This window comes from Crinia signifera, chromosome 12, assembly GCF_055691185.1.
Source record: "Crinia signifera chromosome 12, ASM5569118v1, whole genome shotgun sequence".
Taxonomy (NCBI): Eukaryota; Metazoa; Chordata; class Amphibia; order Anura; family Myobatrachidae; genus Crinia; species Crinia signifera.
In genome coordinates this window covers 7,809,492-7,918,580 of record NC_139228.1, presented here as the reverse complement: position 1 = coordinate 7,918,580, position 109,089 = coordinate 7,809,492, and the positions used below count along the sequence as shown (strand labels likewise).

Genomic DNA, 109,089 nt, shown 5'->3' with positions numbered 1-109,089 from the left:
TATTGGGGGGGTCCCCACTCCCCCAGGGCCCCTGGCCAGGCTGACTGGTCGGTAGGGAGAATGTTTTGGCCGCGGGACCTTATATTATAAGTGTCCCCCGGCTGTGACATTACCCTGCCGGCTGGTTGTGCCTGGGGCTGGTTCTTAAAATACGGGGGACCCCTACTCATTTTGTCCCCCGTATTTTGGGAACCAGCCCCGGACCTGGAGCCTGGGGCTGGTTGTTAAAAATCGGGGAACCCCTATTTGTCGGGCTCCCTGATTTTTACTACCGGCCCCGGCTCCTTCAGCCTGGTGCTGGTTATGGCTGTGGGGGGGACCCCACGCCGTTTTTTTTTTTTATTTATTTATTTTTCTATTTTTTTTACACCTTGCAGCCTGCACGGATCTGACTTGATCCGTGCAGACTGCTAGAAATAATTCGTATTAGCGGCCGTATATACGGCTGCTAATACGAATCATTACACCATCGGAGGGTTACAAAGCAGTCGTATCTGACTGCTTTGTAAATCCCCCTCCGGAACACGACTTTGCATACGACTTAAACAGTCGTATGCAGTCGTAGGGAAACAACCAATACGAAAAACTAGGTTTTTCATATTGGTAAATTTCCCCCTTATTTACAATTTAACACTGCATCAGCAAGCACATGACATGCAACAGGCCACACTGACCAGCAGGAGCCATGGTCACAGGATGCAGCAGATTAGAGGAAGATGTAGTACAATCATGGGTGTGTGGCCACAGTCCAGTGTGTGCAGGAAGGTGGTTATTGGGGTGGAGCGTGCAGTCCTACAGGGGTGACAATCACCTGCTATATTCCCTTAATGTTACAGTATTGTATACAACTAAATGAAGACCATAAAGCAGGGTTGGCCAAACCAGTCCTTGAGATATACCAACAGGACACGTTTTCCAGACCGCCTAGCTGGTGCACAGGTGCTGTCATTTAGAACGGTCATATTTCTCAGATCATCTAGCTGGGGCACAGGTGCAGTCATTACTGTCACATTTCCCAGACCAACTAGCTGGTGCACAGGTGTAGCCTCATGTCGACCTAGTGGTGTTGATCTAGTTGCTGTCTATCCAATTATCCATACTCGGGGCACAGGTGCAGTCATTACTGTCACATTTCCAAGACCAGCTAGCTGGGGCACAGGTGCAGTCATTACTGTCACATTTCCCAGACCACCTAGCTGGGGCACAGGTGCAGTCATTACTGTCACATTTCCCAGACCACCTAGCTGGGGCACAGGTGCAGTCATTACTGTCACATTTCCCAGACCACCTAGCTGGGGCACAGATTTAGTCATTACTGTTGCATTCTCCAGACCACGTAGCCGGAGGACAGGTGCAGTCATTACTAGCTGTCACATTTCCCAGATGACCTAGCTGGGTCACAGATGCTGTCATTACTGCCATACAGGAAGATACTAGGCAATAACAAGTGCAGTACACAGAAGGGATAAGGCATGATGGCATAGAAAGAGGATCATGGGATATTTCATGGAGCCAGCTCTGATTGACATCCCCTGAGATGCAGAGGAGGACTGGTCAGATCTTGGCTACCAGCACACAATGATATGTGAGCAGCAGGGGGTTATAGGGGCTGATGGCATCTGAAACCTCCTCCCTGGGCAGATAGGTTTGTTCTCGTGAGTCTGTACTGGCAGATGAAGCATAAGATAATGTTGTCCTGCAGTCAGTGTGTCACTCACCTGCGCTGATATCTGTAGGGATTTCCTCCTCCTTACATGGCCAATCACAGCTCACATACGTCTCTTCCTCTTCTTCAATTTCTACTTTAATAGCAGCCAGGACGTCATCCTAATTATTCCAGAGACATAATATAGCATATAACCAATACAAGATAAGAGAGCGCTCAGAGCGTGACATGTCTGTTACATAGGACGCAGAGGTATGAGAGCGCTCATAGTGTGACGTGTCTCAGTTACATAGGATGCAGAGGTAAGAGAGCGCTCATAGTGTGACGTGTCTCAGTTACATAGGATGCAGAGGTAAGAGAGCGCTCATAGTGTGACGTGTCTCAGTTACATAGGATGCAGAGGTAAGAGAGCGCTCAGTGTGACATGTCTCAGTTACATAGGATGCAGAGGTAAGAGAGCGCTCAGTGTGACGTATCTCAGTTACATAGGATGCAGAGGTAAGAGAGCGCTCAGAGCATGACATGTCTGTTACATAGGACGCAGAGGTAAGAGAGCGCTCAGAGCAGGACATGTCTGTTACATAGGACGCAGAGGTTAAGAGAGCGCTCAGAGCGTGACATGTCTGTTACATAGGACGCAGAGGTAAGAGAGCGCTCATAGTGTGACATGTCTGTTACATAGGACGCAGAGGTTAAGAGAGCGCTCAGAGCGTGACATGTCTGTTACATAGGACGCAGAGGTAAGAGAGCGCTCAGAGCATGACATGTCTGTAACATAGGACGCAGAGGTAAGAGAGCGCTCATAGTGTGACATGTCTGTTACATAGGACGCAGAGGTAAGAGAGCGCTCATAGTGTGACATGTCTGTTACATAGGATGCAGAGGTAAGAGAGCGCTCATAGTGTGACATGTCTCAGTTACATAGGATGCAGAGGTAAGAGAGCGCTCATAGTGTGACATGTCTCAGTTACATAGGATGCAGAGGTAAGAGAGCGCTCATAGTGTGACATGTCTCAGTTACATAGGATGCAGAGGTATGAGAGCGCTCATAGTGTGACGTGTCTAAGTTACATAGGATGCAGAGGTAAGAGAGCGCTCATAGTGTGACATGTCTCAGTTACATAGGATGCAGAGGTAAGAGAGCGCTCATAGTGTGACGTGTCTAAGTTACATAGGATGCAGAGGTAAGAGAGCGCTCAGTGTGACATGTCTGTTACATAGGATGCAGAGGTAAGAGAGCGCTCATAGTGTGACATGTCTGTTACATAGGACGCAGAGGTAAGAGAGCGCTCATAGTGTGACATGTCTGTTACATAGGATGCAGAGGTAAGAGAGCGCTCAGTGTGACATGTCTGTTACATAGGATGCAGAGGTAAGAGAGCGCTCAGTGTGACGTGTCTCAGTTACATAGGATGCAGAGGTAAGAGAGCGCTCATAGTGTGACATGTCTGTTACATAGGACGCAGAGGTAAGAGAGCGCTCATAGTGTGACATGTCTGTTACATAGGACGCAGAGGTAAGAGAGCGCTCATAGTGTGACATGTCTGTTACATAGGACGCAGAGGTTAAGAGAGCGCTCAGAGCGTGACGTGTCTGTTACATAGGACGCAGAGGTAAGAGAGCGCTCATAGTGTGACGTGTCTGTTACATAGGAGGCAGAGGTAAGAGAGAGCTCAGAGCGTGACATGTCTGTTACATAGGACGCAGAGGTAAGAGAGCGCTCATAGTGTGACATGTCTCAGTTACATAGGACGCAGAGGTAAGAGAGCGCTCATAGTGTGACATGTCTGTTACATAGGACGCAGAGGTAAGAGAGCGCTCATAGTGTGACGTGTCTCAGTTACATAGGATGCAGAGGTAAGAAAGCGCTCATAGTGTGACGTGTCTCAGTTACATAGGATGCAGAGGTAAGAAAGCGCTCATAGTGTGACGTGTCTCAGTTACATAGGATGCAGAGGTAAGAGAGCGCTCATAGTGTGACGTGTCTCAGTTACATAGGATGCAGAGGTAAGAGAGCGCTCAGTGTGACATGTCTGTTACATAGGATGCAGAGGTAAGAGAGCGCTCAGTGTGACATGTCTGTTACATAGGATGCAGAGGTAAGAGAGCGCTCATAGTGTGACATGTCTGTTACATAGGACGCAGAGGTTAAGAGAGCGCTCAGAGCGTGACGTGTCTGTTACATAGGATGCAGAGGTAAGAGAGCGCTCATAGCGTGACGTGTCTGTTACATAGGAGGCAGAGGTAAGAGAGAGCTCAGAGCGTGACATGTCTGTTACATAGGATGCAGAGGTAAGAGAGCGCTCATAGTGTGACATGTCTGTTACATAGGACGCAGAGGTAAGAGAGCGCTCATAGTGTGACGTGTCTCAGTTACATAGGATGCAGAGGTAAGAGAGCGCTCATAGTGTGACGTGTCTCAGTTACATAGGATGCAGAGGTAAAAGAGCGCTCATAGTGTGACATGTCTGTTACATAGGACGCAGAGGTAAGAGAGCGCTCAGAGCGTGACATGTCTGTTACATAGGACGCAGAGGTAAGAGAGCGCTCATAGCGTGACGTGTCTGTTACATAGGACGCAGAGGTAAGAGAGCGCTCATAGTGTGACGTGTCTCAGTTACATAGGACGCAGAGGTAAGAGAGCGCTCATAGTGTGACGTGTCTCAGTTACATAGGATGCAGAGGTAAGAGAGCGCTCAGTGTGACGTGTCTCAGTTACATAGGATGCAGAGGTAAGAGAGCGCTCATAGTGTGACATGTCTGTTACATAGGACGCAGAGGTTAAGAGAGCGCTCAGAGCGTGACATGTCTGTTACATAGGACGCAGAGGTAAGAGAGCGCTCAGAGCGTGACATGTCTGTTACATAGGACGCAGAGGTAAGAGAGTGCTCATAGTGTGACATGTCTGTTACATAGGACGCAGAGGTAAGAGAGCGCTCAGTGTGACATGTCTCAGTTACATAGGACACAGAGGTAAGAGAGCGCTCATAGTGTGACATGTCTGTTACATAGGACGCAGAGGTAAGAGAGCGCTCATAGTGTGACATGTCTGTTACATAGGACGCAGAGGTAAGAGAGCGCTCATAGTGTGACATGTCTGTTACATAGGACGCAGAGGTAAGAGAGCGCTCATAGTGTGACATGTCTCAGTTACATAGGATGCAGAGGTAAGAGAGCGCTCATAGTGTGACGTGTCTGTTACATAGGATGCAGAGGTAAGAGAGCGCTCATAGTGTGACATGTCTGTTACATAGGACGCAGAGGTAAGAGAGCGCTCATAGTGTCACATGTCTGTTACATAGGACGCAGAGGTTAAGAGAGCGCTCAGAGCATGACATGTCTGTTACATAGGACGCAGAGGTAAGAGAGCGCTCAGAGCGTGACGTGTCTCAGTTACATAGGACGCAGAGGTAAGAGAGCGCTCAGAGCGTGACATGTCTGTTACATAGGACGCAGAGGTAAGAGAGCGCTCATAGTGTGACGTGTCTCAGTTACATAGGACGCAGAGGTAAGAGAGCGCTCATAGTGTGACGTGTCTCAGTTACATAGGATGCAGAGGTAAGAGAGCGCTCATAGTGTGACGTGTCTGTTACATAGGACGCAGAGGTAAGAGAGCGCTCATAGTGTGACATGTCTGTTACATAGGACGCAGAGGTAAGAGAGCGCTCATAGTGTGACGTGTCTCAGTTACATAGGATGCAGAGGTAAGAGAGCGCTCATAGTGTGACATGTCTGTTACATAGGATGCAGAGGTAAGAGAGCGCTCATAGTGTGACATGTCTCAGTTACATAGGATGCAGAGGTAAGAGAGCGCTCATAGTGTGACATGTCTCAGTTACATAGGATGCAGAGGTAAGAGAGCGCTCATAGTGTGACATGTCTCAGTTACATAGGATGCAGAGGTATGAGAGCGCTCATAGTGTGACGTGTCTAAGTTACATAGGATGCAGAGGTAAGAGAGCGCTCATAGTGTGACATGTCTCAGTTACATAGGATGCAGAGGTAAGAGAGCGCTCATAGTGTGACGTGTCTAAGTTACATAGGATGCAGAGGTAAGAGAGCGCTCAGTGTGACATGTCTGTTACATAGGATGCAGAGGTAAGAGAGCGCTCATAGTGTGACATGTCTGTTACATAGGATGCAGAGGTAAGAGAGCGCTCAGTGTGACATGTCTGTTACATAGGATGCAGAGGTAAGAGAGCGCTCAGTGTGACGTGTCTCAGTTACATAGGATGCAGAGGTAAGAGAGCGCTCATAGTGTGACATGTCTGTTACATAGGACGCAGAGGTAAGAGAGCGCTCATAGTGTGACATGTCTGTTACATAGGACGCAGAGGTAAGAGAGCGCTCATAGTGTGACATGTCTGTTACATAGGAGGCAGAGGTAAGAGAGAGCTCAGAGCGTGACATGTCTGTTACATAGGACGCAGAGGTAAGAGAGCGCTCATAGTGTGACATGTCTCAGTTACATAGGACGCAGAGGTAAGAGAGCGCTCATAGTGTGACATGTCTGTTACATAGGACGCAGAGGTAAGAGAGCGCTCATAGTGTGACGTGTCTCAGTTACATAGGATGCAGAGGTAAGAAAGCGCTCATAGTGTGACGTGTCTCAGTTACATAGGATGCAGAGGTAAGAAAGCGCTCATAGTGTGACGTGTCTCAGTTACATAGGATGCAGAGGTAAGAGAGCGCTCATAGTGTGACGTGTCTCAGTTACATAGGATGCAGAGGTAAGAGAGCGCTCAGTGTGACATGTCTGTTACATAGGATGCAGAGGTAAGAGAGCGCTCAGTGTGACATGTCTGTTACATAGGATGCAGAGGTAAGAGAGCGCTCAGTGTGACATGTCTGTTACATAGGATGCAGAGGTAAGAGAGCGCTCATAGTGTGACATGTCTGTTACATAGGACGCAGAGGTAAGAGAGCGCTCATAGTGTGACATGTCTGTTACATAGGACGCAGAGGTTAAGAGAGCGCTCAGAGCGTGACGTGTCTGTTACATAGGATGCAGAGGTAAGAGAGCGCTCATAGTGTGACGTGTCTGTTACATAGGAGGCAGAGGTAAGAGAGAGCTCAGAGCGTGACATGTCTGTTACATAGGATGCAGAGGTAAGAGAGCGCTCATAGTGTGACATGTCTGTTACATAGGACGCAGAGGTAAGAGAGCGCTCATAGTGTGACGTGTCTCAGTTACATAGGATGCAGAGGTAAGAGAGCGCTCATAGTGTGACGTGTCTCAGTTACATAGGATGCAGAGGTAAAAGAGCGCTCATAGTGTGACATGTCTGTTACATAGGACGCAGAGGTAAGAGAGCGCTCAGAGCGTGACATGTCTGTTACATAGGACGCAGAGGTAAGAGAGCGCTCATAGTGTGACGTGTCTCAGTTACATAGGACGCAGAGGTAAGAGAGCGCTCATAGTGTGACGTGTCTCAGTTACATAGGACGCAGAGGTAAGAGAGCGCTCATAGTGTCACATGTCTGTTACATAGGACGCAGAGGTTAAGAGAGCGCTCAGAGCATGACATGTCTGTTACATAGGACGCAAAGGTAAGAGAGCGCTCAGAGCGTGACGTGTCTCAGTTACATAGGACGCAGAGGTAAGAGAGCGCTCAGAGCGTGACATGTCTGTTACATAGGACGCAGAGGTAAGAGAGCGCTCATAGTGTGACGTGTCTCAGTTACATAGGACGCAGAGGTAAGAGAGCGCTCATAGTGTGACGTGTCTCAGTTACATAGGATGCAGAGGTAAGAGAGCGCTCATAGTGTGACGTGTCTGTTACATAGGACGCAGAGGTAAGAGAGCGCTCATAGTGTGACATGTCTGTTACATATTACGCAGAGGTAAGAGCGCTCATAGTGTGACGTGTCTCAGTTACATAGGATGCAGAGGTAAGAGAGCGCTCATAGTGTGACGTGTCTGTTACATAGGATGCAGAGGTAAGAGAGCGCTCATAGTGTGACGTGTCTCAGTTACATAGGATGCAGAGGTAAGAGAGCGCTCATAGTGTGACATGTCTCAGTTACATAGGATGCAGAGGTAAGAGAGCGCTCATAGCGTGACATGTCTGTTACATAGGATGCAGAGGTAAGAGAGCGCTCATAGCGTGACATGTCAGTTACATAGGATGCAGAGGTAAGAGAGCGCTCATAGTGTGACATGTCTCAGTTACATAGGATGCAGAGGTGAGAGAGCGCTCATAGTGTGACATGTCTCAGTTACATAGGATGCAGAGGTAAGAGAGCGCTCATAGTGTGACGTGTCTCAGTTACATAGGACGCAGAGGTAAGAGAGCGCTCATAGTGTGACGTGTCTCAGTTACATAGGATGCAGAGGTAAGAGAGCGCTCAGAGCGTGACATGTCTGTTACATAGGACGCAGAGGTAAGAGAGCGCTCAGAGTGTGACATGTCTGTTACATAGGACGCAGAGGTAAGAGAGTGCTCATAGCGTGACGTGTCTCAGTTACATAGGACGCAGAGGTAAGAGAGTGCTCATAGCGTGACATGTCTCAGTTACATAGGATGCAGAGGTAAGAGAGCGCTCATAGTGTGACGTGTCTCAGTTACATAGGATGCAGAGGTAAGAGAGCGCTCATAGTGTGACGTGTCTCAGTTACATAGGATGCAGAGGTAAGAGAGCGCTCATAGTGTGACATGTCTCAGTTACATAGGACGCAGAGGTAAGAGAGCGCTCATAGTGTGACATGTCTCAGTTACATAGGAAGCAGAGGTAAGAGAGCGCTCATAGTGTGACGTGTCTCAGTTACATAGGAAGCAGAGATAAGAGAGCGCTCATAGTGTGACGTGTCTCAGTTACATAGGTCGCAGAGGTAAGAGAGTGCTCATAGTGTGACGTGTCTCAGTTACATAGGTCGCAGAGGTAAGAGAGTGCTCATAGTGTGACGTGTCTCAGTTACATAGGATGCAGAGGTAAGAGAGCGCTCATAGTGTGACATGTCTCAGTTACATAGGTCGCAGAGGTAAGAGAGTGCTCATAGTGTGACGTGTCTCAGTTACATAGGAAGCAGAGATAAGAGAGCGCTCATAGTGTGACATGTCTCAGTTACATAGGATGCAGAGGTAAGAGAGCGCTCATAGTGTGACGTGTCTGTTACATAGGACGCAGAGGTAAGAGAGCGCTCATAGTGTGACATGTCTCAGTTACATAGGATGAGGAGGTAATAGTGCGCTCATAGTGTGACGTGTCTCAGTTACATAGGATGAGGAGGTAATAGTGCGCTCATAGTGTGACGTGTCTCAGTTACATAGGACGCAGAGGTAAGAGAGCGCTCATAGTGTGACGTGTCTCAGTTACATAGGACGCAGAGGTAAGAGAGCGCTCATAGTGTGACGTGTCTCAGTTACATAGGACGCAGAGGTAAGAGAGCGCTCATAGTGTGACGTGTCTCAGTTACATAGGACGCAGAGGTAAGAGAGCGCTCATAGTGTGACGTGTCTCAGTTACATAGGACGCAGAGGTAAGAGAGCGCTCATAGTGTGACGTGTCTCAGTTACATAGGACGCAGAGGTAAGAGAGCGCTCATAGTGTCACGTGTCTTAGTTACATAGGAGGCAGAGGTAAGAGAGCGCTCATAGTGTGACATGGGATGGAACCCACTGCTAGGAACTCAGATGGGAAACTCCTACAGCGACTGTACTCTCCGGAACTTCTGATGTAATGTGGGCTATTGGGAGATCACCTCCTCGTGTTTCCTCTGAGTCTCCCAGAACATGGGCCGTCGTACATCAGGGAGGACCATGAATGAAGAATAGGGGTCTAAGACTTAATATTAATTACCGGGATCTGGACGCTATCACCATTAAGAATGGAATGGATCCTCGTGGGACCTACAACCTGACTCGCTCTCCGTCCGGAATGTTGCCCTGTGAGCGCTCTCTTTTCTATTTTTTGGAATATCCAATTTAATAATGTATGTCTTAATAATTTGAGATAAAGCAGAAGAATATTAATGTGTTAGGTCCACATGGCTTTCATACAACAGAGACCATTTGGTATTTGGGACCTTATTCTAATACATATGCTCCCCTGCACATTCGCACAGGGGAGCGACGGTTCGCGACTGCAGCCGCTTGGTGCGAGTGACCACGGCAAATCGATTATTCACCAGCTGCTCGCACACACAGCACTGCCATGGGGCAGCGGGTCGTAGTCGTAACCATGGGAACGCCCAGCAGTTCTTGGGCGTTCCCATGGAAATTCAGCGATGGTGCAGGCTGTTGACGTCAGCGGATGCCAATTGCCCACTTCCCGTACAGGGAGCCTGCAGAGATAAGACACCATAGAGGTATCTTAGATCTGCAAGCACTTGTCGGCAAGGCTGTGAATGGAAACATCTATTCGCATGTATGCAGGGATATTCAGGCTACGAGCAGGGGTGGCCGGCGCATAGATGACACGCAAAGCTGGGGATTTTACAGCTTGCCAACCAGAATCACCCCCATGGTAAGAACCTAAATCCCACCTACCTGATCCTCCTGTGGGGTCCTGTGATCTTCTGTACACCCCTGTGAGTGGTGATGGGGGAGATCTCTCTCTGGGGTATATCTGCTGTTGGATCCATCTGTAGGAGACACACAGTGACTGAGGACATTGTATATATGTGACTATCAGATGATATGTATATAGGTCACCCCACATCTGTCTCCTGTCTGCAGTAACTGTCTCCACTTACCCAGTGATGAGAGCGGCCAGTGATTCTCCATCTTCACATCCTCACACAGATCCCGGAGTCCTTCTGTATTCTCCGGCTCCTCCTGACACTGTATAGGAACCTGACACACACACACAATGACACAGTCACCACCCAGCAGTCACCTCTCCTGTCACATCCTCGGTGTTACTGTATAACGTTCCCTTCCCAGCAGTCACCTCTCCTGTCACATCCTCGGTGTTACTGTATAACGTCCCCTTCCCAGCAGTCACCTCTCCCGTCACATCCCTGGTGTTATTGTATAACGTCCCCTTCCCAGTAGTCACCTCTCCTGTCACATCCCCCGGTCTTACTGTATAACGTCCCCTTCCCAGCAGTCACCTCTCCTGTCACATCCCCCGGTCTTACTGTATAAAGTCTCCTTCCCAGCAGTCACCTCTCCCGTCACATCCCCCGGTCTTACTGTATAACGTCCCCTTCCCAGCAGTCACCTCTCCCGTCACATCCCCGGTGTTACTGTATAACATCTCCTTCCCAGCAGTCACCTCTCCTGTCCCATCCCCGGTGTTATTGTATAACGTCCCCTTCCCAGCAGTCACCTCTCCCGTCACATCCCCCGGTGTTACTGTATAACGTCCCCTTCCCAGCAGTCACCTCTCCTGTCACATCCCCCGGTGTTACTGTATAACATCTCCTTCCCAGCAGTCACCTCTCCTGTCCCATCCCCGGTGTTATTGTATAACGTCCCCTTCCCAGCAGTCACCTCTCCTGTCACATCCCCGATGTTACTGTATAACGTCCCCTTCCCAGCAGTCACCTCTCCCGTCACATCCCTGGTGTTATTGTATAACGTCCCCTTCCCAGCAGTCACCTCTCCTGTCACATCCCTGGTGTTACTGTATAACGTCCCCGTCCCAGTAGTCACCTCTCCTGTCACATCCCCTGGTGTTACTGTATAATGTCACCTCTCCTGTCACATCCCCTTCCCAGCAGTCACCTCTCCTTTCACATCCCCTGGTGTTACTGTATAATGCCCCCTTCCCAGCAGTCACCTCTCCTGTCACCAGCTGAATGATCTCATTGGTCAGTTCCAGGATCTTCCAGTCACTGCCTCTCTCCTGTATCAGGGAGTGAGGTGGAGGCACCGTCATCGGGCTCTGGGTCCTGCTCCATCCTTCTGACACATGTGGATGGCTCCTGGGTGTCACACGCTCACTGGATCTCTGTATCAGTGCTGTGTAATCCTGTGTATTGGGAAAGACAGTTTCAAATTAAATGAAACATAAGTAACTTGGAAATTTGTTTTTAGGATTGATCTAATCCTATATTTCCTGTGGGCTCTATGTTCTCAGTCCCCATATGCAGCTGGTGACCACAGGGGAATAATTTGCTTTAATAATTGAAAACAGAGAGAGGACTCATAACAGGCGAACTATGGGAGATAGTGTAACAGGTAAGGAAACAGATACAGGCTGGATAGGAATGTATGTGTATAACAAGCCTTTCTTCTCGATGTTATACATTTACAAACAGGCAAAACCACTCAAATATAAAACACCTAAATGTACAGAAAATACTGCAATACCAAAATGTCATCAATGCATGGCACTGTGACACCCCCATAAGCCCTCACCTCCACAGTTATGTCCCTGTATTATTACTAGATAACAGTGATGTCACTGTGACACTCCCATAAGCCCTCACCTCCCCGGTCACCTCCCTGTAGTATTACTAGATAAGAGTGATGTCACTGTGACTCTCCCATAAGCCCTCACCTGCCCGGTCACGTCCCTGTGTATTATTACTAGCGATAATAGTGATGTCACTGTGACGCTCCCATAAGATCTCACCTCCCCGGTCAGGTCCCGGTATCATTGCTAGCGATAAGAGTGATGTCACTGTGACGCTCCCATAAGACCTCACCTCCCCGGTCACGTCCCTGTATCATTGCTAGCGATAATAGTGATGTCACTGTGACGCTCCCATAAGACCTCACCTCCCCGGTCACGTCCCTGTATCATTGCTAGCGATAATAGTGATGTCACTGTGAAATTCCCATATGCCCTCACCTCCCCGGTCACATTCCTGTATTATTACTACAAATAAGTGTGATGTCACTGTGAGGCTCCCATAAGCCCTCACCTCCCCGGTTATGTCCCTATGTATTATTACTAGCGATAATAGTGATGTCACTGTGACTCTCCCATAAGCCCTCACCTCCCCGGTCACATCCCTGTATTATTACTAGAGATAAGAGTGATGTCACTGTGATGCTCCCATAAGACCTCACCTTTCCGGTCAGCACGTAGATGATCTCCAGGGTGAGATGTAATATCCTGTCACTCTTCCCATTGTCCATCCTCAGTGATTTATACAGAACGGGTCTCACTAGCACCTGAGGTCTAATAAAATATTCTGCAGCTTCTCATAACTTATCTAGGAATAAAGGAAAAAAATCATCATTAAGATGGAGCATATCCGTCATTATATATCACTATACAGACCCCTCCCCTATACAATATCACATACACAGCGTGTGCCGGGGGATTATCCCTCATTATATATCACTATACAGACCCGTCCCCTATATAATATCACATACACAGCGTGTGCCGGGGGATTATCCCTCATTATATATCACTATACAGACCCCTCTACTATATAATATCACATACGCAGTGTGTGCCGGGGGATTATCCCTCATTATATATCACTATACAGACCCCTCCCCTATATAATAATATCACATACGCAGCGTGTGTCGGGGGATTATCCCTCATTATATATCACTATACAGACCCCTCCCCTATATAATAATATCACATACGCAGTATGTGCCGGGGGATTATACCTCATTATATATCACTATACAGACCCCTTCCCTATATAATAATATCACATACGCAGCATGTGCCGGGGGATTATCCCTCATTATATATCACTATACAGACCCCTCCCCTATATAATAATATCACATACGCAGCGTGTGCCGGGGGGATTATCCCTCATTATATATCACTATACAGACCACTCCCCTATATAATAATATCACATATGCAGCATGTGCTGGGGGATTATCCCTCATTATATATCACTATACAGACCCCTCCCCTATATAATATCACATACGCAGCGTGTGCCGGGGGATTATCCCTCATTATATATCACTATACAGACCCCTCCCCTATATAATAATATCACATACGCAGCATGTGCTGGGGGATTATCCCTCATTATATATCACTATACAGACCCCTCCCCTATATAATATCACATACGCAGCGTGTGCCGGGGGATTATCCCTCATTATATATCACTATACAGACCCCTCCCCTATATAATATCACATACGCAGCATGTGCCGGGGGATTATTCCTCATTATATATCACTATACAGACCCCTCCCCTATATAATATCACATACGCAGCGTGTGCCGGGGGATTATCCCTCATTATATATCACTATACAGACCCCTCCCCTATATAATAATATCACATACACAGCATGTGCCGGGGGATTATCCCTCATTATATATCACTATACAGACCCCTCCCCTATATAATAATATCACATACGCAGCGTGTGCCGGGGGGATTATCCCTCATTATATATCACTATACAGACCACTCCCCTATATAATAATATCACATACGCAGCATGTGCTGGGGGATTATCCCTCATTATATATCACTATACAGACCCCTCCCCTATATAATATCACATACGCAGCGTGTGCCGGGGGATTATCCCTCATTATATATCACTATACAGACCCCTCCCCTATATAATAATATCACATACCCAGCGTGTGCCGGGGGATTATCCCTCATTATATATCACTATACAGACCACTCCCCTATATAATAATATCACATACGCAGTATGTGCCGGGGGATTATCCCTCATTATATATCACTATACAGACCCCTCCCCTATATAATAATATCACATACCCAGCGTGTGCCGGGGGGATTATCCCTCATTATATATCACTATACAGACCCCTCCCCTATATAATATCACATACGCAGCATGTGCCGGGGGATTATCCCTCATTATATATCACTATACAGACCCCTCCCCTATATAATATCACATACGCAGCGTGTGCCGGGGGAATATCCCTCATTATATATCACTATACAGACCCCTCCCCTATATAATAATATCACATACGCAGCCTGTGCCGGGGGATGATCCCTCATTATATATCACTATACAGACCCCTCCCCTATATAATAATATCACATATGCAGCGTGTGCCGGGGGATTATCCCTCATTATATATCACTATACAGACCCCTCCCCTATATAATATCACATACGCAGCGTGTGCCGGGGATTATCCCTCATTATATATCACTATACAGACCCCTCCCCTATATAATATCACATACAGCGTGTGCCGGGGTCTATCCCTCATTATATATCACTATACAGACCCCTCCCCTATATAATAATGACACTGGGGATCCCCATTATACCGCACAGAATAATATCTTTCCCTGTAGCATACCTCCCAACATGACCCTCTCCAGGAGGGACACAATGCTCTGCTCCTGGACTTCCCTCTTGTTGTATGATTACCGTCACCTGTGTTGCAGCACCTTTCTCCTCAATTAACCTGTTAACACAGATGAGGGTAATCATACATTAAGAGGAAAGTGCAGGAGCAGAGCCTTGTGTCCCTCCTGGCATGGATCATGTTGGGAGGTATGCTGTAGGGAGAATAATATCAGGGTTGCCTATCTGACCCTCTCCATCAGGGAGAACATGCTCTGTTCCTGGATTTCCCTGGTAATGAATTAACTAGACCACCACAGGTGATGGCAATCCTACATTACCAGGGAAGCCCAGGAACAGACCATTTTCTCCCTGAAGGAGAGGGTCAGGTAGGCAACCCTGGAATAATAACATTAATATCACACACAGATATTACCTCCGCCCGGCTCACTGACCTGGACCTACATAATAAAATACAACATGAAGGAGTCTCAGCCGCTCTCCAGCTTCCAACATGGCGCCCGGGGTAGTACGTGACCACGCCCCGTCTTCGTGTCACGTGGTGTACACTGAGGTTTACAGGTACAGTTTCGTTGAACCCACAGGAAAATGGCCGCTGTTAGCAGCTGCCATCGTGAGGCAACCAGTATATGTCCCGTGTGAGCATCTGATTATACAGGTGCCCTGTCAGTGTGCCCGGCTGAGTATACAGGTGCCGTCAGTGTAACTGGCTTCGTGTACAGGTGCCCTGTCAGTGTTGCCGGCTGCGTGTACAGGTGCCCTGTCAGTGTGCCCGGCTGCGTGTACAGGTGCCCTGTCAGTGTGCCCGGCTGCGTGTACAGGTGCCCTGTCAGTGTGCCCGGCTGAGTATACAGGTGCCCTGTCAGTGTGCCCGGCTACGTGTACAGGTGCCCTGTCAGTGTAACTGGCTGCGTGTACAGGTGTCCTGTCAGTGTGCCCGGCTGAGTATACAGGTGCCCTGTCAGTGTGCCCGGGTGTGTGTACAGGTGCTCTGTCAGTGTGCCCGGCTGCGTGTACAGGTGCCCTGTCAGTGTAACTGGCTGCGTGTACAGGTGCCCTGTCAGTGTGCCCGGCTGCGTGCACAGGTGCTCTGTCAGTGTGCCCGGCTGTGTGTACAGGTTCCCTGTCAGCAGATGGCATGCGTGCTAACAATCATACTTTCCTACTTTTGAAAACTAGTTTCAGGGAGATTATAGTTGGTAGCAGAATTTTGCACAGCACCCCATTGAGGGGGGCGTGTCAGGCTCCTCCCAAAGGGCGTGTCTAGTTCCATATATGGAGAGCTTGTGAAAAGAGATTGTGAACGTGGCACCTAGAAGCGTGGGTGTGTACTGCTACATCTGAGAGGAATCTTTTAAAATGACATAAATACAAATGTAGATGAGCCCCAAAGCAGTAAGAGATACTATACTTTGTAAAGTGCTGGGAAATGGTGCTGATGATTCATGTAAATGTAAATTTTCCCTAAAATGTAACAGTGTAATGTGGGCTAGGTGAAATGAGGGAGATTGCTAGACTAATGAGGGAGAGAGGGAGATTGCTGTTATTTCAGGGAGTCTCCTGCAGAATGCAGTAGGGTAGGCAGCTATGTAACAATGTGCTAGTGACACAACCCCCAGTGAGTACACTACACTCAAATCTGTGTAATATAAATATGAGGACAATATTGTTCGGAATGATGTTACCCCTCTGTCCATTGCTGTGGCTGTATATTGTGTATGAGATGCTATAACAGGCGGTGTAGAGTGTTCCGGTGATATATGCAGTCAACACAGGTGGTTTATTATGTTACCCCAGCCCATGACGATATAATAGGAGTGTCTGGTGTTCCTACTCTGGGGCGCTATGTAACACTGTTCTCTCAGACTAATACCTGCAATAAAGCAGTGATGTCCCCTTTAAAAAGTTTTATACTATACATATGTACAATATTCATATAGATATGGAGTCTAGGCCCTGGTGGAACGCAGCGCTGTGTGTCAGGTTATTAGCTGTCCGCCTCTGTGATGGTGATAATATAAGATGTACAATATTCATATAGATATGGAGTCTAGGCCCTGGTGGAACGCAGCGCTGTGTGTCAGGTTATTAGCTGTCCGCCTCTGTGATGGTGATAATATAAGATGTACAATATTCATATAGATATGGAGTCTAGGCCCTGGTGGAACGCAGCGCTGTGTGTCAGGTTATTAGCTGTGCGCCTCTGTGATGGTGATAATATAAGATGTACAATATTCATATAGATATGGAGTCTAGGCCCCGGTGGAACGCAGCGCTGTGTATCAGGTTATTAGCTGTGCGCCTCTGTGATAGTGATAATATAAGATGTACAATATTCATATAGATATGGAGTCTAGGCCCTGGTGGAACGCAGCGCTGTGTGTCAGGTTATTAGCTGTCCGCCTCTGTGATGGTGATAATATAAGATGTACAATATTCATATAGATATGGAGTCTAGGCCCTGGTGGAACGCAGCGCTGTGTGTCAGGTTATTAGCTGTCCGCCTCTGTGATGGTGATAATATAAGATGTACAATATTCATATAGATATGGAGTCTAGGCCCTGGTGGAACGCAGCGCTGTGTGTCAGGTTATTAGCTGTCCGCCTCTGTGATGGTGATAATATAAGATGTACAATATTCATATAGATATGGAGTCTAGGCCCTGGTGGAACGCAGCGCTGTGTATCAGGTTATTAGCTGTGCGCCTCTGTGATAGTGATAATATAAGATGTACAATATTCATATAGATATGGAGTCTAGGCCCCGGTGGAACGCAGCGCTGTGTGTCAGGTTATTAGCTGTCCGCCTCTGTGATGGTGATAATATAAGATGTACAATATTCATATAGATATGGAGTCTAGGCCCCGGTGGAACGCAGCGCTGTGTGTCAGGTTATTAGCTGTCCGCCTCTGTGATGGTTATAATATAAGATGTACAATATTCATATAGATATGGAGTCTAGGCCCCGGTGGAATGCAGCGCTGTGTATCAGGTCATTAGCTGTGTGCCTCTGTGATAGTGATAATATAAGATGTACAATATTCATATAGATATGGAGTCTAGGCCCTGGTGGAACGCAGCGCTGTGTATCAGGTTATTAGCTGTCCGCCTCTGTGATAGTGATAATATAAGATGTACAATATTCATATAGATATGGAGTCTAGGCCCCGGTGAAACGCAGCGCTGTGTATCAGGTTATTAGCTGTGCGCCTCTGTGATAGTGATAATATAAGATGTACAATATTCATATAGATATGGAGTCTAGGCCCCGGTGGAACGCAGCGCTGTGTGTCAGGTTATTAGCTGTCCGCCTCTGTGATAGTGATAATATAAGATGTACAATATTCATATAGATATGGAGTCTAGTCCCTGGTGGAACGCATCGCTGTGTGTCAGGTTATTAGCTGTCCGCCTCTGTGATAGTGATAATATAAGATGTACAATATTCATATAGATATGGAGTCTAGGCCCCGGTGGAACGCAGCGCTGTGTGTCAGGTTATTAGCTGTGCGCCTCTGTGATTGTGATAATATAAGATGTACAATATTCATATAGATATGGAGTCTAGGCCCCGGTGGAACGCAGCGCTGTGTGTCAGGTTATTAGCTGTGCGCCTCTGTGATTGTGATAATATAAGATGTACAATATGTGATTATGTCTAGTTTCCACACACCCGATGCTTACTTCTCAGCTGGCACTGCAGATACCATTGGGGATTGGGAACACACACTGCACAACCAGAACCTACTTCGTATTTATTCAGCACCTTCTAGATTCTAGAAGATAATAGATAGTATCTGGTTGGTTGCCTATAGCAACATCCCATGTGAACTAGAACTCCCATCTTAGTAAATTTCCCCCAGAGACTGCTTGCAGCCCCTACCTCTAATGAACGTTATGCTGTCCCTGGGTCTAGGTCAACTAGTAATGGTCGACATTGACGAAAGGTCGACAGAAGCTTAAGGTCGTTTATTCCTTTTTTTTTTCATTCTGTACGATCCAAGTGTGCATAGAGTGAGAGTATAATAGTGTGCCGAGCCATGCGAGTGGATGCGATACACAATGTCGACCCAGGCTATGTCGACCATTCTTAGGTGTCGACGTAGTCACTGTCAGCCATCAGTGGTTGGCCTAGTGACTGTCAGCCTAGACATTGTCTATCATCCATACCGTAACCCATTGTGCTGCTCCTGCGCTCTGGCCAGTCCCTGTAACCAGCACTGCAGGTGTACACTAGCGTTCAGGTGTGTGTGTGCGAGCACTTTGTCACGCCTGTTGTAGTACTAGCGCTCCCCCGATGCCGCGGTGCAGATGTGACACAGGTGCTGCTTCTGTACATGTGGGTGTAGGTATGAGGCTTAGTCTTCCCAAAGAAGTGATACAGTGACATCTCACAGCTCAGCACCGCCTTCATCGGACCATCCTCTTCTTGCTCACATTCACCAATCCTAGATGGCCTTACATCAGAAAGACCTGCTTACAATCATGATTGTGTCCAAACTTCCTATAAGCTCCCCGGCAGTCCTTGGTGGTTTTTGGACACACAATGTACTCACAATTTGTCGTACAATCCAGCTGCTGCATACGACGATCGTCTCACCTTCGATTGTATGCACCTAAACTATACAACTAAACGGTGCTTTTACACCTAATGCTGGGTACACGCCAAAACGATTTGGCCTCAATTCCCCCAATTTCGATATAATCTCGACCGATTGTATGGAATTTGGCATGTTTTCGATCCGATCCCCTGCGCGTCCCCGCTGGTAGTTTGGTCGTTGTGCAGATCCTACCTGCTGCAGTCAGGATTTGAAAACGATCCCTTCAACCGGATACAGATCATGAACGGACTGTATGCAGATTGTGATCAGATCGTGTGCGCCAACAGATCGTGTGACCATTGTATGGTCGTCTCACTATCTGCTCACAATCATGATCCTTCTGGTGTGTACCCTACATAAAAGCACAGGCAATCGACTCCCAATCCCAACTGAACAGACACGTGCAGCACGTCTGATCAGAGGACGAATCCTTCAACACACGGGACTGCGCATTGTATGATTGTGTGCACACACTCTGCATACAATCCATCATACAATCTCTGAAGATTGTATGATTGTGTGCATTGTCTTTCAGGTGTATTCCGGCATGTATATAGCATAAAGGCCCCTGTTGTGTGTGAGCCGCTCGGGAGCTCCCCGTGAGGCTCACACACAATTTGGCACTTGATGAGCCAAATTTGACATGTGATAAATCGCTTGCGATTTATCACATGTCGGGGCTCAGGGGGCGGTGGTGCTCTTATCAGGGGGAGCAGTGGGGTGGGCAGTGGGTCCCTGAGTGCTAAGCTGGCGGCGCCGGGGAGTTCTGACCTGTCCGGGCGGTGATGATGATCATAGATATCAGCACAGCAGCGCTGCGGGACGGGACGCGCAGTGGCGGGTATTAGATTTTAAAATACCTGTCAAATGACTAGCCGTTCTCTGATTGGCTGGCTGAGAGCTCATCACTGCCCGGCCAGGTCAGCACTCCCCGCCACCTCCAGCTTAGCACTCAGGGACCCGCTGCTCGCCCCACTGCTCCCCCGGTGTCTGCATGCATATACCTGTCAGGTGAGCAGGCATATGCATACAGGGAGTCGGACGTGATCGTATGTTCTGACTGTCCGACCTCCCTGATCCGGTCCGATGTGCACGGGACCGCGCATCGGATCGGATATCACACACCTGCGATGAAATCGTCCCAAAATCGCATAGTGTATGGGGGCCTTAACTCTCCCCATGCCCGTCATTGTACCATCGGGTAACTTCTGGTGGTTCTGCCTAACCTAACCAATAAGGCACTTTTATCTTCTCTATAACCCAGGAACATGCAGCAGTGTTCTCCTATCATAATGCAGCATGGAGTAGCGTAGGGGTAGTGACAGGACACAGCGTGCTGAGTAACAAGAGACACAGGCGACTGCTGGGAACACTGGAGGGAAATATTTTATTGTGATGGGACAGAAGCTACACACTGACAGTGACTCATGGCCGCACACTGTTAGTGACTCATGGCCGCACACTGTTAGTGACTCATGGCCGCACACTGTTAGTGACTCATGGCCGCACACTGATAGTGACTCGTAGCCGCACACTGAGAGGGACTCGTAGCCGCACACTGAGAGGGACTCGTAGCCGCACACTGAGAGGGACTCGTAGCCGCACACTGAGAGGGAGTCATAGCAGCACACTGAGAGGGAGTCATAGCCGCACACTGAGAGGGAGTCATAGCCGCACACTGATAGTGACTCATAGCCGCACACTGATAGTGACTCGTAGCCGCACACTGAGAGGGACTCGTAGCCGCACACTGAGAGGGACTCGTAGCCGCACACTGAGAGGGACTCGTAGCCGCACACTGAGAGGGACTCGTAGCCGCACACTGAGAGGGACTCGTAGCCGCACACTGAGAGGGACTCGTAGCCGCACACTGAGAGGGACTCGTAGCCGCACACTGAGAGGGACTCGTAGCCGCACACTGAGAGGGACTCGTAGCCGCACACTGAGAGGGACTCGTAGCCGCACACTGAGAGGGACTCGTAGCCGCACACTGAGAGGGACTCGTAGCCGCACACTGAGAGGGACTCGTAGCCGCACACTGAGAGGGACTCGTAGCCGCACACTGAGAGGGACTCGTAGCCGCACACTGAGAGGGACTCGTAGCCGCACACTGAGAGGGACTCATAGCCGCACACTGAGAGGGACTCGTAGCCACACACTGGATATAACGGTATGGAGTGTCTTTATAATGCAGTATATAATGTTACAGGACACAATACCAGCCTGCATTGCTTTATGTTATTACAGGGAGACAGTGCAGGACATGTACAATGTAGCTGTGGTCGTTATGTGACGTTCTGTCCATCCTCGGGTAGCTGACGCTTAATTCTCCATCCATAACTGTCTTATCGTCTGGATCTCAGTCCACATTAATTCTGCCTCTGTCCAGCCTATTCTGCGTCATCGTAGACAGCGGAGACAGGTCTTCTATTACTGTCAGACTCTGGGACATTATCGTGGTTGCTGCGGATATGGAATTCTGGGGTGACACAAGGAGACGGACATAGTAAATACCTGGCACTGTCACCCCTGGGTTGTACATTATATAGTGTACTATTATATATATAGGGGAATTGTTATTGTGCTCTCGTACATAATGCCATTGTCCTTCTGTTAGTACTATAGTGCTCGCCTGACATCCTCACAGATAGGGGCCCATTTATCACATCATATTTGCGGGTAATTCCCTGTTAACACACATTTTCCTGGGTTAGTATCCCCTGAATGTATCAGGAGGAACCGCAGCAGGAATCTTCGATCCCTCCTGTACCGCTTGCTTCCCCCTTAGATTTGTGAAGGGGCTGCGATGCTGCCCCATGTATTAACATGGGGCAGCGTCGCATCAGGGCCCTGGGCCACCGCCATTCTGAGACGGCAGCACCCTATGGGCTACTACTGGTGGGGCAGTGCTGAGAGGATCACATATTGGCGTCACATACATCCCACCAAGATTGCATTGCATATACATTCCTGTAGTCAGTGATATTGTTACATTTGCAGTGATTGTATTTTATTATCTGTACAGTGCTCACCCTCACTGACAGGCAGCTGATGGCTACTAGCCATGGCTAATGATGACATGGGCACCGTCATAGTGTACAGTGTCCACTCGCTGCAATTCTATTCTCCCTCCACGCTATAGTGGATGTAAGGGCATGAAATACCGCCTGTCGGCACGTCTGCTCAGGAAAAAAATAAATGAAAAAGTAATGTCAACCTTTAGACTGTCAACCTTGCCATTGTCGACAATGATTGTGTCTACCTTCCAACCCTGTCGACCTACTTCTGGTGTCAACCTAAGCCTTGTGAACCGATGCATGTCGACCTGATGCCCATATGCCCTCTCCGCGATATCACAGATTACACAGAGACTCCTACAAACCGTTGCAGGGAAGATCCCGGCGTCTTCTCTCTCTCTCATCCGCGCTGTCTCCTCCATCAGCTGCCAGGTCCTGAGGGAACTGCTCACTGGCTGCATCATCGTAGCCACAGTCTGCGCCCCATTTATCCTGTCCTGTGATATTCCACAGTGGGAGATTAGTAGTGACCCTGCCCTGGTACAGACCAATCAGAAACTCACCCAACACCCAGACTGCTAACATCACACACAGCACGTGGGCTCGGCAGTGCCAGGTCACCAGTATTACCCTCACACATCACACACAGCACGTGGGCTTGGCAGTGCCAGGTCACCAGTATTACCCTCACACATCACACACAGCACGTGGGTTCGGCAGTGCCAGGTCACCAGTATTACCCTCACACATCACACACAGCACGTGGGCTCGGCAGTGCCAGGTCACCAGTATTACCCTTACATGTCACACACACAGCACGTGGGCTCGGCAGTGCCAGGTCACCAGTATTACCCTTACATGTCACACACACAGCACGTGGGCTCGGCAGTGCCAGGTCACCAGTATTACCCTCACACATCACACACGGCACGTGGGCTCGGCAGTGCCAAGTCACCAGTATTACCCTCACACATCACACACAGCACGTGGGCTTGGCAGTGCCAGGTCACCAGTATTACCCTCACACATCACACACAGCACGTGGGTTCGGCAGTGCCAGGTCACCAGTATTACCCTCACACATCACACACAGCACGTGGGCTCGGCAGTGCCAGGTCACCAGTATTACCCTCACACATAACACACAGCACGTGGGCTCGGCAGTGCCAGGTCACCAGTATTACCCTCACACATCACACACACAGCACGTGGGCTCCGCAGTGCCAGGTCACCAGTATTACCCTCACACATCACACACAGCACGTGGGCTCCGCAGTGCCAGGTCACCAGTATTACCCTCAAACATCACACACAGCACGTGGGCTTGGCAGTGCCAGGTCACCAGTATTACCATCACACACAGCACGTGGGTTCGGCAGTGCCAGGTCACCAGTATTACCCTCACACATCACACACAGCACGTGGGCTTGGCAGTGCCAGGTCACCAGTATTACCCTCACACATCACACACAGCACGTGGGCTTGGCAGTGCCAGGTCACCAGTATTACCCTCACACATCACACACAGCACGTGGGTTCGGCAGTGCCAGGTAACCAGTATTACCCTCACAAATCACACACGGCACGTGGGCTCGGCAGTGCCAGGTCACCAGTATTACCCACACACATCACACACAGCACGTGAGCTCGGCAGTGCCAGGTCACCAGTATTACCCTCACACATCACACACGGCACGTGGGCTCTGCAGTGCCAGGTAACCAGTATTACCCTCACACAGCACACACGGCACGTGGGCTTGGCAGTGCCAGGTAACCAGTATTACCCTCACACAGCACACACAGCACGTGGGCTCGGCAGTGCCAGGTCACCAGTATTACCCTCACACATCACACACCTGTAACTCCTGTGTGAGCTTTTAGTTACCGTTATTCCCTTCTGTAGCTGCGCCACCATTGGTCAGACGGTGTGTCAGTATCCCAGCGTCATCATACTCTGACATCTTGTTGTCCGTTGAGTAACCTGATATAGAGGGGATGCGGTCATCTATTAGAATGAACTTAGGTCTACAGTCATTAGGTCGACTGGCAGGAAGGTCGACCTGACTTAGGGTCGACATGGGCCAAGGTCGACATGACTTAAGGTCGAATTTGCATAAAAGTCGACATGAGGAAGGTCGACTGGTCATAAGGTCGACATGGGGTTTTTCACTGTTTTTTGAGCCGACATGTGCCGACAGGCGGTATTTCATGCCCTACCATCCACTAGGGCGTGGAGGAGGTTATTAAAGCTGTGGCGAGCGAAGCGAGCCACCGTGCCCGAAGCATTGCGAGCGAAGCGAGGGTCCGATTCTCATTGCCAACTGTGTCCATGTCGACTGTGTCGACATTTGGATCAAAAAACAGTGAAAAACCCATGTCGACCTTATGACCAGTTGACCTTCCTCATGTCGATCTTTATGCAAATTCGACCTTAAGTCATGTCGACCTTGGCCCATGTCGACCTTAAGTCAGGTCGACCTTCCTGCCAGTTGACCTAGTGGGGTCGACCTAATGACTGTAGACCTAAATTCATTCTGACAGATGTACCGATTCCATATAGAGATATTCCCGGTCAGCAGAGGCAGTGGCGTACCTACATTTTGGGCGCCCCCCCGCCGTTAAAGGGAGGACGCCCAGCCACTCACCCGCCCCTCCGCCCGCCACACCAACCCCCGCAGTCTAGATTCAGATCCGATATATAAGTGGGTACCTGGGGGAGCGGCAGGCGAGGACCGCAGGCGGCGCAGATGGAGACCGGGGGCGCGGCGAGAGAATAGGAAGAAATCCTATTCAAAAGACCGGGCGGCCGCTGATTGGCTGAGCTCTCAGCCAATCAGCGGCCGCCCGGTCTTTTGAATAAGATTTCTTTATATTCTCCCGCCACGCCCCCGGTCTCCATCTGCGCCGCCTGCCGCTCCCCCAGGTAGCCGTCAATGCAGGTGGGGGGGACGCTGCGAGGCAGCTGGGGGACACAGAGGCGGCAATTACTTACAGCTGAGCCGGGCAGGGGGAGCCGGGAGCTGTCACTGTCAGTACGGAAGGAAAAAAAAAAAGCCCATACAATGAATCGGCAGCCTGTGATTGGCTGAGCGCTCTCTCAGCCAGTCAGCAATTGGCTGAGAGAGCGCTCAGCAGCCAATCACAGGCTGCCCATTCATTGTATGGGCTTTTTTTTTCTTCTTCAGTACAGACAGCTCCCGGCTCCCCCTGCCCGGCTCAGCTTTAAGTAATTGCCGCAGCTGTGTCCCCCGCAGCGTCCGTCCCCCCAGCCGCCTCGCAGCGTCCCCCCCCCACCTGCACAGATAAAGACTGGGGATGGTGCGGCGGGCGGCGGGGTGTAACGTAACTATAGCACTGCAGCCCCCGGCGCCCGCACATGCATAGCGCCCCCCCCCGCGGTCGCGGGGGCTGCGGTGCTATAGTTACACCCCTGAGCAGAGGTGTATGGTCTCTGTATGTCAGTGGTGCTTAGTGGTGAATATAATGTATGGTCTCTGTATGTCAGTGGTGCATAGTGGTGAATATACTGTATGGTCTCTGTATGTCAGTGGTGCACAGTGGTGAAGATAATGTATGGTCTCTGTATGTCAGTGGTGCATAGTGGTGAATATAATGTATGGTCTCTGTATGTCAGTGGTGCATAGTGGTGAATATAATGTATGGTCTCTGTATGTCAGTGGTGCATAGTGGTGAATATAATGTATGGTCTCTGTATGTCAGTGGTGCATAGTGGTGAATATAATGTATGGTCTCTGTATGTCAGTGGTGCATAGTGGTGAATATAATGTATGGTCTCTGTATGTCAGTGGTGCATAGTGGTGAATATAATGTATGGTCTCTGTGTGTCAGTGGTGCATAGTGGTGAATATAATGTATGGTCTCTGTATGTCAGTGGTGCATAGTACAGCAGTGGTATTATTGCAGTAACAGTGCTCATTATATAACCTTATTAGTACCAATTCTCTGTATTCCCTAAATGCATAATACCTGTCGTAGTCATCTCATAGCCCCGGGCCGTTACCTGGCTCTGCCGTCACATGGCGACTCTCCGGCTCACTGGTATAATACTCCAACGTCTGCTCAGCATCATCCGGGGAGAACGCTGCATAAAACAATGATGTAATAGGAACATGTCACTGGGTCGCTCTCCTAATATGTGGGATTCTGGGTAATTTGGAAGTGTGACAATAATGTGGTGCTAAGAATTAGGAGAACAGGGGTTGTATTGTATCTTACATGACATCTGCCTCCTGTACACAATAACAGAAGACTATTATTACCATCTGCATGTGGGCAGGTTTGCGGACATGTAAGTTGGCTCTTTGTATGGAAATGTTGTACAAAATTCTAAAAGCTGCAGATGGCATTTTAAGTAAAAGGTTGCCCACTGCCAGCTTCTGTGCCCCACCGCTGTGTCTGATACATAGCATTGTATCATCTGCGTGGGCATCGGAGTAACCCTCAGGTCACTCGGGATATCCGGGTAATCACACTGCCAAACCCAGTGCACCTGCCCCAAGGACACAGCCACTGACTTTGGCATGCCCACATAATGGGGTGACACCCCTGTTTCTTGGGATGCTGCACATCACTGCCCCATAAGCCAGTTACATGCCAGTCATGCTGCAGTGTTTTGGGCACCGCAGGTGACATCGCAGAGTCAGATCCCATGCGGTTTCTGCCAATGTACAGAGGTCAGAGATGTGCACTGATATGGAATCACAGTGTATATGTGAGTCTGGACTCATGAGTGTTATGGGCATAGAAAATGCCATTATTGCTGTCAGCTATGGGAACACAATCAGGATCTTGTGTAGATTATAACAGGGATACAGGTGATAGGGAGGCTGTATAACGGGGATACGGGTAATAGGCATGCTGTATAACTGGGATACGGGTAATGGGGATGCTGTATAACGGGGATACGGGCGATAGGGATGCTGTATAACGGGGATACGGGTAATAGGGATGCTGTATAACGGGGATAGGGTAATAGGGATGCTGTATAACGGGGATACGGGTGATAGGGATGCTGTATAACTGGGATACGGGTAATAGGGATGCTGTATAACGGGGATAGGGTAATAGGGATGCTGTATAACGGGGATACGGGTAATAGGGATGCTGTATAACTGGGATACGGGTAATGGGGATGCTGTATAACGGGGATACGGGTGATAGGGATGCTGTATAACGGGGATACGGGTAATAGGGATGCTGTATAACTGGGATAGGGGGATAGGGATGCTGTATAACGGGGATACGGGTGATAGGGATGCTGTATAAAGGGGATACGGGTAATAGGGATGCTGTATAACTGGGATACGGGTAATGGGGATGCTGTATAACGGGGATACAGGTAATAGGAATGCTGTATAACAGGGATACGGGTAATAGTGATGCTGTATATTGGGGATAAGGGTAATGGTGATGCTGTATAATGTGGATACAGGTAACTGGGATAAGGTATAATGGGGATACGGGCAATAGGGCTGCTATATAACAGAGATACGGGTAATAAGGAAGCTGTATAACGGGGATACGCGTAATAAGGAGGCTGTATAATGGGGATACGGGTAATAAGGTTGCTGTATAATGGGGATACGGGTAATAAGGTTGCTGTATAATGGGGATATGGGTAATAGGGATGCTGTAGAACAGGAATACGGGTAATAAGGAGGCTGTATAATGGGGATGCTGTATAATGGGGATATGGGTAATAGGGATGCTGTAGAACGGGAATACGGGTAATGAGGCTGTATAATGGGATACGGGTAATAGGGATGCTGTATAACGGGGATACGGGTAATAGGGATGCTGTATAACGGGGATACGGGTAATAGGGATGCTGTATAACGGGGATACGGGTAATAGGGATGCTGTATAACGGGGATACGGGTAATAGGGATGCTGTATAACTGGGATACGGGTAATGGGGATGCTGTATAACGGGGATACGGGTGATAGGGATGCTGTATAACGGGGATACGGGTAATAGGGATGCTGTATAACTGGGATAGGGGGATAGGGATGCTGTATAACGGGGAAACGGGTGATAGGGATGCTGTATAAAGGGGATACGGGTAATAGGGATGCTGTATAACTGGGATACGGGTAATGGGGATGCTGTATAACGGGGATACAGGTAATAGTGATGCTGTATATTGGGGATAAGGCTAATGGTGATGCTGTATAATGTGGATACAGGTAACTGGGATAAGGTATAATGGGGATACGGGCAATAGGGCTGCTATATAACAGAGATACGGGTAATAAGGAAGCTGTATAACAGGGATACGCGTAATAAGGAGGCTGTATAATGGGGATACGGGTAATAAGGTTGCTGTATAATGGGGATACGGGTAATAAGGTTGCTGTATAATGGGGATATGGGTAATAGGGATGCTGTAGAACAGGAATACGGGTAATAAGGAGGCTGTATAATGGGGATGCTGTATAATGGGGATACGGGTAATAGGGATGCTGTAGAACGGGAATAAGGGTAATAAGGAGGCTGTATAACCAGGGATACGGGTAATGAGGAGGCTGTATAATGGGGATACGGGTAATGGGGATGCTGTATAATGGGGATACGGGTAATAGGGATGCTGTAGAACAGGAATACGGGTAATAGGGATGCTGTAGTGCGGGGATATGGGTAATAGGGATGCTGTATAACGGGGATGCTGTATAATGGGGATATGGGCAAAAGGGATGCTGTATAATGGGGATATGGGCAAAAGGGATGCTGTACATCTGGGATACGGTTACTAGGGATGCTGTAGAACGGGAATACGGGTAATAGGGATGCTGTAGTGCGGGGATATGGGCAATAGGGATGCTGTACATCTGGGATACGGGCAATAGGGATGCTGTATATCTGGGATACGGGTAATAGGGATGCTGTAGAACGGGAATACGGGTAATAGGGATGCTGTAGTGCGTGGATATGGGCAATAGGGATGCTGTAGAACGGGAATACGGGTAATAGGGATGCTGTAGTGCTGGGATATGGGCAATAGGGATGCTGTACAACTGGGATATGGGTAATGGGGATGCTGTATAACCTGGACACGGATAATGGGGATGCTGTATAACAGGGATACGGGTAAAAGGGATTCTGTATAATGGGGATACGGGTATTAGGGATGCTGTACAACTGGGATACGGGTAATGGGAATGCTTTATAACCCGGTAATGGGGATGCTGTATAACCCGGATACGGGTAAAAGGGAAGCTGTACAACTGGGATATGGGGATGCTGTATAATGGGGATACGGGTATTGTGGATGCTGTATAACAGGGATACGGGTAATAAGGATGCTGTATAATGGGGGTATGATGCTGTAGAGTGGGGATATGGGTAATAAGGATGCTGTATAATGGGGATACGGGTAATAGGGATGCTGTATAACCCGGATACAGGTAATGGGGATGCTGTATAAAGGGGATACGAGTAATGGGGATGCTGTCGAGCCAGGATACGGGTAATAAGGATGCTGTATAATGGGGGTATGATGCTGTAGAGCGGGCATATGGGTAATAAGGATGCTGTAGAGCGGGGATATGGGTAATAAGGATGCTGTATAATGGGGATACGGGTAATAGGGATGCTGTATAACCCGGATACAGGTAATGGGGATGCTGTATAAAGGGGATACGAGTAATGGGGATGCTGTCGAGCCAGGATACGGGTAATAAGGATGCTGTATAATGGGGGTATGATGCTGTAGAGCGGGCATATGGGTAATAAGGATGCTGTAGAGCGGGATATGGGCAATAAGGATGCTGTATAATGGGGATACGGGTAATAGGGATGCTACGTAACAGGGATATGGGTAATAGGAATACTGTGGACACTTACACTTAGCTAGCAGGACACATACACATACTATACCTGGCTGCTGGGACAAGCCATCTTGATTTATCCCCGTTCTTAGAGCAATCTCCTCATACACAGGCCCATGGGGTGACACTGAGTACCCGCTCCTGAGGGCTGAGACACATGGTGTTACCTGCCAGTATTGACGTGTTATTGTACAGTAATGTCCTGTAATGCTGTGTCAGTGAGTAAGCCTAGAGTCAGGTGTCCTGCGCAGTCACTGAGTAACCTACATACAGGTCTTACCTTCTGTATTATTATCCACCTAAGCGGTATTGTCAGGGACAGAGCTGCACCAGAAGTGTCTCTGCATCAGAAAGGCTGTGTACACTCAGCAGCGATGAGGGCAGGACACATCTGTATATTCACTCTCTCCGTCACACCACTACTCAGGCTCCCAGGTATTTCCTCCAATGTACAGCATGGTCTCCTGTTATGTATTAGCTGTTATCTGCCGATCGCCCCTTTCCCCTTCCATCCTCAGGCCCTAGGAGGCAGCTTATCTGCCCCTGTCCTTAATGGCCGATTGCACCGGACGCAAGTCCAAATGCTGGAGGTTTCTGTGTTTGCCGACAGAGCATGTGCCGCAGACAGCAATTGTGCCCTGCTCCACTTCATAGAGAGCTGTTGCAGGTGGACACAACAGGTGATTGCATGGTGTGTGGGCGAGGTGGCTTTAGAGTAACATAGAAGTATTGTCACGTGCTATATATATTGTTACTAGAATATATAAATAAAGCATCACCTAAAGAGATGGTACGTGTGGCACTAATTCCCTACTCACCCTTTTTATATCTTTTCAGATTTTTTATCAGAATCCCAACGACAATGACCCCAATAACCAGAAAGGCCACCAGCACAATGGGGACCACCATAAGAACATGAGGAACATCTGCCTGGGGTGGAACGGCTGTGAGCTGGCCTGAAAAAAGATGAACAGGAAAGAGCATCAGGTGGGTGCTACACAAATAACTACAGTAAATGCTGGCATTCATATTCATGCATATATCGGGATGTTACGGGGTTCTCAGTTTTGGAAAATACCAGCACTGCCCCTCCCCAATAACTGTAGGCTCCCTATTTGTATTGGTTTTCTGCTATATTTAAACCACAGAAAGAGTATAGCTGGTGCGCCATACACCATTACCATTTAAATGAATAATCTATGAGGTTCTTAGCATAGTATTCGCCAACAGTATGAGCCTGCCCACCACTCATCAAGGTGACCTCATCGAACAGGTCCCTAACATTATAGGGGTTCACCTCTGGGGTACAGGGCACCCCCAAACTGCCCCGGGGAACCACACAAATAAAAGATAAAGTATCAGAGTGTTAGTGTTATTAGCAAAGAAAGAAACATATTTATATAAAAGGTTTATAAACCATCTAAAAATTATATTTATATAATTATAAAAGTGGGTGATGACCCCAAGTGCGCCACAAATGAGCAGCTACTCTATAAGTCACCCCTGTTAGCGGGAGACAAAACAAAGAAATGTAGACACCAAGATATAGAGAGCGCTAAGTTATGTTCCACCACCTGGTTAGATTGTGATTTTACACCGCATAAAAATCACACTCTAACCAGGTGGTGGAACATAACTTAGCGCTCTCTATATCTTGGTGTTTATATATATATATATATATATATATATATATATATATATATATATATATATATATATATATATATACTGCTGCACTAGGTCCGGCACTCCCTGTCGTTCCACAAACACTTTGCCCAGGTGCCCATCAACGGGGGAACGATTGCTCGCCACCACATATACCATACACAAAAGAGATGTCACTCCAGGTCTTGGAAAAAGTGCAAAAAGCTTTACTGTAGAATGTCTACGCCGTTTCGGGACTCGCCCGTCTTCAGGACATGCACCAGGACGTGCATGTCCTGAAGACGGGCGAGTCCCGAAACGGCGTAGACATTCTACAGTAAAGCTTTTTGCACTTTTTCCAAGACCTGGAGTGACATCTCTTTTGTGTATGGTATATTTATATATATATATTTTTTTTTTTTATTAAGCTGCTGTTTAGACTTTTATTGTGTGTGTATATATATATATATATATATATATATATATATATATATATATATATATATATATATATATATATATATAATTTCAAAATGTGAATTTTTGTGACACTCCCTTCTTTTCCCCTTCATGCTTTACCAAAATCGATAGATGAGGTACCATTTGAAAGATTACATTCTTTCCTTCTGACGAATTGTTAATCACAGTTATGGTGTGTACACACAGTCAGATGTGCCTTAAGATGCGATCCACGATCAGATCGGATCGGGATCGGATCGCAAGGCACATCCGATTTGCATACAAGTCTGACTATATAGTGCAGACAAGACTTTCTGCCTTGCGATACGTGAACGCGCATGGGAATCGGATCGGGATCGCAAGGGTTTTACCCTTGCGATCTGCTTTCGTTTCGATGTTGACTATATCGTCAACATCGGAAGGCAAAAAGTACCGTGTGTACACGGTTACACGGTTACAATTGCACATTGTATTGTTTGTTTACAAATCAACGTTAATTACTGTGTTGGGGCGTCACATACCTCCCACTGGAATTATGCGTGTCCCCATGCATTGCATGAGGAAACAATAGAACCACAATCATCATATATATTACTAGTAAGCCCACTGAAAGAAAAAGTTTTGAAAGCTAGTCTGCTACCTCCTGTGTTTGTGCATGTGGAGAAAGAGATGTAGTTTCACTCTCTACCAGCAGATGGCAGTGTTTTGGAGACTCACGGACACTAGACATATAGATAATTTCTAGAAGGTGATTTTTGGTGACAATCTCTCCCTTCATACTTAACCAAAATTGAGAAATAAGGTACCATTTTAAAGATTAAGTTCTCCGCTTCTGAAATTTTTTTCATTTAGTATGGCACATTGTATTGTTTATTTAAAAATCAATGTTACAAATGTTGGCCCATTTGCATGTGAAATTTTTGCACGGGCCACCTATATCCCTTTCACACTGACAAATATTTCCCGAGTTATTGCACATGAACCCCCAACAACCCAGTAAACAGGTCAGTGTTAAAGGGTCCTGAAAGTTTGTCCCAAGTCCAGCATTCCGGGATATCATCCCGGATCTTGACCAGGGTTGGACCCGGGACGGTTGCGGGTCCGGGGGCAGTGTGAACGGGTATTCTGGGTCGACGAGACCCAGGTCCCGTTCACTGCACTGCTAAGGTGCCGCTGGGAGATGTTGACATCTCCACCCCCACCCCGCCTCCCGATTACGCCACACTTTATGCCGGGTCGAGAGGCTAGTGTGAAAACGCTTGCAAGCTGGGTCGCACCAGGATTGTGTACCCGACTTGCGATCCGGCTGGCAAACGCCAGGGGTACTAGTGTTTTTTATATTCAGTATTGTGCAAAAGTTTTAGGCAGGTGGGAAAAATGCTGCACAGTACTGTAAGAATGCTTTAAATAATAGTACTGTTAAGTTTACTTTTATAAATTAACAAATACAAAGTTGATGAACAGAAGAGAAATCTAAATCAAATCCATATTTGGTGTGACCACCCTCTGCCTTAAAAATAGCATAAATTCTCCTAGATACACTTGCTTAAAGTCAGGAATTGAGTAGGTGTGTGATTAACCAATCATACCAAACAGGAGATAATGAACATCATTTTCATATGTAGGCTGAAACAGTCATTAACTGAAACAAACAGTGGTGGGGGCTTTTACCCAGCTGAGAAAAAGCCAAACTCTGCTAAAAAGGTGAGGTTGTGCAAGACTGTTTCATGTTGCAGGCCATAAACCAAAGAAAAAATTGAGAATAGGAACACAACACAACTTAAGGTAAGCTGGCAAAACACCTTTAAAGATTTAATGTCCGATCTGGCTGGTTAAAACAAAAATCTGGTAATATCTGAATGACCATTTTTGGAAGGTTTCCAGCATTACAAAGCAATGGTCAACTGTCATTTTGCTCCCATAAATTATCATTTTATTGTTCCAACCAGCCAGATCTAACAATAAATATTTATGTGTATGGCTAGCTGTAGTTATACTGCATTAACAAGGTCTCTCTCTAGAAAAGATTTCAAAGCAGACTGGGGTTTTAGGATGTGATGTTCAAGCTCTTTAGAAGAAGTACAAAGAAATGGCCAATGTTGAGGACTGTAGGTGCAGTGATCATTGTGGACGTGACCAGGTAAGTTAATACACAACAAATTGCATATTATGTGATAGTCCAGCAAACTGATATGGGTCCAGCACCCGGAGAGGTAACATCAGTGCTCAGGTCACCAGGTCCATGTTGTGTGATAGTGCAGCAGCCTGACCCTGTCACTGATATGGAGTGGTTACATCGGTGTTTAGCTCACCAGGTCTGTGTTATGTGATAGTGCAGCAGCCTGACCCTGTCACTGATATGGAGTGGTTACATCGGTGCTCAGCTCACCAGGTCCGTGTTATGTGATAGTGCAGCAGCCTGACCCTGTCACTGATATGGAGTGGTTACATCGGTGCTCCGCTCACCAGGTCTGTGTTATGTGATAGTGCAGCAGCCTGACCCTGTCACTGATATGGAGTGGTTACATCGGTGCTCAGCTCACCAGGTCCGTGTTATGTGATAGTGCAGCAGCCTGACCCTGTCACTGATATGGAGTGGTTACATCGGTGCTCAGCTCACAGGTCTGTGTTATGTGATAGTGCAGCAGCCTGACCCTGTCACTGATATGGAGTGGTTACATCGGTGCTCAGCTCACCAGGTCCCTGTTATGTGATAGTGCAGCAGCCTGACCCTGTCACTGATATGGAGTGGTTACATTGGTGCTCAGCTCACCAGGTCTGTGTTATGTTATAGTGCAGCAGCCTAACCCTGTCACTGATATGGAGTGGTTACATCGGTGCGCAGCTCACCAGGTCTGTGTTATGTGATAGTGCAGCAGCCTGACCCTGTCACTGATATTGAGTGGTTACATCGGTGCTCAGCTCACCAGGTCTGTGTTATGTGATAGTGCAGCAGCCTGACCCTGGCACTGATATGGAGTGGTTACATCGGTGCTCAGCTCACCAGGTCTGTGTTATGTGATAGTGCAGCAGCCTGACCCTGGCACTGATATGGAGTGGTTACATCGGTGCTCAGCTCACCAGGTCTGTCTATGTGATAGTGCAGCAGCCTGACCCTGGCACTGATATGGAGTGGTTACATCGGTGCTCAGCTCACCAGGTCTGTCTATGTGATAGTGCAGCAGCCTGACCCTGGCACTGATATGGAGTGGTTACATCGGTGCTCAGCTCACCAGGTCTGTGTTATGTGATAGTGCAGCAGCCTGACCCTGGCACTGATATGGAGTGGTTACATCGGTGCTCAGCTCATCAGGTCTGTCTATGTGATAGTGCAGCAGCCTGACCCTGGCACTGATATGGAGTGGGTACATCGGTGCTCAGCTCACCAGGTCTATACGGTTTTTGTGGAATTTGATGTGAACATACTATAAAACTTTCTGTTTCTGTTCTTGAAAACTATTTGAGGTTTAAGTTGAATAAGTTCAGATAAATTAATATGATGATGTGATATATTTAAATTTTTTTTTCATTATAGACTTTATACTTCTTGAGTTATTGTTACACTGAGATACGAGTAGGAGAGAAGATCCTTCCTTATCCCATTTTTGTACAACGGGATCTGTTATTTTCTTATTTTCCCATAATTCCCATAATTATATTGTGATTACTATCACTTACTATATATGTGATTACTACATGTGTTGCATGTGAGGCCAGGGTAACCATGCGCCACCAGTCCCCTTTATGGCCAGAGTTTATCCCCAGCCATTGTTTCAGTTATGGGGGAACCCATCGGGCACTGAGGGCAGCGTCTGTGTATGTAATGTCACTTCTGGAGCACTTACCTGATGCTGTGACGGCCACGGTACCTTGGCTACTTTCTGTCTGTCCTTTAGAGAAAAATAAAGAAAAGATGAAACCAAACTACAGTATAAGGACAAGTAACGTTTCCAGTGTCGGACTGGCCCAGAGGGGTACAGGGGAAGTCCTTGGTGGGCCCCAGCCCCTTATGTCAGGTTCCAGACTGTGCACTCACATGTTACATTGTTACTCTAATAGAGGGTCAGTAACTGGTAAAAAAAGAACCCAGACCGACACTGGACACTTCTTACTAAACCACGGGAAGCACTGAGCAACATGACACAGCAGCGACGAGGATGCCCGACGCTTACTCATTAAATCTTCTGTGTATTCTAATTATTACTGAGAACCAATCAGTGCTGTTCATGATGTGCTTGTACCAGACACTTATTATTCCTCCGACACATGACAAGCAGTGATACCATTACCAGAGCGCAAAACTCCAGTATTATTCCTCAGACACATGACAAGCAAAGATACCATTACCAGAGCACAGAACTCCAGCATTATTCCTCAGACACATGACAAGCAAAGATACCATTACCAGAGCGCAGAACTCCAGCATTATTACTCAGACCCATGACAAGCAGTGATACCATTACCAGAGCGCAGAACTCCAGCATTATTCCTCAGACCCATGACAAGCAGTGATACCATTACCAGAGCACAGAACTCCAGCATTATTCCTCAGACCCATGACAAGCAGAGATACCATTACCAGAGCGCAGAACTCCAGCATTATTCCTTAGACCCATGACAAGCAGTGATACCATTACCAGAGCGCAGAACTCCAGCATTATTCCTCAGATGCATGACAAGCAGTGATACCATTACCAGAGCATAGAACTCCAGCATTATTCCTCAGACACATGACAAGCAGTGACACCATTACCAGAGTATAGCACTCCAGCATTATTCCTCAGACACATGACAAGCAGTGATACCATTACCATAGCGCAGAACTCTAGCATTATTCCTCAGACCCATGACAAGCAATGATACCATTACCAGCGCGAAGAACTCCAGCATTATTCCTCAGACACATGACAAGCAGTGATACCATTACCAGAGCATAGCACTCCAGCATTATTCCTCAGACACATGACAAGCAGTGATACCATTACCAGAGCGCAGAACTCCAGCATTATTCCTCAGACCCATGACAAGCAGTGATACCATTTCCAGAGCGCAGAACTCTAGCATTATTCCTCAGACACATGACAAGCAGTGATACCATTACCAGAGCACAGAACTCTAGCATTATTCCTCATACACAAGACAAGCAGTGACACCATTACCAGAGCGCAGAACTCCAGCATTATTCCTTAGACCCATGACAAGCAGTGATACCATTACCAGAGCGCAGAACTCCAGCATTATTCCTCAGACCCATGACAAGCAGTGATACCATTACCAGAGCGCAGAACACCAGCATTATTCCTCAGACACATGACAAGCAGTGATAACATTACCAGAGCGCAGAACTCCAGCATTATTCCTTAGACCCATGACAAGCAGTGATACCATTACCAGAGCGCAGAACTCCAGCATTATTCCTCAGACCCATGACAAGCAGAGATACCATTACCAGAGCGCAGAACTCCAGCATTATTCCTTAGACCCATGACAAGCAGTGATACCATTACCAGAGCGCAGAACTCCAGCATTATTCCTCAGATGCATGACAAGCAGTGATACCATTACCAGAGCATAGAACTCCAGCATTATTCCTCAGACACATGACAAGCAGTGACACCATTACCAGAGTATAGCACTCCAGCATTATTCCTCAGACACATGACAAGCAGTGATACTATTACCATAGCGCAGAACTCTAGCATTATTCCTCAGACCCATGACAAGCAATGATACCATTACCAGAGCGAAGAACTCCAGCATTATTCCTCAGACACATGACAAGCAGTGATACCATTACCAGAGCATAGCACTCCAGCATTATTCCTCAGACACATGACAAGCAGTGATACCATTACCAGAGCGCAGAACTCCAGCATTATTCCTCAGACCCATGACAAGCAGTGATACCATTTCCAGAGCGCAGAACTCTAGCATTATTCCTCAGACACATGACAAGCAGTAATACCATTACCAGAGCATATCACTCCAGCATTATTCCTCAGACACATGACAAGCAGTGATACCATTACCAGAGCGCAGAACTCCAGCATTATTCCTCAGACACATGACAAGCAGTGATGCCATTACCAGAGCGCAGAATTCCAGCATTATTCCTCAGACACATGACAAGCAGTGATACCATTACCAGAGCGCAGAACTCTAGCATTATTCCTCAGACCCATGACAAGCAGTGATCCCATTACCTGAGCGCAGAACTCCAGCATTATTCCTCAGGCACATGACAAGCAGTGATGCCATTATCAGAGCACAGAACTCCAGCATTATTCCTCAGACACATGACAAGCAGTGATACCATTACCAGAGCGCAGAACTCCAGCATTATTCCTCAGACATATGACAAGCAGTGATAACATTACCAGAGCGCAGAACTCCAGCATTATTCCTCAGACCCATGACAAGCAGTGATACCATTACCAGAGCACAGCACTCCAGCATCTTCCTTGTGGATGCAGTCACTCATGTTCCAGCGCAGGGACCAGCAGTCCTGCAGGGCCTTTTCATAGCCTTGGCAAGTCACGTCACTCAGCCAGATGGGACCAGTTCCTTTCCCAAACGTTGCCTCCCCAGTGGCCTCCATGGCTGAGCCGCACCCCAGCTGCTTACACACCACTTGTGCATCCATCATATCCCAGTCATCATCGCAGACCGTTCCCCACACACCCTGGTGATAGACCTCCACTCTGCCCGAGCAGTTGTTCTCTCCCCCGGTGAGACGGACTTTGTCTTTATCTGAAAAGGAAGCGACATGAAAGTTTTGAAGCGAGAGAGAGTGATTACCCAAATATACCCAGCTCGCCTTCTGTAAATGTTCTGTAACTCCAATTGGTCTCCAGTACATTATCCAGTACACAGACTGCCATTACTTTGCATGGTTACAGATCGGAGTGGGAGCTGCTTACTAAAGCTGTATATGTATGTATATGTAAGATATTCAAGAATACAGACACTGAGGCATTGGGAGTGTGCTCCGTTATATAGATGCCAACCCGCTGATGACGATGACTGTCACAGATGGTCCATATCATGGGCATGTAATAGGCAGGGCTGTAGAGAGCCTGGCTGGGCACAGGTACTTTTCAGGGGTGTGGCCTAATCATGGTAGACATGGCCATGCACACTAGAATGAAATACAGGAAAAAAATAGTACTTCAAGCACCTCACTGGCCACACTGGTGATGTAGGGAGAAATATCAAGGAAGGAGAGGTAGAGGTACATTTACTAAAGTGACTGTGAGAGATGTTGCCCATAGCAATGAATCAGAATGCTGTTATCCTCTAGAAGGTGCTAGATAAATACATAGAATCTGATTGGTTGTTTTGGGCAACATTTTTCACTTCTAGGAACGTACTTTAGTAAATGTACCCCCTAGATTTACTGCAAGGGTCATCAGTTTATAGATGGTCCTGGGGGGTAAAGAAGCTGATGTGATATCCGATGGAGGAGATGCAAGAAGAGCCAAGTATGAGAACCAAGAACCAAGAGAGTTGGTCTTGAAGGTTGAAGGAGGAGACAGTGAGTGACAGAATTATAGACAACAGACAGGACAAGGGATATGAGGATAGAGTAGTGATCTCAGGGGAGTGTGCAGCCTCCTCGGCCGGGCCCTCGCCTCTTTGTCGAAAGTGGCGCCGGGAGCATCCTAGTGCTCAGACCCTACTGCGCATACGCAAACCTCCGCTGCACTGTGGAGTCTGAGCACTAGAGTCATCAGACTCCACTACGCATGCGCAGATCACCGGAAAAATGTCTGCCATATAATTTTTCTGGCTAATTCTGCAGCACTCCTGTCGCTGAACTACGGAGGGTCAGTTTTACCAAAATTGGGTGCAGTGTGTACAATGTTGACCCTGAGATTTGGTGGTGAGAATGTCCTTCGTGACCATGGTGAGGGAAGGTTCAGTGGGGTACACCAGATTGAACAGGGTCACATAGGAAGTGGGCAGCTAGAAATGTGGTGGAGGTATCAAGTCCCGTGCCCGAAGCGTGGTGAGCGCAGCGAGCCCCGCGAGGGGAAGCGGTCTCATAAGAAAAACGGGAGTCCAGATATTACATAAGTACCCAGGTTTCTATACACAGCAAATTATCATTGTACCCATGCTCAGTACAGAGAGGTGCTGTGTTACCAATATCAGTCCCTGTATGGAATGACGTATGCTCATATGTTGTCTCATTATTCCGACGGGAGCCCTCCCTGGAAAACTTGGAGTAACACCCCAATCCTCACCTGTATTGGGCTCTGATGCTGTATAGTTACCAGGATGCCCTGTCTGCCATTTATGACCTATGGATGAGATTCAGAAGTACAGTTATATGTCTGCAGCAATTTTTTTTTATTATTCCCGGCAGTAAGTAGTGCTTTCATCAAAATGTATTTATATCTATCACAAACGTTCTTTAATAGAGATATGTACTGGCAACACAAATCCCAGTAGTCACATTTTAACTATAGGAAGTGAATGTTTCTTGAATGTGAAGCAGGTAGTGCATCAGTAGTGGAATCAGGATGCCGGCAGTCGAAATCCTGATGCCAGAATCCCCACATTGATCCAAAGTTCGGTGCCGGGATCCTGACTGCACTTTCAATGTTGATGCCAGAATCCTGATTGTAAGTGTGCTGATGCAGGTCAGGGATAGGCCGCGTGTAGGGTGTTATGTTTAGTCACTAGAGGGTGGGTTAGGGTCAGGCTGTGGGGAGGGAGGGTTAGGGTAAGGCAGTAAAAAGGTGAGGGGTAGAGTTAGGCACTATAGAAGGTTAGGGTTAGGCTTCTTAAGGGGGGGGGGGGTGTTACGGGTTAAGGTATCAGGAAAGGATGGTTAAGGGTAGGGGGAGAGGGGTAGTATAAATATGTAGTGGCTTTTGTGGTACTAGCCAACAGGATGCCACTTACACTCTTATGACTGTGTCCATCCTTAGCACCAGTATCATGTTTTACACCCCTTCAGACCTTCGGTGGAGTTTTCTTAGGTGCATCATTATTACATTAACTTTTGGACCTTAGGAATCTCCGCAAGGGTCACTAGATTGTTTGCTATTGTAGAAATTTCACAGTAGTGGTCTCTAGATTCAGTATTATTGGTAAATAGAATATTAAATGGAATGTACATCTCTGACTGCACAGTAAGCGGGTATACTGCTGCCACCACCAGACTCCTACCACGTTACCACGTGGTGTCTAGAACCACGGTTACTCGATCCACCAGGCTCCTACCACCAGCTGGGAAATACCGCTTACTGCAGTGTATACATCGACACGTTGCTGACACACCTGACTGGTGTCACGCCTGGGGGTTGAACCTGATCAGTTAGGGTGACTTACTCTAGGGCTGGAATGAATTGGAAGCTGGAGGCTTTAAATAGATTCACCCAAATAGATGGGTAGACCTCTCAGTGAGAGGTGGAGTCCATGGGCAGAAGGCATCTAAGGATCTGGAGTACAATGTAGGGGAGTATAGACTGAGAGGACAGGAGCAGAGTGGAAGAATCCTATGGAACCGAAGGACTGAGGATTTAAGAATCGACTGAAACCGAAGAAGCGAGGAATCGGGAATCAGCTGGAACTGAAGGAGTGAGGATTCGGGAATCGGTTGGAACCGAAGGAATGAGGATTCCGGTATCAGCTGGAACCGAAAGAATGAGGATTCGGGAATCAGCTCGAACTAAAGGAGTGCGGAATAATGAATCATCAGGGACCGAACGAGTGAGGATTCGGGAATCGGTTGGAACCGAAAGAGTGAGCACATCATGGATGACCAATGTTAAATATTGATGTGATGGAGACATAGGAGGTTCCACTGCAGGTAAGTAGATTTGGCTCTTGTGAGGTACACAGGCACAGGTAGGAGTCAACCGATGAAGGCAATTACAGATGTTGGCAAACTGATGGTGGCTGATATCGGCAGTGACTCTGAATGGTGACTGGTAGAAGAGAATGGAACTTCAACAGATGAGCTGGGATGCAAGTAAAAGTCAGCAGTGATTGATGGTAACCGATGGTTCTCAGGTGACGATCTGCAATGCTTGGAAGCAGACAGCAAGTAAAAGTCAGCAGTGATCTGTAGTGACCGATGATGGTAGTCTATGGTGGAAGACTATGGTAGTAGTCAGTGATAGCGCTATGAACTAGCTGGAACTGAATAGGGGAACCCAGTAGAATTTGGATAAGCCAGGCTGTGCAGTAGGATGTAACCTGCACAAAGTCTGTAAACAGAAGGATTACCGCAGGAGCTGGTATACAGGGTACAGCTAGGCTGGAGACATCATCGCACTGGCCAGTTGGGGGTGTTTTCCCCAGGTTCCTTAAAGTGAAAGCTGACATGATGCACACCTCCCAACATTCTGATATCGGAGACCTGGAGCTCAGCTGCATGTGCCTGAAAAAGGGAGTGTGGTCTCATTCTATGGAGGCGTGACCCCGTGGTGGTGCAGCGCTCGCAAGCTATGCCCTTGTTATTCATCACTATGGGGGCATAATCAGAGCTGTGTAAGCTGCTGGAAGTGCCCCCAGCCCCTCTGCCACACTGAATAGAGGCACAGCGCCAGGCAGGGGGGTCTCCCAACTGCTCAGCACCACGGGACACTGCCGGCCCCATGTGGGACGTGAGACTGTTGCACAAAATTCCAGACAGTTGGGAGGTATGATGATGTCAGAACTGGAGTTGCAGGATTGGTTGAAAAGTGTCTTGTGACTGCATCCAACATGGCTGTACCCATGTCTGTAGTCTGACTGGAAACCTGGTGTGGTAGTAGCAGCACTGCAGCCTGTGATAATGGAGGCAGCTTGGAAGGCTGTGGGGAGCTGAGACTGACATGTAACATGGCTGGATGGGTATGCTGTACAGCAAGAAGAGTTCTCAGTAATTGCTATAAGGCACAACATGAAGAAGCTTGGTGATGTCAGCATTCGCACAGGTGGAGAATCAAGCACAGAGTGCAGCCCATACCTTCCAGATAGTACACAGGATACCTCAGCAATTCTCTCCCCAGTCATTTACAGAGTAAAGGTCCATACACAGTGGGCGGCTTTGCCCAGCATGTAGGCTGACCGATGACAGGGAAAATTACTGGGCTGAACAACACTCATTGCATACACACTGAGCAGTTCTTGCCGGTTTTAGTGATATTATACTGAGCTCAGTACTGATGGTAATGTGTGATAGGTAACGGGCAGCAGCAGACTGGGGTGTGGTGTAACAGGAACAGCAGGTGTATTATACAGAGCACAGTACTGATGGTAATGTGTGATAGGTAACGGGCGGCAGCAGACTGGGGTGTGGTGTAACAGGAACAGCAGGTGTATTATACAGAGCTCAGTACTGATGCCAATGTGTGATAGGTAACGGGCAGAAGCAGACTGAGGTGTGTGGTGTAACAGGAACAGCAGGTGTATTATACAGAGCACAGTACTGATGGTAATGTGTGATAGGTAATGGGCGGCAGCAGACTGGGGTGTGGTGTAACAGGAACAGCAGGTGTATTATACAGAGCTCAGTACTGATGGTAATGTGTGATGGGTAATGGACGGAAGCAGACTGGGGTGTGGTGTAACAGGAACAGCAGGTGTATTATACAGAGCTCAGTACTGATGGTAATGTGTGATAGGTAATGGGCGGCAGCAGACTGGGGTGTGGTGTAACAGGAACAGCAGGTGTATTATACAGAGCACAGTACTGATGGTAATGTGTGATAGGTAACGGGCGGCAGCAGACTGGGGTGTGGTGTAACAGGAACAGCAGGTGTATTATACAGAGCTCAGTACTGATGGTAATGTGTGATAGGTAATGGGCGGCAACAGACTGAGGTGTGGTGTAACAGGAACAGCAGGTGTATTATACAGAGCTTAGTACTGATGGTAATGTGTGATAGGTAATGGGCGGCAGCAGACTGGGGTGTGGTGTAACAGGAACAGCAGGTGTATTATACAGAGCACAGTACTGATGGTAATGTGTGATAGGTAATGGGCGGCAGCAGACTGGGGTGTGGTGTAACAGGAACAGCAGTTGTATTATACAGAGCTTAGTACTGATGGTAATGTGTGATAGGTAACGGGCAGCAGCAGACTGGGGTGTGGTGTAACAGGAACAGCAGGTGTATTATACAGAGCACAGTACTGATGGTAATGTGTGATAGGTAATGGGCGGCAGCAGACTGGGGTGTGGTGTAACAGGAACAGCAGGTGTTTTATACAGAGCTCAGTACTGATGGTAATGTGTGATAGGTAATGGGCGGCAGCAGACTGGGGTGTGGTGTAACAGGAACAGCAGGTGTATTATACAGAGCACAGTACTGATGGTAATGTGTGATAGGTAACGGGCAGCAGCAGACTGGGGTGTGGTGTAACAGGAACAGCAGGTGTTTTATACAGAGCTCAGTACTGATGGTAATGTGTGATAGGTAATGGGCGGCAGCAGACTGGGGTGTGGTGTAACAGGAACAGCAGGTGTATTATACAGAGCACAGTACTGATGGTAATGTGTGATAGGTAATGGGCGGCAGCAGACTGGGGTGTGGTGTAACAGGAACAGCAGGTGTATTATACAGAGCACAGTACTGATGGTAATGTGTGATAGGTAACGGGCAGCAGCAGACTGGGGTGTGGTGTAACAGGAACAGCAGGTGTATTATACAGAGCACAGTACTGATGGTAATATGTGATAGGTAATGGGCGGCAGCAGACTGAGGTGTGGTGTAACAGGAACAGCAGGTGTATTATACAGAGCTCAGTACTGATGGTAATGTGTGATAGGTAACGGGCAGCAGCAGACTGGGGTGTGGTGTAACAGGAACAGCAGGTGTATTATACAGAGCACAGTACTGATGGTAATGTGTGATAGGTAATGGGCGGCAGCAGACTGAGGTGTGGTGTAACAGGAACAGCAGGTGTATTATACAGAGCTCAGTACTGATGGTAATGTGTGATAGGTAACGGGCAGCAGCAGACTGGGGTGTGGTGTAACAGGAACAGCAGGTGTTTTATACAGAGCTCAGTACTGATGGTAATGTGTGATAGGTAATGGGCGGCAGCAGACTGGGGTGTGGTGTAACAGGAACAGCAGGTGTATTATACAGAGCACAGTACTGATGGTAATGTGTGATAGGTAACGGGCAGCAGCAGACTGGGGTGTGGTGTAACAGGAACAGCAGGTGTATTATACAGAGCACAGTACTGATGGTAATGTGTGATAGGTAATGGGCGGCAGCAGACTGAGGTGTGGTGTAACAGGAACAGCAGGTGTATTATACAGAGCTCAGTACTGATGGTAATGTGTGATAGGTAATGGGCGGCAGCAGACTGAGGTGTGGTGTAACAGGAACAGCAGGTGTATTATACAGAGCTCAGTACTGATGGTAATTTGTGATAGGTAACGGGCAGCAGCAGACTGGGGTGTGGTGTAACAGGAACAGCAGGTGTATTATACAGAGCACAGTACTGATGGTAATGTTTGATAGGTAATGGGCGGCAGCAGACTGGGGTGTGGTGTAACAGGAACAGCAGGTGTTTTATACAGAGCTCAGTACTGATGGTAATGTGTGATAGGTAATGGGCGGCAGCAGACTGGGGTGTGGTGTAACAGGAACAGCAGGTGTATTATACAGAGCACAGTACTGATGGTAATGTGTGATAGGTAATGGGCGGCAGCAGACTGGGGTGTGGTGTAACAGGAACAGCAGGTGTATTATACAGAGCACAGTACTGATGGTAATGTGTGATAGGTAACGGGCAGCAGCAGACTGGGGTGTGGTGTAACAGGAACAGCAGGTGTATTATACAGAGCACAGTACTGATGGTAATGTGTGATAGGTAATGGGCGGCAGCAGACTGGGGTGTGGTGTAACAGGAACAGCAGGTGTTTTATACAGAGCTCAGTACTGATGGTAATGTGTGATAGGTAATGGGCGGCAGCAGACTGGGGTGTGGTGTAACAGGAACAGCAGGTGTATTATACAGAGCTCAGTACTGATGGTAATGTGTGATAGGTAATGGGCGGCAGCAGACTGGGGTGTGGTATAACAGGAACAGCAGGTGTATTATACAGAGCTCAGTACTGATGGTAATGTGTGATAGGTAACGGGCGGCAGCAGACTGGTGTGTGGTGTAACAGGAACAGCAGGTGTATTCTACAGAGCACAGTACTGATGGTAATGTGTGATAGGTAACGGGCGGCGGCAGACTGGGGTGTGGTGTAACAGGAACAGCAGGTGTATTATACAGAGCACAGTACTGATGGTAATGTGTGATAGGTAATGGGCGGCAGCAGACTGAGGTGTGGTGTAACAGGAACAGCAGGTGTATTATACAGAGCTCAGTACTGATGGTAATGTGTGATAGGTAACGGGCAGCAGAGCCGGCCTTAGGCATAGGCCAACTAGGCAATTGCCTAGGGCATTTGGAATGCATAGGGGCATCAGCAGCTTCTGCTGATTAAAATGATATGCAGCATGCCTATTTTGGGTGTGTGAGTGAGGCTGTTAGCGGCTGTGCGAGTCCTGTCTGTGGGTGGGTTGGTTGTGCAATAGTGTTCGGCATATGTGTAAGGGGCATTATGTGTGTCATGTATAAATGCATTAATAATTTGTGACATATGTGTAAGGGGCATAATGTGTGTCATGTGTATAAGGGCATTAATAATGTGTGACATATGTGTAAGGGGCATTATGGTTATAAGGACATTAATAAGGTGTGTCATGTGTAAGGGGCATTACTGTGTGGTATTATCAGGGGTGCCGAGAAAAAGGGGTAGGGGGTACAAATTACCCAGGCCAAAGTCTGATGGAAGGGCCCAGTGGGGGCCCCGGGCCCCGTCCCCTTAAGTGACAGCAGCAGCTGCAGCTCTTCTCCTCTGCCCAGCACACCCTGCTTTATGCTGGGTTGCAGTGTGGCCATGGAGGTGCTTAAAATACAATATTTTCTCAGGATTTTTTTCTAATGGTATAATGTGAATAATATGAGGAGTAATGTACATAAGGTAAAGTGGTACTACTGTGTGATGTAACGTGAATAAGGGATACCATCGCATGATATAATGTGAATAAAGTTGCACTACTGTGTGGCATAATTTGAATTGGGGGTACTATTGTATGGCCATGCCCCTTCCCAGCAAGAACACACCCCTGTTTGGGCTCCGCACCGAATGGGTGCGCTGTTTCTATTTAAAATATTGCGGGTAGGAGCACCAAAATGATGACTGCTATGATGAGGGTTGATGATCTTGGGAAAGGGGAGCAGGGTCAGAGACGGAACTAGTGGCGGTGCTAGGGGGCAACAGTCAAAATCTTGCCTAGGGCGTAATTTAGGCTAGGGCCGGCTCTGACGGGCAGCAGCAGACTGGGGTGTGGTGTAACAGGAACAGCAGGTGTATTATACAGAGCACAGTACTGATGGTAATGTGTGATAGGTAATGGGCGACAGCAGACTGGGGTGTGGTGTAACAGGAACAGCAGGTGTTTTATACAGAGCTCAGTACTGATGGTAATGTGTGATAGGTAATGGGCGGCAGCAGACTGGGGTGTGGTGTAACAGGAACAGCAGGTGTATTATACAGAGCACAGTACTGATGGTAATGTGTGATAGGTAATGGGCGGCAGCAGACTGGGGTGTGGTGTAACAGGAACAGCAGGTGTATTATACAGAGCACAGTACTGATGGTAATGTGTGATAGGTAACGGGCAGCAGCAGACTGGGGTGTGGTGTAACAGGAACAGCAGGTGTATTATACAGAGCACAGTACTGATGGTAATGTGTGATAGGTAATGGGCGGCAGCAGACTGGGGTGTGGTGTAACAGGAACAGCAGGTGTTTTATACAGAGCTCAGTACTGATGGTAATGTGTGATAGGTAATGGGCGGCAGCAGACTGGGGTGTGGTGTAACAGGAACAGCAGGTGTATTATACAGAGCTCAGTACTGATGGTAATGTGTGATAGGTAACGGGCAGCAGACTGAGGTGTGGTATAACAGGAACAGCAGGTGTATTATACAGAGCTCAGTACTGATGGTAATGTGTGATAGGTAACGGGCGGCAGCAGACTGGGGTGTGGTATAACAGGAACAGCAGGTGTATTATACAGAGCTCAGTACTGATGGTAATGTGTGATAGGTAACGGGCGGCAGCAGACTGGTGTGTGGTGTAACAGGAACAGCAGGTGTATTATACAGAGCACCGTACTGATGGTAATGTGTGATAGGTAACGGGCGGCGGCAGACTGGGGTGTGGTGTAACAGGAACAGCAGGTGTATTATACAGAGCACAGTACTGATGGTAATGTGTGATAGGTAATGGGCGGCAGCAGACTGGGGTGTGGTGTAACAGGAACAGCAGGTGTATTATACAGAGCACAGTACTGATAATAATGTGTGATAGGTAATGGGCGGCAGCAGACTGGGGTGTGGTATAACAGGAACAGCAGGTGTATTATACAGAGCACAGTACTGATGGTAATGTGTGATAGGTAATGGGCAGCAGCAGACTGGGGTGTGGTGTAACAGGAACAGCAGGTGTATTATACAGAGCTCAGTACTGATGGTAATGTGTGATAGGTAACGGGCGGCAGCAGACTGGGGTGTGGTGTAACAGGAACAGCAGGTGTATTATACAGAGCTCAGTACTGATGGTAATGTGTGATAGGTAACGGGCGGCAGACAGATTGGTAGTATGCAGATCAGGATACGTAGTGTAGACATTCATTACTCACATTGAATTCTTGCTAGTTCGTTATTATAACAGGGGTCACTCTTCCATGGGGACGAGGGGCACTGCCATAAGCTGCTGGAATGTTTGCGACAATCTATACCGTCCAACCAATAGGGCTTACGTCCATCTCTGTTACTCCCTGATAAGATTAGCTGTCCCCGATATCCACAGCTGAGATGTCTGCAGATAACAGAGACTGAGACATTCCGCAAATTGTTATTACATACAGACCCCCAGCTTCCATTGTAATAGACTTCCAGCCATCCGTCACAGCCATCGAGTCCCTCAACCAGGCGAATATCCATGAACTCTGAAAGAAGAAGAAGCGTATTCACCAGCGTCAGCTATGGCTATCAGTTCTGTATTGTTACATTATCATTAAGTCTTTTATATTGCTGCTACTTACAGCTAATGCGTAACAGGAATTGTCTGATCAACATCATCAGGGCATTATATTGGTGGGGAACGTCTGGATGAAATATCATTGTAGATGGAGGCAGGGAGCAGATTTGTCAGACAGTATCAAGTATTCCATGTAACAACACTAGATAACCAGCTACCCCCCAACTTTCCCAGGCAGGTAATCCCCAAACCTAGTATACACCACAGTGACCGGCTGATGCAATACACTTAGTGTACGCTACAGATAGCGGATGATGCGGTATACTTATACCAGTTTCACATCGCACAATGCAGGGTCGCACAGAGACTTTAACCCCTTCCCGACGAGGCCTTTTTTGTTATTTTTTTTTTTCCTCCTTGCGTTCAAATAAGCGTAACTTTTTTAATTTTCCGGCTATATAGACACATGAGGGCTTTTTTTTTGCGGGACAAGTTGTACTTTTTAATGGTACCATTTACTATACCGTATAATATTCTGGGGAATCAGGACATAATTCAATGTGGGGTAAAAAAAAAAAAAAACGCCATTCCACAATTTTGCGCTGGTTACGTTTTTTTTGGAGTTCATAGTTCGTTTAAAATGATGGGTTATCTTTATTCTATGGGTCGTTACGATTCCGGTGATACCAAACTTATATAGTTTTCTTTATGTTTTACCACTAAAAAAAAAAATAGCAACTTTTACGGTTTTTCTAATTTGCGTCGCGTCGCCATGTTCTGCGGCTTATAACTTTTTTATTTTTCCACCTACGGACCTGGGTGAGGGCTCATTTTTTGCGGGCTGAAGTGTACTTTTTAATTAATACCATTATGGGATATGGGCGACTTTCTGATCTCTTTTAGTTATTTTTTTTTGGGTAGGCGATGCGACCAAAAAACGTAGTTTTGGCGTTGGGAATTATTTTCCGTTTACGCCTTTAACCGTGCGGGATAACTAATGTTATATTTTAATAGATCGGACTTTTAGGAACGCGGCGATACCAAATATGTTTATTTTTTTTATTTTTTATTTATTTTTATTTGTGAAATGGGGAAAGGGGGGTGATTTGAACTTTTAATATTTTTTTATTTTTTTTTTATTTTTACTACAAGGCCCCCTAGTGTACTTGACCACTAGGGGGCGCGATCGCCTGTACTAGGTTCAGCCATAGAGCTCTATGGCTGAACATAGTGATTTTCAGCACTTTCTATTACATCCTGCCTCAGGCAGGATGTAATAGGAATGCTGACACGGCCAGCACAGGGGTCTACATTAGACCCCTGGCTACCATGGCAACCGATCGGCACCCTCCGATCTCGCCGCGGGGGGCCCCGATCGGCGCCGGAGGGGGGCGCCCCCCCTCCGATCAGCTATTTAAGCACTGCGGGCGCTTTGCCCGCGGTGCTTAAAGGGTTAAACGTCCACGATCGGCGAACTCGCCGCTCGTGGCCGTGAGAGCAGGTACCTGGCTGTAATATACAGCCATTACCTGCTCTCTCCGTGAGCTGGCTTGATTCCCCCGCAACCGACATATGACGTAAATGTACGTCATATGTCGGGAAGGGGTTAAAATGGTTTAGTCCCAATCCGACCCTGCATTTCGCTCTTTCTGGCCCCTTTCAGTGAACTGGCAACATTGCTGGTTCGCTGATGTCATGCGGGGGTGGGGTGTCATTAGGGCAGGGGAAGAGGCAGCATTTGGAGCTGACACTGCTTCAAGCACTGCTTGCTCCATCAGTGTGAATGGGAACCGGGTTGCTTGACCTAATTAACCTGTTGACACTGCACAGAAACCCGGCAATGAACCGGTAAGAACCCTGCTTTTTTTACCGGTTTGTAATGCCTGGTTGCTGGACACAGTAAGCCCTTTCAGATCGCACCTATTATTGAGTCAAACCGTCAACAAACCGGCATGAACCCAGTAATTACAGTAGGTGTGATCTAAAAGGGGTATTAGTGTAAACTACAGAGACCGGCTGATGTAGTGCACTCAGTGTACACTACACAGACCATCTGATGCGATGCACTCAGTGTACACTACAGGGACCGGCTGATGTAGTGCACTACACAGACCGTCTGATGCGATGCACTCAGTGTACACTACACAGACCGTCTGATGCGATGCACTCAGTGTGCACTACAGAGACCGGCTGATGCGGTGCACTCAGTGTGCACTACAGGGACCGGCTGTTGCGGTGCGCTCAGTGTACACTCCAGAGACCGGCTAATGCAGTGCACTTCGTGTACACTCCAGAGACCGGCTGTTGCAGTGCACTTAGTGTACACTCCAGAGACTAGATGATGCAGTGCACTCAGTGTACACTCCAGAGACTAGATGATGCAGTGCACTTAGGGCCCAATTCAGGTTACAGTGCTCCTTTTTGTTGTTGCTCAGAGCAACCTTAGATCTACGTATACATTTGGAGGGAAGTGGGCGGGCAGCTGACATCCAGTGATGTCAGCTGGCCGCCCCCCACACCCACGTCATTGGCTCATTAGCATGAGAACGTCCAGAATTTTAATGGGAACGCCCATGAAACGCTGGGCGCTCCCATATGCTAATAGGCCGCCCTCCATCCTCCGTTCGCAAGGATGTTTGTTCACCGCGGCAGAAATGCGCAAAGTGAAACAACATCAGCCCACGGCCTTGGTGTACACTATTGGTCTATATAGATGACATAAATGCAAGGTTATCTTTCTGCCATATGATTTTTCATTGATAAGGGATTTAATAAACTTACTGTACCTGAACATACTACACCGCTGTCCTCCTTGTGCCCACAGTTGTGCCGACCCCACCGGCTGAACGGGCAATTCCAAATAGCAGTTTCATTCCCACTACATCTTACGTCATCCATCCAGATTTCCCCAGTTCCTTTCCCGTAATAGGCATTGGTTGTGGCGTTAAGAGCGTAACCACAGTTTAGCTGTCGGCAGACCACATTGGCATCTGCTGTGTCCCACAAATCATCACAGATGGTCCCCCACTCTCCCTGGTGATAGACCTCCACTCTCCCGGCACAGCGACCAGGACCATTCACCAATCGCAGACTCTTGCTTTCTGCATTAGGAGACACAACAAGATGTATTAGCATAACTGATACTTTGGGTGAAATGTGATAGTATGAGAGATTCAGAAAGTGAAAGATTTGGTAAGAAATCTCCAGTTTTTTTTAAAGCGGCAATCATGTACACTGCAAAATCACACTGGTTTTGCAGTGTACATGATTGCCACTTTAAAAAAACCTGGAGATTTCTTACCAAATCTCTCACTTTTTGAATCTCTCATCCTATTAAATTTCCCTCTTTATGTCCAATAATTACACCGTACATATAAATGTACATATAACTATAAACAATGATTTCCTTTATGAAATTGTAGATATTGCATAGACGTAATTATTGTAGTAAAATAAATTTGTGCAGCACATGATTCCCCTGATGAAGTTGTCTAAATTAGTAACAAAATGCATTAGAATTGCACTTTTAGGTAGACCGGCTTATAGTGTGGGACATTAGTATTATGGGTTAATAAGTTTGGCAGTGAAATAAATATTTAGACAGGATCTGGAACACTTAAAACAGGAAATAAGACATCGCCAGCTCAACTTCGTTATGGGGGCATTTCCACTGGGGCATTTTGCATTAGGAAAAAAACCTTTGTTGTATTTGATTTAACAGAAAAAGATTTTTTTTTCCTCACTAATTAATGGCTAGACCCAAATGTTCCTTATGTTCATCACTTTACTTCTTTACATAAATACCTTGAACACTGAATATATTGGGGTTTTGTGTAGGATCGGGGGGTGGGGGGGCAATTGTGCCTCTGCCCCTCCTTATGAATGAGGTGACTGTATATTAACACAGCTTCCGGGTGCCCGCCGGGTTGGCCCTGAGGAATCTCACTGCGAAGCACATGCCGGCGTTCCATGTGTGCGGGGGCATCCAGTGTCTTGTCTAAACACTCCATTGAATTGTATTTGGAAAGTTTAGCTTAATTAATTAGCCTTAATTGCTGCGCTCCCAGATGCGGCGGTCTCGCTTAGTCTCATCTACCGGGACTGCTGACGCTTGTACTGGGCTGACCGAGTGACAGGAACGCAGACACGCCTGAGTATTCACTACACTTAGGACAACATGTCACACAAGCTGCAGCTGCACATTAGCGCCACTACTGCTGTCGACCGGGGACACCGGGGAGAAAGGACGTTTGTGTACCCCAGGTACTTGCCACCCTCATAGGGATCAGAACGTGTTCAAGATTGTTATTCCATCTGACCAAATTTATATTATTCCACTGATACTATTAGAGTAGCATGGGCGGACAGGACGAAGCCTGCATGTAGCCAGTATGTGATTGTGGGCCATTAATTGCATTTGCCCTTCATCTCATTACATCTCATTGGAGGCTGTCTGCAAGGGACATGGTTCCTGTACTATTAATTGTAGCTCAGCTACTGACCAATATTCAGTACAGCCGTTTTAAAGATACATTGTATCAAACAGTATCCTGTAGATTTGCTATTGGTGGATTGTGCATGTTTGTGGACAGATTTGTTCTAAAGGCCCATACACACAGCTGGAAGCCGCTCAAAACAGCTCAAAGCCGTCCAGTGTGTATGCCCCAGTGATGAACGGTGAGCAGCATCGCTGGGAAAGCCGCTCATCTGCTGGTAATATGCTCTGCGCTATGCAAAGCCATCCTCTCCCCTTGGCGCCGGGCAGGGGGAAAAGCCGCTCAATGGGCAGTATTCAATGAGGATAATTTGCCTTGTTTCACGGCAAATTTGTGCTATTTTCGCGTTGGAAGGTGATTTTTTTGGGTCAGAAAGCGAATCACCCTATTCAACGTGCACTTTTTTCGTCGTCTTTCTAAGTGATTTTCACCGTGTCTCTCCGTGTAGCAAAACGCCATCTTTTCATGGTGAAGTGGAAAGTGAACTTTTAAAATAAAGTTGTTGTTGTTTTACATTTGGTGTAAAAAAATCAGGAATTTTATTATGTGAAGGGGCATGCTATTTTTATTCATGTGCTTATAGCAAATGAATATATATGTAATTTTAAAAAAATACATTTTTTTTTTACACATAACAGCCAGCAGAGGGCCGGGAGCCGAGAGCCGCTCATTAGATATTCATATATTCACTGCTCCCGATCATTACATATACACGATCGGGTGCAGTGAATACCTGGTCCCCTGCTGGCTCTCCCGGGGGGGCAGCCTGTGCTGCCTGGCTCCCGGGGAGCCCACCTCCCCCCCCACATACATTCTGGGGCAGGCAGGGAGACTTCCATCTCCCTGCCTGCCACGCCGCAGGGGTTCACACTCGCCGTCAGGGGCAGCAAGCCCCTGCGACATTGAATAGGGGGGACAGCGAGGCTCCGGGAACACGGCGACTGTGCAGCGAATCCTAAACAGGATTCGCTGCACGCCGTGAATATTCTCATTGAATACGGCCCAGTGTGTATGCACTGAGCAGCTTTCCCCCCAGCGATAATTGGCATCATCGCTGTCCATACACGCTGCGCATAGTCCATCTGCATCATTGTGCTTTTGCCTGACCAGCAATCCACTGGGAGCTACCTGCGCTGCCCTCCGATATCAGTGATCATCTGCCCAGCGCTGATACAGGTGGAGAAAGCAGGGACATTAATCCTATAGGCATTAGCGGGAACCCCCGGAGACAGCACACAGCCAGCGGCCAGACACAGAGGGGCCCGATTACTGACCTCATACTGTTCCTCCACTACCACAGACTGCACACAGCCAGTGGCCAGACACAGAGGGGCCTGATTTATGACCACACACTACTCCTCAACTACCGGAGACAGTACACAGCCAGCGGCCAGACACAGAGGGGCCCAATTCCTGACCACACACTACTCCTCCACTACCAGAGACCGCACACAGCCAGCGGCCAGACACAGAGGGGCCCGATTCCTGACCACACACTACCCTTCGCTACCAGAGACAGTACACAGCCAGTGGCCAGACACAGAGGGACCTGATTCCTGACCTCACACTACTCCTACACTACCGGAGACAGTACACAGCCAGCGGCCAGACACAGAGGGGCCTGATTCCTGACCTCACACTACTCCTACACTACCGGAGACAGTACACAGCCAGTGGCCAGACACAGAGGGGCCCGATTCCTGACCTCACACTGTTCCTCCACTACCAGAGACCGCACACAGCCAGCGGCCAGACACAGAGGGGCCCGATTCCTGACCGCACACTACTCCTCCACTACTGGAGACAGTACACAGCCAGTGGCCAGACACAGAGGGGCCCGATTCCTGACCGCACACTACTCCTCCGCTACCAGAGACAGTACACAGCCAGCGGCCAGACACAGGGGACCCGATTCCTGACCGCACACTACTCATCCGCTACCGGAGACAGTACACAGCCAGCGGCCATACACAGAGGGACCTGATTCCTGACCGCACACTACTCCTCTGCTACCGGAGACAGTACACAGCCAGCGGCCAGACACAGAGGGACCGGATTCCTGACCGCACACTACTCCTCCGCTACCGGAGACAGCACACAGCCAGCGGCCAGACACAGAGGGACCCGATTCCTGACCGCACACTACTCCTCCTCTACCGGAGACAGTACACAGCCAGCGGCCAGACACAGAGGGACCCGATTCCTGACCGCACACTACTCCTCTGCTACCGGAGACAGTACACAGCCAGCGGCCAGACACAGGGGACCCGATTCCTGACCGCACACTACTCCTCCGCTACCGGAGACAGTACACAGCCAGCAGCCAGACACAGAGGGACCCGATTCCTGACCACACACTACTCCTCTGCTACCGGAGACAGTAAACAGCCAGCGGCCAGACACAGGGGACCCGATTCCTGACCGCACACTACTCCTACACTACCAGAGACAGTACACAGCCAGTGGCCAGACACAGAGGGACCTGATTCCTGACCGCACACTACTCCTACACTACCGGAGACAGTACACAGCCAGTGGCCAGACACAGAGGGACCTGATTCCTGACCTCACACTACTCCTACACTACCAGAGACAGTACACAGCCAGCAGCCAGACACAGAGGGGCCCGATTCCTGACCTCACACTGTTCCTCCACTACCAGAGACCGCACACAGCCAGCGGCCAGACACAGAGGGGCCCGATTCCTGACCGCACACTACTCCTCCACTACTGGAGACAGTACACAGCCAGTGGCCAGACACAGAGGGGCCCGATTCCTGACCGCACACTACTCCTCCGCTACCAGAGACAGTACACAGCCAGCGGCCAGACACAGGGGACCCGATTCCTGACCGCACACTACTCCTACACTACCAGAGACAGTACACAGCCAGTGGCCAGACACAGAGGGACCTGATTCCTGACCTCACACTACTCCTACACTACCGGAGACAGTACACAGCCAGTGGCCAGACACAGAGGGGCCCGATTCCTGACCTCACACTGTTCCTCCACTACCAGAGACCGCACACAGCCAGCGGCCAGACACAGAGGGGCCCGATTCCTGACCGCACACTACTCCTCCACTACTGGAGACAGTACACAGCCAGTGGCCAGACACAGAGGGGCCCGATTCCTGACCTCACACTGTTCCTCCACTACCAGAGACCGCACACAGCCAGCGGCCAGACACAGAGGGGCCCGATTCCTGACCGCACACTACTCCTCCACTACTGGAGACAGTACACAGCCAGTGGCCAGACACAGAGGGGCCCGATTCCTGACCGCACACTACTCCTCCGCTACCAGAGACAGTACACAGCCAGCGGCCAGACACAGGGGACCCGATTCCTGACCGCACACTACTCATCCGCTACCGGAGACAGTACACAGCCAGCAGCCATACACAGAGGGACCCGATTCCTGACCACACACTACTCCTCCGCTACCGGAGACAGTACACAGCCAGCGGCCAGACACAGGGGACCCGATTCCTGACCGCACACTACTCCTCCGCTACCGGAGACAGTACACAGCCAGCAGCCAGACACAGAGGGACCCGATTCCTGACCACACACTACTCCTCCGCTACCGGAGACAGTACACAGCCAGCGGCCAGACACAGAGGGACCTGATTCCTGACCTCACACTACTCCTACACTACCAGAGACAGTACACAGCCAGCGGCCAGACACAGAGGGACCTGATTCCTGACCTCACACTACTCCTACACTACCGGAGACAGTACACAGCCAGTGGCCAGACACAGAGGGGCCTGATTCATGACCACACACTACTCCTCCGCTACCGGAGACAGTACACAGCCAGCGGCCAGTCACAGAGGAGCCCGATTCCTGACCACACACTACTCCTCCGCTACCGGAGACAGTACACAGCCAGCGGCCAGACACAGAGGGGCCCGATTCCTGACCGCACACTACTCCTCCGCTACTCCTAAATTTAAGGATACACATACCGCCAGTTGCAGTTTTTCTAGAACAGCACGGGAAAAGAAGGTAGTAGTTTCCAAACTGTGTGCCATGCCACCCTGGGGTGCCTTATGGTACTTGCAGGGGTGCCCTGGATCAGTGGTCCATGTCCAAGGAAAGCTATTTATGACCAATGTAATAGGAAAAATGTGGACAAACATAAGTGAATCCTGTCCATACCACATAACACACTGAGGATGAGATATAAAACACAATTTTCTTAATTTAATATTTTTTCCTGATTTTATCAATGAGGGGGTGCTGTGATGCTAAAAATTTTGGGAACCAAATAAGGTCATTGTGCTTGCGCTAAGCTGGTGTGTGCTGTGAGGGGACTAGTGAAGGGGGGGGGGGGGGGGGGCGCTGTGAGGTGATTACTGAAGTGGGGAATCTGTGAGGTGACTAGTGAAGGGGAGGGGTGCTGTGAGGTGACTAGTGAAGGGGGGGAGTGCTGTGGGATGATTACTGAAGGGGGGGGGTGCTGTGAGGTGACTGGTGAAGGGGGGGATGCTGTGAGGTGATTACTGAAGGGGGGGTGCTGTGGGGTGACTAGTGAAGGGGGGGGGAGTGCTGTGAGGTGATTACTGAAGGGGTGGTCCTGTGAGAGGTAGACATTTGCACTTTGTTGGATGTTGCCCTGTTGTTGCTGGTTGCCAATGGACCTCCATAACAGTTTGAGTTTCAGGGCCCCATAATGTATATTCCGCCACTGTAATGGTTGTAATGTGCATAGTAAGATTATATGCATAAATGCACTATGATATTATGACCTGGGACCGATGCTACTGCTTGTGCTGCCAAGAGGCCATCATTCGGGGAAATAATATATCTCAGGCCATAGGCTTTGTTGGCCTTAATACATGTGGCCTGTGATACTGATGCAAATATAACGTATTTCCCAGGAAGGGAGTTTCATGTCTATAATATTTAATTAGAAATGAATAAAGTTGCATTTTTTGTAGTAATCTATAATTCAACAGTACCAGCACCAGCAACATCCCTTATTACCCTGGTGGGATTGAAACTCCTCCCACTATACATCCAGCTGACCTATAGATGGTCACATGACACTATAACCATATGCCCACCTCCAGTGAGGGAGCAACCCTTTCTCCTTACCCTTAAATGTACTATAAGATTCTATACCTGAGCAGATGACTCCGACATCCTGTCCCCTGCTGGAATATGCCCCCATAGAGGGCAGATCAGTAAGTGATGAGCGATTCAGTTGGGTCTCATTTACATGGAACAAATATCTCTTGGAGGTCACATGATCATTGGTCAGCGGTGATGACCCAATAGTAAATGCCTCAATGGCTTCTCCACAGTGCAGTTCCCTGCAGACAGCTTGTCCCTCGGCGATGTCCCACTGATTGGCCACCACTCTGCTCCATGTGCTATTGGTGAGGACCTCCAGTCTCCCAGCACAGTGACTGTCTCCACCCATCAGGTGCATGGACTCCTCTGTTCCTGCGGGGAGGGAACACATTGCTTATGTCAGTAGAGATTGGCAGAGCTGGTAGAGATTGGCAGAGCCGGTACTTTTCCCTGAGAGGCTGCATTCTGACATGAATTATTGTCATTTAGTAATATGTCTACCTATTCCCTGAAACCATACATTTTCAGGGGATTTCACAATGTTAATTATAACCACAATGTATGTAAGGGATAAAGGCCGATATATTTGCTGCGTTCCCTCCATATTTATAAGTAGCTGCAGCCCCCATGGGTTTCTATGGGGCTCTCAATAATGCTGTGAGATATACAATGCGCCGGAGCGTGACGCACCATAGAGCTTGGCCCCGATAGGATAATGCCGCTGATTAGAGGAAGAGTTGGGGGGCGTGGCACTAACAGGCTGCTGGTACGGGGGTTGTCAGCCCCTAAAAGAGATTAGGCAAAAGAAAGGGTGTGTGTGCCAGCGCCGGCCATATAGTGATATAAAAAGAACATTTTCTTTTATATTAAACAATTTATTATAAAAATAATATTAATAAAAATTCATTTTAAAAGCCTGGAGTTCCATATACATATACATTCACAATTCATAGAGAGTATTACCGCTGGATATTGGGCTCAAACTATGGCTCCAGTCTTAATAAAGGGACAGATGAAATGAGCAGTGGCCAGCGATCCCAATGGAGTTCGTGGAGATATTGGATGGAATGCAATGATCCCCTGTTCCTATGGGTATATGATGGTATTCCTGGATAAAGCCTCCGGATTTGGTTTTATAATAAAATGCGAGCAGTCCAAAGGTGCGTTAGTCCTTGTAGAGGAGGAGTCCCGTGGAATGGTGATGTGGTATGTGCTTAATGGCAAGGGCTCAACGCGTTTCCCTGGAGTTATACCTCCAGCTTCATCAGGAACTGCTCCTTACCTATCAGCAGCGGTGTGTGCTGGCTGGGCTGCAGGGGTGGACAGCAGCAACGGTCTCTTCTGTCTGAGGGGCATAATAGCACCCACTCACATTTTCTCAACATAAATTTGTATAGGAGGGTGCGGCCTGGCCTCCCGTGATTAGGCCTCACCACCAAAATGACCTTGCCTATGGGCTGCAGCCAATACAGTCCATATAAGCTGGGGTTACTGCATGTGGACTACTGCTGCCCCTTGATTGTGTGTTCCTGTCCTCTCCATATATCCTCCGGACCAGGCAGCATGACCACCGACAGCCCCATCCTCCACACATCGAGGAGCTGCTGCTGCGTTTAACTGTGCAAAGTCCTTAATATCTAACCCGATGCACACAACTCTTCTATTATCAACTTCTGGGCAGAAATCTTCGGGCCTGGTGCAGTGATATCTCTGGGCCCCCCAACCCTGCCACCCTTGACAATGGATTGTTCTTAGTGCATATTGAATGTTTTTTTTTTTTTATTACCAAAAAAAAACCCAGATAATTATTATTCACCCTGCAATGTAATAAGAATTTCCTGCACTAATTACTTGCTGGTGATTTTATAATTAGTAACTGCCTGCTCAGAATGTGCACTTCCTTGGTACAGCTAGCGCTGCTATCCAGGCTCCAGTCCCAGCTGCCTGTGTTTCTCCTGCAGCCCTGCCCCTCCTAAGCTGCCACTGCAGGGACAGAACAGGGAGGGGCAGGTGGTAGGGCGCAGTATTGTGTGTTGTGACAACTGTCAATGTCTAATTTTTCCCAGCATATAATTTCCATAATTATAATTATAACCATGCCCATAACATTAATATAGTCAGGAATACATAATCATTTTATCCCATAAGCCAGGAAATACTGCATATCGAGTTGCACATTTCATCCCACATGTCATGTTTAGTCTCTAAATGAGCGAAATTACATTAGCTGTCAGATGACAGTTATTAGAATTCCATATCATATTGCACTCATATGTTATAACAAATTATACGTTCACATTGGAGTAATCACAGAAAAACCAGCATTAGAGATGAAGTCATTAACATTCCCAAACACCAGCTAAGCCAGTCACAGGATACTGTAAACAAAGGGGAGTGATACCAGGTGAATGAATGGATTCTCCCCTCCCCCGAGAGTTCTCTTGAAAGCAAGAGAGAATCAAATGGTTCAGTGTGTTTTTGTAGCAGCAGACGGAAGGAGCTATGGGACTGAATTCACCAGGACATGCTTGAGGGATAAGTATCTAATGTTATTACTGTGTATCAGGCATGGCTCGGAATATTGATAAGGGATAGAGCTTATTCATGAGAGTATGGTTCAGGTATGGAGTGTTGAAGGTCTGAGAAGGTCAAATGATTGGAAGGTATGTGAAACGTGACTGTAAGAGATAAAGTAATGATTGGAATCTGATATATATATATATATGGGTATGTGTAGCTGTTATGAATGTGAGTAAGGATATGCTTAAATTGGTAGATATAGCCGTGTACGTTTACATGTGGACAAAGTGAGGCCTAAGCCTGCTGCTGCCATGTGGCAAAGCAAAGGCCTAGGTCCTGGATCTTTTGTATGCAAGGAGTGTAAATAGCTTCCTTTTGTTTGCTATGTGTCTGGATATTTAAACTAGCCACTGTGTGTCCAAGTGTGGTTGCGGAAAGGCTTTTAAAGTATATTGACTGGCTAGAGTATCCAGATAATCGGATGTAACAAGTGTTGTTAGTTTGATGCTCGGATTGTTTGTGTGTAACGGCATGTGATGTGAGTATGATATAGCAAGGCCATAGATTGTATGGTGCCATGAAAGTGTTCTGTACAGAAGTACATTGTAGCTTAAATGATATTCAAATTGTGTATGCTGCAGGGTTAGTGTGTGTTTGATGAATGTGCAAGTTTTATTCAGGATTGTGAGTATCGCATGATGCAGGTTAGAAGTAATTTGGAATAAATGTTGTGGATAGAAGTTATGAAAGTACAGTCAGTTTATGTTTGATTGCCATGATTGTTAAGGTTCTTTTGTGTGCCATGTGGCGGTATCTAAAATGGTGGACGCAAGGTTAGTTATTCTAAAATGGCTGCTTCATAGCCACGCCCCCTCCCGCACTGTATTCGCATACACAGTATTTAACACTGAGGTTAATTGTATTTAAGGATGCTGGCATAATAATCGTTATTAATTATAATACCTGTATTGTTATATTTTGTAATCCATGATACAGTTTCATCTGTTTACATTCATAAATAATATTCATTGATTATAAAGCTGGACATTCTCTTATTGGTTGCGTGCGACATGAATAAATTAGATAGACTTTGCATATATAAATAAATGGACTTCCATACATCACTTAACACAGTAGTACAGCATACCTCCCAACCTTATTCTCTCGGGAGCTGGGACTTCCACCTGGCGCATACGTTCCCGAAAGGGGGTGTGGCCAATTGCTGTGGGGGCAATACCAGCACAACATCTATTCCTCGTTGCTCTGCTAGAGCAGCGACGGACAGGGGAGACTCCCAACTGCCCACCCACTGCGGGACAGTCCCAAAAAACTGTGAAAATTGGGACAGTTGGGTATGGTAAACTGGACAGGTCCAAGGGTGGTTACCAGAGGGGGCTCAGAGTAAAGGGCCCCATACATCAGCAATTAATTGTGACAATTTTCAGATATGGAGATGATTGCCACAATTAATTTAAGATGTGTGGGCTCCCCCTTTTGGCAATCCCAATCAAAATCGCCAATCGATTGCTTAATCAGGTTTTTAAACATGTTTAATAATCTGGTATTATCTGCAGATCTTTTTTATATGTGTGGGCATTCCCAATTCGTCTTCTTCATCTATTTACATTATGAACAGCAATCGATTGGGCAATTTCCAGATATGAAGATGCAATCTTTAGATGGAAAAATCTGCCGATCACTGAAATAAATCTGTAATGTGTGGACAAGTCCAATAGATTGTAAAATCCATTTATTTGGCCAAAAAATCCCTGTATCTGGAAATCCATAAATTGTGATTGCTGATGTATGGGGCCCATAAGTTCCCTTCCAGGAATCCAGGCAGGTGGGAGAGCGGACGGGCATCGCCTTTATAAACTATTTGTAGGCTCCTCGCAAGTGTTCCACCCACCCTAGGCTAATACAGGGGGTTACGTGCTTGTTGTCACGGGGGATTATGCTCATTGTCAGTGGGTTGCACCACCGCTCCAGGAATCTGCATTTCTAGGAAACGCTGGGTGCGCTGCCTTCCCCTGCCTCATAGAAGGTGACGGATGTTTTTGGGACACCATTTTTGTATCTTCCGTGCCGTCCACATGGATTCTGCAGAGACCGATTCCCCCCTGCTGCATTGCGCTTCTCAGGATCCAGTGCTCCAAGCTGCAGCCTAATCAGACCATTGGTTAATGCAGTCATGCTTACAGCCCCTGAATTCTTCAGAACCTAGGGGCCCCTCACAAGGTCGGGCCCTGTATGAGTGTCCCCTTTGCGCCCCCCATTGCCTACCCTGCTTGTGGGTGAATGTCAGCAGCACAGAGTACAGATATGTAGCACTACAGTACATGCCCCAATGTGTAGGAGACCTGTGCCGTCACACTCACCTGTGCATATCACACCTGCAGTGTCCCATGTGTGACACCTACTGTTCCCAAGTGCCGTGATGTCACACTCCCAAAGGTGACCCTCGGTTCCTTTACAGTGGAACCTGTCTGTCCAAGATCCACGTGTTGTCCCAAAGTAGCCTCCAGCTGGGACTGAGGCAGCGACGCCACAGTGTAACTGTCTGCACAGGACATTGGCAGCATGTAAGTCCCAGAGGGAGCTGCACAGTGACTTCCATTCTCCCTCGTACAACAGCTCCACTCTGCCGGAGCAAGTCTCACTAGTGTTCCCGAGCCTGTAGCCATGGAATGTACCTGCCAAACAGGAACAGCATGAAAACCTGGCAGGCAGCGGTAATAAAGGCATGTATGACCTTTGCTTCTGGTCATGTCTGTATACAGTAAGAGTCTAGTATCATCTATATATATATGTCTAGTGTCTGTTTGTCTCCGAAACATTGCCATCTGCTGGCAGCAAGTGAAACTACAGCTTACGCATAGGGAGCAGACTAGCATTGGAAGCTTTTGCTTCGAGCGGGCTTACTAGTATGTAATATGATATCTAATAAGAGATGTAAAGTCATATACATAACCCAGTCCCACATAATACTGCAGCCACATGGCACATTGTACACACAGGATGGTATGGAATGGGTTACACACCTTGGCAGTGGATGGTAAGGGCTTTCTGGCTGTCACAGCTTTCTGCTATAGGAACTCTCAGACACTGGAGTAACTTGGACTCATTTCCAGCACACTTGATTTCTTCTCTCCAGATTGTTGTAGATCTCCTGGTATAGGTCACTAATGCCGGCACCGCTAGTCCGCATCCAGCCTCTCTGCACATGACGTTGGCGGCTGTCCGATCCATGCTAGTCTCACACAGATAGCCCCAGGTATTACCGTGTCTCGCCAGTACATTCCCTGAGCAAGCATTCGGTCCATCAGTTATTGTATATTCTCTGTGACCTGAGGAGGAATCACTGACAGGTGATCTACTGTATGTGCTGTCTCCTGACACCCGCACGGAGGTTCCCCCCTCATACAGCCTGGCTGCACCATCTCAGGCCTATGTGTGAGTGTTTGGAATGTGCATGACTCTGCTTGGTCTGTACCTGTGTAGGCTCAGCCCTGAGGCTCATGTTGTGCGTGTTACTGGACAGTCATCTACCCGACATCGGGATCCCAACAGTCATTTACACGACGTCAGGATCCCGACTGTCAAAACACCAACGGGTTCCCGACGGCCATTCTCCCTCGTGGGGGTCCACGAGGGAGAATAGAATAGGTGGCGAGCGTAGCCACCTGCAAGGGGCTTTGTTGCGCTCACCATGCTGTCTGAGTCCGGCCAGTCGGGATCCCAACATCAGGCTAATGACTGTCGGGATCCTGACTGTCGGAACAATATACCACACCCTTCTAGCACAGTGTGGTCTGTATATCAGCACTGATATGCAAACCAGACCTGTGCTAGAAACACCTCAGCAGACAGCGACACCCCAGGCAGGGAAGAGGAACTGCAGGGGTTTTCAAAGTTGGCGGGTGCCAGAATGAACACTAGCCTAGTGGATATGTGGTGATTAAGGTTACTCCTGCTTTTCCAGTACATATGGGATATTCTCTAGAATAGATATGGCCTTATTGTCTCGCTCCCTGATTCCGTCTGTGTCTAATATTGAATATGTAGCTCAGGGGATAGCTGATCACTCACCTATACCATACCTCCCAACAGTCCCGAAAACCGCGGGAATGTCCCAGTTTTCGGGGACATTCCCGCGTCCCTCCCGCGGCCGGCAGTGTCCCGCGGCGAGGGGGGGCTGTTGGGAGTCCCCCCTGTCGGCTGGTGAGCAGCGGGGAATAAACGCTGTGCGCATGCGCACAGCGTCTATTCCCGCAGCCAGGGGGCTGGGGGCATGGCTAGAGGCTCACAGAGCCTCTGGGTCATTCCCCCATAGCGGCAAAACGGGGGCGGGGCCTCGTGGGTGAGCCGTGCTTATAGGCCACGCCCCCAAAATTAGGCCACACCCCTCGGTGATCGCTCTGGTAGATTTATGGCCTATTTGGCCAGAGAGAGGTCCTCCCCGACCACTGTACATAGAATAAGGAACACTACTGGTGTCATAAGCACAGATACCCTTTCCATCGCCAATGTTTTTTGCTCCCATTTTTTCAATGTCTATTGATCTGGTGTGCAATACTCGCTCCCCGTGCTTTTTGCATTTTTGGACACGGTTCTCTAACGTGTCTTATGTAATGATTCCCAACAATTGCTTGAGGCCACTATTACTTTGGAAGAGGTAGATTATGCTATAAACTCTTTTCCTAATAATAAAGCCCCGGGTAATTGAAATTTATAAGGTACATCTAGATTTTTATGCCTGATTAATATTTCCAACTCTTTTTTGGAGAAAGGTTCCCTATCCCCATATATGGCTGAAGCCTTGATTGTACTGATTCCTAAGCCTGGAAAGGACCCTCTTTCCCTAGACTCATATCAACCCCTCTCTCTGCTGTCGACCGACAGTAAAATATTGGCGTTGCGTCTGAACGCTGTGCTGTTGGAGCTGGTGCATCCCGATCAGACTGTATTTATGCCTGGCAGAGGAAAGAATGGATGATGCGGTTGTGGTGTCCCTAGACGGAGCCCATGCATTCAACTCTGTGAAATGGACATATCTCTGAGAAGTCCGGCAATGGTTTGGGCTAGGTCCGACCTTCTTGGCATGGAAAAATTATTACACTCACTGTCCAGCGACTAGAATCAATGCTAATGGTTTTTTCACTGATGCTTTTTCTCTGGGTAGAGGGACAAGACAGGGATGCCCCCTGTCCCGTCTCCTCTTTGCACTTGTGATAGAACCATTGGCGGTACTTGTGTATTATCTGGGCGCCCGATATTTTTCATCGCATGCCACTACTTAAGGCATGCGATGCGATTTTTCATTGTAAAGACCCAATTTTTCGTTGTATAGTCAACCATGGGTGATTTCATACCCCCACTATCCAACTACGCATGGAGTTGATTTTATATAGTGTGGCGAGCGCAGTGAGCTACCGAGCCCGGAGCGTGGCGAGCGTGGCGAGCCCCACGAGGGGACGTGGATTACTTTAAATGTATTCTGCGTCCGCTCGCCACACTATATAAAATCAACTCCATGCGTAGTTGGATAGTGGGGTTATGAAATCACCCATGGGTGACTATACAATTAAAAATCGGGTCTTTACAATGAAAAATCACATGAATTGTATGCCACTATATTGCATGCGATGCGATGCACTACAATGAAAAAATCGGGCGCCCAGATATTACAGAAGTTCCCCATTGGTTGTAAAATCTGAAGCTCCACCACTGTAAAGGGCATTCAGGTGGGGGGGGGGGGGGGGCGTGAAGAGAAAATTGGTTTATATGCGGATAACATGATCCTCTATCTGTCAGATATGTTAATTTCCCTCCCTGCCCTATTAGATCTGGTTAAGGAGTTAGGTTTTTATTCGGGTGTTTGCATTAACTGGGATAAATCTGTGGTGTTCCCAACCCTCTACATATGACTTTCCTCTGAAGTGGTGTACCCAGTTTAAGGGGCCCATTTATCAAACCATATTTGCGGCTAAATCCCCGAAAACACCCGTTTTTGGGGTTTAGCCACAAATATTAACTATCTCCTAAATGTATCAAAGGGGGACCGCAGCCGGAATCTCTGATCCATGCTGCGATCCCCCCCTGCACCGCCGCCGGCCGCATCCCCCATAGGTTTCTATGGGGGATGCGAAGCTGCCCGATGTAGCCCGGCTTCGCACTCCTGGGCTATCGCCATTCTGGGATGGCGATAGCCCATTGTAGCCTATGGCTACGTGATCGCACTGCCGAGCGGGGCAGTGCAGTCACAGGGGTCGGCGGGGGTCAGCGCATAACCGCGCATGCGCTGACCTTCCGGGTTAGGGCTTCGCAGGGACGGGCTCCTATCGGAGCCCTGTCCCTGCGCCCTTCTAGTGATACATCTCGGCGGTGTACTTCAACACCGCAATGCGATGTCCGGCGATGCCACTGCGTCGGCATCGCACTATATTGATAAATGCGCCCCTAAGTATCTCTGTATACAGATATCACACTCCTCTTTGAATTTTATCATTCAAAATTTGACTCCCCAAATTGACAGACTGAAGTTCAAGACTCGACCCCGGCTGAAACTTCCCCTGTCAGTCACAGGTCGGGTCAATCTTATTAAGATGGTTGTACAACCAAAGATTTAGTATATTCTCCAAAGCTGGATGGGCAAATCTGCAGCATTGACTGTTACTCCTTATATAATGTTGTGCCTCCACAATGATGCCAGGCATGTGCTGTCTGCTGAATACACATGTGAATCCTGATTCTGGTTCACTTTCTAATGGACAAAACCATGCTGCACTGCAGGTGGGGCAGACGTAACATGTGCAGAGAGAATTAGATGTGTGTACTTCAAACTGATAACTTTATTGCAGTGTAAAAATAAAGCAGCCAGTATTTTCCCTGCACCGAAACAAAATAACACCCAAATATAACTCTCACCTGTTACATCTGCCCCACCTGCATTGCATATGGTTTTGTCCATTAGAGAAAGAATTTGCTTTTGCAAGTGAACCAGAATCAGGTATGTGATGTAATGACCTTCTGCAGTAACTTGCTGGGGTCCTGAATTTTTATTATCTGATGGATCTCAGAGCAAAATAGTTTGAGGGCCCCTCTATTACAATATAATTCAATATACACCAATAGAACACAATATAAACCAACATAATGCAATATATACCAATATATCACAATATACACCAATAGAACACATACAATATAATGATACAATACCTGAGCATATCACCTCTGCTACTTGTGAAGGTTGACAATCATGTCCCCATATCTGGAAAGGACAATGCCATAGATCCAGTTCATTTCCAGAACACTCTACTGAATCCATCCAGGGGACCCCAATTTCTCCCGTATCAGGTATAGATATACTCAGTCCGTTGGCGATGCCACAATTTAGTTGTCTACAGAGGACATGAGCGTCCTCCATGTCCCAGCCAACATTACAGACCTTTCTCCATTCTCCTTGGTGATAGACTTCCACTCTACCGGCACATCTACTGGAGCCATACGCCAGCCGCACCCGTTTGCTGTCTGCATATATGGAGATGGGAGAGGTGGTTACTATGTGAGTGATCTACACAAAGTTATCACAGCTGTTACTTCATTCTATAGTACAGTAACGTATCAGATGTGTTATTTGTATCATTATCGCACACAGTGACTTGATGGAGACATAAAATGTAGCTATTGTATGATATAATACTGCGTGAGTCCTAATCAGAATCAGAATCCGCTTTATTGGCCAGGTGTACCTGCGTATACTAGGAATTTGTTTTCGGTTCGATGTGCAGCAGCCGGGAGGGTAACAAGTAAACCGTATACAGTATAAACAGGTGGGGGAACATGTACAGTCATATAGACAGTTATTCTGAGGGGACACCGTGTTAGATTATGTGCAAAGGGTTATGGCGCGACTAGACAGTGAGGTGTTCACGAGTTAGCAGGCTTCTGGTGGAAACGGCCCTGTAGCGTCTGCCTTATGGCATCAGATTAAACAAGCCATGGCCAGGATGTAGTTGGTCCTTGACTATCTTCATTGAATGCTCTTTTGCTCCAGACAGGTACAGGTCCTGGACAGAGGGAAGGTCCGTCTCCGCAGTTCTGACTACCCTTTGGAGTCTGCATTTGTCTCTCTCGCTGGCGGAGTCGTACAAGACCAGTATTGAGGAGCACGGTACAGACTCCACAATCGCAGAGTGGGATGTTGAACTTCCTCAGTTGCCTAAAGGCCCATACACACTAGTAGACTTTCATTTCAAAAGACTTTGCCAAAATCTTTGATAGATAAATCTTTCACCAAAGTAGTGCGTACACACTGGACTATTTTCCTCAAAGAGCAAGAGATTTTCAGGAGGCGAAAGACTTTGCTGAAAATCTTTCATATACAAGGCTATTTAAATAATGGGCTGGGTTTGAATTCTAAGGGGCCATTTTAATCAGTGCATTCCTGTTCTTGGTGCCTGATTCAGAACTGATTGCTGGGCTGCGTATATTCAGAGCCCAGCAATCAGGTAAACTCCACCCCGCGCTGCCCAGGTGATAGTGACAAATTGTGGGTGACGGCAGCGTAAGGGTGGCCAGTGATGGTGACGTTTAGTGGGTAACAGCAGCGTGAGGGTGATGGGCAGTGGGTGATAGTGACAGATTGTGGGTGACGGCAGCGTAAGGGTGGCCGGTGATGGTGACGTATAGTGGGTGACTGCAGCGTGAGGGTGATGGGAAGTAATTGAGGGTTACGGGTAGTAGGTGAAAGCTGTTTATGTACGGAGTGTCACCTGGCGGTCCCGCAGTTGTAGAGTTGTACTGGCTCAGGGGGCACATGCCATCCTGCCACCTGACACAGTCTGCCACTGGAACTTGGGCCCCTAGAATTATGGGGCCCTAGGGCAACCGCCCATCAAGCCCTTGCATTAAGACGGCCCAGAATATATGCATTGCTGGCCTGTGCCAGCAATGTATATATTACTGGCTTATTAATAACATTGGTGCCCAGTGGTGCCAGTAATATATACATTGCTGGCATGTGCCAGCAATGTATATATTACTGCATTATAAAAATTATTGGTGGCCAGTGGTGCCAGGAATATATACATTGCTAGCATGTGCCAGCAATGTATATATTACTGCATTATAAACATTATTGGTGGACAGTGGTGCCAGGAATATATACATTGCCGGCCTGTGCCAGCAATGTATATACTGTATTAATGGCTTGTTAATAACATTGGTGCCCAGTGGTGCCAGTAATATATACATTGCTGGCCTGTGCCAGCAATGTATATATTACTGCATTATAAATATCATTGGTGGCCAGTGGTGCCAGGAATATATACATTGCTGGCATGTGCCAGCAATGTATATATTACTGCCTTTAAACATTGGTGGTCAGCGGCTGCGTGTGATACATACACGCACTGTGGAGCAGGGGGAAGATGCAGCCAGTAAGCCGGGGGTGGGGCGTTCGGACGGGGGGCGGGGCGCTCCGGTGTGCCTTGTAGCCGGGCGGGGGAGAGGAGTCTGCTGCGTGCAGCAGGTCTGCAGCGTGTGCCGTGTGAGCCGGGCAGCGTGGGAGCGAGGAGGGGTGAGTATAAGCAGGGGGAGGGAGCGGGCGGTCAGCTGGGCTGAAAGTCTGTGATCTTTCAGCCCGGCTGCCGTACACATTTAGCGATGATGGCTAAAAAAACAGCCATCATCGCTAGATGTGCTGGTAAAACCAGCAGACTGCCCACCTCGGTAGCGATGATGCGGGAGCGCGCATCATCGCTAGTCGGGAATCTCTGGCCCATACACACTAGACGATTTTGAGCTGAAAATCGGTCAAAACACCCGTTTTGACCGATTTTCAGCTCAAAATCGTCAAGTGTGTATGGGCCTTTAGGAAGAATAGCCTCTGCTGCATCTTCATTCTAGCACCCTGCATCTCTCACATCATGTGTGGGTGCTCTTCCCTTCCTTATGGGTGAAACGGCCGTAGGCTAATATTGGGCTGTTATGTGATCCTGAAAATATGATTATAATGGGTACTTATATGTTAGTTGGCAGCCCACTAAGCCATTTGCTTAGTTTTCCGCATCCCCTCGCAGGGCTCGCCACGCTTCAGGCTCGGTGGCTCGCCACCAGGGCTATTTTTCTGCAGGCTCCAGCAGGAACTGTGGCCCTTATTCTAGTTCACTCTTTCTGACAAAAAATGTCTTATATGGACAAAACCATGTGCACTGCAGGTGAGGCAGGTGTAAAACCCCACCCAAATCTAATTATCTCTGCACAAGTAACACCTGCCTCACCTGCAGTGCACATGGTTTTGTCCATCTAAGAAATATTTTGTCAGAAAGAGTGAACTAGAATAAGGGCCACAGTTCCTGCTGGAGCCTGCAGAAAAATAGCCCTGCTCGCCACACTATATAAAATCATCTCCATGCCAACATGTATAGTGGGGGTATGAGCGTACTAACTATAGTGGACACCCAACTAACATATAAGTACCTTATAATGTATATGTGGCAGTCAGATAGAATGTACACAGAAATGTAATTGACTAAAGCACATTGTGGTGGTGAAGCACTCAGAACAGAGTGATGGAGACTCACATTGAAACAGAATAGTGTTCTCACTCATGCTGGGATTATTGTATCAGAATTTCTAACATCTTAGCAAAAGTTGTTACTTTTATATTAGTATTATTTTGTATTATTATCAGCACAGTACACTGCTGTATTAACAAGCAGCAGCCCTGAATGTACCCAGGATATATGGGGACAGCAGCATAAAATAAATATAATAAGATATGTAAAAAGAAAGGGGGAAATCGCACCAAATAGTGATCACTTTAGATCCAGCGACACCACACTGAATACAATTCCAGGTAGAAGAATATAGTACCTTTAGCGATATGTGTACATACTGTATGTAGGTTTAGCAATGTGTTGAAATACAATTTTGGCATGTGAACATCTGAGTGACTGCAAACAACTGAGGGGAGTAACTCTTCTCTGCCAAATTATTCTTCATCTCAGACTGGGAACACCTGAGATATTGTGTTTAGCATCTGACTGGCCACAGCTAACAAGAAGTATAGCTAATTACTAAAATACTTCTATATAACATTAGGAGGACAAATACATAATGGCTCATTAGGAATATTATTTGAAAACACAATTTTCTTACTTTTTCTCTTTCCCTTCTTTTAATATTTCACCGTTTGAGTTTACAATATTGAACAATTTTATATTGGGACTGATCCCAGTGCACCATCTTTTTTGTTACAGCATTGAAAGACTGTTGGTGACTCATGCGGCACCCCATTATAGTACCATAGTAGAATTCCAAGTAAAAAAAACTGTCTGTTTAAACTGTCACGGTCACTCATGGCCACCACCAGCGGGTGCGCTACTCACACACTCAGCGGCTGCTCTCCTTGCGCTGGATGGGGGTCTGATGCCTTGCTGGAGGTTGGTGGTCTTGACAGTGGACCATTGGCAGCGGCCTGGGGGAGGTGTATGGTGTGGTTTCTGGTAGGTACCGCCATCTTGGATTTGGGCAAAAGTGCCATTGGCCAGTCTCCTACCCTTTCCTGTACTTCCTGACTTTCAGCCTATAGGAGGTTATATAGCGTGGCATTTCTGACCCACAAGCTGTCAGTCCAAAGTGTCTCCTCAGCTGTGCACTACCTGTAGCCTGCAGATTTCCTTGGCCTATGCTGGTGCGTCTGCTCAAACTGCCACGGTTTCTTCCTGAGGTCCGGTTCTGTCAAACCTGCTGATGATACCTTTTTGCTCCTTTAGGTGTTAGTACCCATCTGCACAAGTGGACAACCCAGTGCTACCTCTGTCCTTTTGGCTCCTCCCCCTATGCCAATCTACAAATCATCTGAATTCAGCTAAGACTTATTTCTTTCTTATATTTCAAAGCCCAAGCAGTTATCAGAGACGTTATTTTAAGTCCAAGACAGTGGCGGATTCAGGGGGGGGGCACCTGGGCACGTGCCCCCCTGTCATTGCATTTTGTAGCTGAGGACCAGGGCTTTCCAATGAGCCCAGCCTCGTGTCTCTAGCCCCCCGGGAACCAGAGATATCGCCTGGCAAAGCTGTAACGTTTTTTCCCCATAGGATAATATGGGCCCCGTCAATTCCGACCCCCACCCGATTCCGACGGCTGCCAGTTCCCCCCCTGGCACCACAGAAGCTTGTGGTTGATCTCATTCAATTCCAAATCGCTGGGCCTTCAATATGATACCAGGCTGGTCCATATCGGTCAATCGGTTCCAGAAATATTTAGTGTAAACTAATTTTTTTATTTTTGAAATGTAATTTCATGGCTGTTCATGTTCTTTGAGGGCAGATTACTCTGGAACCAAACGTTCCAGTTTCACTGGACCAAAATCATTCAAAGCCCACTCAAAAGTTCTTCAATATGATACTTGTCTCATGTAAATCAGTTGGTTCCGAAGATATAGCCGGTTAAATAAGATAACTGGTTAAAGGGGGGGAGGGGTGGTTTTCTCTCCCCCTCACACCAGAAAATGCAGGGACTAGGCTGGTGTAAAAGGGGCCAACCTGGGAATGCATTTTCTGGTGTGAAAGGGGTATTATTTCAAATAGCCGGGACCTGCAGTGCTCTGAATACAGCCAGGCTCTGCCACTGTCAGTGGCTATCACTTCTGCCTGGCGGCGGCTGTCCCCCGTTTACCGCGAGCATGTATTCCCCTTGACAATGAGCATGTAATCCCACATGGCAATGAGCATGGAACCTCTGGCAATGAGCATGGAACCCTTGGCAATGAACATGTAGATAAGCAGCACTTATGTAGCATAATTTTTAATAGGCATTATGGTGTTTGACATAATACATAATGGACATAATGGCGTGTAACTTAACGTGTAATGGACATTATGGTGTAAATGTTTAATGCGCGCCTTTGGTGGACAATGTTCCTGTTATGAAACGTATTGTGAATTTTGGCTTAATCTGTGTGGCATTATGTGAATTCTGGCTCAATCCGTGTGGCATTATGTGAATTTTGGCTCAATCCGTGTGGCATTATGTGAATTTTGTCACAATCCGTGTGGCATTATGTGAATTTTGGCTCAATACTTGTGGCATTATGTGAATTTTGGCTCAATCCGTGTGGCATTATGTGAATTTTGGCTCAATACGTGTGGCATTATGTGAATTTTGACACAATCCATGTGGCATTATGTGAATTTTGGCTCATTCCATTGGCATGTGTAAGGGGCAAGTATAATGGGGTCTAGTATTTTGTTGCATAATGTGTAGAAGTTGTATATGGTGTTGTACACTACACTCAAGGACACGCCCCCTGTTGAGTGGCCACACCCCATTTTCCAGAGCGCGCCTTCGGCGCGCGCACAACTACATCCTTCACTTTTGTCGCCATGGTGGGCCTGCGTACTTTAAATGCCAGGGCCTATTTTTAACCCTATTCCCACCCTCTCTCTGCCGCTCTCTTAGCATGTACACTGGCACCACTAACACCGCCCCTCCCCCACCTAAACCCTCTTTTATCATGGTGCCCCCCCTGTCATTTTATCCTGGATCCGCCCCTGGTCCAAGAAGTCATAGTTTGTTATTATTCAAAGTCCAAGAATATATTGTGATTTTTGTTATTTTCAGTCCAAGAGACTGATAGAGACTTATTATTTTTTGAGACTTTATAGAGACTGTTATTATTTCTTAGAAGTCTTGTCTTGTATTTTCTAAGTTGGCTTGTAATCTTTCAAGATTTTCATCAAACCTGCATGCGTCAATCCTAAATCATCTGTCTCCATTACTCCTGCTACACCTGCTACAGTTTGCAAACTCACCCCCCCCCCCCCAATGTCACAACCAGTTGGGTGCTAGGGTGTTCAGTGCCCCCTGCAAGCTTTACATATATGGCCTGCTACGGACCCACCGGACGCTTCCTCAGATATACGTCAATCTGAGCAGCTATGGTCGTGACTGGCGTTCACTTTGGACACACAAGTCCCCTCTATGAGGTACGCTGCCACCAGCAGGCTTGATTTAGCGCGTTCAAATTTGCACAAGTGCGCCTTGCTACCCTGACCACACAATACAGTATTAAACAAAGTAACGTTGACCACTCGCCGTTGGCTAAAGAAAAGGTCCTAAGAACACAAAACCAGAACTGGGAATTATATATGATTTATTCCTAGAAATACTACAGAGCTTTAGTGATTAAAATGGTTACAAGATATTACAATGATTTTAAAAGTACACACAAGAGAAATGCAGCCAGGCAGAGTGATCCACCCGTCCGCGGTGCTTCTATTTCAGATGATTTGCTGGGCCCAACTCGCAAGCCAATCGGTAGTGCTGTCAGCCTGGCAGCCAATTAGGCAGCCATGGCTCCTGATTGGCTGCTGGTCCACGATCTCTGATTGGCTTACAAGCGGGGCCTGGCACGTCATTTGAAATAGCCGCACCTTGGATGGACCTGGTCTGAGAGAGAAAGCCGGGTTTCCCACTGCTCCTTCCCCATTTTCTCCTTTTATATTTAAGCAGACTGCAGGCAGGGACAGACACAGCAGTGCAAGGTGACTGGATGTATACAGAACCATTCCGCCTCCAAAATGGAACTGACGTAATGCAGGTGACCCCAGCATCCAACATCTCTCATACATAGTAGTTGGCCAATCCTGTAGTCATGTCTCATTCCCCTGAATAGTAACTGTATACCATATTACATAGCTGTTATACAGTACCTGAGCAGGTGACCCCGGCATCCATCTTCTCTGTAGCTGTGGTGTTGTACATAGCAGTAGTACAATCCTGTAGTGAGGTCTCATTCCCCTGACAGGTAACTGTATACCATACTATAGAGCTGTTATACGTTGGTGCCTCAGTGACGAATGCATCATCTGCATCATCGCAGAGTAACTGTCTGCATACAACCTGGGCATCATTTATGGTCCAATCATCATCCAGGACTCTACCCCAGGTGTCATTTCTCAGAGCCTCCACTCTCCCGGCACAGCGGCTCTCTCCACCAATCAGACGCATTGTTGGATCATATCCTGTGGACAAAGCAGTAAAATTTATGATTCTCGATTTTATCTTCCTTAAGTTGTTTTGCTGCTTGTTTTTCCCCTTTAGTTACGTTGTAGTTTATTTTTTTCTTGCCTGGTAATTTGCTTATATCCTGTCTCAATATTAGCTCCTTTCACATCATTGGATAGAATGTCTCATTTTGATTTTAGTTGTGTGTATTTAAATGTATCAGGTTCTTTTGTTGATATGGTTTGATTCCGTTGTGAATCTTTGTTGAATTTTTTGGTACTTATGTAGTATCTGGACTCCCGATTATCGCATCCCATCCGACCAAATCGCATGCGATGGACCCGATTTTTCCATAGGATTCTATGGGGAAAAGGGTCCTTTTCATTTCCCCACTATCCAACTACGCATGGAGTTGGATATAAACCTGTGGCGAGCGCAGCGAGCCACTGAGCCCGAAGCGTGGCGAGGGGACGCGGATTCGTTACTCAGTCCATTTTAACATTGAATCCTATAAAAAAATAGGGTCCATCGCATCGCATGCGATTTGGTCGCATGCGATGTGATGCGATGGACCCGATTTTTTAATCGGGCGTCCAGATACTACATAAGTACCAATTTTTTTATGCATAGCTTCCGGACAAATCTTTGAGTATCTATATATGCCAAATTTATTTAGGAATGGGGAGCGAACTTTAACCCTTTGCATTCAAACAGTATGATTTAAATGAATTGTATTTTTTTTATTCAAAAATGGTCTACATTGAATGTTGAACGATGTTAAATTTCTTATTTTAAAGTGTCTTACCAATGTATCTGCTACTAGCGCTAGGGTTGTTGAGCCTGAAAGGGTCAATTCTTTTTTTAAAAGCAAGATTTGGTCCAAAGACATTTAGGCACATGGTTGCCGCCAAAATAATACCATTTCCTGTGCCCAAGTTTTACACAGTTTAATAAAGTTTTTTAATCCTTTTTTAATAGCGCACAGAGACTACATACCCTCACCGACTACATGCCCTCTTCCATTATTACATGCCATAAGCATGAAAGTTGGAGAGTGAGGACGGAGACCGGAAGTATGGACCTGCAATAAATGAATTGCCCGCAAACAGACCCAGAGCTGAAGCCGCATCTGAAGGTGGAGAAATCCGCAGCTTACAAGTAATAGTAAGAGATAGCTAGCACAATGCGTTCCTCAGCCAACTCCCCACTGCACAACGGCAAAATAAGTCAGCTCCATTTATCCGGACTCCGCACCTGATCTTTTAAGAGAGCCGTATACAATGATTTTATATACACACACTTTTGTTTTGGTATACCATGCCTGAGGAAGAGACCTAAGAAGTCTCGAAAGCTTGCATTTTAACAACATTTATTTTTGTTAGCCATTAAAAGGTATCATATTTGCTAGATTGCTATTTTGTTTTTCTCACTGAGGAACAATAAAACTTTTGTTTTGGTATTGAAACACATTATTTTAAACGCTTTGGTTTTTATTTTTTTAAATGTCCGTTTAATCCCTACAAAGCTGCTATACACATCAACAAGCGCAGGAGGCTAATAGCCTTGTATAGACATGTAAGAGCAGTTGGTGGGTCAGAATGTGTAAGAATAGCTGTTGGGCGTGTAGCATGTGGCGTGATCTGCCAAATAATAGGTGGTGAGTAAGCCCAGGTGGTGGTAGAGAGGCCAATCCTGAGGCAGTTTTTCAATCCCAGGAATCGGAATTGAAAAATATTACATCCCGGGGATATTACATCCCAGGATGCAGCGGCAGGTGGTACAGACTGGAACAGGGCAGGAGATAGGGGTGCCCCTGAAAGCAGGCGGCCGGATTCGGGGGGGGGTCACGCCGGAAGTGGCAGGCAGCATTGGCGTGGTCTGCGTGACCACTAACGGTCATGCTGCGCAGAGCCACATGCAGGAGTCAGGAACAGCCGGGCAATGTCTGAGCGGGTGCTCAGATACTGCCCGGCATTAGACTGCATGCGCAGTCTAATTTCAAAATACCGTGAATGCCGATATTTCAATCCCAGGATTGGAGTTTCCAGTTGCCAGATCTTGGGATCCCGCTGATCTGGTGGGAAGTGCTTGTGAGATGGGTTGGTGTGTTAGAAGAGCTTGTGGGTCAGGGGTTATATGTTAGTAGAGCTGATGGTCAATAGAGATAGAGTGAGAACTACTGGTGTGCATGGAGATTCATGTTAAAAAAATGGTGTACCAAGTGGGACAACATCTTGAGCCAGAGTGGGGTGATAGTGGGCAAGTGTAATAAAGTTTTGTCTGTAGTGATAGTGTTCGAACAGACCAGGTGGGCGAGGGGGTAGTGCATGAAAACAGCCAAACAACTGGTAGGCAGGGGGTGCTTTGTGAGAAGAGCTGGTGAGCTCAATCATACATTACCTGAGCAGCTCACCCTGCACATGATGGGCAATGCTATAGTCACAGACACAGTACTGGTAGTATATATGTCATACAGTACCTGAGCAGCTCACCCAGCACATGATGGGCAATGCTATAGTCACAGACACAGTACTGGTAGTATATATATCATACAGTACCTGAGCAGCTCACCCAGCACATGATGGGCAATGCTATAGTCACAGACACTGTACTGGTAGTATATATATCATACAGTCCCTGAGCAGATCACCCAACACATGATGGGCAATGCCATAGTCACAGACACTGTACTGGTAGTATATATATCATACAGTACCTGAGCAGCTCACCCAGCACATGATGGGCAATGCTATAGTCACAGACACTGTACTGGTAGTATATATATCATACAGTACCTGAGCAGCTCACCCAGCACATGATGGGCAATGCTATAGTCACAGACACTGTACTGGTAGTATATATATCCTACAGTCCCTGAGAAGATCACAGGCACCAGCACATGATGGGCAATGCTATAGTCACAGTAGTAGTAGTAGTACGTTTATTTATAAGGCGCTGCAAAGTGTCCGCAGCGCCGTACATAGCAAACAAGAAAACAAATTACAAGGTAACGTACAGGGTGTGATGATAAAATACAGTATAAATAGGGGTATAGCTGGTAGAACTAAAATCAGCATCAGTTCTGAAGTAGGTGTGGAAATTGTCGAGGAGACTGAAGATGAGGTAGAGGAAGGGAAGAACAGGACAGGAGCACAGGTGAGGTAATGAGGTAGGGTGAGGAAGGAGGACCCTACTCATAAGAGTTAACAGACTAAAAGGAGGTGGGTGGACGAACAAAAAACAATAGGATAAGTAGGAACGGAGGGGAACGGAGGCAGGATAGGAGGATCAAAAGAGGTTAGGAGGAGGGATAGGCTAGTCGAAAAAAGTTTTGAGTGGGTTTTGAGGGAGCGCTTGAAGGAGGTAAGGGAATCAGAAAGCTTGATGGGTGGCGGGAGGTTGTTCCAGTGCAGGGGGGCAGTGCGAAAGAAGTCTTGGACACGGGAGTGGGAGGAGGTGATTAGGTGAGAGGTCAGTCGGCGGTCAGCGATGGAGCGAAGAGGACGGGAGGGAGTGTGGATAGAGATCAATGAAGAGAGGTAAGGAGCGGTGGAGGAGGAGAGAGCCTTGTAGGTGGTGGTGAGGAGTTTAAAGAGAACTCGGAAAGGAATGGGGAGCCAGTGAAGAGATAGACAGAGGGGGGAGGCGGAGGTAGAGTGGCGGGAGAGGAAGATGAGCCTAGCAGCAGCGTTAAGAATGGATTGGAGAGGTGCGAGGCGGGTGAGAGGTAGCCCAGAGAGAAGGATGTTGCAGTAGTCAAGGCGGGAGATGACAAGAGAATGAATGAGAATTTTGGTCGCGTCAGTGGAGAGGAATGGTCTGATGCGCGAGATGTTGCGGAGGTGAAAGTGGCAAGACTGTGAGAGAGCAGGAATGTGGGGGGTGAAAGAGAGGGAGGAGTCAATGATGACTTCGAGGCAGCGCGTTTGGTCGGTGGAGGTGATCTCGGTTTCACCAATGCTGATGGAGATAGTGGGAGAAGAGGGGATGTTCGAGGGATGGAAGATTAGAAGTTCAGTTATAGCCATGCTTAGTTTCTGGAAGCGGGTCATCCAGGCTGAGCTGGCCGTGAGGCATTCGGAGACCTTGGACAGGAGTGATGGGGATAGGTCGGGGAGGAGAGATAGATTAGGGTATCATCAGCATAAAGGTGGTAATGAAAACCATAGGAGCTGATGAGGGTGCCCAGAGAGGTGGTGTAGAGGGAGAAGAGGGGAGGGCCAAGGACTGACCCTTGTGGAACACCGACTGGCTGCGGGGTAGTAGGAGAGGAGGAGCTCGGAGTGGAGACGGAGAAGGAGCGATCGGAGAGGTATGAGGTGAACCAGGAGAAGATCGTGCCAGTGATGCTAAAGGAGCGGAGGGTGTTGAGCAGGAGAGGGTGGTCAACAGTGTCAAAGGCAGCCGACAGATCAAGCTGGATGAGGATAGAGAAGAGGCCTTTGGATTTAGCCGATAGTAGATCGTTAGTGATTTTGGTCAGGGCAGTTTCAGTGGAATGTAAAGGGCGGAACCCGGATTGGAGGGGGTCTAGAATGGAGTTAGCAGTAAGGTGGCTTAGGAGACGATTATAGGTCAGGCGTTCTAGGAGCTTGGAGGCAAAAGGGAGGAGGGAGATGGGCCTGTAGTTGGATGGAGAGTTGGGGTCCAGATTTGTTTTTTTGAGAATTGGGGAGACAAGAGCGTGTTTGAAGGAGGAAGGGAAGATCCCAGAGGATAGGGAAAGATTAAAGAGGTGAGCCAGATGAGAGCAGACTGACGGACTGAGACGACGGAAAATATTGGAGGGGATAGGATCGAGCGGGCAGGTGGAGGGAGAAGCGGATTGAAGGATAGAGTGGACTTCAGCAGCAGTGGTGGGGAAAATGAGGACAGGGGTTTGAAGGAGGGGAGTGGAGATGTAGGAGGGGAGGAGGGAGAGGGTGAGGTCATGGCAGCAGTGATGGCAGTCCTGAGAGAGGAGATTTTGGTTGAAAAGTAGGTAGCAAAATCAGCGGCTACGATGGAGGATGGAAGAGCTGGAGGAGGGGGGGAGAGCAAGGAGTTGAAGGTGGCGAAGAGCCTGCGGGGATTGGATGATTGGGAAAGGATGAGGGACTTAAAGTAGGATTCCTTGGCCAGAGCAAGGGCAGAGCTGAAGGAGGAAAGAATGAATTTGAAATGGAGATAATCCGCAAGGGAGCGTGATTTCTTCCAGAAGCGCTCAGCAGTGCGAGAGCACTTTTTAAGGAATCAGGTGATAGGCGAGTGCCACGGTTGGGGGTTGGAGCAACACTGTACTGGTAGTATATATATCATACAGTACCTGAGCAGATCACACCAGCATCCTTCTCATGCTCACAATTGTTCTCTCCCCATTTCCTGTGACGGCAATGCCATAGAGCCAGTTCATTTCCAGAACACCTTATGTCATCCATCCAGATCCTCCCAGTTCCTGGGCCATGTAATTTAGCCGATGTTATTCCTAAGACTTCACCACAATTTAGTTGTCTACAAACAACGCCAGCAGCCAATCTGTTCCAGTCATCATTACAGACTGTGCCCCACTCTCCTTTGTGATAGACTTCCACTCTGCCAGCACATCTGCTGGGGCTAGCGGCCAGCCGCAGCCGTTTGCTGTCTGCATTAGGAGACAGGACATAATGGTATTACTATGTGTAAGGTCACCGACATAATGACCCCTTACAATGCAACACTCATTCTCTAGTACATGTAACGTGTTAATCTAGAGACTGGGATACACCGTGGGCACACATGCAGCCTACCTACAGTATATAGTAGTGTTACTCATGATAATAAAGGCTGGGTATTTATTACTACCACAAGATAAATGTTATTTGTTAATACATAGATATGATAAACTGTTTTCTGTGTCCTAAGTGGTAGGCAACATAGGAACGAGCTTGGACTCGCCCCTGTACAGCGGAGAACTGGACAACATTTGTTATATTTCCGTGAGTCGCAAGATGAAAGGCAGTCGCCTTGTAGGCAGGATTTTTATTGCTCAGTCTTAATAAAAGACTCTTGGCACACATTGCTCAGTGTGGGCACCATACAGGTGTATACTGTAAGATGTCACAGAAGATGTACATTTATCCCAGTGCTCATAGTTCCCTTTATACTTATCCACACACATAATACCCCAAGTGGAAGTCCCACCCTGTGTTCTTTACCCAATGAAGTTTCATGTCTTGTGCACATTCATATTTCACATTGTCCCTTATGGACGGTGAGGAGTGGTCACTCCTCTGTGCCTCAAGGTGCCCACACACGGGCACCTTGAGGCAATGCCTCGCAATGCGTGCTCCCGTGTAGTCCATATGCAAGGCAAAACAGTATGTGCAAGCAGCTATTTTTAACCTAGATCGCATGTACCCTGTCATCGACTATTGTAGTGTAGTCAAAAATCGGTTGTAGTTCAAATCGCACCAAGTGTACAGTCCAAATTGTATGGCTCAATTCTCACCAATCACACGTCTCACCGTGTGCGGCACCATAAACCCATCTGGGTTGTTAGTCACAGCCGAGGAGCCAGCTAGACTGGGATGAAAAAAGTTTTCTGATAAATGAACTTCCAGGAATCCGCTCTAGCCTGAATCCAAGCTCCAGAGATGGACAACCAAGGTCTCTCGGCAGAGTCCCCTGGCTACATGAGGTAGTCTCGGGAATTCAGCCATCCACACAGCGCTCAGAATTTCCTCTAGACCACAAGGGAGAAACGCAGGTGCACTTTTCCTTTAAAATACATTAACATTTAAATACATTATACAGAGGTCCCAGCACAGTGCTCGCAAAGTATACATTTTAAACAATTTTTATATTTTTGGACTCTTGTTTATTTTTAACACTTGACTCACTTTTTTTTGTTTATTCTGTTTTTATTAGTAGTTATAGTCAGAAACAGTAACCGATAAATGGTACAGCCATCAAGAAATAGCAAAATTTCTCAAGAGTAAATTAGTGACCACTACAACCGAGGTAAACGTAAAAACTCGATGGCATAAAAAAACAATCATAAAAGTAGAAAAACATTAGTAGAGAGAGAGGGAGGGGGAGACGCTGAATAGGGATGAGAGAGGAGGGAGTAGAATGAATCATCAAATTGTAAATATTCCGAAATGTCAATTAGTAAGAGGACATATAGGTTTTATAATCGCCTGAGGATTTGTTTTCCAACCAGGACAACCAAGTCTAGGAGAAGTTGAAAGACCTACCTAGAGCAGAGTGTAAGATATCCTCCATTAGATATCCTCCATTGACATGGCAAGATTGATTCATTTATGAGGTTTAGTGGCTTTCCAGTAGCCTGGGACGACTGAGAAGAGATTATATTCTCCTAGTGGATTGTGGTGGTGAATGAGTAGGGAAACCTGTAGAATACCTAGAATTTGTTGGTAAACAATAATCTCAGACCAATGTTTTGACAAGCAGAGGGATCCCACTATATATGACTTGAGGTCCCCACAGTGGAGACACATTTTCACGTTCTGTGAATCTGGTGAAGGACCAGCTGGAGTGTAGCGGAAGCTGGGTGCTTTAATATAGGGTTGTTGCATGGACAACGGATCAGGAAGAGACCAGCTATTAAAGGTAGACTTTTAATGAAAAGAGTCTTGCACACAATAATGATGGTGAGGAAACAATGATGATAAAGATGAAGGATCTGAAGATGATGAAGCCAATAAAGATGAAGCTATTTGCTTGAGTGAGGTCGTGGCTGCCGAGAACCAGGGATACCGGGCCACTGAGGATAACCGTCGGGACGTGATGAAACTGGACCACACCTTTGGGGTGTTAACCTTAATGTCAACTCTGATCCCTATAGGCGGCAGTGTAGAGTCCGTGGTAGTACTTGGAATATTGCAGTGAACGACCAGCAAGTGTAGCGAGGTAGAGCAGGCTTCACACGGAGAACTGAGAGTCAGGCTGTAGCCGGGAGTAGCTGCAGAATTGTCTGGAGATGTGCAGGGAGCTGCTATCTGTAGGACAACATTGTACTGACTGCCGGTCTGGCTCAGCTTGCCAGAATTTATGCGCTGAGCTGTGCAATGATTGGCCCAGGTTGATGACATCACGGCTTGTGCAGTGAGGAATAGGTTCCAGACACCAACAAGATGGCCGCCGCCTATAGGGCGACACTATACAGCCGGCAAGGAGTACTACGCGGAGGCGCTGCAGCCGGCGCTTCCCAACCTGAGGCCCAGGAGGACGCGGACGCCATCATGGCGGACCCCGCCACATGCCGCTGGGAGCCAGGACGCCAGGACACCGCAGGCCAGGACCGCCACCCGGATGAGGAATAGGCGCCATGGTGGAGGACATAGCGCCAGGGCACTGCAGGTCAGGGACAGCACTGGAAGCGAGGTTAAACACCATGGTGGTTGTGACAGACATCTCATGAACTAGAGGTTGATGGGAACATTGAGTGTAGTAGGGAAGGATCTCTATACCAACGCATCAGGATCTTATATTGCTTTTCTTTTGTTGTAGTACAGATATACAGTAGCCCAAGCTTCTGAAAAATATGTTGCAGTCCCGTGTCTTGTAATAACCAATTCTCTCTCCCAAGTTGTAGCCCAAAGTGGTATAGAAGAGGCTCTTGTTTAATTAGTAATAATTGGGAAAGAGTAGATACTGCTTGAGTGGGGGAGGAGTGAGAAACAGATTTTCTTAAATAAGGTAAGGTTTCTCTTGGCCAAAGTCAACCTATTTTTTTGTAATGAGAAAGTGATGTAGTTGTAGGAACTTCCATAAAAACAGGTTGGGGTGTGGGCCATTTCTCATTTATTTCTAAAAGAAAGTTTAAAACCAGAAGTGGACACCTGCTGGCCAACTTAAAAAATCCCTCAGAGGTCCAAGAAGGTTAATGTGATGGACGAATACCCATCTCAAAGACAGGGTTAGCTAAAAAAGAATTAAGTAGATCAAAGGTGGAAAATTATGCATGCTTGGTGATATTGTGGGATGGGTGGACCAGGCAGGTGAACAATGTTTAAGTGCCATATTTATTTAGGTGGTTTGCAAGATGCGGTGGTCTCCTGCCGGATTAGTGGACTCTTTGCCAGGACGAAGGGATGAGAGATGGGTTATGTAAAGGCCCCCATACGACTTCCCCCTGAGCTTCTCCGGCAGCTCCCCGGGGGAGCTTGATAAGATTGGCACTTGATGTGCCATTTTTTACATGTGATAAATCGTCTCGATTTATCACATGTAAACCCGGGGAGCAGGGGGGGGGCTGCAGAACAGGGCTGCTGGTGGGGGGCGCTGCTAAGGCAGCGTGCAGGGGATGCTGCGGGGGACAGTGACAGAGCCGGGAGCTGTCAGTGCTGTAAAAATTGCTGACTGGCTGAGAGAGCGCTCAGCCAATCACAGGCTGCCCATTCATTGGATGTGCTTTTTTTTTCCAGCGCTGGCAGCTTTTCCTGCCCGGCTCTTGTACTGCCAACTCTGTGTCCCCCGCAGCGCCCCCCTGTCTTACTAGCCGCGCCCCCCCCCCCCCCCCCGCATTGACGGCTCCCTGCGGAGGTAGTGTAGCCGGGGACCGCAGGCGTCGCAGAGCAGAGACTGTCGGCGCGGCGGGAGAATAGAAAGAAATCTTATTCAAAAGACCGGGCGGCCGCTGAGCTCAGCCAATCAGCGGCCGCCCGGTCTTTTGAATAGGATTTCTTCCTATTCTCCCACCGCGCCGACGGTCTCTGCTTGCGACGCCTGCGGTCCCCGCCTGCACTACCTCTGCCGGGAGCCGTCAATGCGGGGGGCGCTGGGGGGCTGTATATAAAGATATATCGGATCTGAACATCGTGGGTGCTAAAAAGCACCCATGTTGGCTCAGATTCCGATATATCTTATGTTCTGCAGGTCCGACGCCGTGATCCGATCCGATGCGCGCGGGACCGCGCATCAGATCAGATGTCAAACACATGCTATTTTAGGCCGATTTCACCCGATTTATTGGCCCAAAGGGCCGAAATCGGATGAAATCGGCCGAAAATCGCATAGTGTATGGGGGCCTTAAGACGTGTGTTTTGCTGGAGAATGTTTTCTTAAGATCAAATGGAAAGCCTCATCTATATTTTAGCTAACGTTTACATAACTAGATGGAAAAATTACTTAACAGAAAAGTTAGTGGACAATGCAGCACTATGTACCCACAGATTATCACAGATAGTATTTTATATGGGTGTTATTGCGAACTGTAGGGGAATGCTGATTACTTCCCATTAGGGGTGGCGATTGTATAATGAATAATACCTGGGAAAAGCACTAGTAAGGTCCTGGGGACCGAATTTGAGAACCTATGCTTTAGTCTACAGTATAATTATCAGGTTGCCGGAAACAGAGCCAGCCCTAGCCTAAATTACGCCCTAGGCAAGATTTTGACTGTTGCCCCCTAGCACCGCCACTAGTTCCGTCTCTGACCCTGCTCCCCTTTCCCAGCACCATCAACCCTCATAATAGCAGTCATCATTTTGGTGCCCCTACCCGCAATATTTTAAATAGACACAGCGCACCCATCCGGTGCGCAGCCCAAACAGGGGTGTGTTCTTGCTGGGAAGGGGCATGGCCACACAATAGTGACCTCAATTCAAATTATGCCACACAGTAGTGCAACTTTATTCACATTATATCATGCGATGGTGTCCCTTATTCAAGTTACATCACACAGTAGTACACCTTTACCTTATGTACATTACTCCTCATATTATTCACATTATACCCTTAGAAAAAAATCCTGAGAAAATATTGTATTTTAAGCACCTCCATGGCCACACTGCAACCCAGCACAAAGCAGTGTGTGCTGGGCAGAGGAGAAGAGCTGCAGCTGCTGCTGTCACTTAAGGGGAGGGGGCCCGGGGCCCCCACTGGGCCCGGGGCTCCCACTGGGCCCTTCCATCAGACTTTGGCCTGGGTAATTTGTACCCCCTTCCCCTTTCTCTCGTCACCCCTGATAACACAACACCGTAATGCCCCTTACATATGACCCACATTATTAATGTCCTTATAACCATAATGCCCCTTACACATTATGCCAACCTTTATTAATGCCCTTCATACACATACTGACACACATAATTCCCCTTACACATATGTTGCACATTATTAATGCCCTTATACACATGATACACATAATGCCCCTTACACATATGTCGCACATTATTAATGCCCCTTACACATATGTCGCACATTATTAATGCCCTTATACACATGACACACATTATGCTTCTTTTACATATATGTCACACATTATTAATGAATTTATACATGACACACATAATGCCCCTTAAACGTATGCCGAACACTGTTGCACAACCATCCCACCAGCAGACAGCACTCGCACAGCCACTAACACTGTGACCTCTGCTTGCATACAGATGTTTCCTCATACATCTTGCCTCAATAGGCCATGCAGCTCCTGGCCAGATCAGCTAACGTTGGGTGCCTTTTTTGCTGAAAATATGTCTTATTTGCATAGTTATGACCAGCACACACAAGGAGCTTCTGATGATTAAAATGATATGCAGCATGCCTGTATTCTGTGTGCGATTGTGGCTGTACCTGCATACGGAATGCTATGTTACAGTGATTTCCATGAATACACTATTTCATATGCAGATACAGTCTCACTCACACACAGAATATAGGCATGCTTCATATCATTTTAATCAGCAGAAGCTGCTGATGCCCCTAGGCATTCCAAATGCCCTAGGCAATTGCCTAGTTGGCCTATGCCTAAGGCCGGCTCTGGCCGGAAAGTGATGTATCCTAAATGATATACTGTACCTGAGCAGATGATCCAAGCATTCATCTTCTCTGTGGCTGTGGGGTTGTACATAGCAGTAGAACAATCCTGTAGTGAGGTCTCATTCCCCTGACAGGTAACTGTATACCATACTATAGAGCTTGTCACCGACCCACCGGTCGCTCCTCCAGATACGTCTACCTGAGCAGCTCCGGCCGTGAATGAGGTTCACTTTGGACACAGGGGTCCCCTATATAAGTTAGGCCACCACCAATGCAAGTTTGAAAGGAGGCTTGCATACGTCTGGATACACAATACAATACATAAAAATGCTATAGCGAAAACCGCCCTTTCGGCTTAAGTTCTAAGAACACAAAATTCATAACTGGAATTTATTTATTCCAAGAAATACTTCAGAGCTCAGTGATAAAAATGGTTACAAAGATGATTACAAAGATTTTAAAAGTACACACAGAAGAAATACAACTCAAACTCAAACAAAATAAAAGGGGTTGAAAAATGACAGAACTGTATCTTACACACAAGTACTAATTCTGTAGTGTGGGGATTTCACTTCCAGCCAGGGTGCTGATCCCCAAAGAAGTGCACTTTGGAGAGACGTGCAATTATACCTGCAGACTCCCTCATCCCTCCCACCTTTGGGATTTTGACCATTTCCCTGCTGGACACTAATGAATGTCCCTAGATAATTGATCCTCTTACATGAAGGATTAGTCTGCTACTTTTAAGTGATTTGAACGCATTCCTTATCCAGTGGGATGCAACAGACAGGCCCCAAGTCTGATAAGAGATCTGTATTGGAGGGGGGAGAACACCTTTCGCCTCTTGTCTGGACACTGTTGATCTAACCCCCAATCTGATTTATGTGGGGTCTCAGACCCTAACTTTAGAGAACTCTACAGATTGTCACTCTGAGGGAATACAGAACCAACCTCCCTGGGTCACCAACAGTTCACCAGTACAGAAGAAATACATTGGTAGCATGCATAATAATAACAGGAGACATGATTTATTCGCTCACGTGATCGGATTGGGACAGATCTGTTATACAGTACCTGAGCAGATGATCCAAACATCCATCTTCTCTGTAGCTGTGGGGTTGTACATAGCAGTAGGACAATCCTGTAGTGAGGTCTCATTCCCCTGACAGGTAACTGTATACCATACTATAGAGCTGTTATACGTTGGTGCCTCAGTGACGAATGCATCCTCTGCATCACCGCAGTGTAACTGTCTGCATACAACCCAGGCATCATGTATGGTCCAATCATCATCCAGGACTCTACCCCAGGTGTCATTTGTCAGAGCCTCCACCCTCCCGGCACAGTGGCTCTCTCCACCAATCAGACGCAAGGTTTTATTGCCCCCTGTGTGCAAAGTAATAACACAGAATAAGGACAATGGTGCAGTTAGAAATATACTAGATAGATAACAAATACTTACGAAGGATGTTTTGTGCTGCTTTGGAGCATATTGGGGAATATTGATTTTCTGAAGTTGCTTTGAAAACCCTTTTCCTATTTATTGCTGGTGAGAATTACAGCAGCATTCATTTCTATAGAAATGACCACAACGTTTTCCTTGCAGCCCCCCAAGCAGTTCTAAACATGGAAAAATGCCGTATGTTTAAGTTAGAAATGCCAGCAAGGCCTTCAGAACCCCTTGGACACCCTCCTATGACTTATTATGCAGAAAGATTTAAAGTTGCCTAATTGGCCCAATAATGAAAGGTTATCATTGGGCTTTTAAAAAATTGATCAAATTATCAAAAAATCAACTATTTCCTTATCCACCCCGAGGGTGACATTTAATGAGATGCGTAAATAGTTTTTTTTGGTGATATTTTCAGCAAAAACGGCCGAAATCACATATTTAATGAGATGCGAAAAGCTGCAAAAACCAAGCATTTTGCCGCGAATTCGCACTTCCTGCAGGTGCGATTTTTAGTAATGCCGGAACTCGCATCCAGATGTTTTCCCATTATAAAGTATTCAAATCGCATATTTAATGAGATGCGAAAACGGGAAAATGTTACTAAAAATCGCCACACATGCGGACCAGGTTCTAAAAGGCGAATTTGCCAGAACCATGCTCAGATCATTTAGATCTGTGCATGGTCCTGTCTTAAAAAATGTGTAAAGGTTAAATAAATAAAAATTTTAAAAAATAAAAATGGTGTGAGGTCCCCCCTCCTGAGCATAACCAGCCCCGGGCTCATTGAGCCAGACCTGGTTCCAAAAATACGGGGGACAAAAAGCGGGATGAGCCGGGCTCCTCCGTCCCTGCTAACAGCTTCTATAGCGCTGTCACAGTGCTATAGAAGCTGTCAGCAGGGGCAGAGAAGCCGGCTCACCCCGCTGTCAGTGCAGGGTGAGCTGGCTGTGAAGGAGGGAGACTCAGTGCTGGATCCTGGTTCTGTAAGTATGTTGGTGTAAAATTGAGGTGTGTGTGCAATAAACTTGTACTTTTTTCTGTGTGTGTGTTTTATTTTAACATTCTTATTACAGGTGGACTACAAGTCTTGTGGTTCACCAAGTCCCAGCATGCGGGGGGAGGCCTGCTGGCACTTGTAGTTCACCTGTATAAAGCAATGTTTGGTATGACTGATTTAACCCTATCAAGCCGGCGTCCACAGCCCACAGACGCCGGCGACAGCCCCGGGCCTCAGCCCAGGATGGGTGAAGCCTGGGGGGGACCGCTTCCCCAGGTACCCCGTTCAAGGCTGACCAGCCACGGTGCTCATGGTGCTGCCGGTGGACCTTATGTTAAAAGTGTCCCCCGGCTGTGGCATGACACCGTGGGCTGTTGGAGCCCGGTGCTAGTTTCAAAATACGGGGGACCTCCAGATTTTTTGTCCCCCATATTTTTGGAACCAGGACCGGTCCAAGAGTCCAGGGCTGGTTTCAGAAATACGGGGGACCCCTACGCTTATTGTTCCCCGTATTTTTTGAATCAGTACCGGCTCAATGAGACTGGGGCTGGTTATGGTCAGGAGGGGGACCTAACGCCATTTTTTCTACTTTAACACAAAATCACACATTTCCTCAAATTCACACATTTTCATGACTAAAAATCGCACTTTATCGCACTTTTTTGCCCGAATTTCGCACGTAATTAAATATGCGTATTCCAGAAAAAATAGCAATTTTGAAAAGTGCGATAAGGTGCGTTTTTGGAAAGTGATTAAAAATCGCATCCTATTACATGTCACCCAAAATGTTATATATAATACTGATGGAGCGCCCCTCATTCAGGCAGGGGATGGCGGTAGATTTGCCAGCCGCCATCCCCCGCCAGCCGTCTGAAGGGGATGCGTGCCCTTACAGTGGAGTTCCCCCCAGGTCCTCGCAGCTGGTCCCAAACATGTTCCCCAACGCATTGTCCCACCTCCCCGCTCCAACCCCCTCCCCCTGCCCATCTCCCTGAAGCGGAGATGGGCAGGGTTCCTGTCCTCCGCCGACGGGAAACTGGGATGCCGGTGCGTGTGGGACACTAGTGCGTCCCAGACAAATGTAGCGTCCGCTCACCAGTGGGGGTGGTCTGGCGAGCTCTGGTGCTGGATGAGTGGCGCTACATCAGTACATAGCCCATTACCACTCACTGCCACCACTCTGCCAGGAATCTGTTGTGGAATCCAATGTGCTGGATTATTGGAGCCGGGTACCTCTATACCCTATTATAGATCTGTTATACTGTACCTGAGCAGGTGACCCCAACATCCCACTTCTTTGTATCTGTCGGGTTGGATATAGCAGTAGAACAATCCTGTAGTGAGGCCTCATTCCCCTGACAGGTTACTGTATACCATATTATAGAGCTGTTATGCGTTGGTGCCCTAGTGGGAAATACACCCTCTGCATCACCGCAGAGTAACTGTCTGCATACAACCTGGGCATCAGTTATGGTCCAATCATCATCCAGGACTCTACCCCAGGTGTCATTTCTCAGAGCCTCCACTCTCCCAACATAGCGACTTCCTCCATCCATCAGACGCAAGGTCTTATCACCACCTATGGGCAAGGCAAGACCACGGAATAATGTGCAGTTAGACTGAATACTACTAGACACATAACATTATATTAAGAAAAACATAAAATGACAATGTTCAAAGGTGCAAACAAGCCTATGCTGCCTTACCATAACAAAGGACCACCAAAATCCTAAAATTGCTACAATGTAGAAAACAGGATTTTGGTTCTTACCGTTAAATCTATATTTCCAATTCAACAGGAGGAACCGGAATATACTTTACAGTGGGTAGAGATGTATAGTAACTGGGAGCTGGCACTTAACATTTTTCATTAGTGTCGACTCCTCCCCCCTCTATACCTCTCCCCAAGCCAGTCTTCGTAAACCAAACCTGAGGAGAGACCAAACAAACAGAACACACAAGAGGTGTAAAAGAGAAAAACAGATACGGAAACTGAACAGTAACCACCAGAAAAACAGCATTGGGTGGTCTTCTGTGGAATCAGAGAAATGGTTTTAACAGTAAGTACCACAATCCTGTTTTCTTCTTCATCCAGCAGGGGACACTGAAATAGACTCCAGGGAGGATGTCCCTGAGCTCCCATTCCAGGTGCGAGGTGATGAGAACCGGGTCCAAACTGAGAATCGGAGGCTGGTAAAGTGTAAAATCTGTAAAAGCGTATAAAGGTATGTCGTCGGCTCGACCACGTAGCCGCTCTGCAAAGCTGGGTCAAGGAAACCCCACGGGCAGCTGCGCAAGAGGGACTGACTAAACTTACAGAATGCACCATAATATGCTCCGGAGGTGCCGAGAAGAGGCCAGATATGCCTGATAAATTGTGAAGACAGATTTTCTCCATGAAGCAGTCCTGTCCACATAGATTCTGAGCACTCTGACCACATCCAGAAACCTAGATGAAGGAGAAGCACCAAAAAGAACCGGCACTGAGAGGTTGCTTCATGTGAAAACCCACAAGTAACTTTAGGATGGAAGGACATGTCTGCACGTCCGGCAACAAAGCAAATTTGTCAAAATAAACCCACAATGCAGAGATCTGTACTTTCAAGGAGCCAAGGCACAGACCAGCAGACAAGCCTTTCTGGAGAAAAGTCCAGACGTCTTGAACTTGAGAGGAGATACACTACGCCATTCACACAAAGAGACGGGGGCCTGACCGATGTGGTTATAGTGCTTCAAAGTAACCTCCTTGCAAGCTCTAACCATGGTAGGAATGGAATTCCCTTTCAGGCCCATTCAACAACCACACCTTCAAACGTAGACAAATAAAAAGACCTTGTTGTAATAGATCTTCCCACAGTGGAAGAGGCCATGGCTCGTCCACAAGAAGCCTCTGGATATCCCAGTACCAATCCCTGCAAGGCCAATCTGGAGCCAACAAGAGAACCATGACCCTATGCCTTGTAGAAGAGGTGGAAGAGCAATTGGCAGAAACAGGTAGATGAACTGAAAACTCCAGTTAGTCACCGGTGCGTCCACTGCCACAACCGCCGGATCTCTTGTTTGTGAACAATATGGTTGCAATTGGTGAATGTGTGGAGATGCCATGAGGTGTACTTGTAGAAGGCCCCACCTCTGAGTTAGGTAGTCAGCCTCCCCAATTGTCCACACCCGGGATGAATATTACCAGAGAGTCAACGTGTTCATCCACCCAAATCTGGATCTGGCTCACCTCCCGCATAGCTGTATTGCTCTTTGTGCCTCCCTGACTATTTATATATGCCACAGCCGTGGTAATGACCAACTGAACCCTGAAGGTGCAACCCCACAGCAGCAGGTGTGAGCCAGTTAAAGAGCATAAAACACCATCCGCAGCTGTAAGATGTTTATCGGTTATCTGGCCTCCTGCTGTATCCAGTGACCATAAAAGTGGGATTATTATTATTATCGTTTATTTATATGGTGCCACAAGGTTTCCGCAGCGCCTAACAATACATAAATGACCAAAAAACAAATAACGAATGACAGTACAAGACAGTTCAGGACAGGAACATGGTAAATAAGGATAGTTACATCAGGGGACAGGACACTGAAGCAATTATCAATGTGGCAGAGACGTATATATTCTAAGAAAGGCACATGAGGAGAGAGGGCCCTGCTCGTGAGAGCTTACATTCTAAAGGGAAGGGTAAGACAGACCGGAGTGACAGAATTGGTTTGAAATCCCAGCATTCGGAATCCCGACCGCCGAAATCCCGACAAGGGGGGCGGCATTGATCCCCCCCCCCCCCCCATTGCGGGTTTGCTTTATGGGTGTTGTGGACACCCACAGAGGGATAAAGTGCCAGCATTTCGGAGGTCGGGATTTCGACCGCCGGGATTTCAACTGCATCCCAGAGTGACACATAAAGGGCAGCAGTGAGCATGGACAGTTAGGATGAAAGATGGTTGGATTTTATGTGGGAGGGTGGGAAGATGATCAGTTCAGTCCTAGACATTTTAAGTCATGGGTCCTCAAACTGCGGCCCTCCAGACGTTGTGAAACTACAAATCCCAGCATGCCTTGCTGCAGTTTTGCTATAAGGGAGTGTTAAAACTGTGGCAAGGCATGCTGGGATTTGTAGTTTCACAACATCTGGAGGGCCGCAGTTTGAGGACCCATGTTTTAAGTCTAAAAAAGCACTGAATCATCCAAGAATAGATAGAAGAGAGACAGTTGGAAATGACTGAGGATAGATGGAGAGAGATCAGGAAAGGAGAGTTAGAGTGTAGAATCACCATCATAAAAGTGAAGGCTGGTTATGTCAGGAGCAGCATTAAAGCAGGATTACACAGCACTAATACAGTGATCCAGTGAGCGCGTGACACCCAGGAGCCATCCCCCTGTGTCAGGAGGATGTAGCAGGACCCAGAGCCCCATCATGGTGCCTCCACCTCATTCCTTGATACAGGAGGGAGACCGTGACCAGAAGATCCTGGAACTGACCAATGAGATCATTCAGCTGGTGACAGGAGAGGTGACTGCTGAGAAGACGACATTATACGGTAACACCGTGGATGTGACCGGAGAGGTGACTGCTGGGAATGGGACATTATACAGTAACACTGGGGAGGGGTCTGTATAGTGATATATAATAATGTATAATCCCCCGGCACACGCTGCGTATGTGATATTATTATATAGGGGAGGGGTCTATATAGTGATATATAATGAGGGATAATCCCCCGGCACACGCTGTGTATGTGATATTATTATATAGGGGAGGGGTCTATATAGTGATATATAATGAGGGATAATCCCCCCGGCACACGCTGCGTATGTGATATTATTATATAGGGGAGGGGTCTATATAGTGATATATAATGAGGGATAATCCCCCGGCACACGCTGTGTATGTGATATTATTATATAGGGGAGGCGTCTGTATAGTGATATATAATGAGGGATAATCCCCCGGCACACGCTGCGTATGTGATATTATTATATAGGGGAGGGGTCTGTATAGTGATATATAATGAGGGATAATCCCCCGGCACACGCTGCGTATGTGATATTATTATATAGGGGAGGCGTCTGTATAGTGATATATAATGAGGGATAATCCCCCGGCACACGCTGCGTATGTGATATTATATAGGGGAGGGGTCTGTATAGTGATATATAATGAGGGATAATCCCCCGGCACACGCTGCGTATGTGATATTATTATATAGGGGAGGGGTCTGTATAGTGATATATAATGAGGGATAATCCCCCGGCACACGCTGCGTATGTGATATTATAATATAGGGGAGGGGTCTGTATAGTGATATATAATGAGGGATAATCCCCCGGCACACGCTGCGTATGTGATATTATTATATAGGGGAGGGGTCTGTATAGTGCTATATAATGAGGGATAATCCCCCGGCACACGCTGCGTATGTGATATTATTATATAGGGGAGGGGTCTGTATAGTGATATATAATGAGGGATAATCCCCCGGCACACGCTGCGTATGTGATATTATTATATAGGGGAGGGTCTGTATAGTGATATATAATGAGGGATAATCCCCCGGCACACGCTGCGTATGTGATATTATATAGGGGTGGGGTCTGTATAGTGATATATAATGAGGGATAATCTCCCGACACACGCTGCCTATGTGATATTATTATATAGGGGAGGGGTCTGTATAGTGATATATAATGAGGGATAATCTCCCGACACACGCTGCCTATGTGATATTATTATATAGGGGAGGGGTCTGTATAGTGATATATAATGAGGGATAATCCCCCGGCACACGCTGCGTATGTGATATTATTATATAGGGGAGGGTCTGTATAGTGATATATAATGAGGGATAATCCCCCGACACACGCTGCGTATGAGATATTATTATATAGGGGAGGGGTCTGTATAGTGATATATAATGAGGGATAATCCCCCGGCACACGCTGCGTATGTGATATTATTATATAGGGGAGGGGTCTGTATAGTGATATATAATGAGGGATAATCCCCCGGCACACGCTGCGTATGTGATATTATTATATAGGGGAGGGTCTGTATAGTGATATATAATGAGGGATAATCCCCCGACACACGCTGCGTATGTGATATTATTATATAGGGGAGGGGTCTGTATAGTGATATATAATGGGGGATAATCCCCCGGCACACGCTGCGTATGTGATATTATTTAATAGGGGAGGGGTCTGTATAGTGATATATAATGAGGGATAATCCCCCGGCACACGCTGCGTATGTGATATTATTATATAGGGGAGGGGTCTGTATAGTGATATATAATGAGGGGTAATCCCCCGGCACACGCTGCATATGTGATATTATCATATAGGGGAGGGGTCTGTATAGTGATATATAATGAGGGATAATCCCCCGTCACACGCTGCGTATGTGATATTATTATATAGGGGAGGGGTCTGTATAGTGATATATAATGAGGGATAATCCCCCAGCACACGCTGCGTATGTGATATTATATAAGGGTGGGGTCTGTATAGTGATATATAATGAGGGATAATCCCCCAGCACACTCTGCGTATGTGAAATTATTATATAGGGGAGGGGTCTGTATAGTGATATATAATGAGGGATAATCCCCGGAACACGCTGCGTATGTGATATTATATAAGGGTGGAGTCTGTATATTGATATATACTGAGGGATAATCCCCCGGCACACATTGCGTATGTGATATTATTATATAGGGGAGGGGTCTGTATAGTGATATATAATGATGGATAATCCCCCAGCACATGCAGCGTATGTGATATTATTATATAGGGGAGGGGTCTGTATAGTGATATATAATGAGGAATAATCCCCCGGCACACGCTGCGTATGTGATATTATTATATAGGGGAGGGGTCTGTATAGTGATATATAATGAGGGATAATCCCCCGGCACATGCTGCGTATGTGATATTATATAGGGGAGGGGTCTGTATAGTGATATATAATGAGGGATAATCCCCCGGCACACGCTGCGTATGTGATATTATATAGGGGAGGGGTCTGTATCGTGATATATAATGAGGGATAATCCCCCAGCACACGCTGCGTATGTGATATTATTATATAGGGGAGTGGTCTGTATAGTGATATATAATGAGGGATAATCCCCCCGGCACACGCTGCGTATGTGATATTATTATATAGGGGAGGGGTCTGTATAGTGATATATAATGAGGGATAATCCCCCGGCACACGCTGTGTATGTGATATTATTATATAGGGGAGGGGTCTGTATAGTGATGTATAATGAGGGATAATCCCCCAGCACAGGCTGCGTATATGATATTATTATATAGGGGAGGGGTCTGTATAGTGATATATAATGAGGGATAATCCCCCGGCACACGCTGCGTATGTGATATTATTATATAGGGGAGGGGTCTGTGTAGTGATATATAATGAGGGAGAATCCCACGGCACACGCTGCGTATTAGATATTATTATATAGGGGAGGGGTCTGTATAGTGATATATAATGAGGGATAATCTCCCGACACACGCTGCGTATGTGATATTATATAGGGGAGGGGTCTGTATAGTGATATATAATGAGGGATTATCCCCCAGCACATGCTGCGTATGTGATATTATATAGGGGAGGGGTCTGTATAGTGATATATAATGAGGGATTATCCCCCAGCACATGCTGCGTATGTGATATTATTATATAGAGGAGGGGTCTGTATAGTGATATATAATGAGGGATTATCCCCCAGCACATGCTGCGTATGTGATATTATATAGGGGTGGGGTCTGTATAGTGATATATAATGAGGGATAATCCCCCGGCACATGCTGCGTATGTGATATTATATAGGGGAGGGGTCTGTATAGTGATATATAATGAGGGATAATCCCCCGGCACAGACTGCGTATGTGATATTATTTAATAGGGGAGGGGTCTGTATAGTGATATATAATGAGGGATAATCCCCCGGCACATGCTGCGTATGTGATATTATATAGGGGAGGGGTCTGTATAGTGATATATAATGAGGGATAATCCCCCAGCACACGCTGCGTATGTGATATTATTATATAGGGGAGTGGTCTGTATAGTGATATATAATGAGGGATAATCCCCCCGGCACACGCTGCGTATGTGATATTATTATATAGGGGAGGGGTCTGTATAGTGATATATAATGAGGGATAATCCCCCGGCACACGCTGTGTATGTGATATTATTATATAGGGGAGGGGTCTGTATAGTGATGTATAATGAGGGATAATCCCCCAGCACAGGCTGCGTATATGATATTATTATATAGGGGAGGGGTCTGTATAGTGATATATAATGAGGGATAATCCCCCGGCACACGCTGCGTATGTGATATTATTATATAGGGGAGGGGTCTGTGTAGTGATATATAATGAGGGAGAATCCCACGGCACACGCTGCGTATTAGATATTATTATATAGGGGAGGGGTCTGTATAGTGATATATAATGAGGGATAATCTCCCGACACACGCTGCGTATGTGATATTATATAGGGGAGGGGTCTGTATAGTGATATATAATGAGGGATTATCCCCCAGCACATGCTGCGTATGTGATATTATATAGGGGTGGGGTCTGTATAGTGATATATAATGAGGGATTATCCCCCAGCACATGCTGCGTATGTGATATTATATAGGGGTGGGGTCTGTATAGTGATATATAATGAGGGATAATCCCCCAGCACACGCTGCGTATGTGATATTATTATATAGGGGAGTGGTCTGTATAGTGATATATAATGAGGGATAATCCCCCCGGCACACGCTGCGTATGTGATATTATTATATAGGGGAGGGGTCTGTATAGTGATATATAATGAGGGATAATCCCCCGGCACACGCTGTGTATGTGATATTATTATATAGGGGAGGGGTCTGTATAGTGATGTATAATGAGGGATAATCCCCCAGCACAGGCTGCGTATATGATATTATTATATAGGGGAGGGGTCTGTATAGTGATATATAATGAGGGATAATCCCCCGGCACACGCTGCGTATGTGATATTATTATATAGGGGAGGGGTCTGTGTAGTGATATATAATGAGGGAGAATCCCACGGCACACGCTGCGTATTAGATATTATTATATAGGGGAGGGGTCTGTATAGTGATATATAATGAGGGATAATCTCCCGACACACGCTGCGTATGTGATATTATATAGGGGAGGGGTCTGTATAGTGATATATAATGAGGGATTATCCCCCAGCACATGCTGCGTATGTGATATTATATAGGGGTGGGGTCTGTATAGTGATATATAATGAGGGATTATCCCCCAGCACATGCTGCGTATGTGATATTATATAGGGGTGGGGTCTGTATAGTGATATATAATGAGGGATAATCCCCCGGCACACGCTACGTATGTGATATTATATAGGGGAGGGGTCTGTATAGTGATATATAATGAGGGATAATCCCCCGGCACAGACTGCGTATGTGATATTATTTAATAGGGGAGGGGTCTGTATAGTGATATATAATGAGGGATAATCCCCCGGCACATGCTGCGTATGTGATATTATATAGGGGAGGTGTCTGTATAGTGATATATAATGAGGGATAATCCCCCGGCACACGCTGCGTATGTGATATTATATAGGGGAGGGGTCTGTATAGTGATATATAATGAGGGATAATCCCCCAGCACACGCTGCGTATGTGATATTATTATATAGGGGAGTGGTCTGTATAGTGATATATAATGAGGGATAATCCCCCCGGCACACGCTGCGTATGTGATATTATTATATAGGGGAGGGGTCTGTATAGTGATATATAATGAGGGATAATCCCCCGGCACACGCTGCGTATGTGATATTATTATATAGGGGAGGGGTCTGTATAGTGATATATAATGAGGAATAATCCCCCGGCACACGCTGCGTATGTGATATTATTATATAGGGGAGGGGTCTGTATAGTGATATATAATGAGGGATAGTCCCCGGCACATGCTGCGTATGTGATATCATATAAGGGAGGGGTCTGTATAGTGATATATAATGAGGGATAATCTCCCGACACACGCTGCGTATGTGATATTATTATATAGGGGAGGGGTCTGTATAGTGATATATAATGAGGGATAATCCCCCGGCACATGCTGCGTATGTGATATTATATAGGGGAGGGGTCTGTATAGTGATATATAATGAGGGATAATCCCCCGGCACACGCTGCGTATGTGATATTATATAGGGGAGGGGTCTGTATAGTGATATATAATGAGGGATAATCCCCCAGCACACGCTGCGTATGTGATATTATTATATAGGGGAGTGGTCTGTATAGTGATATATAATGAGGGATAATCCCCCCCGCCACACGCTGCGTATGTGATATTATTATATAGGGGAGGGGTCTGTATAGTGATATATAATGAGGGATAATCCCCCGGCACACGCTGTGTATGTGATATTATTATATAGGGGAGGGGTCTGTATAGTGATGTATAATGAGGGATAATCCCCCAGCACAGGCTGCGTATATGATATTATTATATAGGGGAGGGGTCTGTATAGTGATATATAATGAGGGATAATCCCCCGGCACACGCTGCGTATGTGATATTATTATATAGGGGAGGGGTCTGTGTAGTGATATATAATGAGGGAGAATCCCACGGCACACGCTGCGTATTAGATATTATTATATAGGGGAGGGGTCTGTATAGTGATATATAATGAGGGATAATCCCCCGGCACACGCTGCGTATGTGATATCATATAAGTGAGGGGTCTGTATAGTGATATATAATGAGGGATAATCTCCCGACACACGCTGCGTATGTGATATTATATAGGGGAGGGGTCTGTATAGTGATATATAATGAGGGATAATCCCCCAGCACATGCTGCGTATGTAATATTATATAGGGGTGGGGTCTGTATAGTGATATATAATGAGGGATAATCCCCCGGCACACGCTGCGTATGTGATATTATATAGGGGAGGGGTCTGTATAGTAATATATAATGAGGGATAATCCCCCGGCACAGACTGCGTATGTCATATTATTATATAGGGGAGGGGTCTGTATAGTGATATATAATGAGGTATAATCCCCCGGCACACGCTGCGTATGTGATATTATTAAATAGAGGAGGGGTCTGTATAGTGATATATAATGAGGGATAATCCCCCGGCACACGCTGCGTATGTGATATTATTATATAGGGGAGGGGTCTGTATAGTGATATATAATGAGAGATAATCCCCTGGCACACGCTGCGTAAGTGATATTATTATAAAGGGGATGGGTCTGTATAGTGATATATAATGAGGGATAATACCCTGGCACACGCTGCGTAAGTGATATTATTATAAAGGGGATGGGTCTGTATAGTGATATATAATGAGGGATAATCCCCCGGCACACGCTGCGTATGTGATATTATTATATAGGGGAGGAGTCTGTATAGTGATATATAATGAGAGATAATCCCCCGACACACGCTGCATATGTGATATTATTATATAGGGGAGGGGTCTGTATAGTGATATATAATGAGGGATAATCCCCCGGCACACGCTGCGTATGTGATATTATTATATAGGGGAGGGGTCTGTATAGTGATATATAATGAGGGATAATACCCCGGCACACGCTGCGTATGTGATATTATTATATAGGGGATGGGTCTGTGTAGTGATATATAATTAGGATAATCCCCCGGCACACGCTGCGTATGTGATATTATATAGAGGAGGGGTCTGTATAGTGATATATAATGAGGGATAATACCCCGGCACACGCTGCGTATGTGATATTATTATATAGGGGATGGGTCTGTGTAGTGATATATAATGAGGATAATCCCCCGGCACACGCTGCGTATGTGATATTATATAGAGGAGGGGTCTGTATAGTGATATATAATGAGGGATAATACCCCGGCACACGCTGCGTAAGTGATATTATTTTAAAGGGGATGGGTCTGTGTAGTGATATATAATGAGGGATAATCCCCCGGCACACGCTGCGTAAGTGATATTATTATATAGGGGATGGGTCTGTGTAGTGATATATAATGAGGTATAATCCCCCGGCACACGCTGCGTAAGTGATATTATTATATAGGGGAGGGGTCTGTGTAGTGATATATAATGAGGGATAATACCCCGGCACACGCTGCGTATGTGATATTATTATATAGGGGATGGGTCTGTGTAGTGATATATAATGAGGATAATCCCCCGGCACACGCTGCGTATGTGATATTATATAGAGGAGGGGTCTGTATAGTGATATATAATGAGGGATAATACCCCGGCACACGCTGCGTAAGTGATATTATTTTAAAGGGGATGGGTCTGTGTAGTGATATATAATGAGGGATAATCCCCCGGCACACGCTGCGTAAGTGATATTATTATATAGGGGTGGGGTCTGTATAGTGATATACAATGAGGGATAATCCCCGGCACACGCTGCGTATGTGATATTATTATATTGGGGAGGGGTCTGTATAGTGATATATAATGAGGGATAATCCCCCGACACACGCTGCGTATGTGATATTATTATATTGGGGAGGGGTCTGTATAGTGATATATAATGAGGGATAATCCCCCGGCACACGCTGCGTAAGTGATATTATTATAAAGGGGAGGGGTCTGTATAGTGATATATAAGGAGGTATAATCCCCCGGCACATGCTGTGTATGTGATATTTTTATATAGGGGAGGGGTCTGTGTAGTGATATATAATTAGGGATAATACCCCGGCACACGCTGCGTATGTGATATTATTATAAAGGGGAGGGGTCTGTATAGTGATATATAATGAGGGATAATCCCCCCGGCACACGCTGCGTATGTGATATTATTATATAGGGGAGGGGTCTGTATAGTGATATATAATGAGGGATAATACCCCGGCACACGCTGCGTATGTGATATTATTATAAAGGGGATGGGTCTTTGTAGTGATACACTGTATAATGAGGGATAATCCCCCCGGCACATGCTGCGTATGTGATATTATTATATAGGGGAGGGGTCTGTATAGTGATATATAATGAGGGATAATACCCCGGCACACGCTGCGTATGTGATATTATTATAAAGGGGAGGGGTCTGTATAGTGATATATAATGAGGGATAATCCCCGGCACACACTGCGTATGTGATATTATTATATAGGGGAGGGGTCTGTATAGTGATATATAATGAGGGATAATACCCCGGCACACGCTGCGTATGTGATATTATTATAAAGGGGATGGGTCTGTGTAGTGATATATAATGAGGGATAATACCCGGCACACGCTGCGTATGTGATATTATTATATAGGGGTGGGGTCTGTATAGTGATATATAATGAGGGATAATCCCCGGCACACGCTGCGTATGTGATATTATTATATAGGGGAGGGGTCTGTATAGTGATATATAATGAGGGATAATCCCCCGGCACACGCTGCGTATGTGATATTATATAGGGGAGGGGTCTGTATAGTGATATATAATGAGGGATAATCCCCCGGTACACGCTGCGTATGTGATATTATTATATAGGGGAGGGGTCTGTTTAGTGATATATAATGAGGGATAATCCCCCGGCACACGCTGCGTATGTGATATTATATAGGGGAGGGGTCTGTATAGTGATATATAATGAGGGATAATCCCCCGGCACACGCTGTGTATGTGATATTATATAGGGGAGGGGTCTGTATAGTGATATATAATGAGGGATAATCCCCCGGCACACGCTGCGTATGTGATATTATTACATAGGGGAGGGGTCTGTATAGTGATATATAATGAGGAATAATACCCCGGCACACGCTGCGTATGTGATATTATTATATAGGGGAGGGGTCTGTATAGTGATATATAATGAGGGATAATCCCCCGGCACACGCTGCGTATGCGATATTATTATATAGGGGAGGGGTCTGTATAGTGATATATAATGAGGGATAATCCCCCGACACACGCTACGTATGTGATATTATTATATAGGGGAGGGGTCTGTATAGTGATATATATTGAGGGATAATCCCCCGGCACATACTGCGTATGTGATATTATTATATAGGGGAGGGGTCTGTATAGTGATATATAATGAGGGATAATCCCCCAGCACACGCTGCATATGTGATATTATTATATAGGGGAGGGGTCTGTATAGTGATATATAATGAGGGATAATCCCCCGGCACACGCTGCGTATGTGATATTATTATATAGGGGAGGGGTCTGTATAGTGATATATAATGAGGGATAATCCCCCGGCACACGCTGCGTATGTGATATTATTATATAGGGGAGGGGTCTGTATAGTGATATATAATGAGGGATAATCCCCCGGCACACGCTGCGTATGTGATATTATTATATAGGGGAGGGGTCTGTGTAGTGATATATAATGAGGTATAATCCCCCGGCACACGCTGCGTATGTTATATATAGGGGAGAGGTCTGTATAGTGATATATATGTTGGACCCACTGGTTATGTCAGGAGCAGCAGTAGAGCAACTACATGGAGCCTCATTTACTTGTATATTGCTGTCTATCCCAATACACAGGATTACACAGCACTGATACAGAGATCTAGTGAGCGTGTGACACCCAGGAGCCATCCCAATGTGTTGGGAGGAAGGAGCAGGACCCAGAGCCCCATCATGGTGCCTCCACCTCACACCGTGATACAGGAGCGAGACACTGACCAGAAGATCCTGGAACTGACCAATGAGATCATTCAACTGGTGACAGGAGAGGTGACTGCTGGGAAGGGGACGTTATACAGTAACAGCGGGGATGTGATAGGAGAGGTGACTGCTGGGAATGGGACGTTATACAGTAACAGGGGGGATGTGACAGGAGAGGTGACTGCTGTGAATGGGACGTTATACAGTAACACTGGGGATGTGACAGGAGAGGTGACTGCTGGGAAGGGGACGTTATACAGTAACACCAGGGATGTGACAGGAGAGGTGACTGCTGGGAAGGGGATGTTATACAGTAACACTGGGGATGTGACAGGAGAGGTGACTGCTGGGAAGGGGACGTTATACAGTAACACCGGGGGATGTAACAGGAGAGGTGACTGCTGGGAAGGGGACGTTATACAATAACACTGGGGATGTGACAGGAGAGGTGACTGCTGGGAATGGGACTTTATACAGTAACACCGGGGGATGTGACAGGAGAGGTGACTGCTGGGAAGGGGACGTTATACAATAACACTGGGGATGTGACAGGAGAGGTGACTGCTGGTAAGAGGACATTATACAGTAACAGCAGGGATGTGACAGGAGAGGTGACTGCTGGGAATGGGACGTTATACAGTAACACTGGGGATGTGACAGGAGAGGTGACTGCTGGGAAGGGGACTTTATACAGTAACACCGGGGGATGTGACAGGAGAGGTGACTGCTGGGAAGGGGACATTATACAGTAACACTGGGGATGTGACAGGAGAGGTGACTGCTGGGAAGGGGACGTAATACAGTAACACCGGGGAGTTGACAGGAGAGGTGACTGTTGGGAAGGGGACGTAATACAGTAACACTGGGGAGTTGACAGGAGAGGTGACTGCTGGGAAGGGGACGTTATGCAGTAACACCGGGGATGTGACAGAAGGGGTGACTGCTGGGAATGGGACATTATACAGTAACAGCGGGGATGTGACAGAAGGGGTGACTGCTGGGAATGGGACATTATACAGTAACACTGGGGATGTGACAGGAGAGGTGACTGCTGGGAATGGGACGTTATACAGTAACAGTGGGGATATGACAGGAGAGGTGACTGCTGTGAATGGGACTTTATACAGTAACACTGGGGATGTGACAGGAGAGGTGACTGCTGGGAAGGGGACGTTATACAGTAACACTGGGGATGTGACTGCTGGGAAGGGGACGTTATACAGTAACACCGGTGATGTGACAGGAGAGGTGACTACTGGGAATGGGACATTATACAGTAACATTGGGGATGTGACAGGAGAGGTGACTGGGGGGAAGGGGACGTTATACAGTAACACTGGGGATGTGACAGGAGAGGTGACTGGTGGGAAGGGGACGTTATACAGTAACACCGGGGGATGTGACCGGAGAGGTGACTGCTGGGAATGGGACATTATACAGTAACACTGGGGATGTGACAGGAGAGGTGACTGCTGGGAATGGGACGTTATACAGTAACACCAGGGATGTGACAGGAGAGGTGACTGCTGGGAAGGGGACGTTATACAGTAACACCGGGGATGTGACAGGAGAGGTGACTGCTGGGGAGGGGACGTTATACAGTAACACCGGAGATTTTAAAGGAAAGGTGGCTGCTGGGAAGGGGACGTTATACAGTAACACCGGGGATGTTACAGGAGAGGTGACTGCTGGGAAGGGGACGTAATACAGCAACACCGGGGAGTTGACAGGAGAGGTGACTGCTGGGAAGGGGACGTTATACAGTAACACCAAGGGATGTGACAGGAGAGGTGACTGCTGGGAAGGGGACGTTATACAGTAACACCGCGGGATGTGTCTGGCTGGTGACTGTGTCATTGTGTGTATGTCAGGTTCCTATACAGTGTCAGGAGGAGCCAGAGAATACAGAAGGACTCCGGGATCTGTATGAGAATGTGGAGATTCACTGGCCGCTCTCATCACTGGGTAAGTGGAGACAGATGTGGGGTGACCTACATACACACCGTCTGATAGTCACATATATACAACTAAGTGATTCACACCATCGTAAGGGGCTACACCCGCCCCCCACCCCCGGAGCTTCGGGTCTGGCCGAAACACCCCCCCCCTGGAGCAGCGGGTATGCTCGCCCTTCCCCAGAGCGGCGGGTCTGAACGCAAACCCCCCCCCCCCTCGTTGGAGCAGCGGGTATGCCTGCAACTTCCTGGAGCAGCGGGTATGGCCGCACCCCCCGCCCTACCCACCCCTTGCTGGATCAGCGGCGTCGGCAGACCCTCCGCTGCTTCAGGGGCAGAGTGGGTCAGTCCCGCCACATACCCACTACTGTGGCGGGTGGGTTGCGGGCAGACCCGCTGCTCTGGGAGTGGGGGAGGCGGTACAGGAAAACCCGCTGATGCAGCAGGTGGGGGGGCGTGCTCGCAGACCCGCTGCCTTGGGGGAGGGAAGGGGGCGGGCAGCGTGGTTGGCAGACCTGCGGCTTCGTGTGTGTGTGTGGGGGGGGGGGTGTCAGGGGTTTGTGCAGACCCGCTGATCCAGGGGGGAGGTCACGTGGGGGGGGGGGGGTGTCAGGGGTTTGTGCACTCAGACCCGCTTGGGGGGGTGTGTGTGTGCGGGCAGACCCGCTGCTCGTAGGGGGGGGGGGTGTGCGGGCAAACCTGCTGCTCGCGGGGGGTTTGTGCAGGCAGTCCTGCTGATCCTGGGGTTGGGGCTTTGCAGACCTTCTGATCCAGGGGGGGGGGGGGGTCCTGGCAGACCCGCTGATGGGGGGGGGGGAGGGTGCGGGCAGACCCGGCGATCTGGGCGGGGGTGGGCGGTTGTGCGCTCAGACCCGCGGGGGGAGGGGGGTCTGGATACGGGCGGGGGGATGCGTCCTGGTAGAGGTGGGGGTGCGGGCAGACCAACTGCTCGCTCTGGGGTGCGGGGAGACCCGATGCTGGTGGGGGAGGTGGGGGGGTCCTGGCAGGGGGGGGGGGGGGGCGTGCGGGCAGATCTGCTGCCTGTGGGGGAGGGGGTGTGCGGGCAGACCCGCTGCTCGCTCTGTGGTGCGGTGGGGGGGGGGGGTGCTGACAGACCTGCTCGGGGGGGCATGGTGCTGGCAGACCCGCTCGGGGGGGGGGGGGTGGGTGCAGAAACTATGTGTGTATAACGCTTTCAATCACTCTTGTAACCCCGCCCAGCGTTATACACACAGGGGATGATTGACAGATCTGGCTAAATATATAAGTGATGTCCTCAGTCACTGTGTGTCTCCTACAGATGGATCCAGCAGCAGATATACCCCAGAGAGAGATCTCCCCCATCGTCACTCACGGGATTGTACAGAGGAAGATCACAGGATCCCACAGGAGGATCAGGTAGGTGGGATTTAGGGTGTCGCCAATATACCAATAAGTAATTAATTGATCTGTAAGATGCTGTGTGCACCTGCTGTAGTGCTTCTAGCACAGGCCTGGTCTTCATATCAGTGCTGAAATACAGACCACACATTGCTACAAGTACCACAGCAGAGAGCATTGCAGGGGTTTGAATGCTTAGTATGATCACTAGCCAGTTACACACTTATGGTGGGTATGTGGGATGTAACTGTCTGTT

General features: G+C 47.4%; 4 protein-coding genes across 7 annotated transcripts in view; 1 reads left to right on the top strand and 3 right to left on the bottom strand.

Annotated features, from left to right (window-relative positions):
* LOC146050607 (uncharacterized) overlaps window positions 1-15,398 on the bottom strand; it is a 22,044-nt gene extending 6,646 nt beyond the window's left edge. The window contains exons 1-6 of the mRNA XM_083167690.1: window positions 15,281-15,398; window positions 12,631-12,776; window positions 11,393-11,584; window positions 10,362-10,461; window positions 10,156-10,250; window positions 1,719-1,827 (exon numbers count right to left, since the gene is read on the bottom strand). Coding sequence (XP_083023816.1) covers window positions 1,719-1,827; window positions 10,156-10,250; window positions 10,362-10,461; window positions 11,393-11,584; window positions 12,631-12,699 — 565 coding nt within the window. The 5' untranslated portion in view covers window positions 12,700-12,776; window positions 15,281-15,398. The remainder of the gene's footprint in view (window positions 1-1,718; window positions 1,828-10,155; window positions 10,251-10,361; window positions 10,462-11,392; window positions 11,585-12,630; window positions 12,777-15,280) is intronic.
* A 6,236-nt stretch (window positions 15,399-21,634) lies between these two features.
* Window positions 21,635-60,619, bottom strand: LOC146050606 (antigen WC1.1-like). Of its 2 annotated transcripts, XM_083167689.1 has the most exons (13): window positions 60,034-60,619; window positions 59,119-59,442; window positions 52,274-52,588; window positions 49,147-49,455; window positions 40,682-40,738; window positions 38,871-39,185; window positions 36,281-36,325; window positions 31,151-31,288; window positions 30,382-30,480; window positions 26,506-26,586; window positions 24,370-24,465; window positions 22,850-22,981; window positions 21,635-21,946 (listed from the first exon to the last, which is right to left on the bottom strand). In XM_083167689.1, exons 2-13 carry the CDS (start codon window positions 59,426-59,428, stop codon window positions 21,858-21,860), a joined length of 1,986 nt encoding a protein of 661 aa, XP_083023815.1. In that variant the 5' UTR covers window positions 59,429-59,442; window positions 60,034-60,619; the 3' UTR covers window positions 21,635-21,857. The 2 variants fall into 2 exon arrangements, 1 of the variants encoding a protein (XP_083023815.1); XR_014466341.1 differs by lacking the exon at window positions 21,635-21,946 and having other exon boundaries at window positions 22,941-22,981; window positions 30,371-30,480.
* Window positions 60,620-61,042: 423 nt separating this feature from the next.
* LOC146050293 (scavenger receptor cysteine-rich type 1 protein M130-like) lies at window positions 61,043-89,601 on the bottom strand. The gene is made up of 6 exons (XM_083167222.1): window positions 89,425-89,601; window positions 76,314-76,625; window positions 68,812-69,123; window positions 64,632-64,937; window positions 63,969-64,283; window positions 61,043-61,053 (listed from the first exon to the last, which is right to left on the bottom strand). Exons 1-6 carry the CDS (start codon window positions 89,474-89,476, stop codon window positions 61,043-61,045), a joined length of 1,308 nt encoding a protein of 435 aa, XP_083023348.1. The 5' UTR covers window positions 89,477-89,601.
* Window positions 89,602-94,975: 5,374 nt separating this feature from the next.
* Window positions 94,976-109,089, top strand: part of LOC146050608 (uncharacterized) — a 22,349-nt gene continuing 8,235 nt past the window's right edge. For 2 of the 3 annotated variants that reach the window (XM_083167695.1, XM_083167691.1), the window contains exons 1-3: window positions 105,346-105,567; window positions 107,370-107,463; window positions 108,754-108,851. In XM_083167695.1, coding sequence (XP_083023821.1) covers window positions 105,472-105,567; window positions 107,370-107,463; window positions 108,754-108,851 — 288 coding nt within the window. In that variant the 5' untranslated portion in view covers window positions 105,346-105,471. Of the gene's footprint in view, window positions 95,315-105,345; window positions 105,568-107,369; window positions 107,464-108,753; window positions 108,852-109,089 lie in introns of those variants that run through there. The other variant, XM_083167692.1, reaches the window with a different exon arrangement.

Excerpts from the sequence above, each read along its gene's own strand:
- LOC146050606 (XM_083167689.1), bottom strand. The coding sequence starts at position 59,428 with ATGCACCTGATGGGTGGAGACAGTCACTGTGCTGGGAGACTGGAGGTC. Across the intron at positions 49,456-52,273 it reads CAGCGGTGTAGTATGTTCAG|AGTTCATGGATATTCGCCTG; the intron begins GTACAGTAAGTT and ends TTCTTCTTTCAG. Across the intron at positions 36,326-38,870 it reads TGCTGGAGTGCTGTGCTCTG|GACAGACAGAAAGTAGCCAA; the intron begins GTAATGGTATCA and ends TTTTCTCTAAAG.
- LOC146050293 (XM_083167222.1), bottom strand. The coding sequence starts at position 89,476 with ATGTACAACCCCACAGCTACAGAGAAGATGGATGTTTGGATCATCTGC. Across the intron at positions 76,626-89,424 it reads TGTTTGGATCATCTGCTCAG|GATATGATCCAACAATGCGT; the intron begins GTACTGTATAAC and ends CTTTGTCCACAG. Across the intron at positions 69,124-76,313 it reads TGCCGGGGTCACCTGCTCAG|ACAGCAAACGGGTGCGGCTG; the intron begins GTACTGTATAAC and ends CCATATATGCAG.